The sequence below is a fragment of the Nuphar pumila genome, chromosome 17 (genome assembly GCF_984573655.1).
Source record: "Nuphar pumila chromosome 17, dmNupPumi1.hap1.1, whole genome shotgun sequence".
NCBI classification, from domain to species: domain Eukaryota; kingdom Viridiplantae; phylum Streptophyta; class Magnoliopsida; order Nymphaeales; family Nymphaeaceae; genus Nuphar; species Nuphar pumila.
In genome coordinates, this window is record NC_143265.1 from 1,098,334 (window position 1) to 1,242,512 (window position 144,179).

The 144,179-nt window shown below is 38.1% G+C and overlaps 2 protein-coding genes and 2 pseudogenes across 3 annotated transcripts; 2 read left to right on the top strand and 2 right to left on the bottom strand.

Annotated features, from left to right (window-relative positions):
• Positions 1 to 19,015: 19,015 nt before the first annotated feature.
• On the bottom strand, positions 19,016 to 41,863 carry LOC149811305 (short-chain dehydrogenase/reductase 2-like; annotated as a pseudogene). The gene is made up of 4 exons (XR_016428577.1): positions 41,772 to 41,863; positions 37,032 to 37,268; positions 23,886 to 24,083; positions 19,016 to 19,643 (listed from the first exon to the last, which is right to left on the bottom strand). The product of XR_016428577.1 is annotated as a short-chain dehydrogenase/reductase 2-like (transcript).
• Positions 41,864 to 43,200: 1,337 nt separating this feature from the next.
• On the bottom strand, positions 43,201 to 55,990 carry LOC149811306 (chalcone synthase C2-like; annotated as a pseudogene).
• Positions 55,991 to 58,519: 2,529 nt separating this feature from the next.
• On the top strand, positions 58,520 to 96,656 carry LOC149811307 (calcium-dependent mitochondrial ATP-magnesium/phosphate carrier protein 2-like). The gene is made up of 5 exons (XM_089993350.1): positions 58,520 to 58,761; positions 59,208 to 59,801; positions 93,786 to 94,571; positions 94,928 to 95,018; positions 95,793 to 96,656. Exons 2-5 carry the CDS (start codon positions 59,312 to 59,314, stop codon positions 95,983 to 95,985), a joined length of 1,560 nt encoding a protein of 519 aa, XP_089849476.1. The 5' UTR covers positions 58,520 to 58,761; positions 59,208 to 59,311; the 3' UTR covers positions 95,986 to 96,656.
• Positions 96,657 to 105,869: 9,213 nt separating this feature from the next.
• Positions 105,870 to 107,070, top strand: LOC149811308 (small ribosomal subunit protein eS27y-like). Its single transcript, XM_089992637.1, has 4 exons — positions 105,870 to 105,953; positions 106,055 to 106,156; positions 106,401 to 106,429; positions 106,560 to 107,070. Exons 1-4 carry the CDS (start codon positions 105,951 to 105,953, stop codon positions 106,684 to 106,686), a joined length of 261 nt encoding a protein of 86 aa, XP_089848763.1. The 5' UTR covers positions 105,870 to 105,950; the 3' UTR covers positions 106,687 to 107,070.
• Positions 107,071 to 144,179: the final 37,109 nt, after the last annotated feature.

A 144,179-nucleotide genomic window follows, 5' to 3' on the forward strand; every position in this document is an offset into this window, starting at 1 on the left:
TCATACATATCAGCATCGATGTCAATCTTTGCTTGATCAAAAAAATTATTTCATATCCCACAACCAATGTTATAACATCTCTTTCACCTTTAAATTTTGCCAGCTCAATTGGTTTCAACTTGGAGCGATCACGACAAAACATCATTGTGTTTCCCTCTTGTGGGTTGTTTTCAAGATTTTCGGCATTGGCCACACCACCAATCATGTTTCCCAATAGCCTTTCTAGGACTCTGTATCGTTCCCGGAGTTCTCGTATTTCAGCCTTCTGCATACCCAACCGATCTAATAACTCCTGGACTGTAGCCCTTAGTTCTTCGGTCTCAGCCCTCACATCACCATCTAACTTTTTGAAGTTATCTTGTGCCCTTTCAACAACATGGGCACAAGCACGAACGTCACCTGTCAATTCTGACATTCTTTTTTCGACTTTGGTCACCCGTTTTTCTATAGGGCCGACCGTTTTTTTCAAGCGAAACATTTATGTCGACTTTACGACAAATTTCTTCTTTTTTGCCTTTTTTTCTTTATGGACTTTTCCAAAGAGTTCTCCCAACTCCGAGTCCATTATCGAACTCAACTCACGAGGGTTTCAGCAAATACATCTCTTTCCTTTCCCCCCAGTTCTCGAGTAGACTATGATTCTAGTTGTCACAGGCTTATTTGGAAGCATCACGTGGCACTTGGTGATTCCAACCAGGTCAGTCTTCTGAGTCAAGGAAGCAACTCAAACACCCCGCACAAGAGTCTACAATCACAACAAAGCACGCACAATCTCAAAGAGAGCAATAGAGAGATAGAGAGAAAGTAACTCATATTCATAAGTTGCAAGATTACACCAGAAGAGTAAGAAGAGGGGGGAGAGGGACCCGTAACAATTGTTATTCATGGGGGATCTTAGGCCAAAAGCCATTTATTTACACTACGAAGGATCAAAAAAGGTATTTACACCAAGAGACAAAGGTGTCAACCTAGCAGGCCCAGAACACAGGCAGTCTAGGTTCAAATTTCATGAGCATCATTAATTGAGCAAGTCTCGGTGGGGGCAAAGAGTAAGCTCACATAGTCTTAGGCTGCAAGGACAATGATTGTAAGTACAGCAAGTAGTGCCAATGCTCTTAGGTCTCTTATCGTGGTGGTAGTTTCTAAGCATAAATATAAAAAATATATATAATATTTTTATAACATATTTTAAAAATATTGAGCTTTTTGAGAGAATATATCAGATTTGAAAAAAATAGCAATATTTTCAAATATCACCAATGTTTGTGGCACAAGGGGACATAACAATGAACAGATAAGATGAACCCTCAACCTGTTTATCTGATACTGGCATCATCAAATTAGCCATAAAGAAAATTCCTAAAACAAGCCATAGAGGATATACAATCGAAAAGCCCCAAATTGGTAAGTTTTATAATTCTAGTCCATGAGGGCCCTCATTTGGTGAGGGTGACTGAACTTCACCAAGATGAAGTAACGTCATGAGTTCGAAACCCACAGGTGTGTTTTACTTGCCTTGAGGACTCCTTGTTAGGCAAAAGGGACCTGATGTTTTCACTCTGATGAGCTTGCGAGTGAGGTGGTTTTCTCTAGTTATCTAAAAAAACAAAAAAAGAATGCATTACATCGACTCTTAAAGGCTAGGCATTATTGGGCAAACCATGGTGTTCCTCAAGTTGTAGTAAGTTACCAAGTGAAACTTAATTTGTCTATGAACCTTATTAATAAATAATTGCTTTTTCACTTGGAGGAATTAAAAATTTCGTGGTGGTAGCCAAGAATCCAAGCAGATTTTTTGGTAAAATTTCTAGACAAGGAATACATGTGGATGGGGACAACTACTATAGGCTTGGAGCCAGCTGAACATGAATAGGCCAAGTTTGTGGTCTAAGGTGGTGGTTGAGGCCACTTGTCTTTCATAAATGCATGAGACAAAAAACAGAAGCAATTCTTGCAGTGAGAGAGGAGACACCTCCCTAAGGATCAGTCCCAGTTTGTCTCCCACACTGGGTCCCCCTCACTTTGCGTAGAGAACCTTCTTCTGTGGCCTCATTCTAAGCAGCTTTCCTTTGCATACAAAGCAAAAGCAGCATAATCCCTGTGGCCGTCAAGTTTTGTCTTTCTAAATCTTTCTTCGTATGTATGGCTCAATTTCAAGGGAATCTGATTAATTGTGATCAGTAGATCACTGCCGTTGGATATAGTTGGCATGCATGGTATTTTTTTTTTAAGACGAGAAACCCTCGCTGAGAACCAGGTCACTTAATGGACTAGCCCCAACCAGGTAAACCCCGGTTGGCATGGTCTCTTGATTAGGGGTGTCAACTGGTCTGGTTTGGTTCAGACCCAAGTAGAACCAGACCTGGCCCCGATTTCGGGTATAGTATCAGGTCTGAAACTGGGTCTAATCGGAACCACCATACGAAAAACTATACCCGGAACTGATAAGAACAAAATGAACCAGATCCTGGCCATACTCAATAAAATAATATTTTTTTTTTATTTTTACATTGAAAATTTGTGGGTCTTAATCGGAACTCGGGTCAGGCCCAGGTCTGGAATAAAATTTCACAAACTATACTCGGTTTAATGTATTAATCAGACCTTCGGGTTCGGACCCAGGTCTTCATATTTATCACCATACCCGCAGACCCTATAGGGTTTGGTACAGGTCAGGTCCGAGTAAACCCGACCCATTGATATTTGAGATGGATTGAATATATATGAGCTTTTTTTCATGAGGAGCGGAAAAGGCCTCTCCAGGATCAGAGACCTAGTTGCACTGGCTATGTCTGATGTACTTATAGTAAACTCTTGCCACCCCCTAAGGATTTCTCCAACCCCAAATTCAGATTTCAAATATGACTGTATTTTAGTTCATGTTAAATCCTTCTGAACAAAACAATGCGTTTTTAGAACTTATCCATCGGCATGGATTTGCTTTTTTGTCAATGTATGGGTTGAGACAACGTAAACTCTCTTTATACGTAGGGAGTTGAAAAATGGAATAACATATCTGCATATGATGACCATTTTTTTTTAGACAGAGAAAGCTGGGGTTAGGCAGACCCCTACCAGTTATACAACCATACCATTTGGGGTTCGAACTTGCAACGTCCTCCTGGTAGCATAAAACTTCTTGGGCTTACCCCTTGCTCTCAGGAAGTCACTACATTTCGGCTTGCACAAGAAGTGATACCCATCAAATTTGAACCTAGACCACCTGCCTAGCAGCCTAGGTCCCATCCCACTATGCCAAACCCCTTTGAGATAGGTGCCCTTCACATGAAAGGCACTTTCACCTTCTTTTTTTTTTCATGACAAAGAACCCTTGTCGAGAACCGGGCCACTTAGCAGACATGAAACCCTTGTGAGGTGAACCTTAGGTGGGCCCCATGACCAACATGCCATATGTAGCCCACCTGCAAAAACTGCAAACACACCTGTATGCCAAGGGGGTTTGATCACACCCGTGGCCCTCCCTGTTACTTGAAAACAAACGGGTCGAATGGTTAAGTGATCACACCGATTTCACTAGAGGGAGGAGGTGTGGAACTCCCTTTTTGAAGGTGGGGGCAGGCATGGGCTGTGGCAAATAATTTTGGACTAGGTACTTGGTCTATCAATGAATATGCTCTCATCCTTAAGCATATGAGAATACACAACACACAAAAATACACGGGTTTTCAAGGCAATTATTTTCATAGGAAAAATTGGAAAACAACCATACTACCACTAAGAATAATGTTATTTTACATAATAGTCACAAGATATTGCAATATTTCTCGCATAACCACCTACTTAATTTCTCTTAATAAATTTGAAGGTATTTTTTATGATTTTACTCTTCCATTAAAACACTGTTGTAGCAAAACTCACCATCTCAATAAAACTCCACTTTTTCCAGCAAAATTGAGTTTCGCCTATACATTGAAATAGTGAAACTCAATTTAAACTAATGAATCACCTTTTTTTTTACTACTTTTCTTTCACTCGACCCCTCTCATCTCCGTCAACACCACCACCATTATCACCACTAGAACCATTGTCATGGTTGCCATCGCTACCAGCACCATCACAACCATTATCACAATCATCACTTCTCTACCATCATCACCACTACCACCATAACCATCATCTTTATCATCACCACCACTACATCACCATCACTATCATCACCTTCATTACCACCACCACTACAATTGCCATTACCATTATCACCGTCACCACCACCACCATCGCCATTGCCACTACCATCATCATTGCCATTGCCACTATCACCATTGTCACCAACTTCATCCATCATCACCATCACGACCATCAACATCACAACCACCACCACTATTAGGTTTCGCTAGTCCTATAGCAACTAGGTTTCATAATTGAGTTTCGCTATTTTATTGCGACTAAGTTTTATTGGTGAAAGTTGAGTTTCGGTAAAACTTTTAAAGGCTATACAATCTTAGCAAAACTAAGATTTACTTATACAGTTTTAGCAAAACTCAATTGCAGAATAGTGAAACTCAGTTGTGATAGAATAGCAAAATTTTGTTTGCCCACATATGTGGGTGTGGGTCATGGCCTTGGTGTCTCTTAGTGGGGCCCATGCATTTGAGATGAGTTGGGCCCACTCACCTCAAATGCATGGACGTGATAACTTTGTTGTTATCTCTATCTAACCCAAATGTTTTTCCTTGGGTTATCTTTAAAACTGTTTTCTAAAACCCAATTTCGTTTTTCTAGATAGGCCCTACATTAGAGGAGTAGGTTTCTAGTATAGTCAAGTTATTTGGACTAATGGCAACACCAGGAAGTGTAACTCTATATATTTGTCCAGAGTTCTACTATATATAATACTAGCAAATTCAGTTGTAAAACCTAGTTGCTATAAGACTAGCGAAACTTAGTGATGATAGTGGTGATGATGATGGTGGTAGTGGTGGATGAAGACAATGACAATGACGATAATGGTGGAGGTAGTAATGGTGGTAATGACAATGATGATAGATGGTGGTGGTGATGGTGACAGTGGTGGTAATACTTAAGAACTCTCAAATCTTTCATGTGAAATAACCGTGAGAGATATAGTTTTAAATTATCAATTTCTCCTGAACTATTACCAGCAGTGGCAAGGTCATCCACATAGATTAAAATCACCACAAAAACACAACATTTATTATTATAGAGTGAATGGTCTGCGTGAGATGGCTTAAACCCAAAACTTTCAAGAGCATTAGAAAGTTTGTAGTACCAGTTTCGCGGTGACTGCTTCAGACCATATAGAGATTTTTGTAATTTGCATACACGATTCTCTCCCTGTTGGGCATATCCTGGAGGAATCTCCATATAAACATCCTCATGCAAGTCTCCATGTCGAAACACATTTTGGACATCCATCTAACAAAGTACCCAATTGCGAGCAGCCACAATTGCAAGTAAGGTTTTTACCGTGACCATCTTCACAATCGGAGCAAAGGTCTCATTGTAGAAAAGGCATTCTTATTGTGATTATCCTTTGCCGACCAATTGCGCCTTATACCATTCGATTGACCCGTCAGACTTATGTTTCACTTTATACACCCACTTACAGTCGATAGGTTTCATGTTATCAGGTAAAGTGGTGATAGTCCAAGTATTATTTTCTTGCAAAGCACGTATTTCTGAGTGTGTAGCATCCTGCCAAACTTGATACTGAACCGCTTCTTCAAAAGTATCAGGTTCATGAGTAAAAGCTAGAAAAGAAGAGTGTTTACTTGAAAAAAAATTGAAAGAGACATACATTGACAATGGAAATCGGGTACTTAACTTAGAACCTTGTGTTGAAGATGTATTTGGACTTGGTAAAGAAATCAACGAGCAGTAGAAATCCTTTAACCACATATTGGGTTTTCTTGGTCGGGATGATCTTCTAATATCACTTTTGATGGAAGATGTGGGTTCTGTGCCATTGGAACTCACGACTTCTGATTGAGGCTCTATAGAGGGATCTGGAGTTTCATGGGTTGGTATTTCAGAAAATGAATCCTGTAACGGGTGTGACATGATAACGGTTCCTTGATCTTCGACATGATCTATGGGCTTAGGCAACACGGTTACATCCTCCATTTCTTCAATGGATTTATAAGGAAATATGTTTTCATAAAAAATCACATCTCTATTGGTAAAACTTTGATGATTTTCTAAATCATACAGTTTATATGGCTTTTGTACTTCTGAATAGCCAAGAAAAATACAACATCGAGCTCTTGAGTCAAATTTGCTTTTATTTTGGTCGGTGTCAATTACATAACACAATGAACCAAAGACACATAAATGTTTATAACTGGGTTTTTTATCATACGGTTTTTCAAAAGGCATTTTCTCCTCAAGTTTGGGTGTTGGTGTTCTATTAATAAGATAAGTTGTGACTAGAACACACTCACCCCAAAAATGTATTGGTAAATTCTATTAAAAATAGAAATCATGGGCTACTTCAAGAAGATGACGATGTTTACGTTCAACTACCTTATTCTGTTGGGGAGTGTAAACACAGCTATGTTGATATATCACATTGTTATCTTTGAAGAAGTCTTGAATCTCGTGTGAAAAGAATTCCAACCCATTATCAAAACGAATGGTCTTGGTCTATATAAGAAATTGAGTTTTTACAAGTTTAAAAAAAAATTATATAAGCAAAGGTTTCATACTTGTGTCTCATAAGAAAAACCCATGCTGTTCTTGTAAAATCATCTATTATGCGTACAAAATAATGTGCACAGAAAAAGTGGACTTTGAATAGGGTCCCCATATATCACAATGAATCATGTCAAAAGCATTTTTTGTTTTAATCTCACTCAAAGGAAACTTTAATATAGTTTGTTTGGCTTTATGAAAGGTATCACAATAATGAGATTCATCAAAATCAAAGGCTAAATTCAACTATGACTTTACTAATTTTATTCTTGAAGATGAAGGATGTCTGAATCACCTATGCATTAATGCATGATCATTTTTTGTAGTGAGGCGGGCTTAGATATTATAGTTTGGTCGTAGGAAGTACAACCTATTTTTTTATTCACCTTGTCCAATCACCATCTTCGACTTCATGTCATGAATAACACAAGAATTAGGATAAAAGGTTATTGAGCAATTCAGAGATTTAGTCAATTGACTTACTGATAGCAAATTCATTTTGAAGGAAGGAATACAGAGAACGTGATCCATATTAAATTGAAGAAGGAAAATTGAACCTTGATATGACATAGGAATATGTTTACCGTTGGGTAATGAAACAAGTATATTGCATGGAATCAAATTATGAAAATCATGAGTTTTGGTTCCCATATGTTGACTAGCACCAGAGTCGATTACCCAAACATGATTAGAGGAAACCGTGAGTAGAGAAGTCATACCTGCAAAGTTGACTCATGCAGGCTGATTTTTTACAAGTGACATGATTTTGTGATACTCTTTCATAGTGAATGTAGGAGCAATGTTACTTAACCCATCACCCTTACCAGTAACATTATGCATATCCGTTGAAGTGACCTGGAGATCATTGCAAAAAGATACAGTAGAAGTGATGGGTTTAAAATTTAGGTCATATAGCCGATGGCTTGGAGGATAGCCTATCAACTTAAAACGCTTTTCTTAGAGGTGACAAACACCATTACAATAACTACACACGGGTCAGTTTTGCCGGCTACCGCTGAATTTTTGAAATCGGGTTGTCGGTTCTCGTCTGAAGTTATTTTTGTAGGGTACAGCTAGGGCCATACCTGTCTGGCCATTGATCGACATCGTGAACCTGGCTTCACGTTGTTTTTCTTTTTAAAGCACCAGTGCTTATACCTTAGTCACATTGGGCAAGGGTTTGAGTAAGAGGATCTGCCCTCTTATTGCATTATAGGAATCATTTAGTCCCATCAAGAATTGAATAACCCTTTTCCTTTTGTAACTAATCAAAAAATATTTTCATTGATCCACATTTGCACATTGGCACTTGGGAGTACGAACTCAGTTCGTCCCATAGAGATTTTATTTTGGTGAAATAAGTAGCAACTGACATGGATTCTTGTTGCAGACGGCAAATAGAGCTTTGGATCTGATAGATCCGTGGTGACAAACTTTGAGTGTACCTTTTTAGTATCTCTTTCCACACCTTATTAGTCGTGGTGGAGTAGATTACATTATTAGCAACCTCTTTACTTATCGAATTCAAAATCTAGGATAATATCATGTTATTACAGCGGAACCAAGACGGGCAATCGCATGTTCCTTCTTCGGGTTCGATGATAGAGCCATCAATAAAACCAAGTTTATTTTTTGCACTAAGAGCCATCATCGTGACTCTACTTCAAGTACCATAGTTATCTCTGGTCAACTATTGGGAGACCAGAATGTTGTTGGGTTTATCAAAGTGATAAATAAAGAAAGGACTAGAAGCATCCTGACTTGATTTTGTCTTGAAAACATATCTTTCGAACTTCTTTCTTCTTGCGTCATTGACATAAAGAACAAAGCTCAGTTTTGGTAATGTTGCTCTTCACAACAATGAGTCTTAAGCAACAAGGATAGCGAGTAGTGCAGGAAGCACCAATGCTGGAACCGGATCAGCCTGAATACTCTCTAGCTGATGGAGAAGACCGAGCTCAGCGGCTGACGAAGAACAACAAAGTTGTTGAATTGCAGAAGTAATTTTTGTAGCTATTTTCTTATAGATATGCTTGAAATTGATGGAGATCTTGACGATGAATGCGCATACTATAAAAAAAATGATCTGGACGGTAGATGCACAAAGATTGGTTTGATAGAGGCAGACATTAATAAACTCTACAACTCAGTAAGTTGACTCTACAAACGTGATCAAGGATGTCGACAGAGAAAAAATTTGCTCAGAAAACCCGATGCTCTGATACCATGTGAAAAACAATTAACAAAGGAAACAAGGAGTTGAAGGCAAAGCTAAGTTTGCATTGCATATACACACGGTAGGTACATGTATTTATACAAGAGAAATAAGGAAAATGAAAATGCCTAGAGTTTATCGATAGATGTTGATAACGATTGATGATAACGTTTATCGATAAGCTATCTGGAACTCTAGTATGATGATTTTCTGGAACTCTAGTATGACTAGAGTTCAATTTTCTTAACACTAACCAATTTAATTTTCTTACCTTTTTAACTAGTTCTCAAAATAGTTGCAGGTGTGTGCTTAGTTAATCTGAAATGTGGATTGTTTCCTATAGTTTTTTTATTGGCAATCATTTTCCTATGGATTACTTTTTGGAGAAGGATATTTGATTTGAGAATTTTCATGTTTACATGTTCCTTGGAGAGAAGAATTCGGGGCTGATACTGTCTTAGCTAAGAGAATTCAATCCGAAGCATCATTTTTAGTAAGTATACAGCATAAATGCATCTATAGCTTAAGATTAAGCAAAAAAGCATCCACAACTACGATTTTTTTCTTTTGGAAATTCTTCAACTGTCTTAGAAGCTAAATTAGTTAGTATTCTCTCTCTCTCTCATGTATATATATATATATATATATATATATATAAAGAGAGAGAGAGAATATTTGCATCATTGTGCATGGGAGGGTGTGGGACCAGTGGGTCATCCAATTAAGGACATTGCTTTGTGGTCCCTTGAGAGAGAGAGAGATTGACTAAGGCCTTTCAAGCTGCATTTTGGCCTTGAATAACGAAGAGATGTTCCTGTCCTGTCTCACCCTATCTGGCGATCGTGATATCCATTCATTGCGGTAGACAAGGAGGGCCCTTCCTGGTTAGAGAGAGAGAGAGAGTCTTCATGCAAATTTGGCCAATCGGGCCAATGACACGATGCTAAACATAGTTGCTTTCATTCCTGCTTTCTTCTCTTTTCGTGTTTCGAAGAAAATGCATGGTTGGCAGTTGCTGTCATGATTATGCCTTACGAGATATAAAAATGATATTCTGTAAAAACATTTTTAATATAAATAAATTCACCATATTATATCATACAGGCTCGAGTTAAATCTTTCTTCAAATAAAGGTTACTAATTACGAACTCATGATGGCGAAATCATATTCCAAGTTCAGCTAGTTTGATGCGAAATTGTATGAGATATCGTCCAAAGTGATAGCTAAATGTGAAAAACATGCACTTCCTTAGCCGAAGGATGACCGATTGAAGCCCCATACTACAATCTATTGTGCCTGCGATTGACTTAGCAAAAACTCATTTTTTTCTTTTTTTAATTAAATCTGGCTTCATAGACGTAGTCTACATATCCCATAAGGGCTCTGCTCATCTGGTAGGGGCAACTTGTGAATGTCACCAAGTTGACATGACCTTGCATGTTCAAGACCCAGGGTGGTTCTCCTTGTCCAAGGTTAAAGCTAGGTCTACTCTCTCCGGTGGGTAGGGAGGACCTTAATGGTTTTTCCATCCAGAGGCCAGCCAATGTCTAGTAAGTGATGGGTTTTTTTCCCTTGGACTGCTATAAAAAAAAAACATGTAGTCTGTATATTGACTTTTGGGTGGTTGGAATCCAACATGTGTACTGGTTTTCCATACAATGGAGAATGCAAAATATATGTCCTAAATGTAACAAAATTTCTTGATTTAAAAACTTATTTTGTCACGAAAACATGATCCAAGAATCAATTCTACTATATATATATATATATATATATATATATATATATAGAGAGAGAGAGAGAGAGAGAGAGAGGAGAACTGGACATATTAGGCCCTCTTTTAGGGCCAATAGTTTGAAGTGTTTTATGATAGATCTGAATCGTTAGATGTGTTTAGCATGCTCGATTTAGTGGGAATTGGCTCTTGCGTCATGTTTTTTTGACAAAAAAATGTATTTTTTTGAGCTAGACAAAATTGATGCCTTCATAGCTATTGATTTTAGATCACTGAAAAATCCTGATCCAAAAGCAGGTTCCCACTAAACAAAACCTATAGATCATATCTATGATGTCAGATGTGAGAAAATATACCAAAAACTATGATTTTTGGGGCTTGGGGCAAGGAGCTCTCTCTCTCTCTCTCTCTCTCTCTATATATATATATATATATAGAGAGAGAGAGAGAGAGTGTACGTAGCTCTAGATATAGTGTAAGCCGTGCAAGATTGTAAAGTGACGTAAGTTGTTGCTCTAGACAGATAGGAATGGAGAAATATGACTCGTAGTGGCTACTCATGTAGTTGGGATAAGGCTGAGGCTGAGAGAGAGATGTGCATGGAGTTATCCATGGGCACAGTGCACTTCAATTTTCAATGTTATAAAATCATATTTTTTATTGAAAAGACAAACCAGTGGCCGAACTCTGGAACATGCCAAATGCATTTGTACAAACGGATCATCTGAAAACGGTCTCTGACACTAGGACACTCAGGACATGCACACCTAAGTCTATTAAACCCACCTACCTACCTCTCTCAACATTTGCTTGATCGGACCTATCCCCACAAAAATGGCCCATCATGCCGGAAATTAAGGTGATGGTCCAAATGGGTAGCGGATCAGGATAAGGGTACCCTAGGACGGAATCCAACCACGGTAACTGGTGATTTATGTCCAATGTGGGCGCCACAATCTTTATTAGTCGTTTGTGTTTTAGGTCAATGGCATATATAGAGCATATTGTGGAAGTAAAATAAAGCCATCCGGCCATGTTGTTTGGATCCGAACCATGTGTAGCCGACCCACATTTCCATTAAAATATGGCCCAAGAACCAGATCATGGAGCACGAGCCCAAGATTAGAGATCCAGATCATGGGGTCGTGCAAGGTACAGGAGTGTGTGTAAACTGATATGGGTTTGCTAAGCTTGAGCGCTTTCTGTCAACTTTGGAGTCTTTGGATCATGTTAAAGTCCTATTACTTTTTTAAGGTAAAAAGAATAATCCTTTTCCTTTTTACCCAACTAAAATCATTGAACCACCTTTTCTATTTTTTGATTTTTTTTTTGTCTCGCTTTTCAAGTTTTTTCTTAAATAGACATAATCTACCACTGAAGGTAACAACATAAATTGTAAGCACTGACAGCCCAAAGGGGCTTGGAATAGTGGGATGGGACCTAGGCCGTTAGGCAGGTGATTTAGGTTCAAATTTCATTGGCATCACGCCGAAGTGTGGTGACTCCCTGGGGGCAAGGGGTGAGCCCACCAAGTTTTATGATGCCCAGACAGCGACCATAAGTACCGCAGGCAAAGCTAGCACGTAGATGGCACTACCTTTTGGGCATAATATCGAGATTAACCATAATTTGAAAAAATATAACAAATTTAACCAGTTGATTTTTTCCTTGAAAGTGTCTCTTGTAGACAAGCCGCTAGCTTAGGCATAATTTTCTTTAATGAATTCTAGACAAAAGTGGGTGTGACACTGTTCAGTTGTAGGCTGAACTTGATAATGAAACTGGGGTCAAGTTCATTATTTGGAATGAGATTGAGAAGTCGACATGCAATTCCCTATACCATGATTAGAATGATAATAAAAATTGATAATGTACATAAACAAGGACTTCAAAAATTCACATACTTATGTGAACCTAGGTGTTGATCACAAGAGCTCCACACACTCGGTTAGGTGGGTCAGCTTAAAGCATTCAAGTTGAAGTTGAAGGATGCCATGGGTGCAAGACTCGGGTGTGCATTCCTTGCCTTAAGGCTGGAGCAACAAACTCCCTGATGGACAAGGGGATCGGTGAGGGTTTTAGCCACTTGTGCGGCCAGCCATACGGCAAAACTTCAATCTTTCCTGAGCCCCACCACCTAAACCATAGTTTCTCTTTGGTAAATATTAAAAAAAAAAAAAACAACGATGCAGATGGTACTAATTTTCAGCACAATACCATAATTGTCCGTAAATTAGAAAATATAACAAACATGATCAATTTACTTTTTTCTTAACAGTTTTGCTCATGGTTGGCAGTCGAGCAAGCGGGAGCGGGAAGCGAGGCACTTTTAAAATTTTAGGAAGCGGAAAGCATGAGATGACTTAAGAGTGAATCAGGAATCGTCTCGAAAGCAAACCAAAAGCGACCTAGGAAGCTAAGAGGAAGCAAAAAAAAGTAAAAATAAAAATACAAAAAAAATGAAGAAAGCGAGGGAGAAGCGCATTTCCCATAAATGGGAAGTGTGCTTCTCATAAAAGGAAAGTGCACTTCCCAAAAAAATTGGGCTTTCAGCATATTTTGAAAGCACAACGTTTTGCGCTTTCGAAATAAGCTTCGGGCTTCCCCATTTATATACCTAGGTGTTTTCAGTAACTCAGGTTTTGCTCTTTTGTTTGATCGAAATCATGACACCTGAGTGATAATTGGTGCCTGGTTTTTTCAGGACAACTTAAGCCTGATTTTTTATGCAATAGGTTTGACCAAGACCCCGAAATTTTCAGCCAACAAAAAATCAATTGGTGTTATATTTTTTAATCTTGCCCCCCCCAAAAAAAAGAACAGTGCTAAAAGTGAGTGCTTTGTCAGAAAAGGAAAAGAAAAGTTGGTTTGAAGTTTTTAAGGGACTGAGCCTTAACCACATGTAGCTATAGGTCGCCACTTTTCCTTTTCGTGACTTCAAATAAAGCAGCTAAACTGTGAATTTCAAGAAATTCCCACTTCGACAATGCCAACTTTATTTCATTTATTATTGCATGATTTGCATCCCATTTTCAAGAGTGCTTTTAAAATTAAGGGGCACATAGCACAAAAACAGCTTTCACATGGTTACCTCACCATTTCTCCATCCCTACGTTCTCATCGAATTCAACCAACAAAAATCACAACACTAGGCAATCAACTTGTAGTACTTTATTTCATTGGGTTATGAAATAGGTAATCCAGGGATCCACTCATTCAAGGCACCAACTTCATCACATTAGTTTAATGATCCATTTAATTCACATGAAACCATAAGCATTGAAGGGTTACAAGTTGTTTTAAAATGAGTTTCTAGTTTATAGAAACAAACTCTTGGATCATCCGATTATAATGTATAAGAAGAATTTTTTAAGGCTTAAAAATCAAAAGGATCACATTTTTTGTAAATATTCAAGCATACAAAATCATAAAAATATGATGATCCAATAGTCGATTCCAAGCAAATGGACTACCCAGTAGAGATAAATTTGCAAAAAAACTATGAAAATCTCGGTTCATACTAGTTTACATATTTCAGTATATATATATATATAATTTTCTTTTAGCCAAAGTGAATGCTTAGGGATTGCGTGTCAAGAACTAAATGATGCAATTTTGAATCTATGAGATTCTATGTTTTCTTAATAAGAGTGACGAGAGATCAGTAGCTCCGCTCATCTGGTAAAAGCGACTAGTGAATATCACCCTTGGCGGGTGAGGGGATCTGGGGTTTTTACACCAATGAGCTTGCAAATAAGTGAGGTGGTTTTTCTCGGAAAAAAAATCTTTTAACTCCAACTTGCATGTTACAGAGCCTACGTCATGAGAAAGAGAGAGAGACCACCGGATCCAAGACAAAGTGGTCCCAGATGTATGATAAGGAGTGACTCTTGCAGGAATCAAACATAAGCCAGTCATAAAATATGGTTAGCCTTGGATCTTCAAACTAAGGAACCTTTACGTATGATACAACACATGTCCTCGAATATACTTTGGCGTACTTGGTGCTGGCTGTGCAAATAAAGTGGGTTTAAATGAGATTATTAGCAAACTAGTCGAGTATTAAATAACCTGCATGCTACCTTGTTCAAACCTTTCTGGCTATTTTTTTTTTTGAAATAGAAAAAACCTGTGAAAAAAAGGGGTGCAACACAAGGACTTCTCAAGAAGTCATCCATCTCAATACTACTCTCGCCCAAGCATGCTTAATTTTAGAGTTCTGATGAAATCCCGTACATTAGTACTGATGGCAACCAAATCAAACCATTTATATGTATAAACAAACTATTGAATTGTCGTTTAAAGTATAATCACAAGCTAATGAGAGCCATTAGGCGGTAATCTTAGTCCCATAGATTTCCCCAAGAATCACATGAAGCATGAGAAGGACTTGGTGGAGCAAATGCAGATGGGGAAGCGAAGACTCTTACCTTTTATGTGTCTTTACAGCATGGATGATCACCATTTCGGAAACATGCCAAGTCTTTTTTTTTCCTCTCCCCTCCCAATAGTCATTACACACCTTGGGAGATTTCTAAGAAAACATGTCAAATATCAAAAATTCTGGAGGTAGTCTCTCTATATATATAGGAAAACCATAACTTCGAACAGGTTTTCTATCCAACTCATTTGAATGCATAGTGTAATGCCACGTTTTCTTTTTTTCAAAAAAACAAGAATTACTGCGGCTAAATCTCTGTTTTTATGCTCAGAGATTTCACACCAGTCAAGACCACTACTAAAAATCCTGAGCGCGCACAAAAAATGATGCAACGTCGACCACCATTTGATCGCACGTGTATCAACGACGATGCTTCATCCAATGTTATGTGTTTGAAGATAAGTGTTACTCTCTCTCTCTCTCTCTCTCTCTCTCTCTCTCTCTCTCTCTCTAATAGAGAGAGAGAGAGAGAGAGTCACTATAACACGAGAACTGGAAATATGAGAACTAATGTGTGAACCATGATTTTCATCAATTTTTTGTTCTTTTCTCTTAAATCTAACCTTACATATGTGATCTACATGCTTAGTTTTATAGGAACTTGTTGTTGAATCGTCCGGTTTTAATGCGTAAACGAGATTTTTTTAAGGCTTTAGAATCAATGGCTCATAGTTTTCATAAATATTCAAAGCATTTAAAAAACACGTTTTTTCATCCAAAATACACAATCCAATGGTTGATTCCTAGCAAATTCAGCATGCCAAGCACGTTCACATTATTGGATTTGCAAAAAGTGTTGGAAATGCCCATATTTCTAGTTCCCATATTCTAGTGACTCTCTCTCTCTCTCTCTCTCTCTCTCTCTCTCTCTCTCTATATATATATATATATATATATATATATATATATATATAGAGAGAGAGAGAGAGAGAGAGAGAGTGTGAGAGAGACAAAAAAATTCAACATTACCACTCATAAAGATCAACAAAATGTTGAACCCATGGACTGAACAAGAGCAAAGTCAAAACAAATAAAGAAAGCAGAAGAGAAAAAGGAACATCAGACAGATAAAACAGGCTCACACCAAAGCCGCTTGCCCAGATTGCTGCAAAATAGAGGTAACGTCACCAGGAGGGAGCGGAAGATCACTAAGATGCATATGTAAGATCACATAAACATCTACCAAGATTTTATGCACCAGGTTTTGAATGTTAACTGGAATTTGACGAAAATGAGCATCGTTTCGTACCATCCAAACAAACCACCAAGAGAGAACGAGAGAGAGGGCGGGGGGGGGGGGGGGATCGAAACCAAATTATAATTGCACGACATGTTCTTCTCCATGCTCTTATTCATCCAGTTAACTACGAAATTGAGCAACGATTTGGGAGAGCTGAGAGGCATGAGATCATGAGCGACCTCGAAGTGGGACCTTGATTTTGAATTAATGATGATCCAGACATCATTATCTTCTATGGTATTTTTGCATGACAATATTATGGTTAGGTCTATAGGATACAAGATGGGCATTGGGTAGAATACAATTGATCTCAGTAAGGCTTAAGAAATGGAACACCGTCAAAGATGCTTGTGTACACATCTAAAGCGCCAGATTTGCGAAAAACAACCCAAAAACACCAGTTAGCTCACGGTGGGCAGATGGTATATAGTGCTGGGTGTAAATTCAGAATGGCAAGCATAAAAAAAAATTGTCAAAAAAGGGTTCTTTGGTGGTGGCCACTAAACGCTGTTAAAGCCCGTATGGGCAGACACATGAGGTGTGACCACACGTCTGACCGTTTGACTCACACACACACACACAATAAATATATATATATATATATATATATATATATATATATATATATATATATATATATATATATATATATATATATATATATATATATATATATATATATATATATATATATATATATAAGGTAATACATCTATGCTAAACGAAATATGCCAAATGAAAGATGTTAAATGGGTTGGTTGGCTTTTTCAATATTTTTTTTAACAGTTCTGACCTCATAAATATGATAGTTGATTTATTATGAATCCACACCTGGATCATGCGTTTTCAATAAAAAATGATATTTGGAGCCTAAAAATTTTACAAAGATTTTGTAGCGTTAATTTTTCAAACCTTATAAAAGCCCGCCCATGTGTCAGAATTGAACACTTTAAGAGCTGATCCCTATAAAATCAAGAAAATAGATCACATCTGTACGGTCAGAATTTAAAATGAAATGAAAAAAGTTCAAAAAAAAAACATTTAGCACAAATGTATTACCCTATATATATATATATATATATATATATATATATATAGAGAGAGAGAGAGAGAGAGAGAGGAGGGATGGTCCTATATTTCATTAAAAGAAATGGATCTATCTAAAGTTTTATATATACTTTTACAATTTTTTAAAATTTTTATTAAAAGAACCAATGAATTAAAGGAATCGAATAAGAAATGTGAATATACAGTGACTTGCAACCCAGCCCGATGTGATCCAAATTATGCCCATGGGCCTAACGAGCAGGTCGCAGGGTTTTGCATTAGAACCAGACCCAACACAGTTGGTCAACAGGTCAGACTTGACCAGACCAAGGCTGTCAACAGCCTGGTCAAACTCGTCCACTAAACGGGCTGCCCGCTCATTGTCAAGCCCTATGCAACGGTCAGATTTCAGGGGGAAAAAGGTGAAAATGATTAGTTTGTACTAGTTGCTTCGTACCTACCAACTCAGACACCCCAACGTCAATCTCGTCCAGGTGATGGAAAACCTCACAATATTTTGAAAAAACTGATTTTTCTTGGGAAATCTCAGAAAAATATCTACATACATAAAATAATGTTTGTCATGAAAACATAAAAAAAAGTGCCTCATTTAATTAATGACTCGAGAAAAACACACTATTCTTGAAACCTTTGCTGCATGCTTATACTCATTTCACAGGATCATAACCGATCACTTAATCACATTACACAGAAACAAATCCATACCGATGGATACATATATTCTAAAACGCATTTTTCTTTAGCTCAGAAGGATTCAACATGGACCAGATGACAGACATATTTAAAATCTGAATTTGGAGTAAGAGAAATTCATAAAGATAATGATGGCATAGATCTACCGCTCTCAACAAGATTAAGCAATAATCAATAATGGCACATAACCAAACACAAAAAGACTCCGCCCCTACTCACAAGGGTTCCGCTTACCTGGTAGGGGTGGGGGCAACTTGTGAATGTCACCAAGTTCATAGGACATCACAAGTGGCATCCCTTAATGCAACAACGACGAAGCTGTGTGTCAGATCTTGCAGATTTGAACCTTAAGTTATGAAGTGACCTCAAGGGTGGGCAGAGGGGACCTCAAGAGTTTTACCAACTGAAGGCCAGCCAATGCACAGTCAGTGATGGATTTTTTTTCCTTGGACTCCGCCCCTGCAGACTTGAACCTTAAGTTCTGAAGTGAACAATTCCAGCCATCTCAAATGATCAGTCAGTGTCCCCACAATTAGGGATGCAAACGGTTCCTATTTCAGATCAGAAAATAAATTGGGGAGTCAGATCAAGAACCGCCAAAATTTGCAAAATCCCCATCATGAATCCAAACTGTTGGAACCCTACCCACAACAGCCTTCACCAGATTAAGCGTTTTTGCTTCTGATGAAAATATGCACAATTTTTTTCCCATCCATGGTATCATAAATCTGCGTGTGGTGTGCTTGGGTGCACGTGCATACAGGTGCAACTGTGTCGTGAGTCTATGCGTGTATACATGCACATAGGCATAAGTGTGTGGTTGCATGTTCCTGTACGGATGCACTTGTGTGTGTGTGTGTGCGCACATGTGTGCGCTAGGGCGTGCACGCCTGGATAAGGGGCTATAAACATCCATTCCTTCCCCAAACTGATTGGATAAGGGACGCTTTTACATGAAAAGAACAGCACGGCACCAGTTACAAGAGAGAAACCTGAAACAACAAATTTGCCGGGAAAAATGGATGAGTTGAGACCTAGCCATTCAACCATAATCCCAATCCAGGGTGTTGAGCTGCATGAGTTTAGAGACTTGGGTTTGGACTCTTGTTTTCTTAATGAGGACCATATACTTGGCCATGCTCATAAACAGTGATGGAGTTCAAGCATATGCCAAGCTTAGGTTAGAAGCTTTTTTCACGTCTCTCTGCAAAGAAATTCCCAGTTGGTTGCTCCCTAGGAAACAGTGCTAGCCACACTGTTGTATCAGCGCCTTCTTCGGTGGTCATATTCCCCGCCCAACCAGTCATGGCAGTTTTCACCCAACCGGGGCAGTAACAGTTCACGTAGATCTTCTGTCCATGTGGTTGGTTTGAGAGTTTCTTTGCAATCAAGCGAGTGTAGGCATTCACTGATAGTTTTGAAACCAAATAATCAGTAAATATTTGTGGCCAGAAGCCCAGATTTCCAGGAGCTGTCTTTCACTTGTTCAAGAAATTTGGCAACAGTAGCATCGATCAGTTCTTCTGAAAGTTGATCCTCCTCTGAGAGCTGCTGCCTCAGATTAACATTCCCGAGCCTCTGTTGAGAAAGACAGCAACAAGATGAGAAAGCTTTACAAATTATGTGGTACTTTCCATGTCTTTCTCCCATGATCATCTAAAACATCGCTAAATTATTGATTGCTGATATTATGAAATTATCTTGGAATGGATTGTCTTTATGTGGCAACCTACAGTTAGAAACTATGGCTTCTGGATAATTTATATCTTTAGTATTCTTCATATGGGACATCTAGATCTTGCGTAGAAGTGGGACTTCTGGAAGAATTTCCAAGGCAACTTGACAAAGATCGCATCCCCACGTTTGGAAGTAACAGCAACCATAACATAACATATCCGACGGCCCTCTGGATAGAATTTTCATTGAATCTGTGGCAAATTATCCTTGCCACTGGGAAAAAGTAGTCACTTCTGAGTTCCGATTACTCGTTTAAAGGAAAAGAAGTGAGCACAAGTTTCTAGAACACCTTTATCCTGTAACTGTCCTTGCAACTCAGCAACAGTTGCCACAAAACCCATGATACAGCAGCATAAAATATCATGATTGGTCATGATGCCAATGAAACCGATGGCACATTTTATGAAAATGATTTAATCATCCATTACTGATGAATCAATAGGCTGAAATCATAATTCATTAATAATTTACTGATCAGTGATGAATATAAATTTCATAACTCCGCCTGTGTAGTTATACACTGCCGGTCCCAAGCCCGGATAAAGGAGGAGGGTTGCGGTAACTTTGTCATATCCTATGAAAATGAACCAATATGAGAATTTCGTTGGGGCGTTCCCTACTGAGCGACGCGCTGTACTCTCTAGGCCCGGAGGCAGTGATAAATGTGCAAGGGTTGCTAGGTCGTCGCCCAGAAGCGACGCGTCACACCGGCGCCCGGGTGTGGTGTCAAATAGGCAAGGGTTCCCTCGCTTTGTTGGACGGGTGGGGGTAAAGAAGTTAGTCCAAGACCATAAAATTAGGTTAGCCACTTGGAACATAGGGTCTTTAACTGGTAAGTTGGTAGAGTTAGTAGATGTTATGTGTAGGAGAAAGATTGATATTTTATGTCTTCAAGAGACCAAATGGGTAGGTGAGAAAGCTAAAGTGATAGAACCTTGGGGATATAAGATTTGGTATACAGGAATAAATAGGAATAGGAATGGAGTAGGGATTGTTATGAGTCGTCAGTTTATAGATAATGTAGTTGAGGTCCGTAGGAAGGGTGATAGAATTTTACTTATTAAATTAGTATTAGGTACGGATATTATTAATATTATTAGTGTTTATGCACCTCAAGTAGGTTTAGATGATTCCATTAAGCATCAATTTTGGGAAGATTTAGATGGAGTAGTACAAGAGACATCTTATGGAGAAAAGCTTTTCATCGGCGGTGACCTTAATGGACATGTAGGCATTAGTAGGGATGGATTTGAGAATATCCATGGAGGCTATGGTATAGGAGAAAGAAATGAAAGTGGAGAAAGGATTTTAGATTTTTGTTTGTCCTATGATATGATCTTAGCAAACACTTGGTTTAGGAAGAGGGAGTCTCACCTAGTAACATTTAAAAGTGGGGTTAATACGAGTCAGATAGATTTTTTCCTACTTAGAAAGAGAGATAGGGGTTGTTGCATCGATTGTAAGGTTATACCAGGAGAAAGTATAGCTACACAACATAGAGTCTTAATTTTAGATCTTAGAATTAGACAATGCCGCAAAAGGGATAGACATAGGATAGATCCTAGAATTAAGTGGTGGGCACTGAAAGGAGCTAAACAAGGAATGTTTGTAGAGCAGGTAGTTAAGGAAGTTGATTGGTGTCTCGAGGAGGATTCAGAATCAATGTGGAATAAGATAGCGGGTGGTATGAGAAAAGTAGCTAAGGAGGTATTGGGTGAGTCTAAAGGCGGTGCACCACTAGGTAAGGATACATCATGGTGGAACGAGGATGTCAAATTAGCTATTAAGGTTAAAAGAGAGTGTTATAGAAATCTAAGTAAGAGTCGTGATAATGAGAATTTGGAGAAGTATATGATAGCAAAGAAGGAAGCTAAAAAAGTTGTTCGAAACGCGAGGGCTAAGGTATATAAGGAGGTTTATGACAAGTTGGATACCAAAGAAGGCGAGAAGGATATTTATAGGCTTGCAAAGATGAGAGATAGGAAATCGAAGGATTTGGGTATGGTTAGATGTATCAAAGATGAAACGCAAAGGGTTTTAGTCAAAGATGAGGAGATTAAGGAGAGATGGAAAGATTATTTTGATAAGCTATTTAATGATAGTCATGCTCAAGATCTTGGAGACTTCTCCATTCCTTTTCATGAGATAAATCGTGACTTCATGCGCAAGATTCAAAAGAAAGAAATTGCAGAGGCTTTGAAGAAAATGAAATCAAGAAGGGCAGTTGGCCCATATGGTATACCTATCGAGGCTTGGAAATGCTTGGGAGAGAAAGGTTTAGAATGGTTGACAAATCTTTTTAACTTGATTTGGCGAACAAATAAGATGCCTAATGAGTGGAGGAAGAGTACTTTGGTGCCTTTATATAAGAATAAGGGTGATATACAAGATTGCACAAACTATCGTGGTATAAAACTCATGAGTCATACTATGAAACTTTGGGAGAGGGTGATTGAGTCTAGGTTGAGGAAGGTTGTCATGATATCGGAGAATCAATTTGGTTTTATGACTGGAAGATCAACTATGGAAGCTATACATCTTCTTAGACAACTTATTGAAAGATATAGAGAGAGGAACAAAGATTTGCATATGGTTTTTATTGATTTAGAGAAGGCATACGATAGAGTACCTAGGGACGTTCTCTGGTGGACAATGATGAAGAAAGGTGTTTCTCTCAAGTACATTAGTATAATTAAAGATATGTATGAAGGAGTAGTAACCAATGTCCGCACTTGTGGAGGGGTGACAACCAATTTTCCGATAACGGTTGGGTTACATCAAGGATCTGCTTTAAGCCCTTTCCTATTTGCGATAGTGATGGATGAGCTTACGAGATCAATTCAAGAAAATGTACCGTGGTGTATGTTGTTTGCTGATGATATTGTTTTGATTGATGAGTCTAGAGCTGGGGTTAATGCTAAGTTAGAATTATGGAAACAGACATTGGAAGCTAGAGGTTTTAAGTTGAGTAAGAGTAAGACTGAATATATGGAATGTCGGTTTAGTAAGCAACGAAGTAGTGATGGGAGTGTAGTGAAGCTTGGTGAGCAAGATATACCGGTGAATGATTATTTCAAATATTTGGGATCCATCATTCAAAAGTATGGAGAAATTGATGGAGATGTAAATCATAGGATAAAGGTTGGGTGGATGAAATGGAAAAGTGCTACTGGAGTGTTGTGCGATCGTAGAATGCCATTGCGGTTGAAGGGAAAGTTTTATAGGACGACTATTAGACCCGCTTTACTTTATGGTACGGAATGTTGGGCTGCCAAGAGACATCATATTCAAAAAATGAGTGTAGCTGAGATGCGGATGCTTAGATGGATGTGTGGAAATACAATAAAAGATAAGATTCGGAACGAAGAGATACGTAAGAAGGTAGGTGTTGCACCCATTGAAAATAAGATGCGAGAGAATCGTTTACGGTGGTTTGGACATATTCGGCGAAGGCCTAATGATGCTCCAGTTAGAAGGTTGGAGAAATGGGAAAATATATTAGTTAAAAGAGGTCGGGGTAGGCCTAGGAAGACTTGGATGGAGATGATAGGAAAGGATATGAATGCTTTGAACCTCACCGAGGACATGGCGTTGGATAGAAATGATTGGAGGAAAAGGATTCATGTGGAAGACCCAAAATGAATTTCTTTTTTGGTTCATATCGCTGACCCCAATTGTTTTGGGATGAAGGCGTAGTTGTTTTGTTTTTAGTGATGAATATAAATTTCATGAAAAAGATTAAGCAGCACTGCCACCACATTCTATGTGTGAGTTATCTGGACTCTCTTATCATGCCTGGTTCTTCCAACATGTTTATATTGGCTTGAAAACCCAACCAAAAAACAATGGAGTATAGTTCACTTTGATTTCAGTCTCAGCAAAGAATTGAAAAGAGTTCTCATTTATGAACTTATGACTTGAAATTTGAAAATAAACCAGACAAATCTGAGAGTGAGACACGAGTGGACTTTGGAAAAAAAAGAGTATGATGACAAACAAAAACCACAATTGAAAAAGCTTTAGGAGAATCAGATCAATAACCTATAAACACATGACAAACAAGCAAGGAAGATGCCTACTTACATCCCTTCGGTCATTTAGCCTACCAAGTCTGGAACTAGTGTTAACTATCCGAGCACCAGAAGATAATCTCATCAGGGGGACCATGGTTTCAGTCATCCGTTTAGTGTGAAAATAGTCTGTCTCAATCACCTTCTCAGCAAACTCCACCGAATTATCTGATCGAATGTTGAAATTAACACCTGCATTATTGACCTGAATGTGTAGTAAGACTAGCAAATAAGTCACTAAAGAGATGAGCTACTGATATAATATGATGATGATGCCAAAGAAGATAATGGACAGCAGGAATTTCTTACTATAAAAAACGTCATTATTACTATCTATTGAAAACACCAATTAACATTTTAATGGACATCATTGTTTAACCCTGTACAAATGGAAGGAGAGTAAAAAACAACCGGGATCTCTTACTGTAAGGACATCAGGACAACAACATAAACCTCCAGTTCATATTTTAACAGGCATCCTGTTTTATCCTTGTACAAATGAGGAGCCATGGGTTTGGACCTGTGCCTCATCACCTTTCATTGGTAATGGGTGGGTGTGTGCACCTCTGCTAGCCCTACCTCCTAGCTAAGTTCTTCTTAGACCTAACTCACACAAGCAAATGTGGCTTTTACATGTAGCAATAGTAGTTACAAAAAAACAACAAAAAATTTGTGGTTAGGACAACATTTTAGCACAAGAATCTTTGTAGACAATGAGAACGACCGATGATAATATTCTAAAACTTCATGATATTTTGAAAGATAATGTTATAAAAGAAGAGAACCAGTAAATTCTGAAAATACGATATGGTATTTCAACCATATGCTGTAACATCTAATGATAAGGCAATGATCATGATACTGCACATAACACAATTATATACAACTTTGCTATATGTAACTTAGTTATCGTCAATATTATTTCACCTGATGGAATGCCATTTTCGGCATACTGAAGATACATTTATAGTTGGCAATAACAAGAAAATTTACAAAAAAAAGAAAAAATCATGAAACCTAGATAACCCATGAGTCCATGACTGCACTGAATGGTTATATTACAAGAAAAGAAACCACAAAATAAGGCCAGGATAGTTCGAACATCATATTTAAAATGTATTTATTGCCCTAAATGTAGCTCTACCCATTTTATATGTTCTTGTAAATTTTCCATAAATATTTTCTTATTTGTAATTTCTAGTGCATTTTCCCTTAGTACCATATTTTCTTCAATTGCATTTCTATGAAAGTTTCTTGGTAAAAAGTTGAGAAAAACAAGAAGTTCTCATCACTCAAAGAGATCATCATCCCAACCGGAAGAAGACACAAGATGGCCTTATGATAAAATTTGGCCTAAAAGTTCCAAACAACATAGCTTAAAAAGAGGGATTGGAAGTTACCCCAGTCAATAGGATGCACAACAAATGATGAGAGATGTTTAGTCACGAAATTATATTAACAATGGCCATGATCATGGCTCTTAAATGACTAGATACAAATTGGATAAATGACAAGCCTAAGTTAAACCATCTGTCAAATTCTTTTTTTATGACGAGGAACCCTCACCAAGAACTGGGCCGCTTAATGGGTCCACCCTTCTATGAAGTAATCCCCGGGTGGGTCACTGTAAACACCCCAAATTTTCACTCACCTCCCCAACATTTCCACCAAGCATCAACATCCAGCCTCTGAAATCGCTGGAGGGCAAAATGGTCATTTTCTGAGCCGGACCTTGCAAAAGTCCAAATTTCATCTGCAACTCTCAAAATTTCTCTAATTTTAACTCAGATGTTCAAAATTTTATTCCTGACAGGAGACAGACATCTCTAAGTCTTGATTCAAGATTGCATTGCATAAGACATGTCATTGCATATCATTGCATGAGCATTTCAAATCACTGCACTGCACAGCATGTCATTTCGAGGTCCAGAACTCTCGATTTCAAAATCTTCAATCCAGATTAGAATTTTAACTCTTTTCAAAATTGATTTCAAAACCCTGGGTCTTCAAAATTATCAATTTTTCCCATTTTACCCCCAGGACTCTGAATTTCAAAATATTTCCTCAGGAAAACCATCTGGATATTTTTCAATGTGGATTTCAGTCACTTCACCTTAGATTTTGCCCTTTTTGACAATTTCAAATATCTTTCTTTTACAAAATCGCCCTACAAGGGCCAACTCTTTCCAAAATTCCTGTTTTGCCCATTAGTCCAGATTTTATGAAAATTCCAAAAAGAAGTTGTGGTTTTATCCTTATTTCAATAAAGAAGCAATGTGGGACCCACACTGAGGTGGTGTCACACAAGCTTTCCTTTTGAAAATTTGAATTTTGAAAAACCCAAAAATATAGGAGCCTTGTCCCCTGGATTGGTGCCACTCTCTCCTCCCATTTACATGCCATGTGTCAGCATAGGGTTCACCTAGAGTTGGTGCCACATGTCACGTTCCCTCTTCTGCCATGTGTCAGTGTGGGGCTACCCTAAGAAGCCGCCACATGTCATCCCATTTTATCTGCCATGTGTCACCCTATCCATCCTGCGCCATGTGTCATTTCAAAGACTACCAGAAGATGCCAAGTGTCATAGGTTGTCCTGTCTAGAAAAAGTGGAGTTTGTCTCCTCTGAGGTGGCGCCACTTGAAGTGTGTCTCCTGCAGAGGACACGTGTCAACCCTTCCTTCCTTCTAGAAAAGTAGCCTGACACATGTCTTCTTCCTACTTTTTTTAGAAAAGTAGGAGACATGTGTCACTCTTAAATTCCTACAAAAAAGGTAGGCTTGTCTCCTCTGAGGTGGCGCCATCTGGAGTGTCTCCTGCAGAGGACACATGTGGCAAGCTCTCATTTCCTCAGAAAAAGAAAGTGCCATGTGTCATTTCCTGCTTTCTTCAGAAAAACTAGAATTCAAAAGTTCAAATCTCCTCATAGGTGGCGCAGATCCTGAACTTCTACCTTTTCCATGTTGTCTGAGATGGCGCCACATGGCTTGGCCCTCCTTTTCTCCCCTCTGCCACGTGTCATTCTCTGCTTCTTTCAGAAAAAGCAGGTGACACATGTCCCCTTCTACCACCTTCAGAAAAAGTAGAGGACACATGTCTTCTCCCTACTTCTTTCAGAAAAGTAGATGACACATGTCATCTCCAGCTTCCTTTAGAAAAAGTAGAAGACACAAGTCATTCTCTGCTTTCTTCAGAAAAAGCAAGTGACACATGTCACTTTCTGCCTCCTTTAGAGAAAGCTAGAATTCAAATATTCAAACTCCAGACTGAGGTGGCGCAAATCCTGAACTTCACCTTTTCAATTTTGTCTGAGATGGTGCCACGTGTCCCTTTTCCTCCCTCTTGCCACATGGCATCGTAGGAGCCACTCTGAGGAAATGCCACATGTCAGCCTCTCCTTTCCTGCAGAAAAGTAGAATTTGAATTCTTCTGAGGTGGCACAATCTGCTTCCTCCACTCCTATCCCTCTGACACATGTCAAGCACCTCCAGAGATGGCGCCACATGGCATGCTCCTACTGCTTTCAACTTTACACCTCAGAACACCTTTTGAGGTGGCACCAATCCAGAGTCCCACTTGGCTTCAAAATTTTATTTTTATTTTATTTTTAATAAAAGTAGCCACATGAGGTGGCGCCACCTGAGGGCTCCCTGCAGAAGACAAATTCGAATTTCAAACCCCTCAGATGACACCCCCTGAGATGGCGCCACATGGAGGGCTCAGATCCAGCCTGTTTGAATTTCAAAAAATTTTCAGAAAATCTATAAAAACAAGGCTCCATGTCCAGCATGAGGGATCATTTTTAGCTCTTGTGAACTTGGAAAATCCAACCTAGCCTTCCTAACATCTGATTTTGAACCTTGGAAATCGTGCCCCCTTTGGCACATTGAAGAAGGTGGAGTAGAGCTCGTGCTGTGGCCAGTCCAATTCCAACGGAGCTCGATTTTGGTGGACCATCCGAAGCCCGGAGTGAAGAACGAAGGAAGCTCGTGGTAGCTGCCCCTTTCAAGAGCACCTACGCTGCGTAACGAAACAAGGTGCACTTCTTTTCCCATTGATTGGATTTCATAATTCGATTCGGGAGTCGTTTGAAGAAAGAGCTCATCCGAGAGATGGATTGAGCTATTCTCATAAAACGACATACATAAAAATATTCAATTATGCTTCCTTGATGATTTTTATCATTCATGCATTTATCTAGGTTTAATTTGCATTTTATTTCATTCATTTAGCATATTTCATGAATTAATTAGGATTAATTTAGCCTTTATTTCAATTCTGCTTATTTTCAGTAGGTCTCTGTTTTTGTCAGTCAGTCCACACGTCATTTCATGCATTTGTTTTTTATTAAAAATCCCAAAAAAATCACGGAATGCGCCCTTATGTGTCCCTGAAATTTTGCCAAAAATTCGGAGCCATTTGAATTTATTTACTGCGGTAAACATCCAAAATGGTAAGTCGGGTTTTGTAACCCGGGATGCGTTTTGAAAAACATTTGCCGACTTGTAAAATCGAGTTCTCCCTCCTGGGAGGTCCGATTTTCGATCCGAAAAATGCCCTGAACTCGAGAGAATGTCTAGTTTTTAATATGATTTTTTCAGATTTTTCTGATTTTTTTTATGACTGACAAAAATCCGAGAGTCCGGGACACGTGTCAGAGCCTAATTTGGGCCTCTGAGATCTTGGATCGACTTAGGGCTATGGTTTCTCTTTGTGTGTTTCTCAAAATCCGAAACTGTAAAAAGTGAAAGTGGTGTCCGAGATGTCCTCTGTTTGCATCTAAAAGCCTGTAATTTTTAGAACAGTGTTGACCCCTGATTCGGATTTTTCTTGTCAGTCCACTGTTTTGCTACATTTGTCTGTTCTGTTAGTTTAGGCAGAAATAGTTATATTTTTCTCTGTGTTTCTGTTGATCAAATGCCGAAGTCATAAACATGAAAGTTGTTCATGTAGGTGTCGTTCATAGCTCTGATTAATTTCATAAATTTCCATGGCTGTTTTATATTTGTTTGGCATTTTACATCAGATTAGGGTGATTTTTACCTCTGTCAGAACTAAATCCCTGTTATTGAACTCACCATGGCTCAAATCCCGAGGCTGTAAAAACCAAAAATGTTCCATTTCGGGTCTTTTAGCAGTCTGCAAAATATCAGAAGTTTCCATGGTGTAAATCTTGCATTATCATATTAGGCCTTGCATTTGGTTCGGATCCATAGGCAAAATCCATCATTTTAGGACTTTCTTTGAATTTTGGCATTTAAATCATATCATTTCATGAGTTTTAGCATTCTAGGTTGTTTATCAAAGTGTTTAGATGCTTCATACCGAATTTGGTGTAATTTGGAATCCATTTGAGGTTCGGATCATCCATAATACCAAAACAGGGTTCCGCAGGACCCAGATCCAAGCGAAAAACAAGCGAAATTCGTTATTTTGGATAAATTGCAATACACCAAATTCTGATTTTACAGTCATAATGTGTTTAGCAGCATGTCATCATGTCTCTTACTGAATTTCATCATCATTTGATTCAATTTGAATTTCAAAATCTCAATTTTACCAAGTTTTCCTTCAAAAAACCCTGATTTTAAAGATGTAGCTTTAATTTTAGGGGTATTTTGGTCATTTTAACCTCAATTCCGAATTTCAAATTGTTTTTCACTGAATTTCTAGCATTTTCATCATTTCAAAATATCAAGGAAGCATGAGAATAGGGTTTATATCCAATTAAATCCAATAATTTCATAATATTATTGGAAAATTTTGGAAAAACCCACATATTTGAGCTAACCTTATTTCAAGTTTGGCAGGGACATTCAAAAGAAGGAGCTGAAGTCTGCAAATTTCTTTTATTTCCTTTATTTAATGATGTAATAATATAAATTTTGGAATAAGAGATTTAATTTCCTGCTTAGACTAGGATGCATATCATATAGTTTGATTTTATGCAATATCCTGATTATATGATTCATGCATTTTATTTCAAAAGCACTATGGATGTTCACGAATGGCACGTGCACCAACTCTTAGGGAGTTGATGGACTCGGTGGGATCCATATTTACGGCCCTAGTCGGAATATGGACGAGACCCAGATCCGTCATCTTTCTACTAGTCACATTGAGCCTACACTCTTAGGCTATCTTAAAATGCACATCATATTTCCAAAGTTTTCAAAATCATGTGCATCAAATCAACTAAATTCTGAACATATTCATGGCCACAGTCAGAATATGTGAAGGATTTATCTTGACTTAATGCATATTTTTCCAACAAATCTCTTAGAAAATCTTTTCAAAGTGCATTCATTCACTCATGTCATTTGTATCATGAAATCATTGATTTTCTCAAGATTTTCTCAAGAAAACTTCATTCTCAAGAAATCGATTTCTCAAGAAACTCTAAGGATTTTTTTTAAAATCGGTTTTCCAAAGACAAGTTTTTTTCACAGTTTTCCCTGGAAAATGATGTTTTCTTAAGAGATTCAAAAGAGTTTTTCAATCTTTCTCCAAGATCCAAAATCGATTTTCAAGTATTTCAAAAGGTAAAATTCCCAGGATTTCGATTCCCCAAGTTTTGAATTTCCTTCTCCAATGAGTTTTCCTATAAATCTTCCATCATTTTCCTAAGAAAACTCTCAAAGTCCAAGTTTTCCTAAGAAGTGCTTCCCTTTTCAAAAGGTTCAGCTTTTCTCAAGAATCACTTCCATTTTCCCAGGATTTTCAACCATTCATAATTTTCCCAAGTCTTTATGAACTTTCCTGAGATTTCAAATCTTTTCCATCTGAGTTTCCTGAGAAATTGACTTTCAGCTTTTTCCTGAGAGAATCTTTTCAACTCCAAATATTTTCCAAGCATGCATCATGTTTTCCCAAGCTGCATTTTCCAAAATCTCATAGCACATGCCTGAATTCTCTGTGCATTTAGGATAGAACATAACTTTGATAATTTCGCTAAGTCAAGCATAGTTTTGGTCCTTGGTTCGATTACCCCTGTTAAAGGCGGCAGGAACGATCGAACCTCGTACCGACAGGTCGAGCCCCATCCCATGGATTTTCCCGCAATTTTCAAAAACGGAGGCGAGTATTTCAAAACAATTTCCAAAATCCGGTCAAAATTTGAATCGCGAAAGCGTTTCTCTCTTTTTCTCTTCCGCAAGGAAGGGAAGACGGGGGAAAAATTTCGCGACGAGAACAGTCACCGACACCCAAGCCCTTATGGACATGTTATCATCGCAAAACTTTTTTTGCTCCCTTTGCGAGAAAGAGAGAACGATTCTGCGAGTCAAACCCGACCAAAGTTTTGAAAATTGGTTTTGAAAATTACTCGCATCCGTTTTTGAAAATTTACAGGAAAATTCAGTGGAATGGGATCCGTCTGTCGGTACGAGGTTCAACCATTCCAGACGCATTTACCAGGGGTAATTGAACCAAGGATCAAATGTGTTTTGACTAAGTTAAATTATCTAAATTATGCTCTATTTTCCTAAAATGCACAAAGAATCAAGCATGTGTTATAGAATTTTTGAAAAGATGCAAGTTTGAGAAATATGATGTTTGCTTTGAAAAATTAAGATGTACTTGGAAAATGACTGAAAAATGCTTGAAAATGGAATTCTTGGGAAAATCATTGAGTTTCATTGCAAATCAGAAATTGTATTGGAAAATGACTCTTGAATGAAACATGGATTCTCAAGAAAATCAGATCTTTGAGAAAATCGATTTTGGGATTTGAAAATGAAATTGAGAATGTGAAAATCTTGAGACATCTTGATTTGAACTTGGGAAATACTTTGAAATCTCATTTGAAAATTCAGAGTTCTGAGAAAATCAAATCCTGAGAAAGACTTAGAAATTTTTGGGAAATTGATTTTTCTGAAATGGAATTGAGAAAAGAGTTTGAAAATGATGCAAATTGAATGAATGAATATGAATTTGAAAGATATTTCATTGAGGAATTGAGAAAATCCTTTTGAGTTTTGAGAAATGCAGTATATTTTTCAAGTTAGCTTAAGAATGTAGGCTGAATGTGGCTGATACGAAAATCATAAATCTTGGTTTTCTTTTTATTCTGACAATGGCCATAAATACGAATCTCACCAAATTCGTGAACTCCTTAAGAGCTCGTGCACGTGCCATTTGTGTCAACCACAGTGATTTTGGAAAATGTGTATATGCATCATATATCAAATATTGAAAATTGTAGAAATTAAACTATACGCAATGCAGTCATATTCTAAGCTGAAAAGTAACTTTTATTCTAAATTATTACAACTTGATATTACATTGAATTAAAATAAAATAAGCAAATAAAAGTCTTCTTCTTGAATGTTCCTGCAAAACTAGAAAACATGTTAGCACAGAAATGTAGGTTTTTTTTTAATTTATCCAAAAAATATTGGAAATTATCGGATATTATTCAGATATAAACCCAAATTCATACCACCCTTTGTTATAAACATGAGAAATAAGGAATAAAATTCAAAAATAAATTTGAAAATTCAAAATTGGAGTAAAAATGACCAAAATACCCCTAATAACCTTGAAATCAGGGTTTTCTGAGAGAATTTTTGTAAATTTTGGAACTCAAATGAAATAAAATCAAACACAATATAATGAAATATGATGATATGCATGAAAATTTAGAAAATTGAAGTTTGGAATTTCGAAATTGTGGTCAAAATGACCAAAAAGCCCCTGATAACAAGACTATGGCCTTGAAACCAGGGTTTTCTGAAATAAATTTTGCAAAAATGAGAAATGTGAAATGCAAATGACATTGAAATTAACCCTAATATAACATGATATGCTTATTTACATGATAAAACCCTAAAATGGCAAAAATATCACAAAATATTAGATTTAACTTGATTTTCACCTGATTTTCGCTTCTGAATTTAAAAGTAAACTAACATACAAAGTAAATGAACTTAGAATTGAGCCAAATTTGGCATGAACACCTAGACTAACCCTAAAAATAGAATGGAGTTCGAAAATCTATTTTTTGATATTTTTTTCTTATGAAAAATTGACTAAAAATCCTAAAAATCAAGATTTTGCCTAAAATGCTAATTCTAAATTGAATTTCAGATACTAAACTTCCATAAAAATTTCCCAAATTTTATGGGGTGACAGAAGACAGTTAGGCAAAGATTTTTGCCTTTTATAGATTCTGGTTTTGACCTATGGTCAGAGCTTGACAGCTCCGACAAGTTGGATCGAAATCTGGCGACTCTAGGACTTAGAGCAGACAGACAGGTTTCAAAAAAAATTACAAAAAAATAGCAGACATATGAGAAAATGGTTGAAATTCTGAGAAAATGTCCCTGACAAACAGAGAAAGATTTCCTATTTTCATAGTATTGGGATTCGGGTTATGGTTTGGGAGAGAGCAGAGGTTTATCAGAGATCTAGATCTCTGTAATTCTCAGGCATTGGAATTTGACAGACAAGGAAGTTAATTCTGGAAAAAATACCTAGGATGCTCCTAAAATTCTCAGATTTTGGGGAATGACAGAGGGAATGGTGAGAAACAACTTCTCTGTTGGAAGTTTTGACATCCAATCTATGGATTGAACGGACACGGTGGATTAGGGTCGGTCAAGACCCTGACAATGAAAAATCAAGGTTTTCACAAGTTTCATGAAAAATCGATTTTTAGCAGAACCTAAATCTTATTAGAAAATTCTAAAAAATTAATGAGAAACAATAGGTTCCAACAAAGACCCACTATATTTTTTTTAGGAGAATTTGGATCGTCCATCTAGGAGATCTCGGAGGTTCTTGTCTGCTAAAACAAAACCTGGAATTTCCAAAAGGGTGAAATCCGATTTTGGATTTGGATTTTTAAGTGGGGTTTACAGAACTCGAATTAAACCAAAATTTCGGCAGGAAACTAATAACAAGCAACCTTAACTAACATGAAATTTTCAAAATTTAAGGATGAACATTCGCACATGAAATAACGATGGTCCTACGCGCATAAATTGAAACTTATGATTCCTAATCCAAAAGCTAAATAAAATCATATTACGTGAATAAAGCAATGGTAAAACTAACCTAAATGCAATGTTTAATCATGCAAATTATATGAAATATGAAAATAGAACAAGAAACCAGCAGGTAGATATGATCTGTATTCTTTTTTTATTGGTCATTGAATCGAGGGTTCCGATCCATCAATCGGATGGATCCCTCTATTTAGCCCGGGTTACCCATTGCATGCATATAAAATAAGTTATTCCATCCGTATGAACCCAATGTTGTGATTGGATTCACGCCAACTTTGTTTTTTAAAAAAAATAATAATAAGGCATACAAAATGGACTTACCTTGGAAAAACTTGCACCGGCTGAAGGATGGGCTGAAGGTGAAACCAATGGGATTGTTACCTTGATGGAAGCTGGAGCTGCTTCAATTGCAATGGCTGGAGTGGCTGGTAGCAAGGATGTGCTTGCAATTTGAAGGAGATGAACTCAAGCAAGGCTGCACCCATTAAGGTTCTTTGAAGATTGAAGTAGGGCTGCAGATCGCTGGGCGTTTTGGTGGTTGAAGAATGGCTGCAACTTGATGTGGGTTGCAGCCAAAGGGAGGAGCATGGGAGAGAAGATAGGGTTGAAAGGGGAGAGAGGAGGAACTCAAGAGGGGCTGGGCGTGTAGTCCACCGTGAGGTATCTTCTTTTCTTTTCTTTTTTTAGACAATAGAAAAGGAAAAGCTAGGGTTTAATGAAATGGACTTAGGTTTTAATGAGAGGGGCTAATGAGAAAGGAAAGAAAAAGACGTGAATGGGTTGGAGTAAGTAGAGAAAGAAGGAAAGAAGAAAGAAGGAAAAAAGAAAGAAAGAAGAAGAGAAGGAAGAAAGAATGGAGGGAAGAAAAAGAGAGGGAGGGGTGATACGTGAGTGGGCTGGACCAAGGAGAGAAAGGAAGGAAGGGAGAAAGAAGAAGAAAGAAAAAAAAAGAAAGGAAGAAAAAAAGAAGGAAAAGAAGAAAGAAGAAGAAAGGAAAGAAAAGAAAGAAGAAGAAGGAAAAAAGAAAAGAAAATAAGGAGAGAGGGAGCTGGTCGACCACCTTGGTGGGTCCCACCTCTAAAAAAAAGAAATAAAAATAAATAAAAAATGATAAAATAAAGGAAAATATAGCAAAAGAAAATGTTTATTTTTTTATTTAAAAAAAATACAAGTAGATAAGCCATCTCAGAGTGGGCTCACTTTCCAAATTTGAAATTCATTTTGAAAATCATAGGGGTAGGATAGTCTTTTCAGGAAATTTCTGGACGAAACAAGCTGTTTTTTGCAGTTTTTGAAACGAGCTCAGAATTTGAAGTTTCATACCTCGTTGCGAAGCAAATCCAGTTTAGAATTTGAAAATTTGAGTCTGAAAGAAATCCAGATTGTTTTTTTCAAGAAAATATTTCCAAATTTAGAATTTCGGGGGTAAAAATGTCATTTTTGAAAATCCAGGGTTTGAAATTGATTTCTGAAAGCTTTTAAAACTCAATCTGGATTGAAATTTATAAAACTGGAGTTTTGGACTTCGAAAATGGAATGAAATGTGATGAAATGTTATGAAATGTTGAGAAATGATATGAAATGATAAGAAATGACATGAAATGCTATGTGAAATATAGACTCTGAATGAAGAAATTTGGATATTAACCCTGATTGACACTTGTACCAGTTCAAAAAGTGTTAAAATTGATAAAATTTGCAAAATGGTTCAAGATATGGTTTTTTGGGTTCAACCGGGCCAGAGTGACACTGAAAATGGGGGTTTGAGCTGGATTGAACTGAAATGAACTGGACTAAGCTGGGTTTTAGGGTTTCAGAACTCAACTGGACTGACAAGACACTAACTCAACTGAACTCCCCGAATAGATTTTCAATAAAAGCTGTCATTTTTAGAAAAATGGTATGGAATGGTCATTGGAGTGAAGTGAATTACGAACCAGAGCTGGGTTTGAGCTAAAACAAAGGTCAGTAATACTGAGATGAACTAAAATCAAAGCTCGAACACTAGCTTAACTGACTGAACTCAGTTCCATTTCAGTTGAAAGAGTTGAAACGGCTAAAACGGGCGCCTGGACACTTGGAAATGGTTTTGAACTGAGACTAGAGCACTTGAACTCCTGGTGGGCTCAAGCTAAACTCTAGGGAATAGGATTAACTGGGAATGACTGACTAAAAAATAATTGGCTTGGATTTGAGTGAGAAATGAGCTTATTTTTGAAGAAATGATCCTATTTTGACAGGAATGGTCATAAATGAAAATGGCCTTCTCACTGTGAGCTAAGGTGAGCTTGAAATGATTGATATTCTAACTGTTCTAAATTGACCAATGAGCTTGGTTGACTCCGACTGACTGGGGAATAGGATGACCTAGGGGTAAAATGGTAATTTTTTCTATTGAAAGTGGGTAAAATGATAATTTTCTGACATAAATTTGGGGTTGGACTCCTACACAGACCTAACAAGGTTGGCACTGCACGAGGAGGGTCGTTTGAGCATGGATGAGGAAAATTTGAGGTGTTTACAGGATCCCACCAGTTAAAGGCACCCACACACTCGGTGGGAGTCGAACCTGTGACGAAGGGGTCAGCACCTTCACCCCAATAATGCTGCCATTCAGGTGACCTGGGTGGGTGTACCATCTATCAAATTCGGTTCCCTGTTTCCAGACTATTGTTCAATCCTATTTTAGTAGTCCCTTCTTCAAATCCAGCATGTTATCCAGCTGGCACTGGTTTGTGTTAGGGACACCCAGCCCTTCCCTCCTCAGAACCATTTTGATTCTGGGGGACGAGAAACTGGTGGCACAAAGATATTTGTATTAAAAAAAATCTCGAATCAACTGCCCATGAGAAACCAAAACAATATTTACAATTGAGTGCAAGTTGCTCATGCTCCAATATACTGAGGGAGTTTACAATATTAAGATGACATAAATGCGTTATGCTCAAAACATAATGCACTAGTATGTAAACCATGACATCTCCAACATCTTAAGTCAAACACAAACCTACATGAACTCCGATGGCTCTGCATTCAGAAAATGTTAAATTCTCAAAAATAAACTTGACAAAAGTCAAATAGAAAATGTTATTGACTATGGGGAAGAATTATTACAATTTGAAAGGGAAGAGAGAAGAGAATATATCTCACCAAATAGCCAGACCACCATACTGCTGAAGAATCCACTCAGCAAATAGCTTGATAGATGTAGAATCGAGAATGTCCAGTTCATGGTAATTAACATTTAAACCTTCCTTTTGCAAGGACATCAATGCTGCCTGACCTTCATTTATGTCTCTTGATGAAATGATAACTTTGAGGTCATGCCTTGCAAGTTGTCTCGCAATCTCAAATTTGATCCCTCTAAAGCAACTGTTTCTAGAGACCACAGTCTAAAGCATATAAAGAAAAAGGTCAACTGGTTCTTATAATTAAACAAACTAAAACTCACATTTTATGTCACATAGGTGCGCGGGTGCAGATATGGGTGTGGATGTGGCACTTTAAAAAACTTGGGTAAGGGTATGCGGGGAGGGCATATATATAATTTTTAACGGTTTTAAGTAACACTAATGAAATAAAAAACAATTATCTTATCTCACATAGGTGCGAGAGTGGACCCAGCGATGCGACACTTTAAAACAACTTGGGTGCCAGGGTGCGGGGAGTGTCTAGTCGCAGTTTGGGATCAATCAGTTGCCCAGATTTGAATTCTCAATTCTATTAGGGATGCAGCCATAGATCTGGACGATGTCTGTTTTAATCTAATCAGACCTGTTCCCAGACCCAGGTTTGATTTAATCAAATCAGCCCAAATATGGACACATGTCTGATTAATAAGACCTGTGTCCAGACCCAGGTCTGATATAATCAAATCAGACCAGATATGGACCCATGTCTGTCTTAGTCTAATCAAACTTGTGCCCAGACCCAGGTCTGATTTAATCAAATCAGACCAGATATGGACCCCATGTCTCATTTAGTCTAATCAGACCTGTGTGTCTGATTTAATAGAATCAGACCTGGGATTAAAACCCAGATATGAACTAGTTGAATCAGACCTGGTTCTGGATCCAAGTCTGATATACTCTGAATCAGACCTGGGTCAATCCAGACCCAGGTCTCATTTAATAGAATGAGACCTGAGTGTGGACCCAGGTCTGATTCAGATTCAATGAGACCTGGGTCCGTACAATTTTCAATTTTCCCAGGACTGATTCAGGTCAAACAAACCAACACCTGGCCGACCAGGTGTTGAGACAGTTCACAAAACAAGAGAGAGAGAGGAGGAGGAGGAAGAGAAGCACCAGCATGAAGAGGCGATGGCACAAGAGGAAGGATGCGGCACACATCAAGGAAGGAGAGAGAGAGAGAGAGAGAGAGACTCACAACAGGAAGAGAGGATGAAGAGAAGCACCAGCATGAAGAAACAATGGCACAAGAGGGAGGACGCGGCACACAAGGAAGGAGAGAGAGAGATAGAGGCAACACAGTGACATCAGTGGTCGAGCGGTGAGGCATTGGTGGCAATGAGGAGGAGCGGCAAAACGTAGGAGGGGGTGGGGGTGTCGCGCGATCATGCCCTAACACCCCCCCCCCCAATTTTTATTTTTTTTACCGAGTCCATTTTGGACAAAGATAACCTTGGGTGTGGGTTGACTGCAACGGGTGCCGCACCCACACCCGTGTCGCATCAATGCCGGTGCGGCTAGCCATTGAAGTTATTAGTGAGATAGCTATTTGACATCACAAGGCTTCAAAAAAGGTATGTGACTATACTAGATACTTTTCCATCCACATTATATATATAGGAAAAGTGATAGCTGCCCACAACTAGCCTACTGTGAGCAAACGGGTGTTTTTGTGTTGTTTTACGCAAATTTGACCCCACAGATGCCTTCAGCATGGTCGATTTGCAAGGAAACAACATTTGGTTCATGTTTTTTTTTATAAAAAACATGATTTTTTAGGCCTTGAATATTTATGAAAATCTTAGACCATCATTTTTTAAACCTTACAAAAACCTACTTTTTGCCATAATCGGATGATCCAAGAGTCGTTTCCTATAAAATCAAGCATGTAGGACACTTCTGTACGGTCAGATTTAAAGAAAACATGAAAAACCACTTCAAAAGCCTGATATGTTGGCGATAGGCTAGAAAAGTTGTAATAAATATAGATGGGTTAATATTTGGTGTTATTAACGGAACCAAATTATATGGAACTATTGAGCTGGAAATCATAGGTTCAAGCTTTATTAATTTTCGAAGCCCTTAAAAAACCTGTTTATGTGTCACAATCATATGATTCAAAACTTATTTCCCACTAAAAAATTTTGCAGATCACAGCCATAAGATCTAATTTAAAAAAAAATCTAAACCCAAAGATTTTCAGCTCAATAATTCCATATAATTTGGTGCTTTCAATAGCACCAAATATATATATATATATATATATATATATATATATATATATATATATCCGTGAGCATCAGGTGCACTCAAATTTTTGCCAACTTTTTTTTATTTATTTTTTAATTATGACCATACAGATGTGTTCCAGACCATTGAATTAGCAAGGACTGACTTTTAAATTATCTGATTCGAACATGTGAGCAGGTCCTTTTAGGAGCTAAAAAATCAATGGCCCATAACGTTTTAAATTTAAATTGTTATAAATCACATATTTCCATCGAAAAAGCACAAACCAAGGGCCGGTTCCTAACAAGTGGAACATGCCAAACACATACATATGGTTGAATCGCTGAAAAATGTGCACATCTAAGCAGTGCACACCCACCTCTCTCTCTCTCTCTCTCTCTCTCTCTCTCTCTCTCTCTCTCTCTCTCTCTCTCTCTCTCTCTCTCTCTCTATATATATATATATATATATATATATTATGTTTGCATATTTTCTTTAAACACACAAAAACCAAAAATAGCACAGCTAAGGGAAACCATTATGAGAAGTCCAAAGAAAATTGATTTGGTGTTATGCTGAAGAAAATCATAGTAACAAGTACCAAGGAAAGCTCAGATTTCCTCAAGGTTCAAATTCTGGAATCATTCAAACACATGATAACATGTATAACTTATCAACCGGCAACAACATAAGCAAGTACCAATAAATGGCATCAAAATAGACAAACAAATTCTCACTACTCACTATCAATCTTTGATATTAATAAGATTGGAACTATTTGGTCATTGATTTCATTCGGATTATTAAACTACTGTTCCATTTAGAACCACATGTAAGCAGTGTGTGTGTGTGTATAACTATTAAATTATTTGAAAATTGCTTGGAACTAATCCATACTAAGAAATCTTGAATCTAGTTGCATTCGCTTTCTTTCGTGGACAAATGGATGCTTCTATTTGATGGCATATATCTGCTTGGCCATTCCAAGCCTTTCAGTCAACCATACAAACATCACCTTCTCTGCATTGACTAGTTCTTGCATTTGAAGAAAGCTCTGAAGGCTATTTAGCTAGACTGTAGTTTCCTTAGGATCTAGATATTAATGAAATTCAAGATGGTCTAAATAGATTCATCTGTCGTTTCAAGCCCTAGCAATTGAATAACTTTTTTCTTCAATGATAATGCTGACCAGGATATTCAACTCTGATCCAACATTGCGATCCCACTACCAATGTATTGTTCTTTTTCCGCACAAGCTACTTGGCAAATTTTATTCATAATCCATGAAAGGCACAAGGAACACAAGCTGCTCTTTAGCCACAGCCACGAGTGGGAATGAGCTTAACCTACACTGAGAAGACAAGAGTAACCGACACTAACCTAATAAAGCTGGTTGAGCAGCCTGGTTATGGCAAAGCAAATTCTTTCTTTAGCATTTGGAGCACCATAAAGACAAAGATTAAAGATGCAAAGTGTAAATGTAGACGGACTCTTTGGAGCAAAGTACATGATGAGGTATTGGTGGGGCGTGCAACTTATATGCCAGGATCTTTATTGGTCAAGGCGAGGCATTTGCCCGAAGCATATGCCCCACGCTGTAGAGGCGCATACCTTCTAATACGTCTAAACTCATGATTTGAATTTTCCCTGAAACCTCCCTCATTTTCTATCACTAAATCACGCCTTTCATTTAAGTGTCATCACCAAAATGAGTGCTTCACTTCAAGGTTCTAATCTTCGTCACCCCATCAGTACCCAAATCTCCACTCATCTTTCTTCCATTTGCTCACCACAGTTTCTTCCGGAGTACCACCGGCATGTCATAACCACTACTTCTCAACCAAAACGAATTCTTAACTCGTTATGTATGAGAAAACGAATCTTTAATTCAACGTAACAGTTTTCAATTCCACATACGAAACACTCAATCCGTGAAGCCATCGGTTAAAAGAAATTTCTCAATCCATGTAACCGGCTTCCAGTTTCAACAAGATCGATCAGAACTTCCCACTTATCAAGCATGATCTCCGCACTTGGTTCCCTTCCCTCTCGATGACTTACCAAGCACTCAACATCGAAACAAGGAAAGAAATGCAGAATGGAGGACCTTCTCATCCAGACTCCACGTCGAGAATCAAGAGAACGAAAGGAGGTATAAAAACAAACCCGTTTTTATGGTTTCCTAGTTCTTTCACAGAAGCACGGAACGGGATACAAACAAATCACTTCTAGCTTATCATCGAAGCCATTGATTCGACGAAAATCCAGACTAGAGTTTGCAATTCGCATCCAGATTTCCTTACTTTTGTGGCCGAAAGTGGCTCTTATAGATCGAAATCGGAGCCTTCTATTCCACAAGAAATCCGAAGTAGGGTTTGGGATAAAGATCGCAAATTCGTGGCGGAAATTCGCCGGAGAAACGAATCAAATAACGCTAGAAATTCATACCAGGGCTTAGGGTTTTTCGTTTATTACCTCTCTTCGTCGATGTAGGGGACACTCCTTTGCATCGCCACCTCTCTGAAACGACTCTCCCTCCTTACCCGCGCTATTCCGGCTCGGCCCATCGCCCGCCAACTCCTACGAGTTCCGACTCCAGTGTTGGGAGGGACGCGCTTAAATAGTGCGCGGGGATTGTGAGTCGTTGACTCGGGTATCGGTGACTAGTGCTATAATCAGATCGGATATGGTCAGCTATCCGATCCGAACATGTTATTTCCGGATATGGATCAACAGTTTAAGTCGGATCTACAGTTGATCCGAATCAAAATCTGACCCAACTGCATTTTTTGAACATGTAAATAACTTGTTTTTGTTCTATTTTTATGCGGGAACACGAGGAAGCATGATGCGGAAGTTCAAGAATTTTTTGAAAAACAGGATGCGAGGACACGGAATTTTTTTTATTTTTATATCAATAAAAAACTACTCTTTTATACTTTAATATTAAAAAATAGCTTTTATAAGAATAATACTTAAAATCATTAAAAATTATTAAAACATTAATCGTATGTGTCAGTGTCCATGTTCAGGTGTCCGCTCGTGTCATGGGAGACACACCAGTGACATAGGTATTACCATATGTATTTCATATTCGGATTCAACCTTACCTCTTCGGATCTACTGTTTATATTTTGCATTTATATATGGATCTAGCAACATGAATCTGACCTGTTTTGCACCTCTATTGGTGAGTCAAGCTCGGGCTGGGCCGACTTCACATCTCTTTGGATTATCTGGATCCATAATAGACCATCTTATCTATTCGAATTATTGGGATCCATAGCAGACTGACAAGTCAAATTCTCCCACGATCATGCAACCATTGTCCTTGTAGTTATCATGCTGCCATACCTGGATCGGATTTGGATCCGGGTCCAATCAAGTGACACACTCACTTTGAAAAGTAAAAAAAACTAATAAAATTGCAAGCTGCTTGTTTGTTCATTTAAGTACCAACATTTTCACCATTAATAACAGATAGATAGAGATTGAGAAAAACGAAAAAGCACCCACATGGCCACATTGCATAGAGATTCACTATTACAAACAGACGGCCACGGATGTTTCAGCATGACCTGATCTGCTTCCCAGAGGGGGGCTGCATGATTCACTTTTGATGACCAACCATCTCAACATCTCTCAAAAAATGAACACGCATCCATCAGTCGGGGTTCAATTTCTGTGTACACCCCTTCTAAGGTGGTTTTCCTGTTCCTATATTAACACCACATCCATCTCGAGAAATGCCAAGATGGGTGGCTATCAAGTAGGTCGCCTCATGCGACCCTGCATACAATGTGAAGTCTAAAATTTATTACACATTACTACTGAGATCATTACCCCAATACAATATATATTAACCAACAGGGTAGGAAATACATTTGCATCTAAGAACCAATTGCTAGGCTGCCAATGGAACGCTATGAAACACCACAGTCTCCACAGTGAGCCCAGGTCCGAACCCAAAAGAGCACACCCCACTCGAGCCCTTGGCCGGTCGTAGCGTGCCCATCTTCCTTTGACTGTCTCCTCATCTCATCTAGGATGAACAGCACACAGACGCTAGACATGTTGCCCTACTCACTCAGCACATGCTGGGTCGCCCTTAGCTTCTCCTTCCTGAGCCCAACCTTGGCCTCAACCTGGCTCAAAAAGGCTGGGCCACCTGGGTGCCTAATCCAAAATAAGTTGTTCCAGTTCGAGATCCCCCAGCGCGGCTCGTATGCCTCAACTAGGCACTTCCCTATGTTATTGGATATCAAGGAAGGGACATAGATAGAATGTTAAGCCGACCTCACGGAGATGGCCATCGATCGTGCCATGGATATCAGTCTATATGGTTGTTGCAGTCCAGACCATTTGGAAGAGTGGCCGCTCGACCGAAGCGATCGGGTCCACACGCACTATGATAGTGGCTGCACCATCACCAAACACGGCTTGACTGACTAGGCTATCTAGGTGAGAGTCACTTGGTCCACAAAACGTCGTGATCTCAAAGCAAATGACAAGGACCCTAGCATTGCGGTTGTTCTCGGCTAGGTCCTTGGCAACACTAGGACTATGCCACCGGCGAAGCAGACTTGTTGGTACTTCATGACGCGCTTGACCGAGGGCCGTATGTAACAACCCAACTCATACACCTTAAAAATATGATTTTTTTTAAATTATTGCAAAAATATTTTCAAAAAACCAGGGCCCTTAGAGTTTCACCCCCAATTGGATAAAACAATCAATCACAAGAGACCTTACATTTATCATCAATACCAAACCAAACAAAACCTTTATTGAATAATTAATGATAATCTCGAGACAATTGCATAAAGAAATTCAGAGTGCATAGACAATTAAAAGTATATAAAAAATAAAAATAAAAACATAGTCATGTTGTCCATCTGTGAAGCTATCTAGCAAACATGTAGCGCTAGTAGCTCTCTAAGAAGTGAGTCATTTCATTGCAGCTGCCAAAAAATATAGAAGCAGGGTGTCAAAAATCTGAAGAATTCTGTGTACAAATCTCTCAAATGAATCAAACAAGTAAAAAAAATATAAATAAAATTCATGTAATATTTTAGAGGGATACGACTATGATAAACTCATAATTCAATTAACTATTCATGCAATAGAGAATAATTATTAAGCATGAAAAAATATTTAATAAATAACAAGGATCACAAATTTAGCAATACAATCATTTAGCATGCAGTAAGAAATAATATCATGCATTCGCCAACATGTAACAATTAAGAAAACAAACAAGTATGCATAATCTAATCTATAACAGGAATATGCGTGACTTTAGTGCAATGCATGAATAAATTTTTTTTTTTTTTAGAATTTCATTTTCATATGCATGTCCCTATTAAATGCACGTAATTTAAGTTTATCTTTTTAATTACAATTGCCCACAGATACACCAAACGGGTAAAATTACTCGGGGTCAAGTAGCTTTTTAAATTATAATTTTTTTTTACTTTGCCAACAATAGATTTTTGAATCGCTAAAAAATCACATGTAGATTTTTGGTAATTTAATTGTCATGTAAATTACATCTGTGGAATCCAATTTGATCAGAACAATTTGCATTGAAATCCCAATGAGAGTCATAAAGACAAGGATGACACAGGGGACGAGTGGAACCAATTTGGCTTTTATAGCAGCAACCGGATCATACTGATGAAACCCTAAAAGGAAAATTATAATGCAGTCAATTTCTCGCAACATTTACCAATGGGAGTTTTCAGGATAACTTAGCATACAAGTTTTATTTTATTACATGGTTTCAAACTTATTTCTTGAATGAATCATCTTCGAAACATTAGACCTCCACATCTAATATCAGGACGCTAAGAACCTCTATATCCAATAGTGTCGCTTTCTTGGTATATCAAAACAAGAGTTGTGTCTACACACCACCCCATATAAAGTGGCAGACTCTTTTTAAAATCGTGGCCAGAAGAAAGAACATCAATATCGGGTTCATGGGTAATAAATAAAGCACACAAAGTTTTTATATCCTCGTGGTCCCTCAAAACTGAAACTCTAAGATTCTCACTCTTTCGATGAAAGATCTCAGAACGTATATTATACATTTTTTTTATTTTTATTTGATTATTATTATTTCATTTCTTTAATTTGTAATTCAGCATGCAAACAAAGGAAAAAGCTCGTATATTCTTCTACGATAACCATCACGGGACCACCGTCCATAGAAAAGCATGAACAATGCAATACAGCACATTAACATTAATTTGATTTTTGTTATGCATATAAATTAAGTAAAGAAGGAACAAACTAAAGCTCGAGGCCCACAATGATTTCTTTCGATCATCGATGCACCATGTGCAAAAACCATAACATGCCATATATAAAATAAATCACATGCTTTCTAAATGCATACTCATATATGCAATTTCTAGCGATGTGTACGATGAACAAATTTGTGTAATGTTCGTCATTCGTTAATGAAAATCGTAAAAGCAAATAGCGTTGTGTACTCTTAACAAATCATTTTAATGCTCACCCTCCGTAAATGAAAATCTTAAAGTGATAACTGTTGTTTACAGTGAACAAAGCCATGTAATGTTCGCCCTTCATAAATAAAAATCCTATAAGCGATTAGCGTTATGTACAGTGGAAATGAGCTATTTTCTGTAATGTGACATTCTATAATTGTAGCACATAAATATCACTGACCATATCGTTGTAATGATCGGTCTTTATAAATTTAAATCGAACAAGCGTTTATATAAGTCTAAAAAGATTTTCACAAACATTCATAAACGACTGAAATGATTTGCACAAACATTTACTGTGCACTTTTACATCGTTTGTACTCATGCATAAACATTCATAAATGGTTTAGGGTTTAGGTAGTGGGGTTTAGGTAGTGAGGTTTAGGGTTTAGGTAGTAGGGTTTAGGGTTTAGGGTTTGGGCAGTAGGGTTTAGGGTTTAGGGTTTAGGGATTCAGTTTTAGGGTTTAGATTGTAGGGTTTTGGAGATTAGGGTTTAGGGTTTAGGGTGCGAAGTTTAGGGTTTAGGGTTTAGGGATTAGGTTTTAGGATTTAGGGTTTAGGTTGTAGGGTTTGGGTGCGAAGTTTAGGGTTTAAGATTTAGGGTTTTGGGGATTACGGTTTAGGGTTTAGGGTTTGGGGTTTAGGGTTAGAGTGTAGGTTTTAGGGTTTTGAGTGTATGGTTTAGGGTTTTAGGATTTAAGAAGCTACCACGAGAATGATATATCTTTGTTTGTCTTTATAAATGATATTGATATATAATATCGCGATTGGCGAGCTTTGTATTTTAGGTTTATGGGTTTTTGGTTTGGGGATTTGGGTTTAGAGTTTAGGGTGATGAGCTATGTATTTGTGAATGATATATCTCATCACAATTTATAACTTGATACCAATTTAAGTCATAGTTGCAAATCGATTTCGCTATAATAATTTATCCTATCGTGATTTGTTTTGATGAGCTTTGTCTAAGTTAACGATTTTCCTATCGCGATTTACAAAATGACATATAAAGGACAAAAAAGAGGTTAAAAAATAAATCCACACGAGATGTGTTATCGTGATTTGACTAATACATCCTATCGTGTTGATTAGTTTTGTAAAAGGTAGATGAAATGACATTTTTTTATTTAATTAATGTGCAATACAATTTTTTTGGTCGCACTTTCTGAAAATTGGCGGGTTTTTTTTTTTTGAAAACTGACGGTCTGTGAAACAACATTTTATTTGTATATGAATGACATATCACACAAGTTCTGGATGATGTGTCTTCGTATTGCTTCGTGAATATGGAACAGACAAACCGACAGTTCGTTTAGAAATGACGTGTTCGTGAATCATACATATAACCTTCTTTATCACAAAGGGGGTATCAATATCGAGGAAGGAGAAGACGACAGCTACACGACCAGCAATGGTTAATCGAGCATATATTGTCTAATCATCATATCGATTTTCTTCAAAATTTGTCTCTTTTACAGTGTATATGTGATTTATGTTGTGTATTGTATAACGAAATTTCAATATCGTTTCTTGAATGTTTTGCTAATGTCAGTGTAACATCCACAAAAGGCGGTCTCCGAAAACTCAACAAAGAGCTCCAAGATAACATCGAACGGATTGAAAACAAATTTGCAGAAGGGAACACTATCAATAATTTTGTATGTATGAAACCACTATCAGTTATATATTTACGTATGCCATGGGTATGTATGTTAACAAGTTCATATTTGTTCCAAATAGACTATATCCGATTTTGTCAAGTATATTCAAAGCAACGCAACAACCAATACTAGATGCATCGTCAACCCTTATTTCATGGTATATCGGTTCTCTTTTATGTTTATTTTGTTTTTTGATTTACTCTTGTTGCTTCATGTTTTAACATTACTATTATCATTGTTTCGTTCAATAGAATATTGTCCATTGATTGTCATACTCAATTGGATTTCAAGATGGACTACCATATTGGGGTAACGATGATCATTGCGAAGACTTTTGGTCAAGTAAAAAGTAAATGAACAAACCTCTTGTGCAAGGTTTAGGTATAACAGTCCTTACACGATTTATACTATCGATTTGCAGATATTGATTCCTACGCTCTGGCAACATGATAAGCATTGAATCTTATACGTGATGGATTTACATGAAAAACAAGTATGATACTACAATTCATTAGACTTACAGAGTGATGTACATCATGACATTTTGCATTTCATAAGTTTTCATCTATAAGGGTATCATATCATGTATGGTGGCCAAGAATTTAGTTTTTTCTGCATTAACCACAGGTAGGATTTGTCGAAGACGTTTTGGGTGTCGACATTGGAGAGTGGATTTTTCGCTCAGCACACAATGCGCTTTTACAAAATAATGACATCAATTATGGTGTATTTGTAATGAAGTATATTGAAGCAATATACAATAAACGAGAACCTGATTTCGACGTTGTATGCTCTTTATTACCCTCTATTATTGGGAACTCAATGTATTTATTGGTGTTACATTATATTTTTGTTGCAGAATGATATGCCTGGATTCTGCAAAGAACTATACGGAAAATTGATGGAGTTTTTAATTGCAAAAGAGAAAAAAACTCAGCCGGCAAGAATACCTAAAAGGCAACTAACGATGCGACCCCCAAGAAGTAATATGATGTACAACGACTTCTAACAGATTTTATAGACTGTACAACCAAATTTTGTATAAAAAAATTTGTAAGACTATGCATACAAATTATGTATATCTCTAGGTTGAAAAAAATAAAATTTCAATTTTACTAAACACGCCAATAAGTTGGATTGTTATATAGTAAAAGCAAATTGTTGTTATGTTCGCCCTTCGTAATTGAAAATCGTAAAAGCGATAAGCGTTGTGTAAATTGGAAATGAATTATTTTCTTTAAGGTGACTTTCTATAAGTGTATAAATATATTTTAATCAGTGTAGCACACAAATGTCACTGAAAAAATCGTTGTAATGATCGGTTTTATAAATTAAAATTAAACAAGCATTTATAAAAGGCTGAAACGATTTGCACAAACATTCATAAATGGTGATCACAATTTGCACAAGCATTGACAACGCACTTTTACCTAGATTTATACTCATATATAGTGTGATTTTCATTGAGTTGTGGCCAACATAGACATCTTTGTGTAAATTGTTATACCATCGCGATTTAAACAATCATGTCTATCTTTTAGACAATGAGCTTTATCTAAGTGAATGATATGTATCATCACGATTTACACAATGATGTATAAAGGTTATGTGCTATTGCGATTTGCTTTTACGGGCTATGTCTATGTCAACAATATTTTTTAATCGCTTTTACGGGCGATTAGGGTTGAGGGTTTTACGAATTTTAGGTTTTACTTTAATGATACAAAACGAGTTAAATGCTTAAATACAAATCAATTTTGTTCACAGAAACAAACAAAGATATATCATTCTCATCATAACTTTGTACCTACAAATCCACATGATTTACAACCACATTCATATAGAAAAAATATTAGTATTTAGTTACAATATCTATGGGAGGACATTTCTGTCGAACGCATATCTATCTTTTAGAGACTCTCATTTTTATAGAAGAGATCACCAAAACATCAGTATCGTTCATCGTCGGGTCCTTCTATACTACAAAGTGATTCTATATGCAGTTGAGGATACATCCTCTCCAAGAATACGAGCTCATTAGTATTGACAACACACTGCACCATTTTCCTTGGACTGAGGCCGATTCTTAGAGACTCTAGCATTGGTGCACTCTTGACAATAAGTTTCACAACTTAAGCTGAGGCACCGTCCCCTTGAAGGAGTCGAGGGGCTACATGATAAATCACTTTTATGTATTTGTCATGAAGTATATCAAAGATTAGGCAAATATTTTTCTAACTGTGAAGTATGGTTTACGAATAATAGAGGGTCCGACAATAGGAATAGATCAAATAGATGAACATCTGCATCACCCCCTTGTCTATCATGCAAATAACTACCATAATCGTCATCGAAGATTATACAAATCTTTCCTTATGGCGTAAAACAACTACGTTATCAACATCAAACTCCATTTATCAAGCACAAGTAGAAGGAACACAAAAGAATAAAGAAGAAAGAAAATACAAGGAAGAAGAAGAAGAAGGCGGAGAAGAAAGAAGAAGAAGAAGAAGATGTGCTACCACAAAAAAGAACGAGGAAGAGAGGTTAAATAGATTAGGATTTTAAACCTGGATAATGGGTCGGGTCTGGTAAGGTAGGGTTTTATATATAGATCTATATTAGGGTTTTATATTTTGTAAGGTTTTACGCACATGTACAAAATTGACACAATGTTTAGACTTAGTAAAGTACAAATCGATTTAAGTAACAATTGCAAAATGTTATGAGTAAATCATTATATTACATATCAATATCGTTCACATAGACAAACAAAGATATATCATTCTCGTAGTTACTTCATAAATATAATTAGACATCCCGTTAATTACCTACTAGTGATGATATCTATTTTTTTGATGATGATGGTCATGTTCAGGTAAAAAATACTAGACTTTTTTCGTAAATGATTGCAGTTGTAAATCATATCAATTTGTAGTTATAAAGTTACTGCGACAATGATGTCTTTGTTAGTCTTTGTGAACGAGAACGATTTATATTTATGAAGTTATTGCGACAACGATATGTCTTTGTTCGTCTTTGTGAATGAAATGGACGATACAATATATGTATAACGATTTGTATATCTAATGAGTAATGACGATTTACTTATGGTATCAAAATTGTAGCTCTATACACTAGATACGACAATGATTTATACATGTGAATGATACATATTACAACGGTTTATACATATGAAAGATATATTATTAAATAGAGTTCACACGCGATTCTGGTGTATAAGCATATTCACCTTCTGTTTTGTTAAACTCTTAATAAATCATGCTAACTGTGGAAATTGGGTCATGCAAAGAGTCATGACAACTAACTTTATGGTAAGACTTAAACAAAATTTGCACACGATTCTTGTATTCTATGACTCGTTTTTGAATTGATATGGGTCTGTCATGAAACAGAATAATATAAGACACAACATTAAGTTTCACAAGAAATGCAAGCATCCTCCCAACATTGATTACATACCAAAAGACTTGTAAAACTGAAGTTATCGTTCTGAAAAAACTAGTCGGAAGGATTGAAAGTTACAACGTTAAAAATTGCGTCTATAGGGTATTGTTGCATGTTGGAAATTACATAAGTTAGATATTGATAAGTTGCACGTAATGTAATTTATATGGGAAGCAATATAATGTCTTACATAACTGTTCATGCGAAGGACTTGGTTGCTTTTGCTTAAAGGTTTGTTATTTTTTAGACCTTTTATTGCGAACCAATTCTAGTGCACCCTTTGTCCTCCTCCAACTGCGATCAAAGATAGGTTTTCTTTTGAAACCTTTCACTGGGTGAATTTTTCTATCATAATCTACAACGTTCGCTCTTTACTTGTTGAAGATGATGTTTACGCTTCGGCGCAACTTCTCATGAGTGTCAGAGGAATCATGATTTTTACTTCTGTTATTCACTCCCATTTTCTTGAACTGTCTTCATGAGCTGCAACAGACTGATGGTGAATTAACTGTATATTTTCAAATAACTCCACTGACACTTTTCTCATGCATACATAGGCTTCTTCACTTTTCGATGTCAAATCTGCAACATGCATAAATGACCTACACAGTTGTTGGTAACAGGAGGTTATGTGACACTTTTCATCAACGCCAGAATGATTGACATTATCTATATCTAGCAGTTCAATCTTTTCTTGTCTCTTCTATCTTCGCATCAAATATGACTTAGGTATTTCTTGTATCTTCGCTTGATTAAGTATCTTTAATGCATGACGGCATAAATAACCTTTGAATTCATACTTTTTGCATGTACATTCAATTGTTTCATTGTCAACATTGTACTTGACATGTGCATATTGCCTTTTCTGATGCTTTTCGTCCTCCCATACAATATGATATTTCTGCATATTCTCGGTTTGCATGCGTCTTTCTATGTTGCGATTCATGACATGTATAACATTATTTTTAATTCATTCAAATACAGTTAGTGTATACAAATCTGCAGGTCACATTAATATTTTCATGCTCAAAGTTACAGGGCGTGTATTGAAGCATTTCATATCTTGTTCAAGCTCATTCTGTCTAAGACAATCTATAAATAATTCACATTGTTCCATGAAGCGAAACATTGTTAAACATGAATACAGGGTTTTCTTCAGTGTGACGTGCATAAATTCAGCTCTTTGTGTGCTTATCATACCTGCACATAAGTATTGTCTTCCATATGTCAATGCCCACTTAACTTTTTCTGCATATAAATTTTGTAACCACAGACAGTCTTCAAAGTCGTACATTTGAATCACTTTCTGCCAATTAGACATAAAGGTGACCTCATCTATGCTCTCAAGTACATACTTTGTAAACTTTTTGTCAAACTCTGCCTTCTGATTAAGTATGTGTCTTATGTTCTTTGTTGCATTTTGAAAGATATGCTACAAACATAGGCGATGATGTGCACCTGAGCACACATGAAACATTATAGTTGCAATTGTGTGATCACCATCTGTAAGTACAACTTCAGGTTACTTCCTATTCATTGCCTATGTAAATACTCTGAACAATGACTCAAAGCTTTCTTTGGTCTGGTCATACAAAAAAACACCGCCTAATATACAACTTTGTGAGTGATGGTTCACTCCGAAAAACTACGCAAATGGCCACTGTTCAGTATTAATCTTCACTGTCGTATAAAAAATAAGCACATCATTGAAGCATTCATAATCTACTATTGACTTTGAATCTGCCCAAAACATATTCACAGCATATCCATCTTCATCCAATTGCATTGCATTAAAGAAACCAGGGTCAATGCTTGATTTCTTTTGTAAATAATCAACCAAAAAACATATTTCTCCATTCTTCATGTTATATGTCATCTTCCTTCTCAAGTAGTTTCTTAAATCCATAGGTATGAATGACACATTCTCGCGACCATCATCTATGTGCACACATAAAATATATGTCTTTCATGGTGCAATGTCGATGCTATCAACTATTTCAGTAATTATAGCATGCGCTTCAGTAACTTTATGATGTGACCTTAACATAGGAGTCATAAATGAAGCAGATAAAACATGGTTATGATCACTGATTAAAGTACGAACTATATATTTTTTATTCAAAAGTCTTCTTAACACCATTCTTGCTGGACATCCACATCTTGATTTTGGCTTGCTCTTTATTGAATTTCAACTAGACTTCTTCCAACCTTCCTTAGAACAAACATATGTCTTTCTCACCATGACACCCTGTGCATTTTTTGACCAAGAATACCTTCTAACACTGAAGCCAAATTTTAAGACATAATTATTGTAAAATTTATATACAATATCCTCATTATTAATCTTCATTCCTTTTACGGGAACAAAGTCAGGTGTACTATCATGTACATTCTCAGTGCCTGTACCTTTATCAAGTGTACTGTCATGATCATCTACCTTATTATCGAATTGCATTTCTTCTGCTGGAACATTCAAGTCAAGAGTGAATCTAATGCATGCACCCTTCTTATCATGTACATCAATAATGCACATGTTCACTTCTTTAGGTGCATCATTAGTACAGATGTTCTCTTTTCCATAACTTTCAAATGATTGAAATAGATCATCTTCATTACAACAAGATGATAAGCTCACCACTATTATAAGCAAGATATCAATTTGCGTTAGCCAACATATACGTTTACTATGATTTATTCAAGATGCATATAACAACAGATACAAATAAGGTTAAGCAAGTCAAAGAAACGATTGAATGAATAATAATATAAAAACAACAACGATTTGTTATTTGCTTATACTATGCATCAAGTTGTTATTTACCATGCCAATAAAAGAAACAATTTATCGTATATGTGTGTTGACGATAGTGATTCACGTGACAACGATTTAATTATATCTACAATATTGTGAAGCGATTTCAATATAGATCACAAAATGAGCAGCGTTTTGAATATGAAAATCGCCACTGCAAGCGCACAATAATGTATTTTTGCACGTGTTTTAAAATTCTTTTTACAAATATCTTACAAATTGATACTAGAAAACACATAATATCTTACAAATTGATATACATATCACATAATATATTACAAATTGATACGACAATTCAATATAATAGCTTACAATTCGATACTACAAAACACATAATATCCTACAAATTGATATACATATTGCAGAATATATTATAAAATGATACAAAAATTCAGAATAATAGCTTACAAATCGCTATTAACAAACAAAATATTATCTAACAAATCGGTAGTATGTTACTACAATCGCAATTTGTGATATATTGCATATATAAAGTGAATTGAGGATAGCGGATGGGGTAGAGGTCCTTCATCGTAGTAAACAAACATTCTTATCAACAGGTCTCAGTCTCTTACAAATATCGTTAAGTTTCCAACCATCGAAAGGACAAGATCCACCTGCAATAACAAAACAACGCTTTAATGACACTCACAATGACATACGTTCTTCAACGATAGCATGAAGAAATAGAAAGGTACTCACAATGCCTTAATGACACTTGTTAGAATGTTTGTGCGTCATTGCTTTTTTCCACACTACCTAACGACAACAAAAAAGAAGAGAATACTGTAAAAAGAGATGGCCGACAAATGCCCCTATGACGCCTGCCAATGATTGAACTAGTCGATTGTGAACCCGAGAATGTTTGTAACATAAGGCAGAAATGAGAAGGCAACAATGTATTGTAATACAAACTAAAAAACAAGGCGGGAATCAGGACTCGAGACGACGACAAAGGTTGCTCCTCCGGTGATAACAGATGACGACAAAGTTTGTAACGTCAAAAGGAGCTCGTGTTACAACAGATGGTGCAAAAGTTTACTGCTTAGGGCGAAAATGGAATGTTTGGACTTTGAAGAGTTAACATCATCCTCGACTTTCTGAATGAAAGATATTTTTGTCTTTTTCTCGAACTACCGTTTCTCTTTTTTTGAATGAAAGACATTTTTGTCATTTTTTTGAATCATCGTTATGTTGAGAATAGCAGGAAAGAGTACTTAAGTCTTTTAAACCACACTGAATTCCGATGCTAAGTGATGCTGGCACACAGGAATACGAGCTCATATATGTGGCGCTCAATTGGACCCCGAACAAGCACTGTAGCAAACAGTGCTTCTTCCTAAGGAGAACAAACAACACCTTCTCTGGATAGTGACCCTAAGTAGGGCAAGCTTATACAGCAGGTCTCTGGTACCGATGGTGTTTTTTTTTGTTCTTTATGAAAAATAATAAATAACTTGACTTGATTAATCTTTAAACGCTTTTTCATTTACCTAGCCTAAAAATGCCAGGAATAGTATCACCCAACAAAGCCGCGGTGACTGAGTGACTAGAAAGTGATTGGAAATCAAAAGCTATTTTCTTTCATAGTTGCCTAGCCACAAACCAAAGAATTGTCTGACTTATAATTGTCAGGCACGGGCGATACCAAGCAGACCAATTTTTTTAAGTGCCAGTCATTATTTTTCTTTTTTGAATTTTAAAAATCTATAACCTATTTTTCATTTTTTGGGTCAGCCAAACACTAATATGACAATCTTTTTGGGATCTAGTTTAACAAAAACCATATTCTAAGGCAAAAATAAATTTATAAGAAACCTGACTTTAATTCTTGTCATCCAAACAGGGCATTACCAAGAACTACGATGTCCCAACAAAATACCTCCTATCCCATGCCTTCCAAGTAGATATTATCAATGGTATCATCTCAAGGAGGATATGCATTTCCACTCTCTCTGTCTCTAGGAATTGAGTCCGGATCAAGTGCCATCACATATTGCACTTTGTCACTGCACCTGATACCCTCCATACAGTTGTGAAGCCCAAAAGCCGATGAAGGGGAGTCAGGTGTAGAGGTACACTCAAAGTGTATCATGTGATGACACTTGATCCTGGCTCTTAGGATCATAGACTTAGCCGCGCTGGCTCTTGCTGATGTACTTACTGTCACTGTCTAAAGGCTTATCCCTTGTCCCGAGAGAGTCACCGCTCTTCAGCTTGCGCCGAGAGTCACCATGCATTTCTAGTCTGTGTCTATGCAATTGCTGGTTTAAGAAATGTAAAATTATATGGTGTCAACTTGGGTGACAGGCAGGGGCGTAGCTAGGATTCATGTGAGGGGGGGGGGGGGGGGGGCAAACAGGGGTGTAGCAAAAAAAAATTATTTGTGTGATAGTCGGGGGTTCGGGGGCAGCGGCCCCGATTTTTTTTTTTAGATAAAATAAAAAATGGCTACAATTATTAATAAAAATGTATTTCATATGGACAAATCAAACTATTTGCTGCAGTCAGGGTTGGGATAGGACTGGGATGGGCTACAAAAATGGATAAAAATCTATTTCATATGGAATCAGGGCTGGGCTTTTAAAAAAATATTATTTTTTTTAAACTGTTTCCGGAGGTAGGACTGGGCTACAGCCCAGTCCTGCCCCCCCTAGCTACGCCCCTGGTGACAGGCATAGGCGGAGCTGGGGGGGGGGCAGAACTGGGCTGTAGCCCAGCCCTTATTGCAGCAAATAGTTTGATTTGTCCATATGAAATAGATTTTTATTAATAATTGTAGCCATTTTTTATTTTATACAGCCCAGCCCTGATTGCAGCAAATAGTTTGATTTGTCCATATGAAATAGATTTTTATTAATAATTATAGCCATTTTTTATTTTATCTCAAAAAAAAAAATTGGGTGGGCGCTGCCCCCTAACCCCAGACTATCACACCAATATTTTTTTTTGCTACTCCCCTGGTGACAGGTTAGCATTAATGTTTTTGTTTGCACATTGTTCACGTGAATCGCGTGGACTAATTTTCCAAGTAGTGGGCCTATCAGGCTGCCTACGCCATAACTCTGACGTTTCAATGGAATCACAGTAACAAGAGTTGAAACCGGCAATTTACCAGCTCTGATTTCTTGTGAGATTTTTGTGCATGTGTTTATCGAGAAAAAACTCAAAAATAATAATTAAATTTAAACTAAGAGTAATGTTAGGGTGCACATAAGTGCACTTATTTGACTGCTTGTATTTTACTTGATCCAGAAAATACAGAAAAAAAAAATCTTGACAAGAATTGCATTAATTAACATGCAGCTTCAGACCTTTCACATAATTGAGGCAACCTCTCATATATGTAATGCATATTTTTATTTTAAATTAACACAACCAATGAATTGAAAAAGATTCCAGAGTGTAGGTGCACCTGGTTCACCCTACCGTTGCTATACAATTAATATGCTATGTTTATCATGGCATAGTAAGTAAACATTGTGACAAAAACCATGATACTTTTTTTTTTTAAATGGTGATACCATGATAGCTTTAAAATATCGCGATATTTTGAATGTTAAAATGAATGTCAAAACATTGCAATTTAGCTATGGCTTCAATTCATGGCTCACTTGCTCGGCTTCCACCATCAAGCCAGCACCTAGATATATGATTCTAGGTCTGGTCTGACCGTAACCTGACCTCAATTATATAAACGGTGGTTGACCAAGAAAATCACTTATAGTTGTTGATTCATAGCCACTTAGAACTAATACTAACAGTTTATTATCTAATGGATCTTTCCTTTGTAATACTCTATCGGATAGTTATCAGTATTTATTAAGTTTGTCCCTATCTAATAGCACCTCAAAGGCAGACCGACATCGAGACCAACCTAGGTCCAGCGGAGGTGCAACTAGTTGACAGGGCTAGTCAAATGGCAAGTTTCTGAAGTTTCGCACTAATTAGATATCAGTTAAGTCACTCATGGTCTCGAAATCAACTGAGCTTCAGCTGGATCTCACGGTGCATTCAGGCTAGCTAAGTTATTGGATAAGTTCTTGGAGCCCAGGTCGAGCCTCCCTGTTGGACCGAGTCAACACAGATCCGTGGTGGGTAGAAGACTAGCCAGGCCAATGGAAGGCTCGGACTTTGACCAGGTATGGACTAATAGCGTTAGCACAAAGACAGCAGCGAGGTGTGAATATTTTTTCCTCCTGTTTTCTAGAACGAGAATAAAATAATTAAGCAAAAAAAGTAAGGAGACCAAAAAGGTTAAAGGGGTACGCAAGTGACAATGCGGTGAAAACGTGTAAAACTCAAACGTCAAGCCCTAAGGTGCCCTGCCGCGCTTTCGTTTGTGTAGTTAAATACGGGCTTAATTTTCAAATGCAATCCAAACATTTTATTGCGGAGGCAGGGGTCCAAGCCTTGGAGTTTTATGTTGTCGGCACGATGACTGTAGGTATGGAAGGATGAGCCAGCGCAACCACGTCGGTGCGATTTCTTCAGGTTATAAAAAAAAAAAAGTTCAGACATTTTATCTTAATAATTATATACAATATGGTTGTTAGGTTTTTTCTAATCCCTCTTATTGCAAAAAGTGAGACTCCTGAAGAGGCAAATAATATTTAATACTTCAGGGCTTGCTTTTCAAGCTCATTCGTTGGTCACAGAACCAGTGTTTTGAAAAGCCCAAAAAATTGAAAAATAAACAAAAGAAATGGGGAAGGAAAAAGAGATGGTCGATCGCAAGAGTCACGCTACGCCAGATATATTATGAAGAATATGCGTCTGTATTATACGTTTTATATAAATCCTTTGTTTGGTGTGGAGGGGAAGATGACGAGGAGCTAAGAGCCTCTCTCTCTCTCATGGCGTTTCTTTCTTCGATGTCGCTCTCTGAATCGCCCGATGATTCACGCTCCCCGGCGCCGCTCCGGGAGATTCCGGCCCGGAAAATGACGGAATAGCGCGATTCTCGTTAGGATTTCCGGCGGCTGGAGGGTACACGATTTTCAGGCGACTGGTAATTTTGACCTAATTTGTCCTTGCGTGTAGCTTCATTTGATTCTCGTGCGCAGGATTTCAAGGCCGCATTCCGGTTTTCCGGGGGGTTTGATACTTTTCGGATTAGTTCGTGCCGGATTCTCGTTGTTTTGTGCGTAATTTGGAGAATTGGAAGAGTTGAAGGGAAAATTGGGGTAGATCGCCCCTTTTTTTTGTGTTTCCTTTTTCCGATCGGGTTTGTTTATGTATTTGGATTCCGCGCCATCGGGATGAGATCTCAGAGAATTTCGGCCTGGAACATTTTTCATTTCTGTATAAAATTGTTCAGTTTCTGAGTTCTGGTGCGGGCGCTGGTGTTGTTATCCTGAGTTGAAGATATAGCCTTGTCAATTTGTGGATTTCTAGTTTGCTTTTGATTTAGCCTGGAGTTTTCTTGCTTCCTGAGGGTATTCTTTTTCTTTTTAGACGGGCTCTGGTGCCGGATGATCGGTTTCTTCCGGTTGAAGATTTAGTGGCTTTAGTTGTTTCATGGATGCCGATTCTGTAGATTAGTTTGGTAATTGTTGAGAATGTCAGGCGCTGGACAGGCGGTTGAGCATGTCGGATTCTCAAAAGCGGAGAAGAAATCTATGTCGAATCGTTTGTCTTGTGCGACGAAATCCGGCAGTGAACGGAAGCCAGGATGTTGCAATCCGGTGCGGAAGTCTGGTCCGGTGTCCATGGAACACGTACTCTTGGCATTGAGGGAGACTAAGGAGGAGAGGGAGCTCAGAATTCAGAGTCTCTTTAACTTCTTTGATGCCTCAAATAGCGGATACCTCGACTATTCACAGATAGAATCGGGCCTTAGGGCGCTTCAGATACCTGCTGAGTACAAGTATGCAAGGGATCTTTTCAAGGTATGTGATGCTGATAGGGATGGGTGTGTCAATTACCAGGAATTTAAGCGCTACATGGATGATAAAGAGCTTGAGCTTTACCGCATTTTTCAAGCCATTGATGTTGAACATAATGGCTGCATTTTGCCAGAAGAGCTATGGGATGCTCTTGTTAGGGCAGGTATGTTGCACATACGAAATTCCTATCGGTGGTCTCTTCTTACCGTATATTTCATAGTATGAAATTTTGATTCCTTGTGGTATTTTCTTCTTGATTTTCTGTTTGCAATGCTTCATGAATGAATTGAATGTTGGTGATCCAACGGATTGAATGTTGTATGAATTCATATTAGTATTGCTAATGTTATTACACTTGGTGTCGTTACTAGCATAAAATGAATAATAGCAGCAGCATGAGTTAATTCACTAAAAATGAAAAGATTGGAATTTTTGCTGGATCATAATACAGCTGCTTAACTGCTCTTCTGATTGGGAATCTGGAATATTCCCTTTAAGAAACCATGGACACCAGGAATCTTGTAAAGCTTTTCGGCACTGACAACAGCCTTTATGAGAAATCCCGGAAACCTCTCTTTGATAACTCCAGTTTTCATGTGGGCAACATCTTAATGATGGGGCTGCCATTTTAGATAACTATATTTGTCATGGTTAACTGACCATGGTACCTCTCATTGCTGCTAATACAACCCTTGTTGGATCAGATAGGCTCCCTTGGGTTAGTTTTATGTTCTTAGTATGGGATCTACTTTTGTTACTTGAATTGGGTCATTTGATACCAGAGCCCGTTCGGTTCTGGGCGTCAAAGCATAAGGTGGAGATCACTGGATTCTGGTGGTAGAGCTACTAGCCAATTTCAACATTTGGAAGCAAATTTACTTAGATGATCTGGAGTTCTTTTCAAATTAGGTTCCAAAAAAAATGCAGATCATTATAATTCATGTAGATCTTCATCCAAACTAGTTGTTGACATCAGATCGGAGCAATTTCACGATGAAAAAACAGCAAATTTGAGAGAGGACACCTGGTGAGCCGATCGGGCTCTCAGATCGAGATTTCCCTCATTCGGTTGAGACTGGATATAGTACTCTGCATTCTGCAAGTTTGCAGAATTTTTGGCTTATTTGTTGGATTGAATCCGAGGCCTTTTGAGCATCAGATAAAGGTGAGGTTGTGTATGGAGTTAGATCAGCATGTGTACTACAGAATAGCCTCCTTATTTGCCGGAATTAGGGTAGGGATCAGATGGCTTATTTCTGGTCAGATCTGGCGAACCTGTCACGAATCTAGACTGCTACTGTCCTGTTCTGCTAAACAGTGACAGTCTGACTTTGGAGGCCTGATGGGAAAGGCTATATGGCATGTTTCCGCTTATATTTTGGTGTGAAGTTACATTTTGTGTTGAATTTTATTGAAAGTCTATGTAATATAATGTAGTCAGTTAATTGCGGAAGAGACTAAGATAAAGTCTCTTGGATCATTCTCCTTTGGGGATAATGTCATGGCCCCATCGAGGCAGATGGGGTGGAAGAGGTGGTGGTAGGATTGGAGGACGAGGGGAGATAAGATTTGGTGGAAGAAGTGACCTTAGTTTTGTTTATTTTCACTATTGCAAGGGCTTTGGTCATATGAAGAATTATTGTCTCATTCTCAAGAAAAAAAAAGGTGGTGCATATGTAGCTTGTGTTGAGAGTGAAGATGTAATGCCCAAGGATGAGCAGTCAGGTGTTTCTTCATCGGTTGGTGGTAAAGTGATGGGTAGTGGACAACTTCAGATATTAGAGCAGGTTCAGTAGGAGATCCAACATCAGATCTAACAATTGCATTTTCTTACCCAGTCAGCCGTTGACCCTTCTTTCTCTGTCATTCCTGCCTCCTCATCTGGTACTGCTTTCTTAGGTATCTCAGGTTCTTCCTCTGGTTGGTTAATAGACTCTTGAGCTTCATGCCATATGATACCTCATCAATCTGTCTTAGCTGAGTGTCGTCTCTGCAGTGACATTTTTCGCACTGCAGATGGGTTCTTTTATGTCTGTCTCCAAAGTAGGTTCAATTACTTTTGACTCTTATCTTGTTAGTAAATTCAATCTTTCTCAAGTTTATCATGTTTCATCTCTTGCTATGAATCTTATTTATGTGGGTCAAATTACCAAACTTAATTGTAATGTTATCTTCTCCTCTATTGGTTGTATTGTGCAGGATCAGTTGTCAAGGAAGAAGATTGAAATTGGCCATAGAAAATGAGATTTGTACTGCCTGGACTAGATTGATATGAGGGAGCAGAAGGAAGTTGGAACCGGATATGGAGCTTCAATTTTAGATGAGTTTGTTTTGTGGCATCGGAGGCTGGGGTATGTTTCCAGTTTTAGGTTGCAAAGTTTAGTGTCCTCGAAAAGTTTTGAAAAATCTGAGTTGGTTATGTTGAATCATGTTAAAGATTGTGTGAGTTGTAGATTGACTAAGAGTCATGCTTTGTCATTCAAGTTTAGTGATAGAGAATCAGAAAGTCCTTTTGATTTGGTACATTCAGATGTATGCGGTCTTTTTCCTGTTGTATTAAAAGAAGGATCATTCTATTTTGTGACTTTCATAGATGATTGTATAAGGTTTACATTGATATATTTTATAAAAAATAGAAGTGATCTTTTTGAAAATTTCAAGACCTTTTGTACTATGGTTGAAAATCAATTTGCAGCTAAGATTAAAGCTCTTTGTACTGACTCTGGTGTTGAATACACTAGCTATGTGTTTAAAAAATTCTTGCAAGAGAGAAAAAACATACATATCTTGAAAATAGAAAGCGCTCTTCTGTTTGGTGGAGAAGTACCTAAAGTGTTTTATGCAGATGTAGTTAAATTGAGCATTTATCAGATAAATTGTATGCTTTTTAGAATACTTAAAGGCATATCCTCTTTTTAGAAATTGTATAGAAAAGTTTCAAACTATGATATATTGAAGGTGTTTGACTTTGTATGTTTTGTTTTGCTAGCTGTCGGATACTGAGACAAGTTAGCTCCTAAAGTTGTAAAATGTTGCTTTCTTAGTTTCACTGAGGGTCAAAAAGGATACAAGTGCTATAATCTGGTTAGAAAGAAAGTGTGGGTATCCAGGCATGTTGTTTTTCAAGAGAATGTGTTATACTTTAGTCAGTATAGAGAAAAGACAGAAAATGTGACTGACTTGTCCTTTTAAGTTCTCTTTGAAGAAAGGGATAGTGGGAGAGAGAGGATAGAGAGTCAAGGGGAACAAGTTCTGGCTAGAGAAGATAGGTTTGGTCAGACCTACTCAAGGAGATATCAAGGTGTGATTGAAATTTCATTTTTAGATCAAGTGCAAGAGCAGGGGAGTGAAGAGGTCAATCTTAATCTCATTCCTGCGACAACTGATCTGTGACAACAATAACAAAACTTAGAGTTACCATCTTCTTCTGCATCTTTTCAAGTACATAAAAGTTTTAGACCTTCTGTACTTCTGTATCGTTTTGTGTCCTATGAGCATTTTGCACTTCATCATCGTGCCTTCTTAGCTTTGATCCATTCCTATGTTGAGCCTGAGTCCTATCTAGTGGTAGCAGGAAAGGAGGAGTGGCAAAGAGTTATGGTTGATGAAATGAATTCACTTGAAATAATGCAGGCATGAGAATTAGTAAAACCTCATCCAAAGAAAAATATTATTAGCAGCAAATGGGTGTACAAAGTAAAAACAGAGGTAGATGGGTCAATAGAGAGGTATAAAGCCAGATTGGTAGCTGAGTACAATCAACATTTTGGAATTGATTTTGTAAAAACTTTTGCTCATGTGGCTTATATGACCACAATTCGTACGTTGCTAATAATAGTTGCCATGCAACAGTGGAATCTTTGGCAGTTCGATGTCAAGAATGCATTCTTGAATGGGGATTTACAAGAGAAAGTGTATATGGAATTACCATAATGATACTTAGATCTAGAAGATAGAGTGTTCAGGCTCCGCAAAGCTCTATATGGTCTTAAACAAGCACCTCGAGCTTGGTTTGAGAAGTTTAGTTCAACAGTGAGGTTATTTGGTTTTGAGAAGAGTCATCATGATCCTACTTTGTTTGTGTCTTCCTTTGCTCTTGGAAAATGTATATTGCTTCCTTATGTAGATATGATTCTCACTGGAGATGACATAAAAAGGACTGAAGAGATCAAAAAGAAGCTGGTCAATATATTTGAGATGAAAGATTTGGGGCATTTGAAGTATTTTCTTAGGTTTGAGATAGCCTACTCCCCAAGGGGACTGTAAACATAAGTATGTTGCAGATTTGGTTGTGAAAGCAAGATTGACAGATGATTCAAAACAAGTAAATTCCCATATGGAGGCAAACTTGAAGATGAAGACAACTAATAACTAGAGGATCCTGTAGTATACAAGCAGTTAATTGAGAGCCTTATATATTTGACTATATCTAGACTAGATATAACTCATGCAGTTCATGTAATGAGTCAATTTATGAATGCTCCCAGATTGGTTCACTTGATAGTCATGCTCAGGATCATCAGGTATGTCAGAGACTCCATCCACTATGACATGTTTTTCTCGTCTTCGTCCAGTAAAGAGATAAGAGCTTTCTGTGATGCTGATTTTAGAGGCTCCACTAGAGATCGACTTTTCACTACAGGGTTTTGTGTTTTTCTTGGAAACTCCTTGATCTTGTGGCAGCGCAATAAGTAGCAAATGGTTGCTTTGTCCATTGCAAAAGCTAAATACAGAGCGATGACGCAAGTTATGACTGAGATTATTTGGATATGATGGCTATTAAAGGAATTAGGAATTTCATGTGAGAAGAAAACTTAGTTATATTGTGACAATATGAGTGCCATTCATATTGCCAAGAATCCAGAGTTTCGTGTGCGCACTATGCACATTGAAGTAAATTGTCATTATACAAGAAGGGCCCATGAAGATGAGATTATAGCTTTGGAGCATGTCAGCTCAAAGAATCAGATAGCAGATGTTTACAATAAGTTTTCCACCTTTGCATTTCACTTTTTTCCTTTCCAAACTTGGAATGACTCCCTTACATCCTTCTAAGTTTGGAGGGGAGTATTGAAAGACTTGTTAAATATATATATATATATATATTTAACAAATGTTGGGCTGCCAAGAGACATCATATTCAAAAAATGAGTGTAGCTGAGATGCGTATGTAAGGAAATGAACTTTGAATACATTAGGTTCAATAATGAACCAATACACATGCACATGAAGTGCGAATATACCCACTAAAGGGAACAACACAAGCACATAATGTGCTAACACATAACCCACAAAAAGGGCAAAATGCCTATAAGGCATAAGTTAATATTATTGAAGAGAAAAGGGTGTAACACCCATTACAATGGAGCAAAAGCTCCTCCCTGAAGTAAAGAATACAAAGGGGAAAACCCCTATTTATAAGCACAAAAAGGAGCCACAAAAGGGGGCTCCCAAGAGAGTCGTTGGGAGCCCCCAACGACTCTTTGGGGAGCCTCCCTATGTGGCACAAAAGACAAAAAGGAAAAAGGGAAAAAGGAAAAAGAAAAAGAAGAAAAGAAAAAAAGAAAAAGTAAAAAATTACAAGCAATATTCCAAAGTGGAATATGCACAAAACAAGAATTTACAGAAATACCCTTTTGGGTGAATAAAGTATATATATTCATATTCATATATATATATACATATACATATACATATACATAGTATATATGTATATGTAGGGGTGGCAATCGGGTCGGGTTGGTGGGTTGGCGTGTCAGCATACCTCAACCCGAACCCGACCCGTTTATTAAACGGGTCGGCTGTGGCAAACACGAACCCGACCCGTTTAATAAACGGGTAACCCGACACGACCCGCCAACCCATTTAATAAATGGGTTGGGTCGGGTAAACGGGTTTTCAGGTTCGCGGGTCAGGTTGGCGGGTTGACGGATCGGGTTGTCAGGTAGGCAGGTTGGCGGGTCGGGTTGACAGGTTGACGGGCAGACGGGTTGGCGGGTTGACGGGTCGGGCAGACGGGTTGGCGGGTTGACGGGTCGGGCAGACGGGTTGGCTGGTCGGGTTGGCGGGTTGACCCACCCGCCTAACCCGTTTATTAAACGGGTCAGCCGGGTTGGCATACCCCCAACCCGAACCCGACCTGTTTAATAAACGGGTTGGCTTAAGCCCAACCCGAACCCGCCTAAGAGGCGGGTTGGCGGGTCGTGTCAGAAATTGCCACCCCTATGTATATATATATATATATATGAATATAAATATATACGAAATTACAAATGTCGATACATAATTTAATAGTACACATATTTTAACATCCCCCCTCAAACTTTGCAAGGAAAAAACCCGAAAGTTTGGAAAAACAAAGGAAAGTCTTAAAAAGAAGTCCAATTCTTCAAAAGTCTTTAAGGGAAAAACTCCTATCTTCATGACAGTTGAGCTAAGTCTGCAAGTCCAATTCTCCATTGATCGAATCCATGATGTATCTAAGGTACCACATCTTAGCGATCCTGTAGAGAAAACAAATCAAGAGAAGACTCAAAGTATACAAGAAAAATAAGTTATTCTAACCCAAGAATTGCAACAATAATATATTGACAAGCAAGAGTGATTTTAAACAAGATAGTAACAACTTTTCAAATCATTAGATAAGAGGTAGCATTCCTTAAGGATGACGGTAAATCATGTTTTACTAAGATGAAATATGTCTATTAAGAGACATTTAAAAGAAAAATCCAAAAGGCTTCAAGAAAAACAATGTATATGAAGTGCACCAACTTCCACAAATCGTTTTGCACAAAGACCCAATAAGTACTCAAAGGAATTTATCAATACTTGAAAGGAAGAAGTGTGGGCACAAAAGTACACGGATACAAATGTCCAAAGGCATGACGAATATGAATTTCAATAAGAGGGGCTTTATAAAGGTACATTTAACACACATAGATCAACAATAGAGTTTTTCACATCTTTAGGGAGAAGATCTATGTCAAAAAAATGTCATATATAAGAAGCATGATTTGATTAAGTATATTAAAACATTCACCCAAGATTCAAGAATGAATATCATTTGAGACAGAAGACTCATTTTGCATATCAAATACAAAAGTGGCCGAAAAACCATAAGCACTTAATATATAGATTAAATGCCAAAATATCAATTTGAAAAAAACATATCATAGAGATGATTCATTTGTATCTAAAAACACAAGTTAAGAATGAAATTTTACAATTTTCAATAGTAGTTCATCCACTACAAGCAACTACCTCATTAATCCTCCAAAACCTACAAATCAAGTGTATAAGCTACTAGAACAAGAACATAATTATAATGCCATTAAAGGCAAAAAGACACACACAAAAGTGTGTATAAACACCTCTTGTCTACATGTAATAATACTTGAAATGAGTGCATCAACGACAAGAACAAGAGAATACACGCCAACATGGACCAAAAGCATCTCTTGTCTACGTAAAAGGACACTAAAAAACAAGTATGTTCAGCTACTAGAATGAGAGTATCAAGCCAACCATGGGCTAAAACACAATACATCTCTTGTCTACATAAAATGACACTTGAAATGAGTGAAAGAAGCCAACCATGGGCATACATTTCAGCGACTAGAACAATGACACAAATGCCAACATGGACTAAAATCACACACCATGGTGTGAATCAACGTGCCTTGTCTACATATAATAACACTCAAGACAAGTGTGTTCAGCTATTAGACCAAGAGAACAAAAGCCAACAAAGGGCTACCAACACACAAAGGTGTAATAATATGTCTTGTCTACATATGATGACACTTAGATAAGGGGCATAAAAGGAGAAGACTTTTGAGATAATAAAACTTGTAATGACGAACATATAAATAAAACCTTGAATCAATAAAACAATATTCCTTTTAAAAAGAATACCCATAACAATAACATTTTGGAATAATTGTGTGAATATACACACACCAAGAACACTTGGAACAATTGTGCACAAAAGCACAAAACACGAAATCACAAATGTGCAAATGCACTCATAAGATTCAATAATCCCGAAAACCTTGATTTTAATATACCTTAAAACATTTAAGGTTTCATATATCCATCACATTTACATATAAATGAGAGCATCCACTAGATCAATGGCCAAAAGAGGAAAAACGAGTGACACACTCATAGTTAGAGATCATATAACAAATCATTTTAGAGTCCCCAAGGTGCCCATAACTCACCTCAACAACCATCTTTAATATGGCAAGTGGACAATCTAAAATGACATAAGGTGCCCATAACTCACCTCAACAACCATCTCTAATATAACAATAAGGCCATAAAAGGATTGATGCATCATATAACAACTTGTGATGGATAAAATAAGTGTCATAAAAGGCAAAAATACCTTTTCAACAAACATAATGACATAAAGAAATCATCTTGGGATAATCAAGAGAAGATAATCAAGCTTTTAACAAAGACATCACAAGAACCATAATGGTTCGCAAAGAGAGCTTTAACACAATATCCAAGGAAAAGATATTAAAAAAATACTTGAAAATTTATAGAATTGGGATTAAATCCCATACAACAAATTTTAATATTCTTTGATTGTGATGAGATATGCGGAAACGTACAAAGTGCCATAAGCACTTACAATGTTTTATAATGATTCGACAAAAGAATCAATATCTAAATTCATTACACTTTCACCAAAAGAAATGTGCACAAAAGCTCCACAATGTAAAAATGTCTACGAAGAGACAATACGCATACAAGCATAAATACTTTATAAAAGAAGTGCACGAAGACACTCTCACAATACTTGAACAAAATACGCAAAAAGCGTAAAAGTGGCAAACATGCAATAATGATGTATTTCATAAAAAGGAACAAATGCTTGAGTCTCAAGCTTTAATTATGTAATTATATGCTTGATAAATGCAATTTAAGACAAAGAAGACCATATTATGGCCAATGTAGGCATCCTTAGAGATACAATCAAGAGGTTTTGAAACCTTATGTGAAAAATACAAACAAACATGTTTATAAAGTTGCATCATTAGAAGAAAAATAAAAAATCAATGAAATCTTTTATACCAAAGGATGCAATAGATACACTATGCATTCTATATAGTGTGAGAAGATTTTTAAAAGATCTTTCCTAATGAACACAATGGTTCATACAACATATTTATCACAAACAATTTTTCAAAATTCTTTAAATAAACCAAAACCATTGAGAGACTTTTAGGAGTTCATAAATATTTATCATTAACAAGAACTACTTAGAGTTCATAAAAAAAGTAAACTACAAAGATTTAGATGTGAGAAATTCTCATATAAGAATTATATCAAAATATATTTTTTTCACAAAAAAATGCACTAAAAACCATACAAAAGAGTTTTTAAGCAAAGATCATTAATTTAGCAAGAAATCATATATAAAAAGTTAACTTATATATAAAAAGTTAACTTATAGGTTAATCACGAAATTCTTATGGAAAAATCATAAATCTCACATAATTGAAAAACAATTTTGCAAAACATAAATTACTATTATATGTGATGAGGAATCGATAAATATATAACCAAGAATTATATATTTGGACAATAAACAAGTTTACCAAATTTAAAAGGAGATATTTTAAAATATACGAACACGCGAAATGTGAAAGAAAATGATTCAACTATCAAAAACACTAAATGTGCAAGAAAAATAGTTTCATAATGCATAATATGTTAAGAAAAGAGATACATACCGAAAACTTTCAAAAAAAAGAGAAAAACAATGAATACTTCACCATTTCTTGAGCACCACGTCCGTTGCACCAAGAGACAACCCCATCGTAACCTGGCTCTGATACCATGTAAGGAAATGACTTTGAATACATTAGGTTCAATAATGGACCAATACACATGCACTTGAAGTGCGAATATACCCACTAAAGGGAACAACACAAGCACATAATATGCTAACACATAACCCACAAAAGGGGCAAAATGCCTATAAGGCATAAGTTAATATTATTGAAGAGAAAAGGGTGTAACACCCATTACAATGGAGCAAAAGCTCCTTCTTGAAGTAAAGAATACAAAGGGGAAAGCCCCTATTTATAAGCACAAAAAGGAGCCACAAAATGGGGCTCCCAAGAGAGTCGTTGGGAGCCCCCAACGGTCACATATGTGACCGTTGGAGGCTCCCCAACGACTCTTTGGGGAGCCTCCCTATGTGGCACAAAAGACAAAAAGGAAAAAGGGAAAAAGGAAAAAGGAAAAAGAAAAAGAAGAAAAGAAAAAAGAAAAAGTAAAAAATTACAAGCAATATTCCAAAGTGGAATATGCGCAAAACATGAATTTACAAAAATACCCTTTTGGGTGAATAAAGTATATATATTTATATTCATATATATAGATACATATACATATATACTATGAATATAAATATATACGAAATTACAAATGTCGATACATAATTTAATAGTACACATATTTTAACAGCGTATGCTTAGATGGATGTGTGAAATACAATAAAAGATAAGATTCGGAACGAGGAGATATGTAAGAAGGTAGGCGTTGCACCCATTGAAAATAAGATGAGAGAGAATTGTTTACGGTGGTTTGGACATATTCGGCGAAGGCCTAATGATGCTCCAGTTAGAAGGATGGAGAAATGGGAAAATATATTAGTTAAAAGAGGTCGGGGTAGGCCTAGGAAGACTTGGATGGAGATGATAGGAAATGATATGAATTCTTTGAACCTCACCGAGGACATGGCAGTGGATAAAAATGATTGGAGGAAAAGGATTCATGTGGAAGACCCAGAATGATTTTCTTTGTTGGTTCATATCGCCGACCCCAATTGTTTTGGGATTAAGGCGTAGTTGTTGTTGTTGTTGTTGTATATATATATATATATGCACATGTCTCTCTCTCTATATATATCTATATCTATATCTATATATATATATAAAAGAAGTGTATTATCGGGTAAATCTATCTTTTCACTCTCTTTTACGCATATTCATTTTTTTGAATATGTATGTAATTTAATTTTTTTATTTCTTTCTTTTTCACTTTGGAGGGGCTCCAACGACTATTTTGGAGTCCCTCCTTTGCTCCTTGTGTATTATATATAGGGGTGAACCCCCTTTGTATTCCTTAAGCTTTTTAGCAAAAGCTCCTATTCACTTCAATAAATATTCTTCTTATTTTTATGCCTTTGAGCATTTGTGTTCTCATTTATGTGTTGTGCCTTTGTGCGCACTTGTTTCAAGTTCTCCTTTTGTGCCTTTGTGCACATACGACATATTGAAGATTTAATGCCTTTGTGCACATTGTCTCTTTGAAGACATTTTCACATGTCTATACAATATAATGGAGTATAAATATGTGTAAAGTAACTTTATGAGGCTATTATGTACATACCCTATAAAGAAGGGGGTATACTAGTCTTTTTAGTCCTTTCTTTTTTATGTACTCTAAAGGGGCTTGACCCTTTGTGTAAGTAGCTCCTCACACACACGACATTGGTTGAATAAAACAATTTTTGTTCTCTCCTCTAACCTAGCCTCTCTCCCTCTTCTTTCTTAGTATTTCTAACAAATTTCATCTGAAAATCAAATTGTGTTAGAATCAGCGACCGGAAGGGGGAGAAATTGGTGTGTATGTCAAAGAAATTTCTGCTACAGAATTTTCTGTAATTCCTATCACAGCATAGTAGCAGATATTGGCCCAACTTGCAGATCACTTTCTGAGCAAACTACTTGGTAGAAATTGGGGAAATTTGGAAGAAAGAAAAATCAAGGTGTCTACTAAGTGACGTCCAATTCTTGTGGCCACCTGAATTATAGTTTTGGAGAACTGTTAAAATTTTCAGAATGCATTTTCAGCCACTGTGGCAAACTTTCCGTGGGATTCTGGCAGATTGTGGAAAATAGCCAATCTTGGAGGAAAATATTGCTCAGACAACCATAATTTTTGGTGTGATTGGTTGACACACTAATCTTGAAGATCCAATTAATATGCTTGCTAGTTGTTTCTAATTGTTTGGAAGAATTCATGGATGAAACAACAACAAAAAAATCTGCAGAAAATTGTGATTGTGCAGCACCAAATTTAGCAAGTTAACAAGATGATTACACGAAATCAAGCTGCAAAAGCTCAAGAAGAACAGCAAGCTAAGTGGTCAATATGGAAGGTAAAGTGTTGGGATTAGATGCACAAATTGAGGCCTTGAATGAGAAGTTTACTCCTGCTTTGGACGAGAAGTTTGCTTCATTGATGCCCATGCTCTAAAACAAGGGGCTTATGCAGTTTCGTGTACATGATGAAGCCTCATCGAGCCAAAGTCCTAATTCCAGCCATGGAGACGCCCTTGAAGTGCCGTGGAGGGTGTCACCATCCAGCAAACATGGCTGGAGTTCCCTAAGTTTCCTGACAAAGATCCTACTAGTTGGTTGTTCAAGGTGGGGCAGTACTTTCTCCTAGCACATACACTCGATGCCGAGCAGTTTGACCTTGCCACCATTCATTTGGAGGATGATGTCGTGAGAATAACCTTGGGGTTCCAACATGGGAAGGCTTTGCTAAGGCCTTGGAGATACGTTTTGGGCCATCTACATATGTAAACCATGATGTGACACTCTCAAAGATACGACAAACGGGGAGTGTAGTAGAGTATCAAGTAGAATTTGAGAGGTTGAGTAATCTTGTGGTGGGCTGGCCACAAACCTCCTTAATAGGGATTTTCATTGTTGGGTTGAAACCGGATGTTCAATTTGAAGTTCAAGCCTCCAATCCTATCCCATTGCTTGCTGGTAAGATGAAATTGGACTATGCCTACTACAAAGATGTGGCAGCCATCAATTTTGGACAAAGCACCTATGGACGAGGACTTTGTCAACTCCAAACCAGCTCAAAAATTCCAGCAAGATAAAGTCAAATATGTAAACATGAATGTAAGAAAATTGTCTAGTGAGCAAATGATAGACAAAAGAAAGGCATTTGCCATCATTGTGATGAAGTGTGGCGGCAAGGTCACAAATGTAAAAAAATGTATATGTACCTAGTATAAGAAGAAGTAGAGGGAAAAAAAAGAAAAAGAAGAGGTAAAGGAGAATGAATATGGGAGATATCTGGACTACATGCTGGGAATCTCTTATTATGCTTTGACCAGTATACCCAATTTATGCACTATGCTCATTCCACAATCATCCAGTGGATATCCTTATTGACACCGGTTCAACTCATAATTTCATATTCCCATCCACAACCCCATGAGTAGGAATTAAAATCTCACCACAAGTTAAATTTGAAGTATTGGTGGGCAATGGGGAAACATTCATTGTGAAGGACTTTGCCAAGATATATCTCTTGACATACAAGGCTACAAATGCAAAGTGAATTTGTATGTGATTCCTATTAGAGTCAATGTGTCCAATGGCTCCAAAGTCTTGGTGTGATCTCATGGGACTTCAAAGACACGAGAATTGTAACGAGATATGCAAAAATACAAAAGGTTCAATAATGAACCAAATAACACAAGCACTTAATGTGCAAATTACACAAACCCACTATGGGGTGAATGCCGAAAGGCAAAAAGAATATTATTCAAGAGAGAAATGTGAGAGAACTCATACATGTTTGAGGGGGGGAGATACCCCTTTATATAAAAGAAGGGAACACATCAAAAGAGGGGGGCATTGGGGCTCCCCTATGTCATAGGGATTCGGCTAGCAGGGTGCCGCACCCGCGTCGACGCGACTCAACGCGGGTGCGGTCAACCCAATCCTGGGTGTGTTGACCGCACCCAGGGTCATTTCAGTCCATTTTTGTTTGGATTTTTTAAAAAATTTTTTTGCCCTACGAAAAGGGCTACGGAATTTAAAAAAAAAAAAATTTGCTGACAGCTGCTTGCTGCAGTTGCTCTTGTTTTATAAAGGGGCACTTGTGTCCACAACATCTAACGAGCTTTGTTGGCATCCCATGCTATTTCTGCCTCCAAACAGTTAATTCACAGCGTTGGAAAACATACTGTTAACTTGGAAATGATGATCCATCTTCCTCAAAAATTAAAACCAAAATTCAAGAGCCTTTTGAAGTCTTTATGCTTCAACCATCCAGATCCTTTTTCGTCAAGGATTTTCTCTCTCCATAATAAATGATAATGGTGGTGGTAGAGCCTTGGTTGCTATTAGTATTCACTTTTCTCCTAACGAGATGGGTGCTCTAGCCGTAGCCTTGTGTAGACCTCTCTTTTCCACATGTCAAATCCAATAAATTTCTTTTAGCTGTCATCTGTGTGCAACTGTATATAAAATGAAATTTGAAGAACCCTAGGCAGTGGCACCGTAGGCCTCATGAAGACTCTCTCTCCAAGAAACCACGTCAAACCTTTCACTTATATTTTTTTTCGTGAAGACCAGGGAGTTTCAGACATGATTGAATTATGACAGTCAACAGAACGCAGCAGGCTGGGTCGATCAGATTGCCAATCCTTTCGGTTCATCAATTTTGTCCCGTTGAGCCAAAGTACACAACAAGCAGAACGTGGGTAACAAGTCTTCAAACAAACACACCAACAAAAAAAACTGGACCCTGACCCGCGTCGGGGGAACCCCTGACCCCCTTCTATATATATATATATATATATATATATATATATATATATATATATATATATATACATTTTTGCCCCTGCCGCACCCCTGCTCCCGGTTTTTTTGGAAGTGCCGAATCCCCGCACCCGCACCCATGTGACATAGGGGCTCCCACAATAGACGTTGGGGAGCCCCAACCATCATAAATATGACCGTTGGGAACCCCAACGTCTATTTGAGTGGGGGCCCCTATGATCCCTTACAAGAAAGAATTACAAAAAATAAAAATAAAAAATAAAAAGTTTAAAAAATACATAGTGAAATGTACATACATACATAGAATAGTATATATATATATATATATATATATATATATATATATATATATATATATATATATATAAACACCCCTCCTCAAACTTTATGAGGAGAAAACCGAAAGTTTGTTAAGGAGAAACAAAAAGTGAGGAGTTGGAAGCGCTTTGGTGAAGAACTCAACCAACTGATATTATGATGTGACATAAGGCAACCTAATCATTCCTCTTAGGTATTCATCTTGAACATAATGACAGTCCATTTCAATATGCTTGGTGCACTCATGGAAGGTATGATTGCTTGCAATGTACATTGCATTTTTGTTGTCACAACACATCTTTGAAGGAGTTGATATGATGACCCCCATATCACAAAGAAGACTTCTAAGCCATACAATCGCCATGGTTGTAGTCACCATGACACGATATTCAGCTTCTGTTGATGACAAAAATACTTTTTGTTGCTTTTTGTACTTTCAAGAAATAAGCAAATCCCCTAAGAAAATACAAAAACTAGTAGTTGAGATTTGATCATTGGGGTTACCTCCTTAATCTTCAGTATAAGCAGTTAAATCTAAAGATGAAGAAGAGGATAGGAAAAACCTTTTTGAGATATTGTTCTTGATATATTGTACAATTCTCATGACAACTACCATATGAACTATCGTAGGAGCATGCTGAAACTAGCTTACTGAATGAACATGAGCAATATGCGGTCGGATGATGAACAAATAAGTAAGAGATCCAATTAATTGTCGATAAGGAGTAGGATCATCAAGTAGAACACCATCTTCAAGTCTTAATTTAACATTTATAACTTTTTCAATAGAAGAAACATTTTCAATATTTTTTGAAGGCATTCTATTTATCAAATAGACTCCCGTAAGTACGGCTTTGACCCAAAAATCTTTTGAAATATTTCTAGATACTAGAAGTGTTCTAGTGGTCTCAATAATGTGTCTATGCTTCATTTCGGCAAGTTCATTTTGTTGATGGGTGTACGAACATGATTTTTTATGTATAATCCCATTTAAGCCAATATAATTTTCAAATTCTTTTGACACAAATTCTCCCTCGGAATCAGTTCTAAAGATTTGAATATTGGTTTTAAATTGATTCTTTATACAACTATGAAATTTTTTAAAACAATTAAATACTTTTGATTTGTGTTTTAAAAAGAATATCCAAGAGTGTCTACTATAATCGTCTACAAACACAACATAATAGGAACTACCTCCTTTGGATACGATTGGTGCGAGTCTCCATACATTTGAATGCACTAATTCAAATGAATTCTTAGTTATAAGGTGTCTTATTCCAAAAGGTAAAGACTTTATTTTGCCAATAATGCAATCTTCACATACAATTTTTTTTCTTTACAATTTGAAAGAAATGGAAACAATTGTAATTTGGTCAGAGTAGGATGTCTTAGTCTTTTGTGCCAAATTTCTATATCTTTTTTTCACAAAATTACAAAAAAGTTATTTTGTTAATTCAAGATTGTCTACGACATAGAGGTCTCCTCTTCTATGGCCTTGTCCAATCGGCTTCTTGGACTGGAGATCCTGTATTAGACAATCATTAGATAAAAAAACTATTTTGCAACCATAGTCCACAATTTGATAAACCGATAAGAGATTTAAATTTAATTTTAGCACTATTCTAATATTTGGTATGTTAAAAGATAGGTGTTTTTTGATAAATACCTAAACTTTTGATTTTTAAAGAAGTGCCATCGGCAGTTGAAACACAAGAATCATTTGAATTAACTTTGCATTCGATCAATATGGACTCATTAGGGGTCATATGAAATGAAGCATCAGAGTCTAGGATGCAAGAAGTCTTACCGTGGTTGTTACTTGTAGATATGGCCACTCCTGAATAAGAGGAAGCATGAGCTTTAAGCATAGGTTGCAACACCTCCATTAGTTGAGCTAAAGAGAGCGAACCGATGCATTTGGGGTCTTCCACTTCACTCATTTCAACCGAAGCCACTCTTTTGTCTTCTTTATAATCCTCCTTTTTTTTGGGATAAAAATGTTTGATGTGTCCCGGTTTATAGCAATGGTAGCAAATAATTTTTTTAGTTTTTTTTAAATCATGATCCTCCCTCTTTTCATAGTTTTTGGGGTTTTTATCATTCTCATTTCTTAAAAAATGAGGTGATTTATAACTCTTGGTATGATTTTTGGGCTTTGACATAGCAAACACGGATTTTTCATCCTTAGAAGTGGATGATCTTTTCAATCTATTTTCTTTCATATCTAATTCTTCAAGTGTTTCGACTATGGAAATGACCCCTCCTCTATGAAGGAGAGCGGATTTAGTTCCTTCAAATTCGGGCCTAAGCTCATTTATGAATTGATAGAAATGCCCCGCTTTAATTTGATTTTCGCGAAGCTCAACATCTTGTGGGCAATGCCACTTTGACTCAAAAAGAGTCAATTCATCCCAAAAGAGCCAGCGTATTGTAGTACTCCCTTATGCTTATCTCCCCTTGAGTCATGGTCCTTACTTTGTTTTGGACGTTACATATATGCGTAATATCCTTAAGACTATACATGTCGCCAAACTAAAACACTTGTGAATGTCCACACTATTGATGAGCCATCCAATAATTTTGAAATGACCCATCCTCTATTCCTTCCATCTTTTCTCATATTCGGAAACAACTTTAGCCATTTCCTCTCCTTGAAGCGCAACTTCTTTTTCATTCTCAATTTTTTGTAAGGATGAGTTTAGGTTCTTTTTCGGTGCCGTCAACCAACTCCCAAAGCCCTTTTTCCCATATTTTATGTTTTACTATGGATGCCCACATCACATAGTTCATGTCGTTTAGGCGTACGGGAATGGAGACTATCACTTATTTCTCATTCTCCATTTACAATAAGAGAAAAAAAAAGAATAAGAGAAAGAGAATGCAATACAAGATTTTTTGGAGATGGTTCACTTCCTGATGTAACAATCGGAATTTTGTTGAATTTTGCCAAGTCCACGATCCTCCTCTTGATCACGATCTTTCTTCTAACAGGCATCCTTTGGAACACCAAAGCTATTGAATCCAATACACATGCAAAAACACACCTTCAATCAAGTAGAATACTTGATTGAATCAACACATCACCCACACAGGATCTAATGAATTGTTATTGCCTATAAACACTCAAGAAAATAAGTTAAGAAATACAAGGGGTCATATGGCCTATTTATTATACAAGGGCTATAAAGGGAGCAGTCCAAAGTGACTGTTGGGCTGCTCCCAACGGTCATTCAGCTCCAACAGCTACTTTGGAGTTGCTCCCAATAAAACTAAAAAAAAAACTAAAAAGTGAAAATACAAAAAATAAAAGGGAAAAACAGGTTGTCAACCCCTAATGGGCTGACGCCTATTACAGTAAAAGGACCGAAATACCCTTGATGGGTATTTCAGTTTACAGTTGAGTACATATACATATAAGTATATGTATATGTATATGCATACGTATATGTATATATACATATGCATATATGTATATCTTAACATGAGGTAGTTGTCCTTGACTAACACTTTGTTTGAAGATCTGTTTCTTGTGTTTTTGTTATTGATACTTCATCACAAGAAAGTCAGCAATTCTTAAACCATTACAAAGCGCCTTGCTCAACTGAAAACTTTCATGAACAGACTGAGGCCACTATCTTATCCATCCTAAGGGTGTGTTTGATTGCGGGGGGGAATTTCTTCCATAGAGATTAAAACTTCCATGATAAAAACTTTTTGAAGATTTTCTCATTTCTCTCTATGGTAGTGTTTGAAGAAACGCATAGGAAGAAAGGAAGAAGAAACCCCTAACCTACAGATCTGGTTAGGAGTTTTGATTCATGGCCTTGAAAATGTGCGCTTTTTGGTTTTCCTTTTGATTCATCCTCACTGAAATGCAAAAACGAATATTAACTTTTTCCATTTTTGCAAATCAAACACTTGATAATTTTTTCCAACATCATCAAATGGTCGCTGGAGACTTGAGCTCAGTGGTGTGGAGTCATCTGGCAGAGTGGAAGTCGAGAGGTAGGCTGTGTGGAGTCGTCTGGCTGCATGAGGTAAGGGGGTATCCAAGGTCAAGAGCCTTAAAAATCAGGGGTAAAATTCTGAGGGGGGAAAAAGTCGTAGGGAGGGTTCCGCAACTCCCCCCCCCCCCCCTTTTCCGAGGAGATTCTCCCAAAAATCGAGAACTTCTGTGTCTGATTGGCCCATGGCACCCACCTCAAAAGTGGGGGGAACTAGCAGAGAAGTTCCCCCTGCAATCAAACGCCCCCTAATAGAAGTGTTTTTAGAGAGTGGTGATTGAGTTTCTTCTCTGATCAACTTGTATTTTTGGTGATTTTCAGAAACAAATGAAATGCATCACAACCTTGTTTAAGATTTTCTGGAGAAATATCTAATGGCCTTATCATAATGTCACAAAGGAGCACCTTCTAAATTAACTCTTTTTATGCAAATATTCACCATTTTTATTGTTTTCTAAGAAAAAAGTTCTGAAGACATCTCGTTCCATTATGTGGAGGTTGACTGCCATCATTTTTAAAGCCTTTTGATATGACAGCATATAGGTAATTGTGAATAGATGGTTGGCTCGAAACTTAAGGAAGAGGCGATGCAATATACTGATAGATGCTAGTTGTTAATGGGAAATTGGCCCACTTAATGGAGGTTTTGACTCAACCGGATGTGTTTGTGACTTTTCATTCGTATCAGGGGGCTACATTGGTTTGATGATTCTAATGAAAATTGGGAACAGCCTTGAAAAGGCTGAAAGCATATTAGTGGGCTTTGATGGAGTCATGTCATTTATAATAGGCAATTTAAAAGAACTAATAGATAAAATTCCCACTTCATGAATCCTCTATTGATGAAGTGATTGGAAGGTAAAATCACCTATAAAAAGGTATGATGAGAAATAATCAGAATTTTGTGGATTTCAAAGCACCCTGTATTTCTAACAATATTCACTAAAATCTTGCTTAGAAATCCAGTACTTCAAGAATTTTGCCAACAAATGAACTACTAAAGCGAAATCAAATATTTTGAAAGAATATTTCTGATTTTTTTATGAGCTTAGGATCCTGAAAAACAGGGGATTTTGCAACATTATGCTATGGTGGTTTCATAATCTATCACAAATTAGGATGCTTTGGGAAATGCTAATGTGACAACAAATTGTGGCATTTCAAATTTTTTGGATTACTGAATACCAATTATCAAAGTGTCTATTGACAGAGGAACAAAACTAATGCTTCTACATAGTTTTGAAACAAATTACTTCGAGTTTGGATGTAAATGAGGTCAGCTTTGTGTTCAGAGTTGAGTAAGGCAAGTTCACAAATGTTTTCTGCTTTTTGAGATAGTTAATTTTATATGATGATATGCATCGAAATGCTCTGAAATACGTGTTAAGGATAGATGTCTTATAAAGTAGCTAATGTGCTATTAATATAGATGGGGAATGAAAACCTCCCCAATGGAATCCCTCCCAAACCTCCCCAACGGAATTTTTTTGTTTTTTTCAAAATTCTGACCGTACAGATGTGTTCAGCATGATTGATTTACCATAAATTGACACTTGGATCATGAATTTTGGATAGAAAAATGGTATTTGGAGCCTCAAAAATTTTTGAAAATTGTATGTTGTTGATTTTGAAACTTATAAAAACCTATACATGCATCGGAATCAATTGCTCCAAGAACTGATTCCTATAAAAATAAGCATATAGATCACATCTGTACGGTTGGAATTTTGAAGAAAACAAAAATCCAATAAAACGTCCATTGGAGTGGTTTGGGAGGGTTTTCCATTGGGGAGGTTTTCATTTCCCTAATATAGATTATACACTTGACAAAATCTTCTGCTTGGTAGTCATAGATTAATTTGAAAGGTCCTACAGCTTTTAAAAAGGAATATTTTTTAGCATCTCAATGGTGTATAGTTTGAATGTTTGATATATAAAGTCTTTTACCTGTAATTATATATGGTTTTTCATCTCTGAGTTTTGGATCTTCTCATCCTATTTGTCTTTGTTGTGTGTCTTGTATTGTGTAGGAGAAATTTAGATATTTTTGTTATTCTTTGTTTGAGGTTTGTGACTTTGTGTATGGTTTGAGATTAGCGACCAAGCTCAATGGTTGGGGGACCATGCAGCAATACGCCAATCTGTTCAAAAGGACATATTAGTGTGTGCTAAGACAAATGTCTTGGCTGTGAGCTATCATGGATTCATTCTGGAATAGAGAATTCAGCTCTTTCTTAAAAACTCTTTGTGTGTGTTCAGTGGTGACCTCTCGTTACTGTCTTGTTTTTTGAAATTAAATAAATTTATTTTTATTGCTTCTAGGTCAAAAAATCTGCTGTATGACGCAAAACCCCATGCATAACTGATCTAGGATTTCAAAAACAAATGGAAGATTGATAACTGTGATTTCAAACAGGAACTTACAAGAGAACTCATCTTTTAGTTTATGCTGGTTTATCACTGTAAGAAGCTATGTCACACGGACTCGGCTAGGGAGGCGCCGCACCCGAGTCGACACCACGGGTGCGGCTTAGGACACGGCCCAGACTCGGTCAACGAATCGAGGCCAAGTCCGTCCTCGTTTTGGACTCGGTATTTTGGTTGAAGCTATTTGAAGCTTCATTTGGTGAAGATTCAAGAACTCATCTTCTTACCTATGTCACATGGGTGCGGGTGCGGTGCAATTTTAAAAATTTTGGACACACCCATGTGACATAGGTAAGAAGATGAGTTCTTGAATCTTCACCAAATGAAGCTTCAAATAGCTTCAACCAAAATACCGAAATGGATCATACATAAGAACCACATGAGTTCATACAACAATACCCGAAAAAGGGTATACACAAGAGTGAAGAAAAAAATATATTTATTGAATGGGAAACACACCCTTACAAAAGCTTAAAATACAAGGGGGCAACACCCCATATTTATAATGCATGGAATAGGAGGAATGAGGGAGTTGTTGGGCTCCCAACGTCTCTAAATAGAGCCGTTGGGAGTCCGACGACTCTCTTCTTGATGCTTTTTGACTTTAGTCAAAAAAGCATAAAGTCTACAAAGGTCCAAAAAATGAACTAAAAACTAAAGAAGAACCTAACTACACTAAGAAACTAACCTAATCCTAACTAAACTATAAAAGTATACTAAAAACTATATGATTACATATTATGTTACATTATTTAACACTCCTCCTCAAACTTACGATTGAACAACCAAAAGTTTGTCCAAGAGAGTGAAACCGAGGAGCATCAAGAGGTTTGGTAAATAAATCTACTAGTTGATATTTCGAGGAGACATATGGTAGATCAATGGTGCACTGTAGAAATTTCTCTCGTACTTAGTGGCAATCCATCTCGATAAGCTTGGTCCGTTCATGGAATGTCTGGTTACTGACAATGTAAATAGAGCTTTTGTTGTCGCAGAACAACCATGATGCTTCTGTACTCCGAACACCTATGTCATGAAGCACTCGTCATAGCCAAACTACTTTCATGGTGGTTGTATCTATTGCTCTGTACTCAGCTTCAGTTGACGAAAGAGAGACTTTTTGTTGCTTCTTGTACCTCCAAGAGACCAATGATTCTCCTAAAAACACACAAAAACTAGTAGTTGAGTGTCGATCATTGGGATCACCTCCTCAATCTGCATCAGTATAAGCAGTTAAATCTAGAGAGGAAGAAACAGATAGAAAAAGTCATCGAAAAATAGAGGTTTTGATATATCTAATAATGTGTAAAACAACTCTCATATGGATAGTGGTAGGAGCATGCTGAAATTGGCTTGCTGTGTGAACGGCATGCGCAATGTCAGGTCTTGTAATGGAAAGATAAGACATTGCCCCGATAATTTGTCTGTAAGGTATTGGATTTTCAAGTGGTTCTCCATCATCAATCATTATTTTGACATTTACAACTTCGGGAGTGTCAACATGTCGTTCATCTGAAATACCATATCTGTCAACAATATTTAGAACAAATTTAGATTGAGTTAGTAAATAGCCTCTAGGAGAATAAACAACTTTTATTCCAAGAAAGAATTTTAGAAAACCCAAATCACTCATTTCAAAGTGTTTTTGAGAAACTTTTTAATATTGTCAACTCTCTGTTTATCACTTCTAGTGATGTTCATGTCATTTATATAGAGGAGAAGGATGATAATACCTGCATCAGAATTCTTAACAAACAAAATTGTGTTAGTAAGACAATATTGAAAGCCAAAATCAAGCATAACTTGACTAAACTTATCGTACCAAGCCTTTGGATTTTGCTTAAGTCCATACAAAGCCTTATTTAGACGAAAAATTTTTCCTTTAGAAATGATGATGTCAGGGGGTGAATCCATGTATACTTCTTCGGCCAAACTTCCATTTAGAAATGCATTTTTGACATCCATTTGATATATATGCCATTTCTTTACAGAGGCAAGGGCTATTAGGATCCTTACTGTAGTCATTCTAGCAACTGGGGCAAAAGTCTCTTCATAATCTATTTCATATTCTTCGGAACAATCTTTGGCAACTAATTGCTTTAAACCGCTCAAGAGTGCCATCACTCTTGGTTTTAATTTTGTATACCCATCGTATCCTATTGGCTTTTTGCCTGGTAGAATATCTTGAATGGTCCAGGTATTTGTTTTTTCTAAGGCTTTTAGTTCTGTTGCCATAGCTTTAGCCCATTCAAGCTGACCTTTTGCTTCAGCATAGTTGGAGGGCTCTTTGTAGGAGTGAATCAAGGCAATGTAGGCTTGATATTTTGGTGTAAACGACTCATATGACACAAATTTATCCAAAACTTTTGACACTCTAGATGACTTTCTAGTTGATATTTGTTCATGTTCTTTAGTATATTTTTCTAAAGCACATGGTTTCTCTAAATTTTCCCGCCTGGAATATTGAATACAACTTTGATCATTACTAACTGGTTACGTACTTATCAGATCATTTTGATCGTCGTGACTTTCATCAATATCACCTTCATCAATCTGTGGGACTAAGTCCAACAAAAAAAAGTACTCATCTATTTTTGTAGGTTTTTGATGCAGTGGAGATCGGAGTTCCGATGCACCTTAACTTGTTTATTGAAGGTAACGAATTACAATGAAGAATAAAGAAAATGTTGGGAATGGAAATAACGGCTGCAGTGAAAACAAATACTAACAGAAAGAGAGAAACAATAAAAGAAATAAACAAATCTTCAATCCCCCCCCCTACGTAACCCTAAGGCAGGGTATTTATAGACTGCATAATGGATCTGGAACTCGGGTCCAGTCCCTGGACCCAAGGTTAAATCGATGTTGCTGATCACTCATGCGTTGGAATGCTGTCGACGTGCAACGTGCTTCAGACCTTCGCTCGCCTGGAATAAGTACGCAGGGGCACGTCCTTGCATCGTGGTACCGGACTCACGATCGGATCCATCACCTGGGTCCGATCGTCCATCCCATTGGTGTTGGGTTCCATGGCCATGTTCGGTTCACGCTGTATAGGTTCAGCCCTGGCCTGCTCTGCATCAGTTTTTCACTAAAAAAACTTTTTGTTTCTAGAAAAGGACACATTTCTTGATATATATAATTTTTCAGATTTGATGTCAAAACATCTATAGCCTTTTTTATAACTTGCATATCCTAAAAAGGCACAAAGAATTGCACGAGGGGAGAATTTATCATTTTTATCTAAAAAAATAAAACATTTACACCCAAAAACCCTCAACCTAGAGTGATCTGGATTTTGTTTAAAATGTTTTTCCACAGGAGAGATGTTGTTTAGTGAAGAGGATGGCATTATGTTAATGAGATAAAATGATGTTAAAGTGGCTTCGCCCTAAAAAGTTTTTGGTACTTATGTGTAATAAGTAAAGTTCTTGTTATTTCTATAATATGTCTATGCTTTCTTTCGACTAAACCATTTTGTTGAGGAGTATATGGACATTATTTTTTATGTATAATACCGTGTATGTTCAAATAATCTTTAAATTCTTTTGATAAAAACTCTCCCTAAATCAGTGCAAAAATTGAGATATTATTTTTAAATTGGTTTTTGACCATATTATAAAATATTTGAAAATGTGAGAAAACTTCAGATTTATGTTTAAAAAAATAAATCCAAGTATATTTTGTAAAATCATCTGCGAAGATTGCATAATATATAAAACTTCTTTTTGATATAACAGGTGCGGCCCCCCATACATCTGAATGTATTAACTCAAATGGTCGTGAAGAGACACAAGTTCTTTCTTGAAAAGTTAATATTTTCATTTTTCCAAGAATGCATTTTTCACATGTAAATGTTTTAAAATTAAAAAAAAAATCATCTTTTGAAAAAACTGGAGCTTGGATACACTAGGATGTCCAAGTCTCTTGTGCCATAGATCTAAGTTAACCTTTTGAACATTACAACACAATGTCTTCTTGGGTATTTCTAAAAAATGCAAGTAGTGCAAGCCTCCTTTTCTATGGCCTTCTACGATCAGCTTCCCTGACTGGTGATCCTGGACTCAACATCCACGAGAGGATAAAGAAACATTACATCCATGGTCAGACAATTGTGAGATAGATAAAAGATTTAGGTTGAGCTTAGGTATATATCTAATTTGTGGAATGCAAAATCTTTTTGAGTTTGGAAAACCTTTTTCAAAATTTTCTACTCCCTTGATTTCAAGGGATGTTCCATCAACAGTAAAAACATTTGATCCATTTGAGTTATAACATTCATATAACATATCAATGTTTAGTGTCATATGAAATGAAGCACCTAAGTCTAGGAGCCAAAGAGATTTACCAGGATCGGAGATGTCTACGGAAGATACAGAGGCTCTAGTGGATGAAGATGCTCCTTTTAGCAAAGGTTGTAGTGCTTCCACCATACATGCTTCCGATGGATGGTTCACTTGATTCTTGAGAAGATCCAAAAGTGGCAACCTTCTTTTCATACAGTTTCTTCAATTTTGGACAAAAAGTTTTTACATGTCCTGATTCTCAATAATAGTAACAAATTACTTTCCTTTTCTCAAATTCATTTTCATTTTTCTCATCATTTGTCCTTCCATCATTTGAAGGTTTGTATGTACGAACATGATTTCCCGATCTAGAGACGGCTAGAACTGAGTCGTCATCACTCTTGATGATTCTATTCTTGAGCCTATTCTCCTCCATGCTCAACTCCTCTATTGTGTCTTCTATTGACGGAACCTTTTCTCGATGAAGAATAATGAATTTGGTAGATTCAAATTCTGATCTCAGTCCATTAATAAATTAGATAAAGTGTTCCGCATTAATTTGATTTTGGCGGAGTTCAATGTCTTTTGGACAATGTCACTCTAGTTCAAGAAGAACTAACTTTTCCCATAATTCGGACAAACTATTGTAATATTCTTTAATAGTTTACCATATTCCGAACTTGGTTTTGTAAATTACATATATGGGCAATATCTTTAAGAGAATACATTCTCTTAAGATAGTCTCAAGCATCATTGACATGTTCAAATTTTGCAAGACTTGATCATTTCTTGATGTCAACACTACTTATGAGCCAAGACATAATATTGGCGTGTCCCATTCTCCACTTTTTCTAAGTGGTAACGGCTTTGTTTTTTTCAACCTCCGTAAGAGGTATTTCCTTCTCTCCTTCAACCTTTGTAAGAATTAGCTTAGGTTTCAAATCGGTCCTATCCACTAATCCCCACAACCCCTTCTCCCATATGAGGTGCTTCATAATTGAAGCCCATATAACATAGTTGGAATCGTTAAGTTTAATGGGTTTAATGGTGACATTATCACTGTCATCCATTTTACAAGGTTTGAAATGGCAAAGAAAAGAGAAAAGAGAAAAGAGTAGAGGAATAGAGAAAAAAGAATGTACTCCACCACTGATAGTGAGTACGGGTGCTCCTCCAAACTTTTGCAATAACACAACTTCAAAGAATGTCACTTTTCTTCTCAACATTTGACTGACACACTTTTCGATGCACCGATAAGAGTTGCTTGATCACAACCTTGCTCTGATACCATGTAAGAAGATTGAGTTATTGAATCTTCACCAAACGAAGCTTCAAATAGCTTCAACCAAAATACTGAAATGGATCATACACAAGAACCACAAGGGTTCTGATGTGGAGTCGGTGAACACCGATCCACGATCCAAACGGATCTTAACACACGCGGAAGCTTTTATGAAGATGAGTCCGAATAAAACTTGGGAAAATAGGGTTTTCAGGAACCGTGCGCTCTGTTTTGACAGAGGCGGTCCAAAGGAAAGTTGTGCACGACTCACACGTCTTTCCAACAAATCCAAAATCAATGGATTCAGATCAGAGATGTCCGTTCCATGGGCTCAGGACCGGGATGAATAGACACGTCTATGACAGACTTTCGGACTCCGCAGACAGTCTGTTCAAAGGAGTTTTTGACCTGTCAGACAATGGAGTTTGTGAAAACCACCAACTGAGAAAACGTAGGTCAGATCCAGACCTTTCCAACGAACTCAGATTTGGATTTTTCTGAGTTTTCTATGAGTCTCTACGAAATTTTGAATTCTAGAAATTGTATGAGATATTATCAAATGAATTAAATTTTCACCTATTCGACAATAGTAAAAAGACTGATATTTTTAAGACACCTAAACGGGGATTCAACTATGACTTTGAACACGAAAGTTTTAGATCTCGGTTCTAGCTTTCCACATAATCAAACAAATCGATTTTTCATGTAGGGAATCTCAAGATAATTAGAAAATATTGAACACCTCCAAGTATGTTCTGAACCACATAGGTGATAGTAAACTCCTGTCTGACAGAAATCTTATCAGCACTTTTCAGGGATACAGAAAGTCGATTCACGCAATGGCCTCAACTACAAAGTTGTAGATGTTCGTCTTAGCTTTTCGGAAAGCTAAAGAACGCCAGAAACCAACCAATATCGAGGCTAATATGATCGTTTCTTCGGGGTTATTCTTGACAACTTCATAACAGAAAATCTCGTTTCTTAGAAGAAAACGAGTTTCGAAAACACACAATAATCCAGGAAACACTTTGAACAAAACAGTCAATCCTTAACATAAAATACCTCTAATCATGCATTTGAAATCAACAACTAAATTGCAACAACTTAGAAGCAATATGTAATGAGAAAACACATAAAAAAAATGAAATGAATGAACAAGTGAACCAGCGATTTTATTATCTGGATGAAGGTGACAATGGAATGTTGCTGGGAAGCAGCCGACACCAAATTGAAATCCTACGAACTTCAGCTTAAACACCCAGCAATGGCGAACCCAAGTGCTTATACAACAACACGTCAAGATCGGTCTTCACCAAAGGGATTCCAAAAAAAAACTCACAAACTCGAGCTTTCCACCAGCAAAAGGGCTTGATGCTATCAGCAGGAAACTTGCCATGGATTTTAGTGGCTTAATCGAGCCGAATCACACAAAATGGTAAACAATAAACTTGTAGGACAAGATCTTAGCTTTTCAACAAGCTAAAGATCATGCAATTTGAACTGGTATTTAGGGAGATATGGTCAAAATACTGAGATTGTTTTCACCCTTCAAAAACTTCTTCTCCACCAAGAAAAATTCAAAATTTTCAGAACAAAAGCCACCTTCCCTTGGTCGAACTCCCTTAATTAATAAACTTGGATAAGAGCCACATTAAAGAGGAAAATGATTTTCTTAAGTATAGCACAACCCACAATTTTAACTATGCTAATTTTGGCTAAGGACCATTAAGAGGTCCATCGGCCATATTGACTTGGAATAGTCAAGGATGGATTTGAATGAAGGCTAAGATGGTCCACTCCCAATGGCGCCAACTAGGGCTTCATTGAAATGGATCGAGATTCGGATCCAGATCGAGCATCAAATTGGATCCTACACAAAAATGCATTAGAAAAATGCAATTATAAAAAATAAAAAACTACCCGCATTCTCCATGCACCTTCTGGTGCCACAAAAGAATCATATTGGGCACCAAAGCTATCCGGATTTGTAGAATCCGACTCCTAAAAATAAAAATAAAAGATTACATGAAATAAAGATTGTCGACAAAATATCCAAAAATATGATTTCATGAAGGCGCAATGGAATCGAAGCATAAAAGTACAATCTCTGAGAAAGATACAAAATATCTCAGATATTGCAGCACGATATTAAAAATGAATCTGGGTACGCGAAGATCCAATTTGACCCAAATGGTCCTGCTCGATTGGATCTGCCATGGATCGCATCTTGGATTGGATATTGGGAATTGGATTTGGATTCAATTCGTCTTTAAAGCTTGGATCTTCAGGATGCTATGCATCATTCCCCCCTGGGTCGAAAGGCTTCGTCTTTGGAGCCTTGTTTTTCTCATGCGAAGCTCCATAATCCCTGCAAACATTCAAAATAAAATCAACGCAGAGTCTGTTCACAGGAAAAATAAATGTACTATGCAATGTAGACAACATCAGATATATACTTAAACCATTATGCATGCTCGACAAATATTATAAATTACTATTAGATATTAACACATTAAGATTTTTATCATGCAAGTCCAACATACTTGGGTTTTTACTCAAATATTCACATGGATTCTCACAATTATTTATGGTTTGACTAAAAACATGCAAATTAACATTTCTTGCACAATCTAATTCAGACGAATTAGATTGAAACACAAAATTTTCTAGGACTTGATATTTAATAATTTGACCATGTATCAGGGCTCTAATGATTGCAACAAAATTCAGATCACTCATAGATAAAAATTGTCTATGTATCATGCTAATCACTATCAAACTTCACATAGAGTTTTGCAATCATAAGACAATTCATTTTGAAAATAAGTAACCCAATATACTAATAGAGCAAAATTACGATATGAATTTATCAATGATACAAAAGCATGATTATCAACAAAATCCTGATGGTCAAATTTTTTTTTTTAAGTTTTCATGTTTGCCATTTCTAAATGTATTTGTCTCAGAATTTTTGAATAACTCAACAAGAGACATTTCATTGTGAACTAAATTTTCAATTCCTAACAGCTTCTTATCACACATCTCGATCGAATTTTCAATACTATGATAGGGCTTTTTAAATTTGAGATTCTTATCGAAGATGAATTCACTAATAAGGATTGAGAGGTTATTGTTGACAATAATGTCAGTCGCATCTTAAGGGAAAACCGTTTCTTCTATGTGCTCATAAAATTTCTCGAAGATCGGATCGTCAAGATTGACACCAGACTAGTCTTCTATAGGTTCGATTTCCCAAAATGAAGAAATGTGGGACATCTCCTTATACATTTTCTCAAAAATTGGTACATCAAGAATTTCGTACATAGGAACATTCTCAATTTTAGGTGAGGATTCCTTCTCGATTTCTTCATCGAATATCGGTCCACCAATCATTTCATGAAAAGGCTCCTCGGGAGGCTCCTTTATGAAAATAACAAGAGTGCGATTAATTTCTTCACACAGGGACTCTTCTTCGCTATCCCAATCCTCATTTTCCAATGACTTCTTCAAATTATTGAGATTCTAAGTCAGAAGAAACATAACTTTCTTCGTCCTCGCAACTCACACACGAGATTTCTTCAAACCTAACCCTAGAATTATCATATTTAAATGAGGTGGGGTTGGGTCGGGGACTAAAGGATGAGACGGGCGTACGAGGGCTCTGCTTCGATTCCCTTTGCGAAAAATTCACATAATGGACTTTCAGATTTGAAGCACTAGACTCCTGATTGGATCTCCTAGGCGGATCTATCTTTCTACCCGCATACGAGTACTGATGTGGGTCAGACCCACGAACGGAGTCAGACCACCCATACGCCCTCAAGGATCGAAGCAGATCCGATCTATGACGAAGCTCTTCCTCTAATTTCAGTTCACAAAATCTAGATTTTATCGTTGCCATCCGAGTTTGTTCAGCGAGCAATTAACTTTGCAAAAATCTCATTTTCTTATCTCGTTCTGACTCAAATCGGTCATTAGAGTCATAAGGAAGTGTTCTACGCATTCTTTGAAAAACACATTGACTTCGCTCGAATGGCTTCTCCCGCTCCTTGGTAAAATCTTTTATTTTACGATGAAGATCATCGATTTGACGTCGCAAGGTTTGAGTTCCATCCCTAAGGTCGCGAATGTCCTTTTCAGGGATATACTCGCTTCGACTCCTATATCCAGTTTGCCCAAACATGGCGCATGGATCCTAAAAACAAAAATTTGACCTTCCACAACACCGAGAATTTTGTCAGATTAAGAAATCTGGCAACCTGGCTCTGATACCAAAATGGTATGGACTCGGTAAACACCGATCCACGATCCAAGATCCAAACAGATCTTAACACGTGCGGAAGCTTTTACGAAGATGAGTCCGAATAGGACTCAGTAAAATAGGGTTTTCGGGACTCTTGCGCTCTGTTTCGATAGAGGCGGTCCAAAGGAAAGTTGTGCACGACTCACGCGTCTTTCCAACGAATCCAAAATCACTGGATCCGGATCAGAGATGTATGTTCCACGGGCTCGGGACTGGGACAGACAGACACATCTATGACAGACTTTCAGACTCCACGGACAGTCTGTTCGAAGGAGTTTTTGACCCGTCAGACAGTGGAGTTTGCGAAAACCACCAACTGAGAAAACGTAGGTCACATCCAGACCTTTCCAACGAACTAAGATTTGGATTTTTCTGAGTTTTTTATGAGTCTCTACGAAATTTTGAATTCTAGAAATTGTATGAGATATTATCAAGTGAATTAAATTTCCACCTATTTGACAATAGTAAAAAGACTGATATTTTTAAGACACCTAAACGGGGATTCAGCTATGACTCTGAACACTAAAGTTTTAGATCTAGGTTCTAGCTTTCCACATAATCAAACAAATCGATTTTTCATGTAGGGAATCTCAAGATAATTAGAAAATATTGAACACCTCCAAGTATGTTCTGAACCACATAGGTGATAGTAAACTCCTGTCTGACAGAAATCTTATCAGCACTTTTCAGGGATACAGAAAGTCGATTCACGCAATGGCCTCAACTACAAAGTTATAGATGTTTGTCTTAGCTTTTCGGGAAGCTAAAGAACGCCAGAAACTGACCAGTATTGAGGCTAATATGATCGTTTCTTCGGGGTTATTCTTGACAACTTCATAACAGAAAATCTCGTTTCTTAGAAGAAAACGAGTTTCGAAAACACACAATAATCCAGGAAACACTTTGAACAAAACAGTCAATCCTTAACATAAAATACCTCTAATCATACCTTTGAAATCAACAACTAAATTGCAACAACTTACAAGAAATATGTAATGAGAAAACACATAAAAATGAAATGAAGGAACAAGTGAACCAACGATTTTGTTACCTGGATGAAGGTGACAATGGAATGTCGCTGGGAAGCAGCCGACACCGAATTGAAACCCTACGAACTGCAGCTTAAACACCCAGCAATGGCGAACCTAAGTGCTTACACAACAACACGTCAAGATCGGTCTTCACCAAAGGGATTCCAAAAAAAAAACTCACAAACTCGAGCTTTCCACCAGCAAAAGGGCTTGATGCTGTCAGCAGGAAATTTACCATGGATTTTAGCAACTTAACCCAGCCGAATCACGCAAAATGGTAAACAATAAACTTGTAGAACAAGATCTTAGCTTTTCAACAAGCTAAAGATCGTGCAATATGAACTGGTATCTAGGGAGATATGGTCAAAATACTGAGACTGTTTTCACCCTTCAAACACTTCTTCTCCACCAAGAAAATTTTGAAATTTTCAGAACAAAAATTGCTTTCCCTTGGTCGACCCCCCTTGATTAATAAGCTTGGAGAAGAGCCACATTAAAGAGGAAAATGACCTTCCCAAGTATAGCACAACCCACAATTTTGACTAAGCTAATTTTGGCTAAGGACCATTAAGAGGTCCAAGAGCCATATTGACTTGGAATAGTCAAGGTTGGATTTGAATGAAGGCTAAGATGGTCCACTCCCAATGGCGCCAACTAGGGCTCCATTGAAATGGATCGAGATTCGGATCTGGATCCAGATCGAGCAGCGAATTGGATCCTGCATAAAAATGCATTAGAAAAATGCAATTATGAAAAATAAAAAACTATCCGCATTCCCCATACACACTCTAGTGCCACAAAAGAATCCTATAGGGCTATAAAACTATCCAGATCCGTAGAATCCGGCTCCTAAAAATAAAAAAAGATTACATGAAATAAAGATTGTCGACAAAATATCCAAAAATATGATTTCATGAAGACGTAATGGAATCGAAACATAAAAGTACAATCTTTGAGAAAGATACAAAATATCTCATATATTGCAGCACGATATTAAAAATGGATCTGGGTACGCGGAGGTCCAATTTGACCCAGATGGTCCTGCTCGATTGGATTTGCCATGGATTGCATCCTGGATCGGATCTTGGGACTTGGATTTGGATCCAATTCATCTTCAACGCTTGTATCTTCAGGATGCTCTGCATCAGGTTCATACAACAATACTTGAAAAAGGGTATACACAAGAGTGAAGAAAAAAAATATATTTATTGAATAGGCAACACACCCTTACAAAAGCTTAAAATACAAAGGGGTAACACCCCATATTTATAATGCATGGAATAGGAGGAATGAGGGAGTCGTTGGGCTCCCAACGGCTCTAAATAGATCCGTTGGGAGTCCAACGACTCTCTCCTTTATGCTTTGACTTTAGTCAAAAAAGCATAATGTCTACAAAGGTCCAAAAAATGAACTAAAACTAAAGAAAAACCTAACTACACTAAGAAACTAACCTAATCCTAACTAAACTATAAAAGTATACTAAAAACTATAAGATTACATATTATGTTACATTATTTAACAATCACTATGTTTATTTTCTCTATATTGTCTATAGACGAGACAATGCCATTCTCTAGTGTTTTAGCTTATTTTTACGCTTGACATAATTCGAAGGAACAGCTTATGGCTGGGAAGAATTTCACTTGTTTTGCAACTTTATGTGAAGTGTGAACTATGGTTTAGATGGCGAAGATCAGGAGCCTTGCTTCTTAAGTTTATCTTCCTTTTCACATCTTGACTTTTGATTCATTTTCTCATAATTTTTGAACCATACCAAGTGTTTCCTGCTCTCTTTTTTGGACTGAATCTTTCCAATTGGTGCATTTCAACACTTGATGTCATTCATCATAAGCTATCCCAGTTTCCATTTTGCAGGAATTGAAATTGATGATGAGGAGCTAGCTCGATTTGTAGAGCATGTGGATAAGGATAATAACGGAATAATTACTTTTGAAGAATGGAGGGATTTCCTTCTTCTTTATCCCCATGAAGCAACAATTGAAAACATTTACCACTACTGGGAAAGAGTTTGCCTTGTGGATATAGGGGAACAAGCAGTCATACCAGAGGGAATCAGTAAACATGTACATGCAAGCAAATATTTGATAGCAGGGGGAGTAGCAGGTGCAACATCTCGGACTGTGACTGCTCCTCTGGATCGCCTAAAAGTGGTGTTGCAAGTGCAAACAACACGTGCCTATATTATGCCAGCGATAAAAGATATCTGGAAGGATGGTCGTTTTGGGGGTTTTTTTCGGGGGAATGGCATTAATGTGATAAAGGTGGCACCTGAAACTGCCATAAGGTTCTATACTTATGAAATGCTCAAGAATTTCGTTGTCAACGCAAAAGGGGGGAATAAAGCTGATATAGGTACTTCTGGGCGCCTTTTTGCTGGTGGAGTAGCTGGTGCAATTGCACAGACTGTAATATACCCGATGGATCTTGTAAAAACTCGATTACAAACCTATGCTTGTGAAGGTGGAAAAGTTCCAGAGTTAGGAGCATTGTCGAAAGATATATGGATTCAGGAAGGACCACGTGCTTTTTACAGAGGTCTCTTTCCATCCCTCCTTGGGATGATTCCTTATGCAGGCATTGATCTGGCTGCATATGAGACTTTGAAAGATATGTCAAGAATATATATTTTGAATGATAGTGGTAAGTGCTATTAGATTTATATCATTTTCTAGAAAATTTATTTATTCATTTGAGGGAAAAGGTATTTCTTCATATCGGTAATCAGTAATTATGTGATACAAGTTCAAAGACATGATTGTTGGATGCGATGAACTGTTGTGTTCAATGAGGCCTGCTATCAGTTAGCAGGCATATGATTATTATGCACAAAATCACACACTACCTGATCTGTGTAGTTTGAGGGAAAATGTAGTACTAGTAACGATAAATTTTAGCCCTCGTGGTTCAATTGCAGCTGAAAGCGGATTGCTTTTAAACTTTTTTTTTCTATCTTTACAGTGTTTTGAGTAATTGTTATCTGAATCTTTGTTCTGTAGAGCCTGGCCCTCTCGTACAACTTGGCTGTGGGACAATTTCAGGAGCCCTTGGAGCAACATGTGTATATCCCCTGCAGGTTATTAGGACAAGGTATGCTGAACTGGAAGTGCTGTTTCTTAGGCTCTGCATTATTTGTATTTGGAGAGACATATATGGGTTTAACTGAGTCAGATCAATTCTAGAGTCCCCAACTACCCTGGACTTCGCCCATGCTGCATCCAATTGAATCATTGAATTTCTTGGCTTTACAAGCTGGTATTTTGCGGTTCAATTGAAATAGTTGCTATAGAAATTTGGGCTTGTGCCTGCTTGTTTGCATATATGGACAAGTTATCTCCATCACCATTACTATCCTGCAACCCTAATGTAACCTCCAACTTGTCATGCTCACAACCATCGAGACCACTGTTACCTCTGGTGTGTACTGCTTTTACTATCTCCTCCACAAAGGGTAGCATGCATGCCACGGCCATTATCCTACTCCTGGCCCCCCTTCTAGCACCATTTTGTTAACTCCTGATACAGCCTCAACTATTTACCACATCCACCACTGTGTCACTCATATTGTAACCTCTTTCCACACAAAAAGTACGCACTGCCATTATCAGGGATTTATAGAGGGTATGTTTTGGACCACTAAATATTTTTTTCCTCTATTGATTATCTTGTAGTCTGAATCAACATATTCTCCAAGATAGTCTTGTCAACCATATGCAATTATGCATGAAACAGCTAGGACAGTAATACATATTCAATGTTGACAAATTCCTAGCTGCTTAACTGAGTCATACTTGAGAACTTTTGCACATCAAAATAAGGCCCAAGTACCATTGTTTGTTTGCTAATGTTTGCATTTATTTTCAGAATGCAAGCACAGCGTTCTACTGCAACTGCTGGCTATGAGGGAATGTCTGATGTTTTCTGGAGGACCCTAAAGCATGAAGGTGTTTCAGGGTTTTACAAAGGACTCTTTCCTAATTTGCTCAAAGTGGTGCCTTCTGCTAGCATAACTTACCTTGTTTATGAAGCGATGAAGAAGAGTCTTGAGCTTGACTAAGATTGTGCTTCAATTAGATGGCAACAGTAATTATCTCCACGGCTGACTACTGAATTTGTGATGAGGACAACATTGCTACCATGATGATGAAGGTGATGGTGGTTGGGTAGGCCTTTTGATGTCTTAAAAGATGGGTATCAGTCGGCTTTTCCTTCAGGCTATCAAGCAAGTACATTATAAGGGGGTTGACATGATACAAGTGCAGTCTTTGAACTTATAAAATCCTAATATCATCTTCAAATTTATGGGCGCAAACCATCAGGTAAATGCTTATTTACTGGGGGGCATCCATCACAAATTTTCGGTAGAATAACATGTTCAGAGTAAACTGTGAAATCTATGCCAGTTCAGATTCATTCCCCACTTTGCAGCATTTCTTGGGTTGTTTTGCCCATGAAGCAATAACCCCGGTATGTCAAGAGTCAAGACTAAGGTAGTTGTTTTTTCCCTTTTTGTGCCCTAGGATATGACTTGTTATATTGTATGAACATTATTCATTAATGAGTCAACACCAAATATTGGAGTTGCAGTTTTGGGTTAGGTATTTGGACAGGTAAAAAAGAAGACTTTCACTTTGGTTTTGTGGGTATTTGAGCAAGCAAGACCTCTCTCTCTCTCTCTGTACCAACAAGAATACTGCTTGAATTCTAGTTCTATTTGATTGGATTATACTCTTGGTTTGCAGCTTTAAAGGTCAGTTCCATGGAGTCTTGTGTTCTGCCCCTCTAGGCCTTAGGTTCGGTTTGATTCACTTGGTCTGCAACCTATTTTAACTTGCCCTTCTTGATTTGAATCACGGAGACTTGGCTTTTCCTTTCTTTTTTATGGCTATTTATTGAGGTTCTTTAAATCTTAATTGTTTGACTGCACAAGTTGAGATTAATTTTAGTGATTGTTGTAATTCTGCCATAGGAGTATATTTGGGTATTTTGCTGGGTCATTTGCAGTTGCAATTTGGTACTCTTTGTAAACTACTGGAATGGGAGTTTATGCATTTAGTAAAAACTTGGTCAAACTATGTTAGTGGTGGATGCTTGGTAGAGATGGCAGTGGACCTGAGGGGGAGGGGCGTGCAGGGGACAAGCTCTTCACCCCCCCCCCCCCCCCCCCCCCCCGGAGGGGCGCGCAGGGGACAAGCTCTTCACCCCCCCCCCCCCCCCCATCTCAGAAATTTTCCCTTCATCCTCACTCCATCCCCCATGGCAGAGGGACTTTGGAACTCCACCCCCATCTCAAAATTACCATCCATGCCCCCAGCCCAGTCTCCGTCCCGGTCCTTGCCTTGGAAGTTCACTAAACCTAGTTTTGTCCAACCTTTTTTAATCCAAATGAAACAGAAAATTACCAAATGTCTCTTCAATTTGTCAATTCTATGATGCACTAAATTACTGATGAACAGAATCGACAACAACAAATGACTAGATATCATGCTCGCTTTCATCCGCATGAAACTACACAAATTTTTTTTTAAGTCTAAATGGGGTTAGGCTAGGGGTGACCATCGGGGTGGGTTGGCGGGTCAGAATACCTCAACACGAACATGACCCGTTTATTAAACGGGTCGAATGTGGCAAACACGAACACGACCCATTTATTAAATGGGTAACCCAAAACAACAAAGTTAACCTGTTTAATAAACGGGTCGGGTCGACACGATAAGATTACACGACACGGTGACCCGTTTATTAAATGGGTAGACCCAATAACATAGACACGCCGACCCGAGCAGGGCTACATGTGTTGTCGGAAGTACGCCACTGCAAGAGGTGGGAAACCCTCACCGTCTCTGTCATTGCTTTGTCGAGAAGGAGTCGTGAGAGGCAACGATTGAGAAGGACATCATCGCCATTGTCGCTCCTCTGAGCTGGAGAGGGTTTGGTCCATCTTGTTCATCGGAGATCACCTGCATCTCCGACTGCTCTTCTCCCTCTTATTTTCTCAGAGAAACGAAAAGGGAAACCCGATTAGGGTTTCCTTTTCGTTTTACTTGTAAGCATTTATTTAAAAGAAATAATTTCAGTTTTGGTGCTGAATTTTTTTGAAAATTCTAGATCAAGTCTCATATATTATTAATAGGTTGTCCCGAATAACACAATTAGAAACACAAAAATGGGTTGTGGGTTGACGGGTTCGTGTAAACGGGTTGACCCGCCTGCCTAACCCGTTTATTAAGCGGGTTGGCATACCCCTAACACACCCATTTAATAAACGGGTTAGGTGGGTCAACCCATTTACGACACAAACCCGTTTAAGCCAAACCCTAATCCAACTAATTAAGAAGCAGGTTGGGTCAGATTTTGCCACCCCTAGGTTAGGCAGACCCCTACCAGTTATACAACAATACCATTGGGATTTGAACTTGCAACGTCCCAACACAAGGTGACGTGCACTAGCTGCTCCTTCCAGACAAGCGGAGACCCAGTTGGTATGAAACTACAATATTTACATAAGACTCACTTTCATTTGTCCCACAATTTTCTTTTTCAATAGTAGACATAAATTGTTTAAGCCAAAGAAGCATCATGGAACAATATATTTCAATCTCTCTCTCTCTCCAAACACTTCTACTCGAAATTCAACACTTGTCTGGAAGTTGGATTACGGAGTTGGATTAGACTGGCATACAAGCGCAATCAATCCAATGAATTCCGCCCTGGCCATTTCATTGATGTGAAACTCCGGATGTGCACTTGACTGCGTAAGAGAATTAGGTTTAGGTCAGACTTGGACTAGCGATTCTAGTTAAGGGTGTCAATAGGGTTAGGCTTGGTGATAAACAAGGAGGTCCTATTAGAATCTGGGTCAGACTCAAAGGGTCCTATTAATATATGGATTTGGGTATGGCTTGTAAATGTTTGTACCAGACCCAAGCCCGCCCTGTATTCTTACCTAAGCAGCTTGAACGGAAACTGCACCTTGTTTGCAGAAGCGGTCTAGCTATCACGAGCTTTAAAACCGCTCGCTTTGCTTGCTCCCGGCGGAATGGCTTTCTCGAAAACCAGTTCCGACTAAGATTCACAAGTTCTCAATGTAAAAAAGATGAATATTATTTTACCGGGTATGACCTGGGTCTGGTTCATGTTATCCTTATAGGATCCAGGTATGGTTTCTCCTTGTAGGTCCGATGGATTCAGGTCCAGACCTGAGACCAGCATCTCAAATCAAATCTGGATTTGGTCCCACTTGGGTCCGAACTAAACCCTACTCGTTCACACCCATAATTCTAGTTAGAGGTGTCAATTTGTTAATGAATCCAATAGGATATGGGTATGGTAATAAAGAAGGTCTGATTAATAATTTGGTTCAGATCCATAGGTTCCCATTAGTACACAGAGTAGATATGGCTTGTGATATTTCATACCAAACCTGGGTCCAACCTGAGTTCAGATTTTTTAATGTAAAAAAATATTATTTTACCGGGTATGCACTGACTCTGGTTCTTATAATCCTTATAAGACCTAGCTATGGTTTTACCTAGGGGTGGCAATCGGATCGGGTTGGCGGGTCAGCATACCTCAACACGAACCCAACCTGTTTATTAAACGGGTAACCCGACACGACACGGTTAACCCGTTTAATAAACGGGTCGGTCGGGTAAATGGGTTGGCCGGCTAGTGGGCGGGTTGGCAGGTCGGGTTCGGGTAAACGAGTTGAGGGTGGGTCGGGTTCGAGTAAACGGGTTGGTGGGCAGATCGGGGTCGGGTAAACGGGTTTGCGGGCGGGTCGGGTTTGGGTAAACGGGTTGACCCACACGCCTAACCCGTTTATTAAATGGGTCAACCGGGTTGGCATACTCCTAACACAAACCCGACTTGTTTAATAAACGGGTTAGGCGGGTCAACCCGTTTACGACACGAACCCGGCTAAGAAGCGGCTTGGCGGGTCGAGTCAGATTTTGCCACCCCTAGTTTTACCTATGGTAGAATATGAAAACACTATTTAATTGGTAGAAACTATTTGTTGATATATTAAAAATAAAAATATACTTATTATTGAAATTATTATCCAAAAGCATTAAAAACTATTAAAATCTATAAAACGTCGTTTATATATGCTACAACGTGTCATATGGCGTGTCGTGTTGTGTCCCGTTGAAGTAGGACCTAATGAGCATGTCTCATTGACTTGAAACCAAACTGAATCAAGATATAAACTGCTCATCTCATTTCCGAGTAAGCTTAACATCTACTTATGACACTGGTCTGGGGCTCAACAATGTGGCTCGGAAATCCAATCAACTTGGTCTGCCAACGTGACTGATTAGTGATGAAAATATTTGGATACGGGTAAACTGGACTAAATATTGGATCTGAATTTTAAAGAGTGGATCCAGTTTTAGATCTAAATGTGACTTGAATCCCATATTGGATTCATGGATACAGTCATGACTTGAGTTCATCTGGTACTAATGTACTAGCAAGCTCCTCTTAAAATTGACAAACTTTATTGATTTTTACCTCAAAGGTTTAAACTGGTCTAGTCAGAACTAATTTAGAGAGACCGCATCGGGTCAGAGGTAGAGCTGCTTTGGATGCTGTTCATTCATTTCATGAACTGCGGCCAGAATACCATGAATGGATAGGTTGTTCTCACAAATTTTTTGAGTCATTCAAGTTTTAGATGAGCAAAAAACTAAACAAGCCTGCCGTTCATCCGTCTGCCATTCATCCATGTGGTGAACGGGGCATCACCGTCAGATCTGCCACTGACTTGATGCACTCTTCTTCTTTTTTATAGCACCCAGCATGAAGAGTTGGTTGAGCTGGCTCAGCCTGCCATACCTACGGTCGTCATGCTGCAGCGTAAAACTTCCAGGCTGGGACCCCTGCCCCCAAGGCCTATCACTCATGAGAATCAAACCTTGACTGTCCGTCTAGCAGCCAAGGTCCCGCCCCACTACGCCAACCCCCACTGGTGCATATGCACTCTCAAATTTAGAACCAAGTGGGCGATGCATGATGCCCGATCGCTGCAAATTATGTGAATATGTAATTCTGACCCAAATCCCAAAAATGACTAACCATATTTTGTTCCCAATCTGACCCGATTCAAATGTGACTTGCATGTTTCTTATTGGTAGACCCATAACATCTCGGCTATCAGTATCAATCCCGATCCATTATACAGTCACAGGACCGAAAGGATATAGATCCCTCCTAAGTCTAGGTACCTTATTGCTCTACGTATAGTCTTGGACCCATCTGTACCCTAAAAGGTCACCATATTATCCTTAGATTGTAAACCCTGTAAATTTTTGATATTTTTATGAAGAATAAATCAAATTTAATGTTAAAATATTATTTAAACTTAAGATGAAATTTAATTGTAATTCAAGCTTTAATTTAGATTTGGAGTGAATCTCAATTTGAAAAATTATTTTGAATTGAATTTTGATTTTTAATCAAATCTAATCTAAATTTAAGTTGGACTTAATTAAAATTTAATTTGAGTTTCAATTTAGTCAAGATTCATATTGAGTGTGCATTTGAATTTGGAGTCTCATTGAATTTTGATTTTAATTTCTAAAATTTAGATTTAAATTTAAATTTAATTCAGATCTAATAAATAGACTTTGGATATTCTAATTGGATTTGAATTTGATTCGAAATTTCATCTAAACTATAATTAAATTGAATGCCAATTTAGAATTTTAATTATACAATAATTTGAATCCTTGTGAAATTGAATTTATAATTTAAATTGAAGTTGGATGTAATATTTGTGATTTTTTAAAGTATATTTTTAATAAATAAAATAATATTAATAAGAATTTTTATAAGAAAGAAATATAAAAATGCAAATTAGTCTAAGCTAAATTTTAAAAGATATTTTATGAATAACTAAAGTTGATTTTAGTGAAATTCACATTCAAAATTGAATTTATGAAAAATTAGAATTTTAATAGAATAACTGACAAACTTCGTCAAAATAAAGTCAAATAGGAGTTTAGATGATTTTAGGTTTAATTTGATATATATGTAGTGTAATTGTATTAAATTAGAATTGGGTTTTGTATGGATTTGAAATTCTGATTCTAAAATAACATAAAATATTAAATATAGATTTTATAAAATTAAAAACTTAAATTAATTAAGTTTGATAAAGTGGTAGAGGTCCATAGGGTGGGGCGTCCTCCTATGTGGCATCTCATGCTGGAATTAAATTTAAAACTTGTAAGTTAAAAACCTTAGAAAATAATATTTCAAAAATTTCTTAAAAACAAAACAAGTTAAGAATAAAATAAAGAAAAATAAATTCAAAACTTGCCAAAAACCAACACACGCAACTTGTGTGAACTTTTGACTTAAAGAACACATCAGGATGAGACATCCCATCCTAGAAGGTTTTCATGGTTGGACCTTTAAGTAAAAAAAAAATAATAAAAAAATATAGAAGTCAAAACTTACCAAATATGTGGTGTAGTAGTGTTAGGCTAAGTGGTTTTGGGATTTAGAAAGTAAGAAAGCACTAGAAGGGGGTTCATCCCATGCTTGTGGACCCCATGTACTTATGTAAAAATATAAGGTACATAATATAGCTATGTCATATGAATATATATTATAAGATCTAATATATAGCTATGCAATATAATAAGTAAATTAAAAAAAAAATTAGAAAACTAGTAAAAAGCATTTAGCAAAGTTTGGGCTAAAACTTGAGAAATTAGAAAGGTTTAAAAGAGAGGAGAAAAGCTATAAAAAAAGCCTAGAGGGCTCATGACCCCCATATTGGACCCCTTTAGATTTTTTTTCTAGTTCCTTCTCTCTCTCATTATCCCTCTTTTTCTCATCTTCTCTCTTGCTTCTCTTCTTCCTCCATTGGATATAATAGGTTTGGACCTCCATTAAAGGTGTATTGATCAAGGAATTGTGTAGATCGAGCCATTGAATCGGTTGTTTCAACTTTCACACCTACCGATTTCGACAAAATAAGGTAAGGGTTCTATTTGATACTAGTAGATCGGAGCTCATATGCACGAGCATATTTTGAGGTTGAATAGTGTTAAAACTATACATTGATGATCACATATGAGAAGTCGATATCAATTATAACCTATTAAGCATCAGATTGATCTTCAAAAGCGATTACCGAATTCATATACCGATTCAAGTATGGATCGACCATGAACATGGTTCAATGTGAAACTGAGTTCATATGTGTATATGGTCATTGCGTTGTTCAAAAATAATAATAAATGCACTATAGAGCTTAATCAAGTATTTCGGGCATGGCTAATTGGTCAAAACCGATCGTACGAGGGATCACGAACTGATCTACTTGTAGACCAGTTCTGATAAATGTTGGAACAACATGACCAAACCTTAGTGGATTGGGTCGATTGAGTTCCTAACAAATATATATATATATATATAATTTATATGTAGTATGGAGAACACTGAAAATGTTTCTAATAAAAGTGTTTTCATGATGAAGGCCTACTTGTTCGTCTAAGTGGTTGTCTGTGTGACTGTCATAGTCATGATCCCATGCTAATAATATATGTAGTTATGTAAGAATGTGTGAAACAAACCATGGATTCAGACCATGACTATGATGCAAGATTTGAAATAAAAATATTTCAAAATGATTTTTTTAAACCGTTTTTTAGATAACCCATGTATCTTGCGAATTTTAGTCCTTATGCTTACTAAATTATCTTTGTCATATGCTGATATTATGGAACTGATATACTTGTGGGAATACATGTTTTCAGTTCGTCATAATTGATAAAAGAAAAAAAGACTGAGAAAGAATACTTCAAGTTGTTGTTTCTAAAAGTAAAATCAGTATTTCGATAGAAAATACTTGTGATTATTGCTTCAAAATCATTGGTGACTTTGAATGAATTAAATTGGGGTTATGTTTAACCCCGACCCATAAAAAAAAAGAAAACAAAAATTATAGATTTTATTTGAATATCAGTGAAAAGAAAATAAGAAATATATGTTGATAGTTTCACCTGAATATGTTATTCTCGTGTAAAATCTGACATTGATCCGTTAAATCGACTGTCTCTCTCGTTCATAAAATTTTTTATGAGCGATTTATAGCATTGAAAAGTCAACAAAATTTGCATATTCTAGTATAAACTTTATTATCAGACTATGATATAGTAGTGTCAGTCAAAGCATTTGAGCAGATATGGGCCTAAATAGGTCCTGAACTGGCTATGGACCAGTTAAGCAATGCATGAAATGAATGTATGATATGAGCCTATGTTTTTAAATGCTAAATGAACATGCTATTGCAACATAGAATGTATTTATGCAGGTACTAAGCGCCTAAAGGGGCATGACACGAAAATGCTAATTTCTACATGCTTATGATTGAATGCACATTGCTATTGAAGTGCATGTGTTGTGCATTATGTTGTTTACGTGATTGCGTATGGATGCATATAATTAATCATGATCAATGCCTATAAATGAATGCATAAATGAGTTTGATATGTTACAAATTGTACATGTGACATGATAGTATATTCGGCATCAAATTCTGCATCCATGAGCTCAAATTGAAAACTTGACTTTTAAATTAAATTCATTTTATATGTGTATTGATAAACAATAAAATTAATGAATTAAAAGAATAATTATGTGAACATTAATTTTATTGGGGTTATAATGAGAGAATAAGTGGTACTCTAAGCTTCGTGGAATATATTTTAAGCACAAAAAGGTGCGTCTCTTCAACCATGAAAATAGGAGAAGGCATCCATATTAGCCGCGGGATGGTAGGTCACAAAACTCATTAGTGAAAGTCTAATGCATTAAGATGAAAGTGTTGATAGCTCTCTTTCGAGTAGGTCGTCTTTCACCTAGGACTGATGAAATGTGTTCGATCATAGTTAAGCCATAAATTGTTTGAATATACATTCTTGAGTTGTAGTCTTGATTCAGGTTAAGCTTATGTAGTACCCATAGGGCTAAGAAGTGAAAGCCATAATTGCTTGTCTATTTAGTTAAGCATGACATGCATCACGTAAAAAAAAACTTAAATAAAGACATTTAAAGTCACTTATGCATGAAAGATATCTTGTTCTGCAATGATAAGTGCATATATTAATTACCTGCTCATGCATAAGATTATAACTATTTATGAATGATATTTTTGTGACTGTGATGATATGCATACTTGAATGGATAATTGTTTGCATATTTGTGCGAATTTATGAGAATATGATCATGTATACCTGAGTTGGATGTTTATATGTTTTGATAGTTGAATGCATGGTAGTATGTCTCATGTATATTGATTTTGGTTTACCTGTATTGGTATTTCTTACTGGGCTTTCACAAGTTTGACCCATTTTATGAGTTTTTCAGATAAAATATGATGTATAGCTGCACAACGAATGCGGGATGCTGAAACAACGTCGAGAGCCAATATTTTTTTTAAAGATAGTTTTAAATATATATTAATCATTATTTTAGACTAAAAATTCTTTGATGTAAATTTAAATTACTGAGATTGAATTAAATTTTAATAGTCAATGTTATTAGCATTTTATTCCAGTTATGGTGATTGTTGGTACTCTAACCCGCCTAGAATGATTAACTTAAAAAAAAAAGATTGTTTATATTGTTTTAAATAAAAAATTATAAAATTTGTTAAATTTAAATTTAATTTTTGGACCGTTATACAAATAATCTGATTCTGAACCCAATTTCACACGAATAATACCCAAATTCAGGTCAGATACCGATTTCTGCCCCTATCCATTGAAATCCCTAAAATACCCGACGACCAACCGCCGCAACACAATCCAGCTCCCTGTCAAGAGTGACGCGAGCGAACGGCTGAGATCAAAACGAGCTTCATCGGACGGACGAGAGCCCGCCTATTTTCCCTATAAATAGCCCCAAACCCCCTCGTCGCAACCCTATCCTTCGCTATTTCTTCTTCCTCTTGAGAATTGCGTCAGGAGAAATTCTCACTAGGGTTTCTCCGATCTCGCCTCCAAGATGGTTCTCTCTCTCTCTCTCTCTCTTTTTGCGCTTTTTGATTTGTTATCTCGATCTTTCCTTAATTTCCTCGTTTCTTATCACTACGTTTTCCCGCTCCTTAGGTGCTCTCGAACGATATCGATTTGCTCCACCCTCCGGCGGATTTGGAGAAGAGGAAGCACAAGCTCAAGCGCCTAGTTCAATCACCGAACTCCTTCTTCATGGTAACGATTTGGACTTGGTGCGACGTTTCTGATTGTTCTTAGGTGTTTGGGTGATAAGCGGGATAAGCTGGGAAATTGCATTATCATCTATAATATAAGATCCCACCTTCTCCCGTTCATCTGGATAAGTGGTTGCATCTAAACACCGTTAAAGAAATTTTAGGGTTTAACGAGGCGGAAAGGAAGACGAGTCTCTTTGTTTGCGTTTTTTATTTATCAAGATCCATTTTTTTGGGTGTTGTAGGATGTCAAATGTCAAGGATGCTTCAATATGTAAGTTTTGATTATCTGCCTTGCTGTTTGTTTTTTCTTGGTTGATTTGGGATCATGGTCTTCTTTTGGTGATCATGTGCTGTGTGTTTTGATGGGTTTGTGTTGATTTATTTTTGGGTTGTAATTGCAGAACGACTGTGTTCAGCCACTCTCAGACAGTAGTAGTCTGCGGGAATTGCCAGACGGTCTTGTGTCAGCCGACAGGAGGCCGGGCGAGGCTAACAGAGGGCTGTTCTTTTAGGAAGAAGGGGGACTGAGACTTGAATATGTCGTCTTGTTTTCGTCTATTCGGTCGGTGAGTTGAGATAATGCGGGTTTTGAAAGAGAAGTGGAATGGGTTCCATTATGCTCTTTGTGATCACGTTCGTGTAAGGGTGACTTCTCTTGTTTAGCTTGTCTGTGTTCGTGAGGCGTGCATTCCTTTTGTATGCTTCCGAGTTGGTCTTTGGGTTTTATGAGTACAGGAATACTGTTGACTGTTTGTTTTTCATTTTTGGGCTAGAGTTAGCATTTTACTTTGGCTTCTACATTAATTTTTGACATGATCATTGCTCTCAAATAGAAATTTCGTAATGTCTTATTGGGTTGCATATTGTAACTGGATTCATGTCTGCTTGTGAGCTACACTTTTTTCTGAATCTTCATTTGGTCCTTTCTTTATGTTGGCCCAAGGGGTATTTGTTAAAAGTAAACCTGTTCCTGAGATCTTTCTAGCCATTTGAAATCAGCGCCAACAACCCTTCCCCATCTTCATTTTTGTTTTCTGGTTTGGCAATGAGTTCAGTGGTTATTAACTCCTTCCCATCTGGATCTGGCATATCATCCTCAGGCTAGTTCCGATGGAGCTTGCACATCATCTTACATTGGAACGAGCATTGTCCTATCACTGAGTTGAGCTTTGCAGTATCTACCTGAGGTTTGATTTCGTTGACATTCCAAAACACAACATGATGGTAACAGTTTGCCCCATCTTGTAATTCAGGCTATCCTATTTCAATACATAATAACAACCCTGTCGCACCTCGTAAGATTATGCCTGTTGAGGGGTCGTTGGGGTGAGTCTCACCTTACAAGTTGAGTGTAGCCTTCCAAGGCCTGGATTTTATTGGGCGTGGCATAAGTCTGGGTGCATTGTGAGCCCCATTGACTTGCTAGGACAAGTAATCAGGCTGGTGTGGCTGAAGCTGAACTGATTGGCAGCACAATGTACCCAACTTTTAGGCTCCTTCCCGTGGCCCACTCTTCGTTCCATCAATCAAACGGAGACTGTGATTTTCGATTGGATGCTCTATGCTGTGTTTGAATTTTGTAATTAATGACAAGTTTGTTGTGTCATATTCTTTTCTCTTTTCTGGTTTGCTCGGAAGTATTTGATGATCTCTCATGTCCTTAAATCTGTTTCCAGACATTTAGTTTTCATGTTGTGGTTGTAGTTAGGGGTTCATTCTTTACTGATGAGAATATGTTCTTGAAATTACTCCTAGGTGCTCACCTAGTTGACCTGAGTGCAGGCCTAGCACCTAGCATGGGGTACCTGCTATTCATATTCTTAAAATATTATAACATCATTTTAGATATATATCTTCCAAATGGAAGAATTCCATTAAGGATCCTACCTTGTGCCTGATTCCAAAACAGTCCCACGGTTTCTGAAATCCCATTTTTTGTAAAGACTTTTCAGGACCTACCCTTTCACTGAAACCCTCAAATAGAGACCTGAGGTTGATTTCATGGGTAAGATCCACGTGGAATATAAATTTCACTTTGGCTTGTTATGTATGTTTTGCCTATTTTATTATACGGTAAGGCATTTTAGTAATTTTATGATCCACAACTTGATTTATTTTAGTTGTTCTGACTGAGGACTCTATTTGACAATTTCATTGAAAATTTAGGTCCTGAAATGTCCTTTTAGAAAACATGGGATGCTCTTTGGAATATCAGGTAAAAGTTAGGTCTCAATGGAATTTTTTCCTTTTAAATATTTAATATTTTAATTTTTGTAATGCTTATTATTTTTATATATTTAAAATAATTACAGCTTTTTTAAGTCTCCAGGTGATGCCTAGGCCTAGGAGGGCCAAAGCCTAAGCACCACTAGCAAATATGACTTATAGGGATGATTTAACATGCAAAGGGTATTGCCCATGTGTTTTTTAGTTCGACTTGCAATCCTATTTTTTGTAGCCAGGCATATTGTGTTCGTTTCTCACTGGGATTTTCCTGTGACTTGCCTGGTGAGTGTGCCTGTTTATTAGGCTGCTACCGAAGGTTTACTATCCAGAAGGCTCCAGTGGGCTCCGTTCCTAGGCGGTTGTCATCAAAAATAAAAAAGGGAACATCTGCATATACTTTTTATCAGGCTAGAGGAACCTAACGCATCTGTAATCGCATTCGATTGGAATTAGTGTGTATAGGTAAGCATGCTTCTGCTTGTGTATCTGCTTTAGGCATGCATCCTTTTTGCTGTAATTATAGATTAATAATATTTATACCAGAGGTTGTTAACTATTGCAAATAATCATTTTATTATTAGCCATAATAAGGAATAAATAATAGGAATTTTACATGTTATAGAAAATCTCTAGAACAGAGGTCTAAAAGGGTTATCAGAACGATGGTAAGTGGAATGCAAGTCCGTTAAGGTCCTAAATGAAGACTGTATTGTTAGTGCAGAAGACCTGGCAGTAATGCAATTCATTAAAGTTTCAGACATTGAGTCCTTTTTCTTATATTTACTGAAGATCAAGTAAATGTGGCTGAGTGGCATATCGTTAGATTTAATGTTATCATTAGTATCGAAGACCATTAGTATTGTGAATGTGGGTTGGAAGAGAGAATATGGTTAGTTTTAATGTCTTCAATAGCATTAAAAACCATCTGTATTATAAATGTTGGTTGGATGAGGTTTATACTGGTAACACTAATGATACAATAATACCTTGTGATTATGAAAGGAGGTAACAGGAGGAGCCAATTATCGACTTGGAGGGAAAACCATAACCAGAGAGGTTAACGTGTTGATTAACTTTGTTTCTAGCTGTGGAAAGCATATGGAAAAATAAGATTGTCAAGGGTGTAATATTGGACGTTAATCTCATGATGATGGCGTGTCCTTTTTATGCATTTGTTAAAATGTAAACAGCACATATATAATAATAATATTATAATATTATTATTAATATATATTTTTGTATTTATACTTTTTTATTTTTTTGTAATTTTTCTTTTTGTTTTTGGTATCTAGTTCTATTAGAATAGATACATCTAGTTTGGTCAAGTTCTGGTTGGATCTTGACCAACTTTATAGTTGTTGGAACTCGTCCAACGGCTAGAATTCTAGCTGTTGGAAGTTCCAACAGCTAGAAAGGGAGAGCTCCTTATGAGCTCTCCTTAATACTCTTGTATAAATAGGGGTGCATCCCCTTGTGTAGATTATTCCTCTAAATGCTTTTTAGGCATTTTGCTCTCATAAATTAAGTGTTATTTATTTTTATGCTTTTTCATTTATACCCTTTTATGAGTCTTGTCTAAAGTATCTTTTAGATACTTCCTTTTGAGTAGATTCAAGTGCATTCGTGGGGCCTACCATTTTATTAGATGGTATCAAAGCTACAAAACTCTTAGATCCCGAAAACTTTCACCTCGATTTTCGTGCCTCTTGTGTAAAGGTGTGTTATTACCTTGTTCTTACAAAAAGTGTTTTGTCACTTGCAAAGGAATGTTTCATCACTTGCCAAAAGAGTGTTTTATCACTCTTCTATCCACTACAAGAGGATCCTTTTGGAGAAAAGGACTTGAGCAACAACATTGTATTGTATGCCTTTGTCCATTTTTCTTTATTTTCCTTTTTTTCTTCTTCTCACTGTCTTTTTCACACCCTTCTTCTCACTATGTAATTATGTGATGTGAGCCTCATTTATGACGCACCACATATGGGGAAAAGGCTTATCGGGAATAGTGGAGGGTTCCGATTCAAAACCTAAACTATCTCTCACCAAAAAAAGAGGGTGATAAGGAAGTCCCTCTAACGAAAGAGGAGAAGACTAAGGCTCTAGCCTCTTATAAAAAGAAATGGAAAGAGTGGAGGATGAGGCATGCAAAGATAATGTCATGACTTATTAATAGCGTAGACATTAAAAAATGTTCTAGCCTCGCTAAATTTGAACATGCCGATAAGGCATGAGAATACTTTAAAAATATGTATTCCCTTAAAGATATTGCCCATGTGTGTAATCTTCAAGAAAAAGTTCGGACATTAACTCAAAATGACAACTATTCGTGAATATTATAATGAGTTCTCTGAACTTTGGGAAGAGTTGGCTATTCTAGAGCCAAAATGGCATTGCACCAAAGATATCGAGCTTCGTAAAAAACAACTTGATATGAAACACTTTTACCAATTTGTGAATGGATTAAGGCCGGAATTTGAATCCACCAAGTCGGCTCTACTTCATCGTGGTAAAATCCCTACTATTGTGGATACTATTGTGTATACTATTCAAGAACTAACTTTGGAGGAAAATCGTCTTAGAAAGAGTACTCCAAAAGTTGATGATGATTCAGTTCTAGCTGTGTCTAGACTAGGGAATCATACTCGCACTTATAGGCTACCTCATTTTCGAAGACAGAGTGGTGAGTTTGATAAAAGAAAAGTTATGTCACCATTGTCATGAACTAGGGCACTATAGGCCTCAATGTTCGAAGCTAAAAAAGAGACGAAAAGAGGGTTGTATCTGTTGAAATCGATCCAAAAGATCAAGATGCACCATGTTTTCATGGCTCAACTGATGAAGATTCTTCAACCTCTTCTCAAAGGAGTATCTTCTTCGACTGAAGCCTCAACTGGAGCGGGAGTTGCATCTGTATTTGGTCCAAGTAGCTTTCCTTGGCTCTTAGATTCTGGTGTTTCATTTCATATGACCCAAAATGCTAAATGTTTATCCGAATGTCTTAAAAATAACTCAAGTATATCAAAAGTCTTTACAGCAGATGGAACATCTCTTGAAATAAAAGGAATATGATGTTTTGAAAGTTTTCAAAAATCCAAAACTTTTTGTATTCCAGAAGTTAGACATATCCCAAAAATAAATTTGAACCTTTTATCTGTTTCACAAATTTCTGATTATTGATGTAATATATCCTTCTCTTCTGATGGTTGATGGATACATGATTGCCAATTAGGGAGGCTGATTGGGGAAGGCCATAGAGAAGGAGGACTATATTACATGGACTTTTTGGAACTACCAAAGAATGTATTTTGTTTAAATGTTCAGAAATTAGAAACAAAATTATGGCACAAAAGACTTGGCCATCCTCATATGTCAAAAATCCAATACTTCCCAAATTTAGGAAAATTTTGCAAATATGAAAATTTTGCTTGTAAAGACTGTATTCTTGGTAAAATGAAAAAATTATTTTTTTCTAGTAGAACCTTTGTCTCTACAAAACCTCTTGAGTTAATACATTCGGACGTTTGGGGACCCACACAAGTTATCTCTAAAGGTGGTTATGCGTATTATGTCATCTTTGTTGATGACTTTTCTAGACACACTTGGATTTATTTTCTTAAACATAAATCCGAAGTTTTTGCTCACTTTCAAATATTTCATAAAATGGTCAAAAACAAATTTCAAAATAATATTTCTATTTTTTGCACCGATTCAGGGGGAGAATTTATGTCTAGAGAATTTAAAAACTATCTTAATCTATATGGCATTACTCATCAACGATTATGCCCACACACCTCTTAACAAAATGGTATTGCAGAACACAAGCATCGTCACATTATGGAAACCACTCGGACTTTGCTAATTGCAAGTCAAGTTCCAAAAGGTTTTTGGGCTGAAGCTACTCTCTCTAACTGCCACCTATCTCATCAATAGAATGCATCTTCTTCATTAAAAAATATATCTCCAATTGAAAAACTTTATGATTTAGCTTCAGACTACTCTAGATTAAGAGTTTTTGATTGCTAATGCAGCGTGGGGAATCATGTCACACGTGACGCAACGAAGATCACTTGTAACAAGGCACTTTGATGCTGAGGAAATGAGAATCACGATTGCTCCAGTCGTGCGATATGCTAGGAGTGCTGATGACGACCACCATAGAATGAACGATGGATGTTTTATTTTTCAATAATAATTCAATCGAACAATGAAATGGAATGAAATAACAAATAGGAAGCGAAAACAATAAACAAAGGGCTTATGAGCGGCTGCTGCCGACTGCGCGTCAAAAGGGAAACTCAGATTAAGAATAAAAATCAATCTTCTATGTCTCACGCAACCCTAAAACAGGGTATTAATAGGGCGTGACTTGATCTGGGTCTCAGGTCCAGTCCTTGGACCCGAGACAACTCGTTGTTGCTGATGGATCTCAGTGCTGTCAATGTGCGGTGCTGCTTTCAGCCTTTGCTCGCCTTGCGTAAGTGCATATTGGCACCACGTCCTTGTATCGTGGCACCAGACTCACGATCGGATCCATTGTCTAAGTCCGATCGTCCACCCCATTAGTGCCGAGATCCTTGGACATGCCCGAGTCACTATGTGTAGACCGGATCCGGTTCTGCTCTGCATCATTCTCCTCTGGTTGGGAAGAAGTTGGCTTTGATGACTTGTTGTCACCACAGTGAGCATATAGATCAAACACATTGAAGATAGGCGAAATGTTCTAATCTTTGGGCAGTTCAAGGAGGTATGCATTCAGACCTAATCGTCGAAGGACCTTAAATGGGCCATATTTCTTAGGACTCAATTTACCATAAGTACCCACTGGGAAACGCTCTGGATGCAGGTAAACCCAAACTAACTGACCAACTTGAAACTCGACATCTCAACGACTTTGGTCTACGAAAGCTTTGTAAGCTTCGTAACTCTCAACGAGTTTGGCTCGGACTTGCCTATGTATATCACGCATGTATTCAATGACATCAAACGTGTCTGGGGTTGGGTCTGGGAGACTGGACACAGGTGCTAGATCTACTACATGGGTAGGTGATCGATCATAAACCACTTGAAACAGAGACTTGCCCGTGGACCGGTTGATGGAACTGTTATATGCGAACTCGGCTTGCGGCAAGACTAGGTCCCATGTTTTAACATTCTCTCCAACTAGACTCCTTAGCAAGTTCCCTAGGGTGTGGTTCACGACTTCGGTTTGGCCATCGGTTTGCAGGTGGTAAGCACTGCTGAACTGGAGCTTGGTTTTCAATAAGGCCTATAACGATTTTCAAAAATGGCTCATGAAGTGCGTGTCTCGATCTGAGGTGATCGTGTGGGGCAACCCATGAAAGTGGACCACGTCCTTGAAGTAATACAAGGCTACTAACGAGGCATCAGTGGTTCGCTTACATGGAACAAAGATAGCCCATCTTGGAAAATCGGTCAACCATAACTAGGATGGAATCAAAATGACACGAAGTTCTGGGAAGACCCACAATAAAATCCATGAAAACATGTTCTCAAGGTCGCTCAGGGATGGGCAACGGAGTATACAAACCACTGTTCTGACGTCGACCCTTGGACACTTGGCACACTCGACATTTTTGAACAAACTTGACAACATCTTTACGCATTTTGGGCCAAAAGTATCATTTATCTAACAGTGCGAACGTCTTATCATGTCCAAAATGCCCAGCTAGTCCCCCTTCATGTAACTCAAAAATCAACTGAAGTCTAAGAGAGAAAGCATGCACACATAACTTATTACCTCGAAAAAGGTAACCATTATGTATACTAAACTGTGGGTCAGCTGTGCTATCAGGGAGTGACATCCCCTTTCCAGACTTGCTGGAAACCGGGGTTCGTCGGGTACAATTCCTTGCACTGCTCGAACCCAATGACCTGCACATACATAATAATCAAAAGGCTATTCTTCCTGCTAAGTGCGTCAAGTACCTTGTTTAGAGTACCTGATTGATGGCGAATAGTGAAGGTGTACTCTTGCAAGAAACTGACTCACTTGGCATGACGAACACTCAACATTTTTTGACTGTTCAAATACTTTAACGCCTCATGATCCAGGTACAAGACAAACTCCTTATAAATAAGATAATGCCTCCAATAACGAAGGGCTTGTACCACGGTATAAAACTCGACGTCTAAGTGCAGTACTGACACCTAGCTTGAGTCAGCTTTTCACTAAAAAAAGCAATGGGTCTGTGGTTCTGAGTCAAGACTGCACCAATTCCCACTTTAGAGGCATCACACCCAACCTCAAAGACTGCGCTAAAATCAGGAAGGGCTAAGACGGGGGCACTAGTCATTTTCTCTTTGATGAGCGTGAAGGCCTTTCCCGCAGCAGACGTCCAATGAAAACTAGTCCTCTTTAGGCACTCTGTGATAGGGGCCATGAGGGTGTTGAAGTTTCTCACAAAACGGTGGTAGAAAGTGGCTAACCCGTGGATACTTCGGATCTCTTTTATAGTCTTAGGGCTGGGCCAATCTACAACCGCACAGACTTTGGCGGGATCCACCTTAACTTCATCAGACAACACGATAAAACCTAAAAATACAACACTTCACGTCATAAACTCACACTTCTTGGCATTGACATATAACTTCTCCTTCCGTAAAATTTCTAAGACTTGACGCAAATGACTCAAATGACCAGACAAAGACGAACTATAAATCAGAATATCGTCAAAATACACAACAACAAACTTCCCTATACAAGAACACAATACTTGGGTCATCATGTTCATGAAAGTACTCGAGGCATTTGATAGCCCAAATGACATGACTAACCACTCATACAATCCATCACGTGTCTTGAATGCCGTTTTCCACTCATCCCCTTCTCGAATACGGATTTGGTGGTACCCACTTTTTAAATCAATTTTTGAGAAAATAGAGGCACCGGCCAACATATCAAACATATCATCCAAACGAGGAATGAGAAAACTGTATTTGACCATAATGCGATTTATCGCTCTAGTGTCAACACACGTGCGCATGAACCCATCTTTCTTAGGAGTGAGCAGGTTGGGTACTGCGCAAGGGCTCACACTCACGAATAAAACCCTTTTGCAGTAACTCCTGAACCTGCTTCAACTTGGCATGCTCGGATGGGTTCATGCGATACGCGGGGAGGTTAGGGAGACTCGATCTCGAGACAAAATCAATAGCGTGCTGCATCACCCTCATCGAAGGTAGACAGACCATCAGGAAGGTCGTCTGGCATAATATTGCAAAACTCCTCGACAAAGGGCATGATGTCCGCAGAAACGAGCAGCGACATACTCATCAACGACTTAGCCACCAAGGCATAACAATAACCATCCTCCCGACAATGATTCAAGAAAGATTGGTAAGATAGGCCCGCCAGCCGGGGAACTCGCTCAGGCTTATCCATAGTGGGAAAATCGGTCTCCTTGATAGGGAGAAGAACAATTTTATGACTCTTAAAAATAAATGAGTACGTGTTCTTGTGACCATCATGAACGGTTTTGCGCTCAAAGTGCCAGGGACGTCCCAACAGAATGTGACACGCACTCATAGGGGCTACATCACACCACACCTCATCGTGGTAATGCTCTCCCATGGAGAACCGAACTAAACAACGCTGGGTAATAGGAATCTCGTTTTCTCTTTTGAACCATGCCATCTTGTATGGTTGTGACAATTTCTCCGTTTTCAGGTTCAGGGTAGACACGACACTCTCGAACACCATATTCTCACGCCCCAGTATGAATTATAACATCACATGGATGCCCCTCACAGTTGCATTGAGTTCTAAAAATGTTATTCCGCAACCATTTTGCAGGGGTCGACTCTCGAGGCGTGGTCAAAACATGACGGATAGGCAATAAATTTTTGATGTTGTCGAACTCTACGACTTCCCTCTTGTCATTTCCTTCAATCAACGACTGACCCTCACTCTCACTATCAGACGCTGACTCAACAATAGCCTCGACGAAATGGGTGTTCTTGCTTGCAGTGGGGCACTTGGACACGACATGACCTAACTCTTGACACCTAAAACAACGAATGTTAGACTCACTAGGCTTGGCCTTGGATTTGGTATGGTACGCGGGTCCGGACTGGTCGGGTTTACTAGGATCTACTCTAGGGGTGGATTTTGAGTCTTCCTTCCTAGGGGAACTCGCTCCTCTGGTTGGAAAACTCAACTTGGGTCGACTGGACTGGTCACTACGGGAGGTCCTATATTCCTGCCTCCTTTTCAATTTTTCCTCCACATTCATGGCATAACTGCTGGCCTGATTCAATGACTCGATTGTGACACAATTGAAATCATCAAAAATAGCAGGACGAAGATTAAAAATATACCTCGTGACCTGCTGGTGGGTGGTATCCTCAATCTGCACTCGCAGGGATAGACGATGAAACTCAACAGTGTACTCCGCCACGGTACGGGTGCGTTGACGCATGGTCATGTACTCCTTGTAGGCTTGCTCGGCGTGGTTTGAAGGCATGAACTTTGACTGCATCTTCTCTCATGTTTGTACACGCTCTAGTCCCTGTCGCTCCCTTGACCTCTGCAGCTCAACCCAACATGTCTGTGCTAGGCCCCTCAACGAGTTGACGCTAGAGAGACACGACAATGCTCAACTACAGTGTGGTGGTCGAAGAAAAACTGTACGGCATAGGACCAGTCGAAGAACTGCTCTACATTGAATCGTCCTGCGAACTCCGGAAGGTCTAGCTTCACCTCGTAGATGGAGGGGTGCTCTGGTGCTCTCTGCTGACGAGTTTCCACCATTCCTGCGGGGTACTCGTTTTAGAAAGCGTTGTCATCCAACATTGCTTCATCACCCTCTTTGCGGTACTACTCGCCTGGATATTGGTGCTGACGAACTCCAACGACGTGTGGTCGATGCTCAGGTCGCACTAGTCCTTGTTGAATTTGCATGACGGTTGCTGAAAACTGCCTCGGTCTGGCTTGCCTGTGGGTGAGAGCCATATGTGGCCGACGTTGTGGCACTAGTATGACAGGAGGTCCTACTAAAGGTAGACGGGTTGGTCGGGTCTCAGGCTCTAGGTGGGTAGGAAATGGATAATATGGGTTTGGGTTATGAGTTGGGTTAGTGTAGGGGTATTGGGTCGGGTATGGTGCTGGGCTCTGGATCGGGGATGGGTTAACGGATTGGGTCTAGTACGGGTATTGGGTTTGGTTGGTGTAGTATTGGGATGAATCACCCGATTGGATTTGGATCAAGTCAAGTCCTAAACTATTCGTCGGAGCTAGAATGGGGTAGGTAGGATCACAGATGGTTTGAACTCGACCCTTGATTCATAATAAGGGTCTGGTTTTGACCCGGCTCAAATTCAAATTGGAGCTCCGTTCGGGTCCGATATGGGTTTGGGTCGGCAGGAGATATGAATTTGGATTCAAAAGTAATAGGTTGGATCTGGTTTGGGGCGACCCGCGAACCGGACCCAACTGGGTAAGTCGGGTAAAGGGTTTCGAGGCCCGGACCTGTTCCTTGGGACCCAAAGGATGGTCCCCGGAATCTGGGTCTGGGTCTCGCTGTCACATAGTCTGGTTCGGACCCTCGCGGGTTCAGACCCATCCATGGGGACCCGGTACCCCCAGCACGCTGGTGGGCTGCAACACGCACGTGCACGGGTAAGCAGGCCGGGCCGGCCTCGACCCTGGTTGACGTTGCTATGCCAACAGCCTGGCCCAACGTCACGCTGGGGCCTTGCGAACCAGGCTCAAGCTGCGACACAAGCCCAACAACACTAGGCCATGCCTGCGCACCCAGGCCGGTGTTGGGAGGCCCTTCAATGCCCCCTTGGGTCGGCTGGAGGGCTTTGACCGCTCGAGTGTTAGCGTGCCAAGGTTCAGGAACGATACCCCCAGCTGGAACATCATGCGGTCGACATCTCTGCGCAGGCTTGCCTCGGAGCCATCCGGTTGCACAACAACTTGGTGGGGGTTCGGGTGGACCGGTTCAAGCGCCACCGCGGCTTTGCAGTCTTGTTGCCCAACCCAACACTTGCTTTCATCATGGCCGTTGCGGGCGTCTCCACCGACGATTCGAGAACAACAAGCTGATCTTCGATTCCATCAATACGTTTTGACATATCGGCTACATCCTTGCTTGCGCACAGTAGGTTTTCTTGGATCTTCATTATCATGTCGAACATCCGCATCATCGGATCTTCAGTGCCAGTTTCCTCCCGCTGTTTTCCACTTGTAGGAACGTTCCTTGCCTCTTGAGCCATGCCGCTGACGAAGCAGGAAAGCTGTGCTCTGATACCACTTTGATGCAACGTGGGGAATCGTGTTACACGTGACACAACGAAGATTGCTTGTAACGAGGCACTTCGATGCTGAGGAAACGAGAATCACGATTGCTCCAATCGTGCGATATGTTGGGAGTGTTGATGACGACCACCGTAGAATGAACGGTGGATGCTTTATTTTTCAATAACAATTCAATCGGACAATGAAATGGAATGAAATAACAAATAGGAAATAAAAACAATAAACAAAGGGCTAATGAGAGGCTGCTGTCGACTGTGCGTCAAAAGTGAAACTCAGAGTAAGAATAAAAATCAATCTTATGTGTCTCACACAACCCTAAAACAAGGTATTAACAGGGTGTGACTGGATCTGGGTCTCGGGTCCAGTCCTTGGACTCGAGACAACTCGTCGCTGCTGATGGATCTGGGCGCTGCCAATGTGCGGTGCTGCTTCTAGCCTTTGCTCGCCTTGCGTAAGTGCGCAGTGTCGCCACATCCTTGCATCGTGGCACCGGACTCGCGATCGGATCCATTGTCTGGGTCCGATCGTCCACCACATTTGTTCCTAGATCCTTGGACATGCCCGGGTCACTCTGTGTAGACCTGACCCGGTCTTGCTCTGCATCAATGTTTTGTATTTACAAACAAAAAAGACAAATTCTCCCATTGTGCAATCCCAGGTGCCTTTTTAGGACATGCTTAAAATAAAAAAGGCTACAAGTGCTATGATCTTCAAAATGATAAATTATATGTATCAAGAAATGTGTCTTTTCTAAAAAAAGAAAGTTCTTTTGAAAGTGAAAAATCCAAAGATATTATTGAATATTTATTTTTAATCGATTTAACTTCAAAATTCAATGAAGAGGATTTTGAATATAACTTTGACAATGATCAAAGTCCTATTATTTTTATTTTTTAAAATGATAGCAAAGACCAAACCATTAGAGATGTGCGTTAGAAAGGTTTTTTGAAGTTCCCCCTTATAGGACTTCTAGAATTTCTCGACCTCCCGAAAAATTTGTCTCTTACGAATCTTTTTTACCCTCGTATAGGGCAGCCTTTGCATTAATCTAATCCTATGTTGAACCTTCCTCCTATTTTGAAGCTAAAAACCATGAAGAATTGATTGAAGCTATGAAAACAGAATTGGATGCATTAGAGAAGGCCAACACTTGGTTCATTAAAGATCTTCCTCTCGGAAAGAAACCTATAGGCTGTAGATGGGTTTATAAAGTCAAAACCAAAAGTGATGGGACCCTAGAAAGATATAAGGCACGACTCGTAGTCAAAGGTTATGCTCAAGAGTATGACATTGACTACGAAGAAACCTTTGCCATTGTGGCCCGTATGACCACTGTTAGAACTTTAATTGCTTTGACTTCTATAAAAAATGACCTATATTTCAAATGGATATAAAAAATGCTTTCTTAAATAGGAGTATTGTTGAAAAAGTCTACAGGTATTAGTATTCCTTAGGGTAAAACACTTCGTCTTGAGAAGGCATTTTATGTCCTCAAACAGATTTAGTTATGTTATCACTGATATTGGATTTCATTCTTGTTTGACTGGCACTATTTGTTTATTAAGCAATCTGATGAAGGTATCATCATCCTTCTTCTTTATGTGGATGATCATCATTGTAGGTGACAAATAGGGAGTTACCAATATCATAACTCTTCTTAAAACTCATTTTGAAATGTCTGATCTAGGATTATTGAGATACTTTTTAGGAATAAAAGTTGCTTATTCCCCTCGTGAGTATTTGATATCTCAATCTAAATTTGCTTTTGATATTGTTTTCAGGTCTAACATTACATTCTGGCATTACAGATGATAAGAAGGTGGACACTCCAGAAGTGGTCAATGTTAAAATAAAAATTGATGATGGAGAGCATCTTGATGGTCCCACTCTATTCAGAAAACTTCATGGAGCACTTTCCTATTTCTCTATCATTCGGCTAGACATAGCACATGCTGGACACACAACTAGCCAGTTTCAACATGCTCCTACTTCTGTTCACATGGGAGTGGTTTTACGTATTATTATATATTTAAAGAGTTATCTCTCACGAAGACTCTTCTTGTCAGCATCGTCACCATTAGATTTAATTGCTTATATATTGATGTTGATATGGGAGCTGAAGCAACACAGGCCCCACGAATGTGTTGTGACAACAAGAGTGCAATCTACATCGCAATCAACTGAACTTTTCATGAGCGCACCAAACACATTGAGATGGATTGTCACTATATTAGAGAGTACTTGCATTGAACCATTGATTTGCCATATGTAACGTCAAAATACCAATTAACAGACTTCTTCACAAAGCCTCTCGCGGCTCCCAGATTTCACTTCCTCTCAGACAAACTTTCGCTCATTGTACCATAAGTTTGAGGGGGAGTGTTAAAATGTAAACAACACATATATAATAATAATATTATTATTATATATTTTTGTATTTATACTTTTTTTATTTTTTTGTAATTTTTGTTTTTGTTTTTGGATTAGAACTAGATACATCTAGTTTGGTCAAGTTCTGGTTGGAACTTGACCAACTTTCTAGCTGTTGGAACTAGTCCAACGGCTAGAATTCTAGCCGTTGGAAGTTCCAACAGCTAGAAAGGGAGAGCTCCTTATGAGCTCTCCTTAATACTCTTGTATAAATAGGGGTGCATCCCCTTGTGTAAATTATTCAAGCATTTTGCTCTCATAAATAAAGTGTTATTTATTTTTATGCTTTTTCATTTATACCCTTTTATGGGTCTTGTCTAAAGTGTCTTTTAAATACTTCCTTTTGAGTAGATTCAAGTGCATTCCTGGAGCCTACCATTTCATTACAGCATTTGCTTCTTTAATCACCTAGTGCCTTTAAGTTGCCCTTCCATAAGAAATATGCCACCAGTTTGTAGATGTTGATTGTGTCTGATCCATGAGCAACTTCAGAAACTTAGAATCACAAGTCCTCGCTGGAACACTATTTCCATCCTTGGAAATTACACTTTGTATGTAGTCAACAGGTTAATTTTTTCTAATTCTTGCGTATATCTTCTTAAATTTTATCATGTCAACTGTAGTTCCTATAGCTTCACAAGCGAATTTTTCTTTTTGGGAGAAAACTCAGCTGGTCACATTTCTTGGGGATGAATGATCTCTATGTTTGTTTTAATTAAGAAAAGATGTATTTTCGAGGTTTGTTATATTTTGACTCTCCATTGGCAGCACTGAAAGGAACTTTCTTGTAGGCTTATTTATGTATTTCTTGTCCATTGAGTGCCAATTGATTTTACTATTCTGGAGTTCTCCTTGCAATTTTGGCTTCTGAAAATATGGCATTAGCATATGAGCCTTTCATTATACTATAGTCTCACTTAATGTTCTCATTTAATCTTTGGGAAAATTCTTGAAATGGTAGAATTAGATGTCTAGATTCTGTAGAATATGGTTTCTTGTTCTTTCCTGCATTTGGAAGAAGCGAATTATGTTGGGTTGTAAGGTTGTAGATGGCATGTGCTATTAGATGTTTCAAATGTGATTATAGTTAATGGAGAATGGAGTGGATGATCTCTGTAATTTTGGGAAACATTGCTTATTGCTTGTTTTGCGGTGTGCTGATATGAGGGCTATTTTTGTTCTTGCCGGGCATCACATCTTAAAAAGATTTCTACGATGCTCGTGCGAGATCCAGAGATAACGTGAGAGGATCATTCAGGGGCATCTGTTTTCAGTTGGAAAACAAATTGTATATTTTATTTCTTTTGCTTGGGAGGATGAAACTAGGTCAGTCAGTCTAGATGGCGTGAATATCCATGCCTTTTCCCATAAATCCAATGTGGAATAAGATCAAGGCTAGATGGTTGCTCTGTATTGAAGTAATGGACGATCATATCGCATTTCAAGGGAGATCTGCTTGAATATTGCTAGAAATATAGAAATATTCACTAGGTAATAACGCCCACACTTTTGACAAATCTAGTTTTTCTATACTCGGAGTAATAAAATAAGCAAGAATTTTTTTTTATAGGCAAACTGGGGTTAGGCAGATCCACCATACAAGTTACCATTGGGTTTTGAACTTGCAACGTTCTAACACAAGGTGACGTGCACTAACAGCTTCTGCCAAACTCCAGGAAATTTTGTAATGCTAATGACAGATATGCACAGCGAAACTCCGTTAGTGGCCTTTTCTGGTTTGTGATTCTCGTTTTTGTGCATAAAAAGATTGTTATCATTTAGAGGAAAATTCATTTGAAATTGGTAGTTGTGGATATCTGACTGTTTCACCCGTGCAGTTCTTTTGGTGGTTGGGTTTGGCTGTTGATCTTACGGGATTAAGCTGTCCTTCAGATGAGGATTTTATCTTTGACCCGACATTAAGCCAGCCGGTCCTGAAGCCTAATGGGCTTTGGGCTGCAACAATGTTTTTAAAATCCGTTTGCTAAGGGGTTGTTTGATTACTTGGGGTAATTTCCCGTTGGTGATTTGTTCCATGTTAAATACTTTATCACATAAAGAATTTTCTTGTATTTGATTCATGTTAAAAAAGGCATATGTAAGAATTTATCCTATGTTTGATTGCAATATTGGAAAAAGTATAAAGTTGATTTTACATGAAAATGATAGAACTCAAAAATGGCTGCCCAATGCTGTTGATTTATAAATGGGCTTCAACATGATCGAGTTTCAATGCCTGGGTTTTTAGACTCTAGGGATTGAATGTGCGGGCCCAAGGGTTTGGCATAGTCGAGGGAGCTTTGGCCACCAGGTGGGTGGTCAGGGTTCCATTCCCATGGGCGTCAGCTCCTTGTTTTACTGATTAGGGATAAGCGTTTGCTCTGCCAAAGCTTGGTGTCTCTGGGGCAAGGGTGTAACATGGGTTAACATCAGGACAGTGATCCTAACTTCTGATAGGACTCTGATCTTGAGGTCCGTTTCTCCGTTCATGAAAAAGGAAATGATTAAATCTGATAACAGATCTCAAATTCTCTCATCTATGAACCTATTCCCACTCCCTTTTTCTCTCTTAGGTCAATATTGTTATTCAGTCAAAGATCAAATCAGCCCTCAACAAAAAGTCAAATTCTAAATTTAATATCTGAGTCAGATCCAAATCATTATTCAGAAAGAAAAAACAACAAAGTCGTATGAGAGAGCTCTGATCCATCTGTGAGGAGTCCACCACAGTACAGAAAGGGAGAAGAAGAAAAGAATCTGCAGGAGGACATGGTTGGGTGAGCTTCAGCTTCCTTCCCTTTTCTCCACTTGCTCTTCTTGTTCTTGACCTTGACGAGAGAGAGAGAGAGAGAGAGAGAGAGAGAGAGAGAGAGAGAGAGAGAGAGAGAGAGAGATGGCTGGCTGGCTGGCGATGTCTGCTTAGGAGGAAATGGCTCGTACAGGCGGAGGGGACTCACCGATTGTTGTTACATGCTTGTGGTTACACGCCAAAAAATATGAAGATTTGCTGTTTGGGCTTTGATTGTATTGGTGGTGCTGTCCTCAATACTATTTAATGGCCATGTGAAACTAATTGACTCACGTGGTCGTGGGACTTTTCACGGTGAGCTGTCCGAGTAGTTCTGTCACTAGTTTCTTGTCGCAAACATCCCTGTTACATGCTTGTGGCATGTCTTTTCTGGTCTTGTTGGTGTTTGATTGCCATCCAGGGGCACTCATTGTGTGAGCACGCACGCTTTTGGAAGCCTGTAGTTGATGGGTGTAACACCCACCACTGTTTCAGTGCTTTGAACATGATAAAACATAGATCTTTCCCATCTTCCAAATGTAACTACAACCTCTACTGGTTGTAGTCGGCAACTTGAATGTGACACACTTTGTCATTTCCTGTCTTGACGCCCTTTTAGTTTACATTCGCTGTTTGAGAGCTGGTAAATGCTAAGAAGATGCAAATTTGGATCGGCTGCCAAATGTCAACTTCCAAACAGTAGAGGGCATTGGCAAATTAAAATGCTGTCCCCAAATATTGAATTCGTGATATATAGGTTTGGTATTTCACTGTCAAATACATGCTTTCCAACATGATAAGCGGCCCAAGATTGTTGTTGAGACAATCTTCAGTTAGCAAATGGGGCATTTGATCAGGTTCAAGTTCTTCAAACATGAAAATAGGTTGTCAAAGCAACTATTTTTCTTGGCACCTTTCTCACTCTCTCCATAAGGGCAAATGATAAGAAAAAATAAAGTAGAATGAAAAAATAACTTTTCCAACCATTCCAAACGGAGAAAAGCAAACCGAGGAAACAATGAATCACTTGTTCCTAAGCTGCTCTATAATATAATTTAGAAAGTCTGGAATAAAGTACCAAGTCACACTGTTCAGAGTGAAACGTCCTCAAGGTGTGAATGTGGCCAGGGCCTTAACATGGTGCTCTATTAAGTTAAGTGACAAAAAGGTCCAATGGAGTTGGGATGTCTCCTTCCAAATGAATATGGAAAACCTGGTCTATACGGAACCAAATAACCGATGAGGAAGAAAGCATAAGGACAAATCAAATAGGTCGTGAGGTGGTTCAAGCAACCCGAGAACAGGTAACTAAACTGTCCCACAACCTGGATCATGAGGTGGATAGAAGATGGAGAAGTCTTGATGGATGGTGCCCACCTAGCAAGGGGTGGATAAAGATTAACATCCATGGAAGTTTTGCTCACCGATGGCACTATAACTTTATTGTGCGAGACCATAAAGGGAAGGCAAAGTGCTTCTCAAAGGAAGGAAGCCTACATAACAAAGAATGGCAATGATGGTAAGAAAATCATACAAAAGGTTTCAGACTGCTCTAAAGTGATTATAGAATCGGGGAGAATTGATCTTATAAGCAAAATCCAGATACGACTGGAGGGCAGACGAGGTTCCTTCAGATGTGATTAATCGAATGTTCTTTTGATTCTAATTGTTAAACTGGTAGGGGAGTCAGAAAAAGAAAAAGAAAAAAATGGGGTGGGGGATTGAGATTGTTGCTTGAACCAGCTATCAGGGCTAGGCAGAAAAGGCTATCAGTGGTTCATGGACTTGGATCCCCCTTTATTCACGGGAAAATCGGACCCGGAGCAGGCCAAAACTCAAACCTTAATGGGCCGTTTGATACCTTGGACGCAATGGTCGATGACAACTCGTCCTGGACTTGATGCAAATGTTGGTGGTGGAAAGGTCAAACATTTGTGTCCAGCGGCTCCTGCCAAAACGCAATAGCTCTGTGTTTGGTGCAGGCCGTTGGGTAATGGTCCAGGACAACTCCTGCTGGCCCAATTGTGTCCAGTATGTAAATGTCAGACGTGCCACTACACTCAGGTGCGAAGACCAAAGAAATGAACATCTGTGATCCTGGTAACTCATTATGTTAGACCTGCTTGGCTAGTTTAGTTCACTCATATCATGAACCAATAAGTTTGGAGAACGTAGTGGGTTGGATACTATAATCACCTATGTAAATTATAAAGAGAAACTAGGTTCTGAGATTTCTATTACAACTTGAATATGAAATTATTACAATGTGTTATATTTAGTCAAGCAAAACTGTGCAAATTTACAACCTGAGGGCCTGGTGTCTGTAACTGTGGAGTGATTTGGGGCCATTTGAGTGCCTCGGGAATACCAATATTGGATTTTGGGTGGTTATGCCCATAGTGGTAAAAAGTTAAAAATGGCAAAATATCGTCTTTCAAAAACTCACGTGAATTTTAAATTTTTTCATAAATCTCGCACTTTTAGGCAAAATCTCGGCAATAAAAAAAAAAAATTTAAAATATAAAAAATATTTTATAATAAAATATTAATAGAAATTATTTTAAAAATAAAAACACATGGTTTTTTCACGATAAATAGCCATTTAAAACGTAAATATAGTGTTTAAATCATGTTATTTATGTTTTTTTCTTAAATCTTGAGATATTTTGAAAATCTCATGAGAAGTTGTCGTTTTAAACTTTTAGGTAATTTCTGGTGATATTATTGAGAGATTTTCATAATTCTCGCGATACTTGTCACTATGGTTATGACATGAACAAAGTTGGTGAATAATAAGATGAACAGAAGTTGTTTGGGCTCGACTCATTTAGGTCTAGATCTCGGCTCATGGCGAGTAGAACCAAGCTTTTGAGGATCCCAAGTCAGTTTGAAGTTTCATGTGTTCTCTGTGTTGTATTTATTTTAAAGAGCTTCTAAGAGCTTTTGCACATAGAACTTTTAAATAGATATCAAACAACAACTCAAACATGGCATTCATAATATTTTCTCATCACGCATAGTTATCTTCCTTCCACTTGCAGTACTTCTTTTTCACAACAATGGTTTCTTCTTCATGTTCTAGAGGACAGAGTTTAGTCAACACAAACCACCTTGGCTATGGTAAAAAAGACACTTTGTTATAGTTGAAATTGGTCTCTTCGAACTGAGAGAGCTTAGTATTCTCCTGGTTGCTGACCTTTGTAGTTGACGAAGGGGCTTTTCAATTAAACTTTAAACTTTGTTCTTTGGACATGGATTCAGATTTGACTTTGAACTTGAACTTGCATTCATATTTGAATTTGGCTTTGACTTTGGACTTAGACTTAGATTTGGATTTAGATTCAGATTCAACTTAACCTGACTCAGTTAGGTTTGATATGGCCTGAGTCTTAGTTTTACTTTGACCAAATTTTTTATCACTTTTTTTGGATAAATTTATACCTCATAAAATTATTTAATAAACTTCTATTTTTCCGTTTTTTTTTTTTATGATTAGCCAAGATAATCAAAAGTCATTTGTGACCTAACTAAATGATGACACCTAGCCTTAACAACTAGCCTCAACATGTCTAAAAACATTGGGACATTACTGGGCGCAAACAACCTTAATGGGTGCATGCTGCCCATCTGAACTTTAATACATGCATACTACTCATTTGGTCCATAATGGGCTTTTATGGACCCATGCATACCGGGGTCTATATAAACTTCTGCTTGGAACTGCGAGTTGATTCTTCTTGTGCTCACTCTTTTACTCTTTGTCATTTTTTGCGAACCTGTTTAGGGTAGCTGTATCGTGGTAACTAGTCTACTCAATGCAAGAGAGTCTAGTATTGCACATGAGGTGCAAACTTGGTTGTATCCTAAAAACAAAAGTGAGGTTGTCTTCAACCTTTTTGCACTCGGGTTCTATCCTAATGAGGCAAACTATATATAGCTTTTAAGAAAGCACTATTGCTGCACGCCTCCAAGCTATGATCCCACCTATTAGGGCGCTCGTAAGTTCTAATTTTCAACATTATTTGAAATATTTATTTTTTAACCTTTGGTAAAATGAGGCCAAAAAATATTCGGCATCATTTTGGTCCCCAAATTAATGGATAAGACGTGGTGGGCAGGTCAAGTCAATGAATATTGACATTAAAATTGCTTGGTGACCAATGCCACGATCAAGTTGCAGTTTTATATTCAGTTCTTTTCTAATTCCAATAATTAAGAAGAATCATTCTGAATTTTACTTGTGCGTTTGGGGTGTTTATTTAAAATATACAGATGCACGGTCGAGATAACACCCTAATCAGTCAATGGAACTTCATGCATCATCATGGTTGTGCCTACCACTTCTTGTGGTGGTCATCTCTCTCTCTCTCTCTCTTCTTACACATGCATTGTGGGTCTCAATCAGGTATAAGTGATGATATTGTTGACTTGGGTACCAGCCAAAACCCTCAGACATGGGTAAGTTATTAGTCCAAACAGGTGCTGCGGGAGGATGCACAAAGGACACAGCAAGATGGACAAGGGTGGGTCCCACATTGGAAAAGCACCTTCTTGGTGCCCTGCAATTCCCCGTCGTTGTGACTGGGGGATGTCTCTCATTCTCAATATCTTATTCCACATGAATCCTTTTATCGCCGACCCCATTTATTTTGGGATGAAGGCGTAGTTGTTGTTGTATAGGTAGTCTTTTGTCAGTTTGGTTAATAATAATAATAATAATAATAATAATAATAATAATAATAATAATAATAAAGAACTGTATTGTGCAGGCTATGTGTTTGTGTCAGATTGGGGCAATATGAACCTTTGACCGGATTGACTAGATTTGATCCAATATGCTACCTGGGCAACCGAGCAGCCTGATCCGTTCATGTTATGGGTCAGCAGTGGTTGCAAAACACAAAGTTCAGCAGCACAACATGCGCAACAATCAGATCAACGTGATCTGCCATTGCCCGTCTGAATCCAAGAGTACAACAATCATATTTTGCTTTAGGTCGGCATAGCTGAATATCCTGTGTCAATCAGAATAGCTATTGTGTTAACCACTTAATTTTTTTAGATAGATTTAACGTAACTTTGTGCACAGTCAGTTAGGCAAGATGTGTTTTGTTGTTATTCTTTGGCACTTAGTTTGCTTAGAAGCTGTCATAGTTAATGCGTGTAATCCGGTAGTTAAACTGAGTCAACATTTTATTTAGTTTAGCCTGTTTTGATTTGCAATACAGTAGTTAGCTAGAATAGTTTTAATTCTTAGTGTAGTTAATTAGATGATTTATTATTGAATCGTTAGTAGTTCAATCTGTTTTACTGTTAATTATTCTCAGCTAGTAGATTAGATCAGAATTTTATATTATATTACTTCATATCATTCATTAGGTAGACTGCTTTATATTTTTTAGAGTTAGTTGTTAAGTTTAGAATTGCTTAGTTTATTAGATAGAGTTAGTTTTGGCTTTGTTTTACAATCAATTAATTTATTTTAAATTGTTTTACAGTGGTTTGATTAGGCATTATGTCATTGTTTTACATTATAGTTTAGTTAATGCATTTTAATGATTTTCCATAGTTAGCAGTTAATATTTTATAATTCGTAGTTAGATCTTATTTGTTTCTTTAGTTAAACTAGTTAGTGGGATTTAGAATCTTTTGGTTGATTACATTATAATTGATTGGATTAGTTTATTGTTAGTTAGTTAGTTTAAATATTTTATCATTTAGTGTGTAGTTTGTTCTTAAGTTAGTTCATCTTTTGTTACATGTAGTTAGTTTAGTTCATGTAGTTTAATTCATGTTTTTGTGATTTTTGGTTGAAACTAACATTGAATTTTTATGAGTATTTTTGTTTTGTTTTGTGTTTCGTTTTTTGATTCTTGTAAGGAAGCGGTTGGATGTGCAGTGAGCCCTCAAAAGTACACCAGAAGAGCCCTCTAAGATCCCTAAAATGTCTCCTTAAAAAGCCATTCAGGCCCTCAAAGAGCCCTCAACAACAAGAAAAATAAAACTCAACAAAGAAGGGACTAGAAGCTCATAGCACCGAAGACCTTTTCTTTTGTTTTTAGTTTAGGCTTTTGTTTTATTTTATTTTATTTAATTCAATTCAATTTGGGTTTGTAATAAGGCACCTAATTATTATTTGTTTAAGCCCTCTGCAGGGGCAGTACTTTTAGTTTAATTATTTAATTAATTTATTTTGTTTTGGCAATAAAGATATGAAATACAAAATATTTTTTCCATACTCTGAGATGGACCCGAACTTCACCACTGGTGTGAACTAATTTTTATTATTTTGTGTCTAGATTTAATAAAGGCCTAATGATGCTCCAGTTAGAAGGATGGAGAAATGAGAAAATATATTAGTTAAAAGAGGTCAGGGTAGGCCTAGGAAGACATGGATGGAGGTGATAGGAAAGGATATGAATGCTTTGAACCTCACAGAGGACATGGCATTGGATAGAAATGAATGGAGGAGAAGGATTCATGTGGAAGACCCAAAATGATTTTCTTTGTTGGTTCATATCACCGACCCCAATTGTTTTGGGATGAAGGCGTAGTTGTTGTTGTTGTTGTTGTTGTTGTTGTTGTGTCTAGATTTCACATTTCTTTTATTAAAAACATTGTTTTAAAAATCTATTTCATAAACTTACACTAAGGATGAACCCTATAACCAAGACAAAGACATGCCTACCCGTGACATTGACAAGAAGCAAACACTGCCAAATACCATAACAATTCTACCTGCCATTGACATGAGCGAATGTCCCCTCACCAGAACTTCCGACATTGCACTTTCCGAGCCTCCCAACACTGACATCCCCACCACTACGGGTACCATGACACCTGTTGAGACACCCAATGAAAGCACCATCATACCTCGGAGATCTAGCAGAACTATCAAATATCCCACTAGGCTACGCGACTTCTATACCTACTTTGCCTCCGAGTCTATTGATCATCCAATTGAAAGACGTGTATCCTTTGACGAATTCTCCAATGCATATCTCTTATACTTATGCAGTGTATACTCTCAGCTCAACCATCAAGGAGGCCAGCACATAGGAAGTATGGAGGACAACCATGGACGAAGAACTCACAACTCTACAAAAGAATGACACTTGGGAAATCGTTACTCTCTCTCCTGGCAAGAAACCAGTAGGTTGTCGATGGACCTACAAAATTAAGTATCGCGGTGATGGCGCCATCAAGCGTTACAAGGCAAGACTCGTTGCGAAAGGATATGCCCATGCACGTTGAAGGTATCGACTACAATGAGACTTTTGCTCCCGTCACCAAAATGAATTTCATCAAAATTCTCTTATCTGTTGCATCAAACCAAAGATGACCTCTATATCAACTCGACATCAAGAATGCTTTCTTACATGAAGAACTACAAGAGGAGGTTTACATGGAGCTTCCACCAGGGCACAACAATGCGGACAACAAAAAACTAGTCTGCCATTTAAAAAAGGCTATATATGGTCTCAAGCAGTCATCTCGGGCATGGTTTGCGAAACTGAGTGATGCACTCACACAATTCGGCTTTCATAAAATCCCATCCGAGCATTCCATGTTCAACAAAAGGAGCACTATGGGCAGAGTTATCATCCTCATTTATGTTGATGACATCATCATAATGGGAGATGACCCCAAGCTGATTGATGTTGTTAAGATTCACCTCCGTAAAAAATTTGAGATCAAGGATCTTGAAAAGCTCCGTTATTTCCTCAGCATAGAAGTCACACAACCACACAAGAGAATATTCCTTTGCCAAAGAAAGTATGTCATGGATCTTCTTCAAGAAGTTGGTATGCTTAGAGTCAAGCCCATCAATACACCCATCGACCAGAACCATAAGGTTAGCAGGGACAATGATGAACCCGTATGTGATGTCCGCAGTTTTCAAAGACTCGTCAGACGTCTGATTTACCTCACTGTCACAAGACCAGGCATCACATATTCAGTCAATCTCATCAGTTAGTTTATGCATGCTCCTAAGGTTCTCTACTTAGCTATTGTTTATAGAATTCTAAGATACATAAATTCATTCCCTAGCAAAGGCATCCTCATGCATAGGAACAATCACACCAAGATCATGGGGTACTTAGACGCAGACTGATCAGGTGACGACAACGACAGAAGATCGACGTCAGAGTGTTGCACGTTCGTAGGAGGCAATCTAGTTATGTGGAAAAGCAAGAAGCAAAACGTTGTCGCTAGATCCAGTGCGAAAGCCGAGTACCGGGCTATGGCCTCTATATCATGCAAACTCATCTGGATAAAGGCCCTCCTCAAAGACATGGGTTTCTCCAACAATGAGCCCATGCAGCTGAAGTGTGATAATCAAGCATCCATACACATTGGAGTTGATCCAGTTTTACATGAATGAACTAAACACATCAAAGTCGACTGTTACTTTGTAAGAGAAAAGATCCAAGCAGGGGTCATATCCACCATTCACGTCAGGAGCACCGACCAACTAGCCGATGTCTTCACGAAAGCAGTCAGTGGCAACAAACTTCAAGATGTCAGAGTCAAGTTAGGACAGATCAATATTGAGTCCTGATTTGAGGGAGAGTGTTAAAATTATGGTATACTAACCACGATGGAATTCCAATTCCTATTGTGGTCTCTTTAGGAATCTATTCGACTTGGGTTCCTTCTAGATCACGGCTCTACCCTTGTAACAACCTGGTCTTATCACCTTATAACTAACGATAAGGGTAACAGTATCCTAACCCATCCGGTCTATTGCCCCCTGTAACCCTGTATTAACACCTTTTGTATCTCATTGTTGTGTGTGACATCAGTAATATGATCATCCACGGATGTAGGCCAAGGGTCGAACCACGTTAAATCTCGTGTTATCTCTTGTCTTCTCTATTTTATCACCCTTTGATCATGCATAATTTTTATGCATAAATTCATACATTCTCATGCATGATCATGTGCAATAATTACTTAAAAGTGCTTGTTTGCAAAGGTTTTCATCGAATTTCATCAAATGGTAATTTGAGCGAATTGAACCTCTTTTGAGTAGTTTTGCAAAACTAATTATGTTTTTAGAAAGAAAAGACTTTTGAAATATCAAAAAATTTTATGGATTCCTTTTGAAAAAAATCTTCTAAAAACCTAATTATACATATACTACTATTATAAAAAGGATTTTTTTAGAGAAGGGGAGACATTTTTTCCCTCTAGAGTTCATGCCTCCTCCTCTGCCTCGCTCTTTCTCTTCTCTTCTATCTCTCCTTCCTCGCTTTCTCTCTCCCTCTCTCTCTCTCCACCGATTCTCCTCTTCTATTCTTCTTCTCCTCTTCTCTTCTTCTAGCACCTATCTTTGCCAGTGCTCTCGTATCTTTTCGTCAGGGAGGCGTGTGCGATAAATGGAAAGACCATCTTCTTATCAACCCCTTCGTCGGAAGTGGCTGTGAGGTTTGCTTCTTTTATCCCTTCTCTTTATTGGATTTACAGGTAATCTAAGTTCGTTTTGTTTCATCTATTGCATAAGAAAATAATATATATATATATATATATATATATATATATATATATATATATATATATATATTTCTGCATCATTATTGCATACACCATATTAGATATTAGTTTATTCATGTGCATCATATTTTTTTCTCATATTTTGCATTTAATTGTTCATGCATAGTAGTAGCGTATAATAGGTTTCGGCTTTTGGTTCAATTTAATATTAGGTTCGTGTTTGGTTTTAGTTTTATTTATAAAACGCAGAATAACAAATTCATTTTCAAGGACATTATAGTGCTCAACCTGATCTGGTCTTTGGATATTAGGAAACTAGTGTGATCTGCATGATTTACATATCACACAAGTGTTATTAATTGCAGACCAAAATTAAAGAACCCAGCACGGCTTGAGTGAGGTTTTCGTTTCACATCAGCCATATCTGGTATTAGCGTATTGATCAAGTGATCAACGTTGTGTATTCTCAAAAGACGCAGATCTGGACCTGCACTTTACCAGAATTATCAATCACGCATTCAACGTGATCGACGCTATTAGACCTGATCCTACGTGTTTTGATCAAGTGGCTATGTCCGATGAATCTTTGTGTGTTAGTTGTTAGATTTAGCATATGTGTATAGCTTGTTTGATTCTGAAAATTCATTTGTTTACATTCAGCTTTTGTTCATTAGTTTAATGTTATAGCGTGTGTAGCCTTGCATCATATAATTAGTTTCAGCATGAATTTGTAGTGAATTGTTTTAGTTGTTTTGCAGATTCGCTAGACTCTAACATGCACGACTTTGTTTATTGTTGAATGCATTCAGCCGTGAGTACTTGTTTACATCAATTCTAGTTTTGTTTAATAATTCTCGTTAAGTTAGCTTTTCGTCAGCGTGTTTTTAAGTGGTTAGTCCAGATTCATATTTTTTTTGTTTTAGATTAGTTGATTTGTTTTAGTTTGTTTCCAGTAGTTTGATATAAGTTTTAGTTAGTTTGTCATTTAATTAGCTTGTTACTTAGTGGTTACATGTTAGTATATTTGTCATGAGTTCATTAGTTGGTTAGAAAGTTTGTTACAAATTTGTTAGTTTGTTAGAATCTTGTTCCTGTTTCATTTGACTAACATTAGTTGTAAGGCTAGTCTTTTTTTTTTTGCAGGGGAGCGATTGGACGTGCGAAGAGCCCTCAAAAGTATCTCAGAAGAGTCCTCTGAGGTCCCTAAAAGACCCTTCAAAAGGCCACTTTATTTTTATTTGTTTAAGCCCTTCGCAGAGGGCCACACTCTCATTTATTTAATTAATTATTTTTATTTTTAAGGCAACAAAAATAGTTATGTGTGGAGTACAAAAGTGCTTATCTCATTTTCTGAGTTTGACCCAAATTTCACGGTTAGTGTAAACCGATTTTTATGATTTGATGCACGGTTTGCACAAACAATTTTTACTGAAAATATACCTCAAAAATACTCTTTTGAAAAAGTTGCATCACACTTCACAAAGATGCGTGAGTGTAATTGGTTGCCACCACGCCATTTTGTTAATGTCCACCGTATTAGGGTCATTGTTAAACATATGACATGAGATCATTTCATCTCTAAAAGATTATACAATGAGCTGTTATCCATTGTAGTTCATGTTTACTAGCCTCCACATGCTTACAATCCTGTGTAAGAAAGTTGAATTCATATAATGATGGAAGTGTAGACGAACATGCTTAGCAAATAACTACTTAAATTATTAGTTTAGAAAAGTGATCATGATGTAGATTGATACCCCCACATATTTTTTTTTAGTTATGATGACTTGAAGTTTTGGTTGTTGCCATTAGTTTATTGTTGTGGATCCCAGCATTCTAGAGGATAGGTGAAGCAATTAGTGCTTCCAGTTGATGTATCTGCCACCTACATTTACATTGCAGGTGACCACCATGAACACTAGAGCAGATCCTGTACTCGGGAACGAGTAGCCAGCCTACACAAAACACAGAAAATCGCTGCATGGAAACTGCAAAAACCTCTGCATCAAAGTACTTGGGCCCAATACTGGATCTGCCCTCCATGAATGCTTCTCACAGCCAGCAGAGTTGCAATGTTGGATTCAGTTCACATGTCATTACATTTCCCTTTAAAAGCTCTGATAGAGACGCAAGTTGTAAGAATCATAGATCTTGCCGTTATTCTGAAAATATCACAAATTTAACAAGACATCATTTTCAATCTTGTTTAATATCACGTTAAAAAGGAATTTTTGCACTTTTTCCAACTTTTTTCCCAAGAAAAACTAGATTTTTGAAAATTTCACACGATTTGCCATCGCGAGTGAATTTTCCTAGGAGATTTGTGACTATGGTACAGATACATTTTCTACCTTTGTAATACTGCTAGTTGTCATGTCTTACTTGATGGGTCACAAAATGGGCATCTTTGGACAAGGGTCAAGTTGATTTGGACATGATATAAATGAGCCCAACTTGTAGAGTTAGATGGGGTGTGGTCAGTAGGGATGGCAGTGGGGCGGGGCGGGGGACAAGGTTTCCACCCCCGCCCCGCCTCAAAATTTTATCCTCCACCCCCGCCCCGCCTCCGCGGCGGGGATGGATTTTATCCTCCACCCCCGCCTTCATCCCCGTTTCATGTCCTCCACCCCCGCCCCGTCCCCGTCCCCGTCCCCGCCCCGTCCCCGTCCCCGCCCCGCCCCCGCCCCGTCCCCGTCCCCGCCCCGCCCCCGCCCCGTCCCCGTCCCGACCCCGCCCCCGTCCCCGACCCTGCGGGATGAGCGTGCTCGTCACCGGCGCCGCTGGCTTTGTCGGCACCCACGTCTCGCTCGCCCTCCGGAAGCGCGGTGACGGTGTCGTCGGCCTCGACAACTTCAACGACTACTACGACCCCTCGCTCAAGAAGGCCCGCCGTCGAATCCTCGGCGACCACGGCGTCTTCGTCATCGCCGGCGACATCAACGACGCCCGGCTCCTGGCCAAGCTCTTCGACCTCGTCGCCTTCACCCACGTGATGCACCTCGCCGCCCAGGCCGGAGTCCGGTACGCTATCGAGAACCCGGCGTCCTACGTGCACAGTAACGTCGCCCGGCTCCAGGGTTAGGAAATTAGGGAAGGGAGTTAGGGTTAGTAAACAGTTCATCTGAGTTGGGGGCGGGGATGGGGCGGGGCCGGGACGGGGATGGGCCGGGGGCGGGGCGGGGATGGGCCGGGGCGGGGATGGGGCGGGGCGGGGCGGGGCGGGGGAACGTGCCAGTCCATCCCCGCCTCCACCCCCGGACGGGGATGGATTTTAACCTTCATCCCCGCCTCCATCCCCGTTTCATACCCTTCATCCCCGGTCCAAACGGGGCGAGGCGGGGTGGGGCCCCGCTTTCCCCCGGTCCACTGCCATCCCTAGTGGTCAGATTCATATTTCTTTAAGGCACCTACTTTTCTTGCTTTCAATTATTTTCAACAGCAACCACCGAGGTGGTATCCCATGTGGTAACCGGGGTCCTGTGTCAAGCTGAAGGCCCAGGATCGAATCCCTCTGCCACATGGGGCTGCTGTTCTTCTGGTAGGGGTCTGCCTAACCCCAGCTTGCCTTTCAAAAAAAAATTCTTTTCAACAGCCACCACACCTACCATCTATAGACAAACCACATGGGTTGTCGGATTTTTGAAAGCCTAATGTCCATGCTGCTCACATTGTTGAGTGGCCTTGCTTTTCCTACAGCATTTGCAGCATCAAATGGGTAACTAAAATAAAGATCCTGGTCATCATTTCAATCTGCTCCTCAAAAAATGGTAAAACTCTTAATTTCTGTTGCTGGGGAGGATGAAAATGCATCTGCTCCTGGGCTAGTAACCTGATGCAGTGCACAGGAGGATCACTCTTAAACCCCGCAAAAATAGATACCTTAGCTAAAAACTGTATTTATCTATGAAAAACCAGTAACAATGGAAATTGGCAGAAATTGAAAGAAAAATAACTAAAAATCACTCACAATCGTTCATCAAGTTCCCTTCTTCTTTATAATGATTATTTATAATAAGTAAAGAGAAAACCCTAATCCTAATACGGATGTGAGATAAATCTGATATCAACTAAGATCCAAAACATGATCCTAAACTAAAACCCAAAGTACATAATTACAAGAGATCAGAAGTAATCAAAATGGACCCTATAGACCTAGTAGTATCTCGCTCCCACACCTGCATCGATCATTGCATCGTTACCACACTTAGGAGTTTCATTGGTTTTCCTATATATAAAAGATATGCACATGGACTTTATATAGTAGAAAACGTTCATAAACTATTTGATTCCAAGTATCAGTATATATCTACATGTACATATACATATTTTACATATGCCACTTTATCCCATTTATCAGGATAACATGGTTGAAACCAAGCAAAGTGCACATTTCCGATAACAAGGAAGTCATGTTTTCCCATGCCATACATAGAATTTCCTCTGCAACTGCTTCCACGTTTGTTGCAGGATTAATCCCCACGTAAAGGTCCCATTATCCCGAAGTATGGTCATACAATCAACGTATTCTTGTGAAAACAAGGCTCCTGCTGTTCAACTACTCCTGTTCCCATGAAAAGTACACTGTTATGTTTGGTTTAAGATAAAATTCATTTAGTGGCCAATCTTTTACCACTAATTCCAAAGGAGGAGCCTCACTTTTCTGAGATTCTTGAAATGCGCTATAGCTTTCCTGGAAACTGTCAAATATGGACGTCAGGTTAACATCCATCATAGTGATTCTTTTTTTGGTTTTTTGTATTGTCCTTTGATATTTAAAAATGAGAGCGGATCAGAGGCGTCTCGAACGTTAATCCATCGGAGGTACCTATGATATGGTTCGTCCAGTGGCTCAAACACTATGAATGACTGTGTTCTTTGTATCTTAAATGGGTCTCACAGTTTTTTTTTATAGAGCCGTTGATATTCTAAATGAAAGTCATATTCACCATACAAATATTTTAAACATTTGATTGTAAAGTTATTATTATAACTTTTGATTTAAGTAAGTCTCAGTTCAGCAAGTTTCAAAAAAAAAAAAAAAACTTATATCAAGAAAAATAGAAGCGTGAAGTCTACTTTTGTATTAAGATCACAATGTTAGCCAAAATGAAAAATTTCCTTCTCTTTTAAATTGATCTAGATGGGTTTTGGTACGAGAGAGAGAGAACATTCAACATTTAACATTACCAAAATACATCCAACAGAATATTATATTGGATGAGAGAAGAACATAGGAGTAAGACATCCACAATCTAGAGGGTGACTATGCACAGTTCAGAGTACAAGCTGATCAAACCTCCGTCTCTACTATATAATTGAAGAGTCAGATACACATCAGACATAACCCGCTGGCAAAGCCTTCCAAAATCGAATTTGATGCCCTTGAAGAAGATGTTTCTTTCAGTCCAGATCACCCACCATGCTGAAAACAACCATACCTGCCACAATAATCTCTTTTTTTTTGTGCCGTAAAATCATGGAACCAAGCAATAGGTCCCGAATAACGAAACTCGAACGAATTTGAACAGATGGTGCATCCCAAGTTTGAAAAAATGGGTCTAGAACGACTGAGCAAAACCAAAATAGGTGAGTCGTGTCCTCTTCTGCCTTCTCGCAAAGAACACACATGCTGGGAAATTGAAGCCCCCATTTCCTAACATTAGTTTGGGTTTGAACACGATCTAGAGCCACTTGCCACGCCAAAGCTTTTGCCCTTGAGGCGGGCTCCTTACCCCACATACAATTAATGAGAAACTAATTCATCCCGTAAGGCAACAAGGAATGGTAAACTTGCTTAATGGAGAACCTATCTCCGCTCGCAATGGCCCAGTGAAGCCACGAGCGGCCATGGACAAGCCTAAGATCCCTGCCACTGAAAGAGCGAAGTATCTTTAGCCACTCCAGCCAGAGGGACGAATGACACATTGAATTGGGCATCGAAAGAAGGGAGTGAGGTAGACTATCATATTTTTTCCTAACAAACGTAGCCCAAGGAGATGGAGATGTGGAAGCGACCCAGACCCACTTCAAGACTGAAACGATACTCCTCTTTCTCAGAGTTGAAATCTCCAAGCCGCCTCACTGCCTTAGAAGAATGATCTGTTGCCAAGAAACAAGCGGGGTCTTTTTGTGAGATGCATTCCCAAACCAAAGGAAGTGCGAGTGCAAACGGTTAATCGTTCGTTCTACTGTCATCAGTATAATGGACATGCTCATACGAAAATCTGGTAATCGGGTCAAAACATGGCGTATTAGCATCAACCAGCTCACAAAAGATAAATATCGAGCCTTCCAATACTGCAATCTCCCTTGCACCCGCTCTATAGTAGACATCCAAGATAAAATTCTCGACGGTTGCAATGAGTGCAACGATAGACCCAAAAAATTGACTGGAAGGTCGGATATCAGGCAGTTGAAGATTCTTGCAACAGCCGATTGGAGAAGAGGGTCAACATTGAGCAAGACCAGAATGCACTTATTCTCGTTAAGGCGAAGACTTTAATAATGAAGCACAACCTAGATATTTGATTAACATTCGCATGACCAAATATTATAGTATCGTCTATATATTGAATGACGTGACCAACAAAACCAGGAATGCCTAAAGAATCCAATAAGCCTGTTTGTTCTGCCCTTTTCATGAGAGTTAGGTAAACCATCTGTCGTGATATTAAAAAGGATAGGGGCTAGGGGACAACCCTGTCGCATACCTCTAGCCAACTTGAATTCTTCTCCTCTCATTCCGTTAATGCAAATCGATGACACAGATTTTGTGACCAACTTCTTAACCCATGTTATAAGCCGGTTGTCCAACCCCATATTTGTTAGATATTCAATCAGAAAATCTCATGTCAGACTATCATAAGCCTTGTGAAAATCTAATTTTAGCAAGAAGTACGGTGCTTCAGTCGACTGTAAAGAGTGAAGAAGCTCAGTTGCACAAATAAAAGACTCTTGCAAACTTCGACCCAAAATAAAAGCTCCTTGGTTCAGAGAGACAAGTTGATCAATAATAATGCGCAATCGATTAGCCAACACCTTAGATAAAATGTGATATAGAGCACCCATCACCGAAATTGGTCTGAGGTTGGATATGTCTGACGCCCCTTACCTCTTAGGAATCAAAGAGATGACTGTCACATGGTATGGTTTAGGCAACCTTGCATTACAATACAATTTATCGAACAAGTGAAGCATGTCAGTTTTAACAATTGACCAAAAGGCTTTGAAGAGGTCGATGTGGAAACCATCAGGTTTTGGTCTGAGAACACCAAAAGTTTCATAATAAAATAGAAAAGAAAAGAATAAAATAACAAAAAAAGAGAAGGGAAAGGATAACGAAGAAGAAGATGGCAAAGAAAATTAAAAGCCTCACATCCTTTTTGTTTTTTGCTCTAGTTGTCGGATTTGAGATGACACGTAATTCAGCTCGAGGCACACCTTTCTAAAAATGGCTGATTGGGGATGGGTGCCAAGTCAGCTTTGCAAGGAGGCAAAAGGAAGAAAGAAAGCAGTAAGACCCGAACCAAACCCTATAAGGTCTATAGGGTGACAAATAAGACTTGGGTTCAGACCCAAAGGTTTGATTAATATGTAAACCCGGGTATAGCTTGTGAAATTTTATACCAGACCTGGGTCTGACCTGAGTTTTGATTAAGACCTGCAAATTTTCAATGTAAAAATGATAAAAAATATTATTTTATCAGATATGGTCTCGATCTGGTTCGTGTGATTCCTATTGGGAAAGGGTATAGTCTCTTATAGTAGAGAGTATCGCTTGTTATAACCTTTGAAAAAAATGTAGTAAAAAGTACTTTTTAGTTTGATCTAAACCGCTAGACATGTTTGATAGTCTATTTCTTAGAATACATGCTTTGAATGGAAGAAGAAGAACAAGAGGATAACTTAATGAGTAGGTCATGACTTGTCTATTACATGCACATGGGCCTCTATTATTAGGATGTAGTTAGAAGTTATAATAGAAGGCAGAAACTCAAGTCCCTTTGATGGCCTTTATGCCAAACGGGGTGTTTGTAATTAAGGGTACTGGATGAAGGCATCAGATCAAACCCCACTGGCGCACGGTGTGTCAGTAGCTTTCAAAAGTGGGCCGCATAAGGTAGGGTAGTTTTGGGGACTCACTCCAGGTTTTTCTTGATAAAAAAAAAAAAAACTCAAGTTTTTTTTTTATTAAAAACTTTAAAAAAATAAATAAGGCAGGCTATTTCTTAGCAAGCCACCCAGGGCCGACCGGCAGGCCTCTTTGAGATTTGAGGCCACGGCCTTGGACCTTAAATTACAAAAGAATATAATGCTTAATTATTCTGAGGGCCTCCAACGAAACATGGCACATGCTGAGGACTTCCAATGAGAAAAAAATATATATATATATGAAGAAACATGGGCCTCCAATGAAATATGCCTAAGGCCCCATGCAGCCACCAACAGAGAAACCACCGGGATGGTGTCGCCTGATGTGGGTTTCACTGTCTTGGCCATTTTCCCGGCTTGTGGTTGACCAAAAACTTGTTGGAGAAGCCAAAATTAAAAAATAAAAAACATGCTGGCATTTTCCGGCTAGCTACCAATAGAGATGGTGCTACCCTCACCAGGTGGCACCAGCACAGCCATTTTTAGGCGGGTGACTGGCTGGAAAATGGCGAGAGCGCAAACAAATGAAAAAAATAAAAAAATGTGTGCCATTTATTGGCGACCTAGCAGCCGAGAAATGGCCGCCCTTGCGGGGCCTCACCAGCCTAGGAGCAAAAAAATGATAAAAGCTAAAAAAAAAAATTTGCCAGCTAAACATGGCATGCAGCTGGCCAAAAAATGGGCAGATAGCCATTAAAAAAGCAAAAAACAAAAAAAATCCAGCTATTTTCCACCAGTTAAGGGCAGGACAAAAGGCCGGCCAGTAGCACCCTCGCGAGGCTGTACCAAGCCAGCCTTTTTCCAGCCGGCAGCCAGCAGGAAATGGGTGGTGTTTGTATGTTTGAAAAACGGCAAGAGGGGGGGGGGGGGGGAGGGGATGAGAGTCCGGATCGGGTGCAACCACATGGTACAAAATTTGTGCATTAGGCTCTTGATTGCCTACAACTGACTGTCCCTGTCCCAAGAAGGAAGGTGATCAGGTGCTTAATGCATAAATATTTGTGCAATCATACTGCACCTGGGGACGTGGGGGGTCGGTGGAACGTGAACCACGATAAACCGGGTTAGCCACCTGAAAAAACTTTGTTGCCAGTTTTTCAAAGCTTGGTTTAAACTAGATTTTCTTGGTTTTCAAACAAATACCAAACCTGGTTTCCATGTGAAAACTAGGTTTACACCCAAAACCTGGTTTTTAACAAGGCTTTGGGTGTCATCCAGACGCTCCCATAACATTTTTGAAATAGAGTGATTCTATTATGATATTGACACATTTTATTTTTCATAATTGTACAAAAAATTTCATATTTTATATAATGATGTTACTTAATTATTATATGTTTTAATCTTTTTATTGCGGTTTTCCTTAGAAAAGAAAATTCTTAATTTATTGTGAGAATTTCTTCTGTCAAAGAAAGAAAATCTCAATGCTCAAACTAAAAACCACTAGAATTTTCTATTAGAAAGCTTGGTGCCTGGGAAACTATGTCACATGGACATGCCATTTTGACTCAGAACACAGGGAATACGACACGAGGACACTAACATGCAACACGCTGCTCACATGTATAGGTGTTTTTATTTTTCTACAATAATTTTAATGGTATTTTTAATGATCCCAAATCCTATCCGATCCGACTCTCTAATGTATTTTCTGATCTGAAATCCAAACCGTTGGAACCCCTACGCATAAGGGTGCGTAAGATATAGTCAAATGGCATTGGATATGCATGGTGGGCGCCCCAACCTAGGTCCAGTCCATTACTCTTATATATGTAGTCTCAAATCAACCTCATCTGAGTTGGATGGATAATGATGCAGCTCGGCCCTAAAATGGACCCACTTTTTTCACTCTTCAGACACCAAGAAAACCACAAACAGGCAGAAACAAAAGAGACTGAAAGTGTTGGTGCTGTTTCACCCAAGGGATTTGGCTTAGTGAGATGGGGCCTAGACCGTTTGACAGTCTGTCTAGGTTCAAATCTCAGAGGCGTCGCTCTCTGCACAACCCGACGTTTGGCAACTCCTTAGGGTTGAGGGAGCCAGCATTAAGTGCCATCACATGACACACTTTGAGTGAGTACTGCACCTGGTGCCTTCCATCTTTGGCTGACAGTTTGTCAGTTGTGGGGCCCAAAAGCAGATGAAGTGCAGCCTGGTGCAGAGGCACACTCAAAGTGTGCAATGTGATGGCACCTGGTCTTGGCTCGGGTCAAGGGGTAACAGTGACCATAAGTATAGGGATGGCAGTGGGGCAGGGAGGGGGACAAGGTCTCCACCCCCGCCCCACCTCAAGATTAGAACCTCCATCCCTGGTGGGGATGGATTTTAACCTCCACCCCTGCCTTCATCCCCGTTTCATTTCCTCCATCCCCGGTGGGGATGGATTTTAACCTCCACCCCTGCCTTCATCCCCGTTTCATTTCCTCCATCCCCGGTTCAAACGGGGATGAGGCGACGAAAAGTGGCAGGGGCGGGGATGAGGCGTGGACGAAGCGGAGAAAAGGGTACGTCCATCCCCGCCTCCATCCCCCAAACGGAGATGGATTTTAACCTCCATCCCCGTTTCATACCCTTCATCCCCGGTCCAAACGGGGTGAGGCGGGGCCCCACTTTCCCCCGGTCCACTGCCATCCCTATTTAAGTAGG

What these genes read in the sequence shown, in the direction of transcription:
- LOC149811307 (XM_089993350.1), top strand. Translation starts at nt 59,312, where the DNA reads ATGTCAGGCGCTGGACAGGCGGTTGAGCATGTCGGATTCTCAAAAGCG. An exon ending in GGATGCTCTTGTTAGGGCAG is followed by an intron (nt 59,802 to 93,785) that starts GTATGTTGCACA and finishes TCCATTTTGCAG; the next exon opens with GAATTGAAATTGATGATGAG. An exon ending in CTGCAGGTTATTAGGACAAG is followed by an intron (nt 95,019 to 95,792) that starts GTATGCTGAACT and finishes ATTTATTTTCAG; the next exon opens with AATGCAAGCACAGCGTTCTA.
- LOC149811308 (XM_089992637.1), top strand. An exon ending in CACCGAACTCCTTCTTCATG is followed by an intron (nt 106,157 to 106,400) that starts GTAACGATTTGG and finishes TGGGTGTTGTAG; the next exon opens with GATGTCAAATGTCAAGGATG. An exon ending in TGTCAAGGATGCTTCAATAT is followed by an intron (nt 106,430 to 106,559) that starts GTAAGTTTTGAT and finishes TTGTAATTGCAG; the next exon opens with AACGACTGTGTTCAGCCACT.